The sequence below is a fragment of the Lampetra planeri genome, chromosome 8 (assembly GCF_965212315.1).
Source record: "Lampetra planeri chromosome 8, kcLamPlan1.2.h2, whole genome shotgun sequence".
NCBI lineage: Eukaryota > Metazoa > Chordata > Hyperoartia > Petromyzontiformes > Petromyzontidae > Lampetra > Lampetra planeri.
The window spans coordinates 2,120,095-2,264,273 of record NC_136114.1 but is presented as its reverse complement, the minus strand read 5'-3'; the positions used below and the strand labels follow the sequence as shown (position 1 = coordinate 2,264,273).

General features: G+C 44.7%; 1 protein-coding gene across 7 annotated transcripts; it reads left to right on the top strand.

Moving 5' to 3' along the window:
• The first annotated feature begins 34,061 nt into the window (after positions 1–34,061).
• On the top strand, positions 34,062–138,431 carry LOC144720208 (adhesion G protein-coupled receptor B3-like). 7 transcript variants are annotated; one of them, XM_078596716.1, is made up of 26 exons: positions 34,063–34,468; positions 40,001–40,162; positions 42,377–42,541; positions 45,996–46,097; positions 48,348–48,454; positions 54,556–54,753; positions 61,741–61,809; positions 63,353–63,461; positions 69,075–69,221; positions 80,750–80,819; positions 84,008–84,104; positions 86,710–86,750; positions 90,098–90,209; positions 92,351–92,454; positions 93,209–93,311; positions 94,699–94,849; positions 97,777–97,846; positions 98,520–98,586; positions 100,405–100,490; positions 108,834–109,005; positions 123,579–123,668; positions 125,737–125,776; positions 132,432–132,841; positions 134,413–134,448; positions 134,572–134,676; positions 137,182–138,431. In XM_078596716.1, the coding sequence occupies exons 1-26, from the start codon at positions 34,261–34,263 to the stop codon at positions 137,188–137,190; spliced, it is 3,030 nt and encodes a 1,009-aa protein (XP_078452842.1). In that variant the 5' UTR covers positions 34,063–34,260; the 3' UTR covers positions 137,191–138,431. The 7 variants fall into 7 exon arrangements, with proteins under 7 accessions (XP_078452845.1, XP_078452842.1, XP_078452843.1 ...); XM_078596717.1 differs by having other exon boundaries at positions 39,998–40,162; positions 80,753–80,819; XM_078596718.1 differs by having other exon boundaries at positions 39,998–40,162; positions 92,354–92,454.
• The last annotated feature ends 5,748 nt before the right edge of the window (positions 138,432–144,179 follow it).

Sequence of the window (144,179 nt, the reverse complement as noted above, 5' to 3'; positions counted from 1 at the left end):
TGTTGACATGCCACAGAGAGCTTTATAGCTCATCGGATTCCTCCAATAAAATGCATTGTTCTGATTCTGATGTTGGCAGAACAAATACAAGCACAGCCACAGATCCGTTCTCGAAGCCAATTCCTTTTCCCTAAAAAACTGAATAGAATATCACTTTCCCCCCGTCTCTCTCTCTGCTGTTGGCACTGTTCCCCAGGACGGCGTTTTGGTATATTCCTGCTTGAGCATGTTATTTACAAGTACATTGGCACATATTGGTAGAGTGACGCGTGAAATATCTGAACGCTGTGTTACTGCTTCTCCCTTTGATTTTCCTGCCCTTTCGTGTTTGGAGTTTCCAGGGATTAGATTTGAATGGTTGTTTTGACTCAGATCACCTTGTTCGATAGGAGCAATGCCGTGCAATGGTCGTTCGATAATTATTAATACACTCTGGATATTGTTATTTGTCCAGCTTTCTGATTAGTTTGCTCATCCGATCAGAACTTTCGCTGGCACGTGGCACATTTGGTGCGTGAGGTTTTTTTTCTGTTTGCTTTGCTATACATATTGCCGCACGGAATTGCGTTCACACGCATTGACTGTCGATTATTAAAAAAAAGAGACACATGAAACAAATATCGATAAACGTATCGCGAATTTCTCAAACGTCTCGTTTAGTGCACACTCCGCTGACGTGCCCGTGCCGTGTGACTCTCCAGAAGCCGTGTGGAGCGCCTGGTCCCCGTGGAGTCCCTGCTCACGTACGTGCTCGGGCGGTATCCAGTTGCGCATCCGCACTTGCCTCCCTTCTGCCCGGCCTGGAAGCGCCCCGTCGTTCTGCCCGGGAAATGCTGAACAGGGCCGGGAATGCAACAAGCACAAGTGCCACAGTAAGTGGTGGGGTACCTTGTAAGGGCAGCACATGCTAATCAACTGTGAGTAACAATCATCTTGCTCTATTTAAGACCGGAAGCAGGTGGATTGCTTCACTATTCTGGCAAATCTCCCGATGATGCTGGATGTAATTGCCAGAGTAACGTCGTACTCATATTGTAAATGTTGTGGATTTACTCTCCAACACACCGGTGGGCTAAATTAGTAACTAATTTGCGTGTTTTGTTTACGTAACAAACCAAACTGGCTGTGTCGGGTGGTAGAGGGTTACGACACATTTACACTTACGCAATCTAACCCAAAAACCCTTATTCTTTGGGTCTTTCGGTAAAGTCACGTAGATAGAAAATAATACAATTAATAAAATAATAACAATATCATGACGTTTCGATCTCAACACAAGCAATCGTCATCAGGTGAAAATATAGTGGGAGAGCTGCTGAGGCAGAAAAAATATATGGCGGGAGCGCTGCTAAGGCAGGATGTTATAAAGGTTTGAGATGGGTGTAGTGAAAGGGTCAGTGATATTTGCATGTAAATGTAAGATCGGAGAAATCTTAACAAACGAAGCTATGAGGGTGGCCATTGTATTGTGAGAGATTAGCATGTCAATGTAAGCCATTTGCTTGTAAATGTAAGATCGGAGAGAGCTCGGAAAGAGCCACCACCACATCAAAGAAAGCGAACAACGGTGGCCGTGTTAGTGAATGTGACCCAAAAACCCTTATTATGGTTTGTTGTCTTGTGTTGACAACAGCTGTTGCCCTCCTCGTTCACGGTACAAACTCAGACGAATGTCTCAGGTCGGCGCTCGGTCTATCATCCCGTCCTTTACATTCCCAGTCTCCACTGTCCCTCTTTGTGCCTCCCTCGCCCTGTGCCCAGCCTCGCTTTCGTGCCTTCTTCCTTCTCGCTCCTCTTCACTGGAGCAAACTCCCACTGCACATAAAACAATCATCTTCACTGACTAGCTTCTGTGCCTCCCTTCAAACAACCTCCATATCTTCTCCCCGAGCCTATCATCGTCCTACTAAAACTACTCCGTGCATGTGCGCCCAGCTACAACCAGGCCTACCCCAACCCTTATCACGATCCCTATCCCGACCACTACCCCTATCACTACTCCTGTCACTACATCTATCACTACCCAAACACATATCACTACCTCTATAACTGTCACTACCCACTATCTCCACCCCTGTCACTACCCCAACCCCTCCTTAACCACTCCCACCCATCCTCCTAACTGCCACGATAACTACACCACCACTGTTAATAACCCCACTCTTTATTTCAGCCACTATCATCTTATGTACAACTTTATAATTGTTGTAAAGCATTTTGGAATAAGACGCTATGTACATTTATATCAGATTTTAAAAAAACACTGTGCATTCTAATGTAATAAAGTTCAATGCAATCCCGGAACCAGACCTCTGTAAATATCAATTCCTGCCACCACCCGAACACAGATGCCAATTCCCGGACTGTCTGGATGAAAACCAGACAGGTGACAAACAACCCGACGGAGGACACTGATTGGTTATTCTGAAGCAGTATATTCTGTACTTGTCGTGGATTACACCTTGCGCGGCTGTAAATACTGCCTTACGTTACATCTGTAATGCGAGCAAGGACAGGGTGGGCGCTGCCTCCGCACCACTCACACGGGCCGGTGTATTGGAGAGGCGGAGCCTGGTCGTCGGGGTGAGTGGGGGCGGAGACAGGGGCAGTAAGAGAAGGTGGAGTTGGGTCACGTGAGAGAGGGGATATAAGGAGAGAGCCAGAAGAGGAGGGGGAGAGAGAGAGAGTGAACCACGGAGGGAGCCACGCTGGCGGTGGAAGGAGAAGTGGCGCCATTGCCACGTGGTCGGGGGTCATAGGCGTACTGGGATCCAGCGTACGCGGGGTGCGGCCAGGCCAGCGGAGCGTGCGGGATCGCACGGAGATAGAGAGGGCCAGCGGAGTGTGCAGGGTACCCGAAGGGCGGTGTGGCCAGGGCGGGTGAGGAGAGGGCACACGGAGGGGCCGACGGAGACGGTGTGGGCGAGAGCGTGCGCGGGGCGCACGAACACGAAGACGACGAGGGTCAGAGAGAGGACCGGCAGGTTGCGAGGAAGAACCCAATAAAGGACCAACGGAGAGCGACATCGTGTGTGAAGGAGTCCTTTATTACACATCTATGCCATCTTATAACAGGTGTCACTTGCTCATACTCCTGAAGACGCGTGTCCATGTGTATGTTTGTGTATGCGAATGTGTCCGCTCCTCTACCCTACGAACCCAGCAACCTGAGTTCGATTCCCGAACACAGCCAACACCAGTGACGATTATCTACATCCTTCCTGGGCATCTCCTAGGTCGACTCAGCCTCAAATAATTACCTGGTGGGATGTATAAATATCGCCACTGGGGAGACAAAGGCTGCCGGGCATGGTGCTGGCCACCTACCCCCTCGTGTGTTGTGTCGGCCTTCATAGGTGCTCGCTAACAGCACTTCCTCCTTCAGTCTGTTAAATGCTATACGGGGGATCTTTGTCTTTGCAGCGTTACACCCTCTACTTGCATTGACACTGTCGCTTAGAGGAAGCTGTCACCCCTCCTCTAAGTGCACTCCTGTCAGTCTCATTTATGTGTCACTACAGCCCAGGGTGACTTGGGGAGTGATACACATTTCAGCTTGCGCTGACGCTTCTTTCTTCGTGGCTGGCTCTAAGTCTCCAAGACTCCGTGACTCCTCTAAGTGGGCCTTCGCGGCATGTGGATTTGCGCCTGGTGTGCCCTGATCCATGCAGGCTGCATGGTTCCCTTCCCGAGGCCTGTGCCTGGTGTGGTCTCCGTGGGACGGGCGGTTTCCTCTAGAGCAGGGGTCCTCAAACTACAGCCCGCGGGCCACATGCGGCCCACCGAGGGCATTTATCCGGCCCATGGTCACTAATTGGGCTGCGCTTGTGAGCACTAATTGGGCTGCGCTGGTGAGCACTAATTGGGCTGCGCTGGTGAGCACTCATTGGGCTGCGATCTGTGAACAAAACTGCAGGTGTAATTAACTTTTTAATGGCACCCGCACCAGTGTGAGCCTGGAGTAAAAGCGGAGTTCCCCCAATCAGACTGCATTGATGGGCAGTGCAGTCTGTATGTCTCTGTGTGGGCAAAGTTATTGCTGGTACTGTATATTGTTTTTGTAGCGCTGTATATATATTGGTATTTTACTAATAGCAATTTTGACTCCCTAGGACACAATGATGTCAAGAAAGAGAAAAATTTACTCGGAGTGTAGGATATTCAAAAAACAGTGGACTTATGATTACTTTTTCATGCAGTACAAGGAAAGAGCTGTGTGTCTGATATGCCAGAATATAGTGTCTGTGTTCAAAGAATACAATTTACGTCGACACTATGAAACTCAACATAAAGATAAATATGATTGTTTGGTCGGAGAAGTGAGAAAAGATAAAATATTAAAACTGAAAAATACATTAACAACTCAGCAAAATACTTTTGTGAAGCAGAAGCAGATAAATATTTCATCACTGCGAGCAAGTTTTCAAGTTGCCAAGCTAATAGTGTGCACTGGCAGACCATTCGTTGAGGGAGAATTTGTTAAAGAATGCCTTCTTTCTGTTGCCAAAGAGATGTGTCCAGAGAAGGCCGATTTATTTAGTACAGTGAGTCTTTCAGGACCTACAATTACACAGAGGATTTAAGAAATGGGAGACAATTTCCATCAGCATTTGCAAAACTCCACAAAAAAACTTTCCAATTTTTCCTTGGCACTCGACGAAAGCAATGATGTTCGTGATTCTGCACAACTTCTAATTTTTATTCGTGGGACGAATGACTATTTCAAAGTCACAGAAGAGCTTGCTGCACTGCAAAGCATCAAAGGAAAAACTACAGGAGAGGATATCTATGCAAAGGTTTGCCAAACTGTGAATGGTTTGGAGCTGAACTGGGCTAAACTAGCCAGTGTGACAACTGATGGTGCTCCTAGCATGGTGGGGTCTAAGAAAGGAGTAATTGCTCGCATTAACCAAGAGATGGACAAACATAACCATTCTCGTCCAATAGCCATACACTGCCTCATCCACCAACAAGCGCTGTGTAGTAAATCACTGAAGTGGGACTCTTTTAACTCATTAGAGCTCATGCACTAAACCACAGACAATTTCAGGAATTTCTGTCTGAGCTAAATGTTGACTATGAAGATGTTCTGTACCACACAGACGTCCGTTGGCTGAGTCGAGGGAGAGTTTTGAAACGTTTCTAGGACTTACTTCCACAGATTACAGCTTTTCTGTTTTCAAAAAACAAAGAAGTACCAGAGCTCAATGATGCAGAATGGAAATGGCACCTTGCCTTTCTGACAAATGTAACAGAGCTACTCAACAGTTTCAATGTGCAACTTCAAGGAAAGGGGAAGCTCATCTGTGATATGCAATCACATGTCAAAACATTTGAAGTAAAATTAGGCCTCATCAAACAAGTGAAGGAGGAAAACTTCTGCCATCTCCCCACAACTCAAAATCTGTTAGCGGAAAAACCATTGGTTGCATTCCCAAACAAAACATGTGTGGATTCACTGGAAAAATTGCAAAAGAAGTTCCAATTTAGATTTAAAGAGCTTCATCTCCATGAACAGGACATACAGCTTTTCCGTAACCCATTTTCTATTGACATTGAAAATGTGGATACAATTTACCAAATAGAACTGGCTGAACTGCAGAATTGTGACTCTCTGAAAGACACATTCAAGTCAAGCAGCCTTCATAATTTCTATGCATTTCTCCCCTCTGAGACATATCCTCATCTCAGGAACCATGCACTCAAAATGGCAACCATCTTTGGCAGCGCTTATGTCTGTGAACAAACTTTTTCCAGAATGAAACATTTGAAATCTCCAACCAGATCTAGACTAACGGATGCACACTTGCATCACTTGTTACGACTAGCAGTGACAAATATGGAACCGGACATTGACCATCTCATTAGCCAAAAGCAGGCCCATAGTTCCCATTGAAATACTGGCAAGTTTGTTGATTTAACTTTACTTGTTCTTCATTTTAAATATTGTATTTGTTCCCGTTTTGTTTCTTCACTTCAAAATAAGATATATGCAGTGTGCATAGGAATTTGTTCATAGTTTTTTTTAACTATAGTCCGGCCCTCCAACGGTCTGAGGGACAGTGAACTGGCCCCCTGTTTAAAAAGTTTGAGGACCCCTGCTCTAGAGCAACCTGCAGTGTCCCTGCCACTGTGGGGCAACCACTCGCTGTCTTGGGCACTCAACCTCCGCCGCTCAGCCGCATGGCCTCTCGTTACCGATACACAAGACAACAGCAAATGCTGTTCTTCACTCAGTGGTGGTGACATAACGACAGCCCATGCGCCAAGCGAGGTGTACTGTAAGGGCATGTCAAATGCCAAAGGCTCACTGGCAGGAAGTCACAGGACAGACGCAGGTGTTATTATCACCACGAGCATTGCTCACACTGTCCACGGTTACAGCCACACACGCCTGACCGTCTGCACGCCTTCCGGCGGAAGCAGTTTAGTTCCCAACGGTGGACTGGCAGCCTTTTTCTCCCTCCTGAGCGTTTGAACTTTCCACATCGCCTTCCAAATCAACTGTCTGTGGTTTCCAGAGATTTGCTGAGGTGGGGTTTTCAGTTCCCTGCCTCCACCAAATGGGATTTGGCAAGGCGACACCTGTGCCCCCAGGACCTCTGGTACATGCTTATAACACACGAGCACTCACACGCCACATAGAAACAAATAATAACCCCTTCAGCGGGAAACCATCTGTGGTCATTAAAATGAGTGATGCCACTTTTTTTGCGAGAAGTCAGCTATTGGATTATACAGACTTACCCGGGAAATGTGTACTGGCTACTGCTAACTCAGGGCCACTGAAGGAAAAGATCGCAAGGAATTAACTTTGTCCGTGGATCACGAAGACAAAGATACCCCGTATAGGCTTAACATACTTGTGGGGCAAGTGCTGTTAGTGAGCACCTATAAAGGCCGACACGGCACACGAGATGGTGGGTGGCCAGCGCCACTCCCGGGTGCTTTTTTTCTCCAAAGTGGCGATGTTTACACACTGCACCAGGTACTCATTTAAGGCTGAGTCGACCTAGGAGATGCCCAGGACCGGTTCAGGTGATCGTAACCTGTGTTGGTGGCCGTGAGCGGGAATCGAACTTGGTTCATCGGGTTCGTGGCACAGCACAGCGGTAACCCCCTACTAGACTACCGCTCCCCTGTAGATGTGAGTGTGTTATAGATCTTAGCAGTGGCATTCAAGATCGTTGTCGCATTTCAGAAGTGAGAAAGCAGGCGAACTTTTAGAGTTGGTGGTTGACTCTTTTTTTGTGGACGTCCATTGCGACTTGGCTGCATTCCCTCTTGAAGGTTTGTAAGAATCCGCTGGTGAATTTAATGAGGCTTCTCATCGCCACCCATTAATTATGCAATGGGTGGAGATCAAATTGGTTTTCCATGAGATACATAAATTACCTGCCATTAAATGAACTAATCAAACGGTTATGAATTGAGCTCTATCTCTAAGTAATATTTTTGGCCCATACTTAGAAGCCAGACATATTGGGTGCCACGGTGACAAGATGTTAACTATCTCGCCTGGTATATCGGCGGTCATGGGTGAGATCCCAACCCTGATGCCTGTATATTTGGAGTTTGCATGTTCTACCCTTGGTCGCGTAGATTTTTCTCCGGATCCTTCAGTTTTTCCATCCACATTTAAAATCAACGCGCGTTTAGAGTATTTGGCTGATATACATTTGCACATGATAAGCCACTTCGTTGAGCTTTCATTTGTGGCCACGTCTGTGTGAAAAAGCTGTATAGCTCAGTGGGCCTTGCCTGGTAAAATAAAATAATACATTTGTAAGAATAGTAATAGTTAGAATCTTCGAAGAGGTAGGAGTATCCACACTTTACCCCACTACACGCAACCTCTCAATTGACTTCTTGTGCTGCACCCTTTTACACTGCTGGGTGTAGAGAGGCAGCTTGGATTGAAGAAACGTGGCCCATACTGGTGTAGTGACATTGCAAGATGTCACTGCAAAGTGCCGGCCCTAGAGAGGCATGGCATGCGATGAAACGACATCGCGGACACCACTATGATGTGAGTGTAGTACCGGCCCTAGATGGGCTCGGTCAGCGCTGATTGATAGTGCTAGATGGCATCTCGCTTGGCATGCAGTGCCAGCCCGACAGGATAGGGTGTGGAAGTACCGACCATAGGAAAGGGGTTACTAAAGGCCATGGCACTCCGGTTGACCCGAGAGGACACATGACCGGTTAAGTCTACAAAGGATGCCCCAAGTGGGGGCTAGGGGTGTTCACGTGGTCGTGGTCCAGATCCTGCTCGAGGGTTCTGGAAGGTGGTCGTGGCCAAGGGCGGAGCCAGCCACGCCGCAGAGAATATAAGCCAAGTCCCCCAGAGGGATCAGTGTTGTTGTTCATCTTGAAGAAACCTTTGTCTACGTCCTACATTCTACCGAGTCTCCAACACGTGGACCTGGACCCGAGCTGTGGTTCGGTCCGTAGTAGCTAGTTATGTTGTGATTAGTGTAGTTAGCCTGGTGGTCAACACCTGGCTAACTATACCAGTTACGTTGTAATTAGTGTAGTTAGCCTGGTGGTACACCACCATAGGTTGTTCTTCTGTTAAGGGGCAGTTACCCCGTGTGTTAGTGTTAAATAAATGTGTTGCCTCCAAGAGTACGTCTGCGCCTCAGTTGAACCCACTACACTGGCACTAGAAATGTATTGCTACAGAAGGATACTACATCTAGCTAGACCCAAAGAGTGACCAATGTAGAAGTAAGAGAAAGGTTGCACATAGAAGAAGACAACCTGATGATGCAGGTAGTGATGAGAAGGAAACTGTAACTATTTGGAAACATATGTAGGATGAACAACAACAGGAAAATTAGAAGTGTGTTGTTCAGAAAAATGGAAGGAGCCGGAAATAAAGGAAGATGTAACAGAGAGTGGCTTGACGACTTCAGAGATTGGTGCCAGAAATATGTGGCACTACTTGAGAATACTGGCACAAGACAGGGGAAAGTGGGAACAAATGACGAAATGTGCAGTGGGCACCTACGGGGCAATCTGCCCATGGATCGTTATGATTATAATGCTCCATTGTTTCAACTGAACTTGCAAAGTCTGGGTTGCAAGTCCAACGTGATAACCATTAACACCATGGCAGCATCTTGTGTCCATACACAGTTGTGAATACTTCTTGAGTTTAGATGTAGGTGGAGGTACGTATCTGAGCATGCGCATGTAAGTATATTCAACTTTTTTAATCCAACTCATCTAATTTAAGTCTTAATATAGTCATATTTACCAACAATCGTTGCTTGGTAGAACAAAATAAAACATTCAAAGTGATTTCCTGCTCAAATGGGACCTGAGATCGTGATGGAAATTCTACATTCCTGTGTCAGAATAGGGTCTACTCATAAGACAAGCACCACTGTTGACTTTCCCACAAAGCGGGGCTCATCTTATAGGCCCCATAGGGATGATAGGTTGAGTCAACACCCAATCAGGAATGTGACTCGCAACCTTCCTTCTCTGAGCTGTGTGCTCTACCACTGAGCCACCTAAATGGAACGACTATCGCTTAAAGTGTTGATCGGCGGTCGGACTCACATTTGACCCAATTGATCCGTTTGGATAAACAATTTTTCATGACGGAGTTGTTAATTTTTTTTCTTCAGAAAAAACGTAGTTTCTCAAAAAATAGTGACAGCTCGTTTCAGTGCAACACCTCATTGGTTAAGTTTGGCAGGAACCAACGTTTTCTTATAATAGGGTTTTCCCCTTTTTTCAACGGTTTTACTTAACTTGACTCCTATGTTTGTCGTGGTCAAATCTTGTAATCAAAATTTAGTCTACTTCCTGTTGTCCAATCAATTCCAAATTTTGCACACGTACTGAGATCCGGTGAGAATGCACGCCTATATCGCTACTTTAAAGCAATTTACATTTTGTATGGACGCCTTATTATTTATATATATTTGTGTAGGTAAAAAATTCCGCGGTCCCTAAACTCTCGGACCAATCAGTTTCAAGGACAATGCATATATTATCAGAGTATGTTTTTTGTTTGCATTCTGATTAATGCAAACATGATTCCTTGTAAAAGGTTTCAGTTTGGTGTTTTAACATCTTAACACCTGTTTTGTTACTCTTTGGTTCTTACGGTAAAGTCACGTAGGTAGAAAAATAATAGATCACGACGTTTCGATCACAACACAAGCAATCGTCATCAGCTGGGACAACTACAGCAGGAAAAACACTGCTGAAGTAGGCGAGAGATCTGCCGTGGCACGAGGTTATATAGGCCTCGGCAGTGGGGGGGGGGGGAGAGGAGGGGGGAGGAGGCAGGGCAGAAAGTGGACCCCGCAGCACCTGTTTTGTTGCAGTAAAAAAGGGGAAAACTCTATTATCATATTTTGGTACTGGCAAAGGAGGTCCCACAACGTTTTCTGCTTGGGTGCTTATCCAAAGCAGTAATCACGGGAGTGGACAAGGCTGTGACAAAGTCGGCTGTAGTTATGCACTAGTTCCTTTATCAGGGCTGATTATTCAGGTTTCAACCTGGTGGAAGTGTAATGTGAGGATATATCTGGCTCACTGACATATCACAACTCGTCATAATGATGATTGGCTCTGCCACTAATCACAACAGAAGCCTAGGGGCGTGGCCCTGACGTAATGAAAAGGTGACAGCTGTAAGGATTGGTTCTGCTGGCTTTGGCCACAGCCAATGGGGAGAGGAGTCAGGGTAGTGGTCCCGGGAGCTTACGAGGGGGCCTGGAATATTCCATGGAGGCTAACGAGGATTGGCAGAAACGTACCACGTGACCCGGGTATTAAATAGGGGTGGAGACCAACGACACGTGGTCAGAACGGGAACGAACAGAGGAAGGGGGCTACGCGGGAGCGGGGCTCCGGGTTGCCACGTGGCAGTGTCTCTCTCTCTCTATCTGTCCCTCTCACGCTGCCTGTAAGCAGCGTGAAGGAAAGCTGTAATACAAGTTGAATAAAAGACGGATTCCAGAAGTCGCCTCAACGAGCTTTATTACAGAAGGATTAATTTCGGCCCTTGGTGGCATACAGCGTATATAGAGTAGTCATAAGTCGTTATGGTTATTTGGGTGTAAAATTATAAGATTGTGACAGGTGGAAAGAGTAAAAAATCTGCAAAGGTTACACTTAGCTGCATTTTAACGCAGGTCTATTGTAAAACGTATTCACGTTTGCATGCTTTGTCGTTACATCTATTTGACTAAGAGTGTGAGGAGCTAAAAAAATATTTAAAGCAGGTTCATGAATGGGAACGAACGGAAAATGGTGAGGCGCTGAACCAGTGATGCGCACTAAATGGTGTTGCTGCATTATAGAGCATTGGCACCTTAATGGAGAGACCACGAAGAATCAACTGTTGATTTCTCGGTCTAAAATTCGGTCAGCACTTTTCAGGTGGTGTTCACTCTGCCAACTCTGCAGGGATGGGAATGGCTGTTGGCTATGCAGCTACCTCATATGGACAACAATAACACATCAGCACGATGGATTGTGGAAATTAGCTTGCCAACATGCACATTTGATAGGCTTTCTCTAACTTTCTTGCAAAATTTTTCCATGAGCCCATGATGCCGATTTTATCATAGCCATTGCAGTTAGAGTATATTAAGCTAATACATGTTCATGAATAAACTTAAGACGTAGGTTAGAACCTGCTCTTTAAGTACTGCGCTACGAACCTGGTGACCCAGGTTTGATTCCTGCTCATGGACAACACCAGTGACGATTATCTGAACTGGTCCTGCGCCTCCGCTAGATCGACTCAGCCTCAAATAAGTACCTGGTACTTTGTGTAAATATCTTGGGGTACTGGCCACCCACCCCCACTTGTGCCATGCCGGCCTTCATAGGTGCTTGCTAACAGAACTTCCTCCTACAGTATGTTAAGGCTACACGGGGGATCTTTGTCTATGTACTCTTAACTTTAATTGCTTATTTGTTCTAACTTACTTCTAACCCCGTTAGAATAGAGGAGGTCGTGGTTCGATCCAGACCATGACACCTGCTGTATATGTGGAGTTTGCATGTCTCTCTCCCCGTGGCTGTGTGGATTTTTATTTGGGTCCTTTAGTTTTTTCCCTCCACATTCAGGAAACACGCGTTTAGAGTATTTGGCTGCTATAAATTTCCACGTGATAAGCCACTTTGTTGAACTATCATTTGTAGCCAGGTCGCTTCTGAAAAAGAGCTATACGGCTCAGTGGGCCTTACCTCGTAAAAAAATAAATTGTTGAAAGAGTAAATAGTTTAATAGTTTTAAAGTCCACAAGGTTCACCCTAGCATAACAGCCCTATACGTACCTTTGTTTGGCACTTCAAGTCCCAGGGATCACTCTTACTTATTCTTAGACATTTCCACATGAGCCCAAGGATGCAATGGTTTCCGAATCTCAAACGTTTGCATTTAATGTTGAAAATCCTAACTTTGCCTTTAATTTTGCTGTCTCAGGAATTTCATGGAGCTCCAGCAATGTATGATGTTCACTCAAACATGAGAATTATCGAGATATCACATTAACAGATATATATGTACTCTTTGGTTCTTTCGGTAAAGTCACATAGAATGAACATAAATTAAATAACAGAATACGACGTTTCGATTGCAACACAAGCAATCGTCATCAAGTACACATAGAAAGACACAAGCAGAGAGACAACAGAGAGAGACACGCACATAGGCACACAGAGAAACACCGCCTTTGTGTCGAGGCCTTAAATAGAGAGAGGGACGGGGTACAGAGAGAGGGGAGGTTAGAGAAATTAGCATGTCAATGAGAGAGTTGTGTGGAAATCCACCCGTAGCGGCCGGGGGAGAGAAATAACAAATGGAGAAAACAAACTAAACAAGCCTGGAAATTTAAGAGAGAGAAATAGGAAGTTTGAGAAAACAAACTTAGATATATATGCTTAATGAATTATCATAAATGAACATAAAAGATAATGGGGCAAATCAAACAAATTTGCAGGTGTTTGTTTCACTATCAACGAGAAAAAAGTGTGTCTTCTGGGTTGGCAGCACGAACTTTAGTTGCGCAAATGAGTTTAGCAAACTGTTCCATGCAGACATATGAGCAGTTATTGCCTGGTAAGTGGATTTTTCTGTTTCCTTCTACACACAATGGATTAATTCTCATGTAAATTGGAAAATTATTCCAATGTAGAGCGCTACTGAAAGAGAGTCTCAGAGAAGCTTTCCTGGAGAGGTATTAAGATTAATGGTCATCATCAGCAGCTGCTGCCACAGTGGTTTTAGTCGCAGCAGCAGCAACGTGGTCATCATCATAGTTGGAATCTTCATCTGCATTATTGTCAGTGCAGATAATAAGATGCGTTTAGCTCCTACCCTCAACCAGTTCCACATTAATCATTTATCGGCACAAAAAGTAACGCTTAATAGGATTCATTTTATCACCCACAGTGAAGCCTTCCAAGGGAATTCTCTTATCCATGAAAAACCCTGGGGAGTGGGAAGCATTAACCTCTGGATGTTGTTGTTTAACAAGCCTGCATCTGCTGATGATACCTATAATGTGAAAACTGATCCAGCTCTTGCAGCATTAACACAATCTGCTTGATAGCATTGGTCTGGAAAACTAAAAGTCTGATGTATACTATACAATAGTTGTATTTGTTTGGTAGACAGAATAGAGTTATGCTGGCATTTGGATTAAGGGAATTTCTTTTGGGTGGATTTGGATAATAGGATTTGTGGATACAAGACATTCCGATAAGAGGGTTTCACTCCATACAGTGACATTGTCTTGAGTATGCCTCTTGTTTTGTTACCTATTTCAGTGCTCATAATATAGGTGTTTTTGTTGGAGAGCAAATCCACAACATTTACAATCTGAGTACGACGTTTCGCCAGTAATGACAACTAGTATCATCAGGCAGATAGCCAGTTTTGTGGAGAAATTTTCCTGTTTCGTTCCTTAAATATATGTGTTGATGTTACTTGTGAGCACACTTAAACCTTCTGCTTAGTTTAGATATGTGGATGACACATTGGTGGTCTGGCCACACAGCAAAGATACACTTAACAAATGTATCAATCATCTTGACTCGCAAAACCCGTCCATTCAATTGACCATGGAAGCGGAAGTTGTCAGAACTCTCTCATTTCTGGCCTAATTGGTAAAATAACACTCAGCGTTTAACAACAGGAAATGCACACTGACGCCTATCTGAATGCAGTCACACCATTACCCAGCACATAAATCCTCTCTCATCAAGACGCTCATACATCAGGCTAAGAAACTGTCAGACGGTAATAGTCTGAGAAGCGAAATTAAGCATGTTAAAGAAGCGCTGCAATTGAACGGTTACAAAGATGCACAAATCAACAAGGCACTGAATGCCAAAATTAAATCTAATAACACGAGAGTTGAAACTGACCGAGTAATTAAAACTGTTAAAATACCGTACATTGCAGGAGTAACTGATACACTCGCCAAATTTTTTAAGAAAAAAAACATTCGAATCAGATTTGGCACGGTACATAAAATACAGAAAATAATATCTGGTACTAAAGATGTATTATCGAAGCTAACAACCTTGTGGCAAATGCTATGTTGGGCAGACAGGACGAATGATCAGCACGAGACGAAAAGCAAACCAAAGGAATATTAAATACTCCCAAATACAACTGTCGGCAGTGGCAGAATATGCGTGCCGACAAGGACACTCAATTGATTTTGATAATGTTGAAGTTCTGTGCAAATCTAGTTACTACTGGCCAAGACTAATTAGAGCATCCATCGAAATTGAGAGAAAAATAAAAAAAAAATAACCCGTAAAAACAAAGTTTTTCACTATAAATCTTTTATATGCGTGACGGCTAGAGTCATCTCGTCCTCTGGCTTGAGATGGCTGCCACCTATGGGTCAGATGATTGCCAGCCACCATTAAGCAATTGGTAATTAAATATAAAAAAAAAATCCTAAAAAGTGTAACATTTTGGGGAAAAAAATCACGAAAATAAATTGTCACGCACAACGAGTCTGTGTGCAAAATGTCAGCTCGATTGGATCACGGGAAGTGGGTTAAAAAACGACCGAAAGATTTGCACGGTCGTAAGCGTGCAAGCAAGCAAGCAAGTGAACTTAATATAAAGGATTTAAAAATAATCGTTCAGATAGCTACAGGCTTAGTGCTGCTTGGAAGCGAATCATCAAATAATATATTGTTTAAATGCATGCCTATACAGGTCATCATACGTCAATGGGGATTACCTGTACACAGACAATAACAGATACTGCTATTTTAATACACGCAAATGACAGGAGGTACAAGAACAATGTGCATTCATAATGTGCGATGATTACCATATGAATCACCCGACCGGTAATGGTTACCCATTGTCATTTATATGCATTCATTAATCCCCCCGCCCCCTTCGCACGTGAAGGGCTCACAATTGACGTCATTACATCTATTCCTCTATTTAAGGAACGAAACAGGAGGATTTCTCCACAAATCTGGCTGTCCGCCTGATGATGCTAGTTGTTATTATTGGCAAAACGTCGTACTCAGATTGTCTACGTTCCGGCTTGGCTCTCCAACACACCGGTAGTGCTGTACTCGTGACAAATTGGCATGTTCTGTTTACGTGACAAACCTTACTAATTGGCTGTGTCGGGTGGTGGCCTATATTGTGGATGATTTTGGTCGCGAAAGCCTACGTGCTAAACTTTTTCAGTGCTATTAAACTCTTACAAAATATCACTGTTATATATGTGTAATTATATCACCATTGTAATAATAACTGGTACTATTTAAACTACTCTATTCACTATACTAAATACAAGGGTGTACTTTAACGAATATTCGTTATCTTAATAGGTTTTTACCCTTACCCTTTCAACTATGAGGAGGTATCATAGTATTCATTATCTTATTGTATTAAACTATTACGCTTGTGTGGTGTCATTGCCACGACTGCAATAGAGTATGAACAGTCCTCGGGTTACGAACATAATTCGTTCCTGAGACCCGCTAGTAAGCTGAGGACTTCCTGCAAGTGCTATTGGGAGAAACAGTGGTGCAGGGGGGGGGGTCTAAACGGCTGAATTGAATGGGTCTTTGAGTGCGGTCACTCCGTCGCTATTGAGCAGGCTCAGTTGACGGTCGGTCCATGGGGTGCGCGTGGAACAGTGTCTGGCACTTTATAGCCGGGTCCTTATCAAATTGCCCCTTGGGGTCCACTCCCGGATCATTCGAGATACAACCAATGCGTTATTTTCTGGGAACGTACGAACTCTTCTAGATTTGATTCCGCTTGTTCCGTGAATAGTGTTTAATGAAGAAGAAAAAAGTGAAACATGTATTCTTAATTGAAAAAAACGCGGGTGTATGGCAAATCAAACTTCACCAAACTCCACAAAGATTTTCTACGCCGGCTCCAATAGTAGCCAAACTAACCACACTCGAAGTGCAGAAGTCTGAAAAGCTATCAAATGGCCCAGCTGGAGCAATGCAACGCCACGTGGGTCCCACTATGGTAGGAAGCCATTGAGTAGAAGTAGGACCTGATAACGTCGTCTCAGTTCCTCCGGCCTCCCCATGGCCACCACTTTCAGCATTTCTGCTGCCATTGAAGAGGAATCAGCGGCACGTCTTTGTGGGGGACAGTTTCGTTTCAAATAGTTTGCACCGTCAACTGCTTAGTTGTGCATATGTATTTATTTTCTTTCTCCACTGGATAAAATTTGAAGTTCAAGTGATAGTGATAGCTTGCAGGCAGTATTAATTATGGGTTTAACAGCCGGTGTGATATGACGTGCTGCCTCGGGCCTTCAGTTTGTGCGTAAATGGCAGATGTGCAATCAGCAATAATAAATGATCATCTGCTGTACATTGTTTATTCTTGTGGCCATTTAGAGTTATTATGTGGATTCCTGGGACATTATTACGCATGTTGGAAATGGGTTGTAACGTGTGTAAATATTAATCTTAAGGACATTTTGGCAGGAAAGAAACAAATTCCTTTAATTTGGTACCACATGATAGATCATGTGGCTGTGGTACCTGTTGAAGTACTTATAAAGAGCTATACTTAATTCCAATTTACTGATAATTACGTCCATGAAGGGAAACGAAGTAAAGTACAGGGTGTTTTAAAACGATGGACCCCATTTCAAAGCAGTATACAGTGATCCCTCGTTTATCGCGGTTAATGGGGACCGGAACCCCTCGTGATAGGTGAAAATCCGCGAAGTAGGATTGGCCCCCTAGGAATTTCCGTATATGTGTGTGTGGGTACCATATGTTTAAAATATGTATATTTATACTTTATATATATATTTTACTTAAATCTATTTAATTATAAAACCTTAATATTATACATTCACTCTCTCTCTCTCTCATACGATATGTATTATAGTGTTCTACACTCACCAATGACAGTAGTATCTTGAGACCTGACTCCAGTAATGACGACGACGATGACAATGACGATGACAATGACGACGATGACAGACCTGTGTAGTTCGATTAATGATGATGGTGTTACTGCACAGGTATAATGAGGCCTTTAAATCAGTTCGAAAAATCCGCGATGCACTGAGGCCGCGAAACTTGAACCGCGAAGTGGCGAGGGATTACTGTATTTCACGATGACAACATGTTACAATTACACAAATAGTTACAAACCGTTTAATGAGTGATCAAGTTTTACTAACCATTTTATAAATGCTCTATGTGCCCTCCACCTGCTGTATGGACAACAACGAGGCGATAGTTGAATTCGTCCCAAACGCCTCTCAAAGTGTCTTCTTCCACTGAAGTAACCGCTGCCGTGATTCTGTTTTTGAGGTCATCCAGATAAGTCGCTAATGGTGGCACAAAAACACGCTCTTTGACGTATCCCCACAATAAAAAGTCGCAGGGTGTGATGTCTGGGGATCTTGGGGGCCAAGAGTGTAGCGCCAAGTCTTGGGGTCCCGTGCGACCTATCCAACATTGAGGCAGTGCGTCATTTAGAAAACGTCGAACCTGCAGGTGCCAATGTGGCGCTATCATCAAGTTGTGGAAAGAGCCATTTCTGCAGCATTTCGAGATACGCTTGCCCCGTAATTGTGTTTCCCTCGAAAAGGGCCATAAACCTTTCTTTGAGAAACGGCACAAAACATGTTCACTTTCAGGGAATTATGCTCATGTTCTACAGTTTCGTGTGGATTCTCTAATCCCCATATGCGCACATTGTGATGGTTAACTTTACCGCTTCGTTGAAATGTTGCTTCATCACTAAAAATCAAACGCGGTAAGAAGCTGTCATCCTCCATGTTCTGTAACATCGCATCACTAAATTCTACACGCTTTCCCTTGTCACCTGCACGAAGAGCCTGTACCATTTGCAACCGGTATGGCCTCACAAACGTCGCCTTAATACACGCCAGACAGTCATATGAGGGATCGCAAGTTCTTGGCTGGCACGACGAGTGGACTTGCGCGGGCTACGCAGAAAACTCTCTTGAATTCTTCTCACGTTTTCCTGTGAGGTGCGTATTCGCCCTGTGCTCTTCCCCTTACATAAACAGCCTGCTTCCTCAAATTGTCAGTACCAACAACGAATGCTCTTTGACATTGGCAGATCAATGCCAAAACGCCGTTGAAACGCACGCTGCATGCAATTACGGATTCAGTCTTGCTGAACTGCAGAACGCAAAACGCCTTGTGTTGCGGGGTCACCATCTTGCGAATGATTGAGGCTAGGGGCTGTTTGTGCGCTGGGAGAGGCATCTAGCGGTAATCATTTGAAACTCTATGCCCCGCTCTCTCTATGCCTCGCCCTCTCTATGCCCCGCCCTTTCAAGTGGTAAGAGTTTCATTCATGGGCGGTTCGTGGTTGCAGAGATATTGCGATTTCAAATCGGGTAATTTTTTTTAAACTCCCTGTACTTCCAATGTTTAACATCAATTTAAAATCAGTTTACACCATTTTCAGCTGCAACATTGAATTATCATGGTGTAGTTGCATTCCAATGGTCAGGACGAAGATTATATCATATACAGTAATATGGATGTTCCACTGTCAAGAGAAAATGTACCCTTTTTGTGAAGCCGATGTGATGTAGAGAGTAACCAGTTTCATTGGTAAAAAAAATCCACGACAGTAGAATGAGATATTTTCTTTGAACCTATCTACGTGACTTTACCCAAAGACCCAAGAATATGAATTTCTGCAGTCACGAAAGCTTTAAGTCAAGAAGAATGAGAGTTAACAAATGATGAAACGCATCCACATTAATCAGCGGAGCACGAGCATGCCTTTAATTAAACACAATGACAAGTGGATTGAAGACGGCACTCGTAGTGTGTGGGAGAAAGGCATTCAGTGGGATCAAAGGAGGACTGACAGCCTGTAATGACTGCCCGGGATGCCTAATATTGCCATTGAGGTGACAGCTTGTGGAGGTTTGATGATTATTGCAGACTCTTATAGATGGCCTAGAGGATATAAGGGATCCATTTTATCACACATGCTGTGTTTATTTTTTATATATTTTTTTGGAACACCGGCTCGATCACCATTGAGAGTCGTATTTCCGGATCGCTGCACGAAACCTGCAGCTGTTGTCTGCGGTAGTTTTGAAGAATGAACAAAACTTGGAAGCGTTGCACAAAAATTGGGTGTCTTCTGAATTACATCTGTTAGACGTATAATTATGGGAATACGATCGGAATGGTTGTCATTTTTCATTTTTGAAAACAACAAAATGGTAAAAGTGAAAATTTTGACTTAAAACTTTCGTGACTGCAGGAATTCATATTCTTGGTTCTTTCGGTAAAGTCACGTCGATAGAAAACTAAAATCAATATTAAAAGCAAAAAACCCACGACGTTTCGATCGCAATATGGTAAAAGTGCACTTTAAAACTAGGCGCTGATGCTCTACGGACATGGGATGCAAAAACATAATTTTGTGAGCCAGGGAGACTACTCTAGCCAGTCTCCCGGAAGGGGCGCTATATTATTAAAGAATAGTAGGAAATACTTTACAAATTTCTTATTGAGTTGGTGATGAGTTTTTATATTTTCAGGAGAGAGGCTGTTTGATACTATTGAATCAACGTCATCACATATGCGGGCCCTTTGGTGTGCTATTTTTTCGTGTGGTAGAAGAGTTATAGTTACTTGTGGGAAGAGTGGCTCTAACCGTGCAATTCTGAACGTTTACCACTGTGTGCATTCAATACAGAGAACACAGGAAGAGACTAAACTAAAATGTAAACTAAACTTTTGTAATTGACCACGAAGGGCCCACTGAGCTCTTTTTTAGAAGTGTCCTGGCTATCACAAATGATAGCTTAACGAAGTGTGGCTTATCTCGTGGAAATATACAGCAACAGCCAAATACTCTAAACGCGTGATGTTGATTCTAAATGTGGAGGCAAAACACCGGAGGACCCGAAGAAAAATCCACGCGACCACGGGCAGAGAGAGACACCGCAAACTCCAAATATACAACGGCCATGAGGGTCGGGATCGAACACCACAACCTCCTGCAAACGAAGCGAGAGAGTTAACATCGCCTAGCCACCGAGACGGAGTAAGAACGAAATTAACAGACTGCTGTGAAACACCCCCGGGGCAAGGGAGACAGACGGTGGCAGGAGTCTCACAGAGCAGCCCCGCGCAGACCTTACGGGGGCCCAGCCGGCGGCTCCGCGGCTCGGCCTCGCGATCCCCCCCGGAGCGACCGCATGAGACGGAGTGAGGACGGAGTAAACAGAATGCAGTGAAACTCCCGGGCCCTGATCCGCCCTCTGCAGCGTGCGTTCAGTGCGATCTCACGTGGACAGGGGTGGACACCCTGTGGATCAGGAGCCCCGTGCGGCTCTTTAAAGACGGCTGCTTCGTGATAGTTATTTATCATGGACCACTACCCTCTCGTATTCATCACAGTGCATTGAGGCTCTTTACAGAATTCGAAAAAATTAATCCTCGTGTTGTTTTGGTAGCCTACCCATCTGCACGTGAACAATGAAGTAGAAAATGTCCGCAGCTGTTGGATTTCCTACGTAACTGCTGCGATGGTAACTGCGTCAATGCTGCCTTCCGTCACGGTTAGTGCGGGTGAAAAATGAGGTATTAGCCGAGTGATTTAGGGATAACTCTTCCCCCCCCCCCCTCTTAACGGCAAGCGTGCTCATTGGGCAAAGTCGTTTCTTTTAATTAACCGGCTGGACATCGTTCCTCCGTTGTTGCTACTTGGCGAAAGCCAAATGGCACCAAACAAACACAAATACGGGCGGCAATCCGGCAGAGCGGAATATAAAGCGTGCGTTTTGGTGAGCTCACGATTGAATGGTGGCGGGGGGCGGGGAACTCCTCTGATGATAAATGGCATTGGGGCTGGCGTGTATCGCCCTGTGTGTTCGTTAGCAGCACGTCAGACGCTGCGGAAAGTGGCAGCCCGCGAAGACAATATATCAATACTGCAATACCAATTCCTGCTGAGATTCAATCTCCTGGTGCGGCAGTTGAAGCATTGGGAATGCTTCTTAAACACCTCCCCGCCTTTTGTCTACCCAGCAGTATAAACGGAGACACCACAGTATATCGGCAGCTCGCGGCGTGGTGGAGTAAAGTGTGGGTACTTCCACTTCTCGATGTTTGGCCAGTGTGAAAGAGTAGGCCAAATACCCTCTACGGAAGCTCTCCAGAGTTCTACTTTCGTGGAGGGCCCGTCTGCTAGCAGCGGTCTGGAGAAGCAATTGCATGGGGCTGCCTCCTGTTTTTATCTCTATGCTCACAGCGGGGCTTTGATGATAATGCGAGCGAGCAAGGGGTTTGGGCGAGGGCTCACTCTCCCCGAAAAGAGACGGGAGAGCGATGCCCACGGTCTCGAGGGGTTTGCTCTCCTTTCACGCCCGGGTGCCCCAGGACTCGATCCGCTCGGCATCCGCGGCTCGCGCAGACCCAACCGAGGATCGAATCGAGCTCCGGGCCGCTATAGTCGCCTCCAAGCCATATTGCCTGTGCGTGCGTGCGAGCGAGCAGTCTTCATTAATATTGAATACATTTTCACACCGATCATAAATGACCGCAGCGAATTGAGCGCTCGCCCTCATATCCCGTTGCAGTAGTGCGGCATGCAGGGGGGGGGGGGGGGCTTCACGTGAGCGACCTTCCTTGACCACGAGATGTGGGCCCAGACGATTTAATGTTTTTACTCTTCCAGGAATACAAACTGCGCCGCATCACCAAGCGCGGCGAGGTAACGAGCTGAAATAGAGATCTCACACGCGGCTGTTGGACTCTCCATCAGCGGTCCCAATCAAGGCCCTAATGAAGGCCCTGCGGAGAATAGATTTCATGATTGAAAATGATAAATGAGGTGGTTTGAGGGGCACATAGGACGGATTACGCATTGGAGCACTGACCCGGCACTGCCGAGATCCTGGGTTTGAAGCCAGGAAATGACTCTAAATAGAAAACTCATTTCTCTAAAGTGAAAACTAACTTATTTAGAACTGCTTTCTGTGTTTAGTGTGTCATGCTTCACCGCTCCTCCGATTAGCACGGTTGGCTACGTACGTGCGAAATAAGTTATACATGCATACACTTATGATTAAACTGTGCTTATTACAGCTCTCACAAAATATATAATACGAAAAAAATCTGTTTAATTGCCATGCAGAGCACATGATAGAAAGGCCTGATGAAGTAATTCTGCTGGGACCATTCTCTGACATGTGGTGGTGCATTGTTAGCGGTGACAGCTCTACATTTCATTATTTTGTGGCGTGACTACATGGACGCCAATTGCGCGATAGTTTTGTAAATTAAAAATAAATGTAAAAAACACGGACGGGCTTTCAAGGGAATGTTTGCTGTAATGGGTGGTTTTGTCTTGACATTCCCCGCACGCTTTTCGTGTATTTATGTTAATTGATTGTTTTATACTTTACCAAGAGCCTGGTAGAAGGCACAAACCGTAATACTTTTCGTGTATTTTACGTTGCAATTTTATTCCTTTCATCCCATGCCGAAACACAAATGCGTTGAACAAGACGTGCGGACGGAGCTCACACGGACGAAATGTTAACTATCTCGCTCGGTATACAGGAGTTCGTGGGTTCGATCCCGACCCTGACCCATGCTGTATATTTGGAGTCAGCGTTTCTCTCGCCCCGTGGATTTTTCTCCTCGGTTTTTTCCCGTCACACTCATAAACACGCACTCAGAATATTTGGCTGCTGCTATGAATTTCCACACGAAGAGCCCCTTCGTTGAGCTATCATTTGTGATAGCCAGGTCGCGTCTGAAAACAGCTATATTGTATAGCTCACCGCCCCTTACCTTGTAAAACAAAAAATAGTTTAGGTTTATAATGTAAGTTTAAACTGCGAGCCTGCATTCGCCGCAGCCCCCTTGACCGCAGCGAACCGCCCGATGATCGAATCAGAACAGATCGTACCCTTCCCTGCAATAAAACAGGTGCTTAGATGTCCAAACATCAAATAGAAATAAAATGTCCCATATTGCCCGATGATCGTCGTCAAGACGATGGCTGCCAGGGAATACGCGGCGCCTCACCCGCAGCAAGCGTCGTTGGTGGCAGCCGACCCTCATCTGCTCAACGCGTCTAGAAATGTCACGCGATGATCTTGGCCCCCTTCCCCCCTCTTGGCACGCTCGCTCGAGTTTAATACGGGAAAGTAACCGGAGCTCAGCTGTCTGACGTTTTTGCAACGCTCTCATTCGTTCATCAATTCTGAAGTATCTCCATCCTTCTTTGCACGTTGTTTTTTTTATTCAGCTTTCATAAGCGGATAATAGATTATTATTGACAGGTATAATGAGCCGTTATAACAGGGTATTACTTATATAGGGAAGTAATGGGGTGTTGATGCATCGATTATTATGGTTCTTAGGTTCATGATAACTGCATCTTCGCATGGAAGATTTGGTCCCCCCCAATGTTGACTCCATGGCTACGGCCTTGGTCTTTGAGGTAAAGAAACGGTGTTAGTGATGTCGGTGAAGGTGCAGCCCTGAAACGTATTCCTCCCACGACTGCTGGCAGCAGGGCCTCCACTAGAGGCAGCTCTAAAGGGTATTTGGCCTACTCTTCCACGCCGGTGGTAGGAGTACTCACACTTTACCCCACCACACATGTCCTGCCAATCAACTAACTATGGTGTGCCCATTGTATACAGTATTGCCTAGTGGACAGCTGCGGTGGGGGGGGGGGATGTAAGATATAATTTACGTAAGATATGATTTCGACTGCCGCACCAGGAGATCGAACCGGCGAACTCTCTGTTGCAAGCCACGGCAGAAGAATCCCTTTTGAGCGATACACTCGGCAAAGTTTCCGTGTCAGGGCGTGCGAACGTCCGTGCCCTCAAGCACGCACCGGAGTCCTCTATGTACGTGTGTATGTTGAACTTCTTTCGCGCCGTACGTAGCCAACCGTGCTCATCTGAGGAGCGGGGAAGCACGACAAACTAAACACAGAAGGCCGTTCTAAAGAAGTTAGTTTTTAATCTCGGTGATTTAAAAGTGCATAGCTCTAGTGGCTTCCTATAGCACGGTTGGCTACGTACGACGCGAAAGAAGTTCAACATGCATAAATACATACAATATAGATACCCAAGCTTGCACAGGATCAGGTGATTAATCTCCTATGGCGCTGCGTGTGGTGCAAGTGGTGGGGAGCGCTGGTGTAGCGAACCCGGCTACCCCGAGTTCGATTTCCGCTCATGGCCAACGCCAGCGATGATAATTATCTGAACCGGTCATGGGGCTCCCCTAGGTCGTCTCAGCCTCAAATGAGTACCTGGTGTGGTGTTTAATCATCACCACTTGGAAGATAAGGGCAGCCGGGCGTGGTGCTGGCCACCAACCACCTCGTGCGCCGTGCCGACCTTCATAGGTGCTACTCGCTAACAGCACTCGCCCCGACAGTCTGTTAAGCCTACACGGGGGGATCGTTGCCTTTGTCTCGGCGCAGGTGTTGCGGGCGCAGGTGTCGCGGGCGCAGGAGAGGAGTGGTCAGAGTGGAGCGTGTGCTCCTCGTCGTGCGGCGAGGGCTCCCAGGTGCGGGCCCGTGTCTGCCTCACGTCGTCCAAGTCGGCCGCGTGCTCCGGGCCGCTCCGCGAGATCCGCGTCTGCGACAGCTCCTCCGTGTGTCCCGGTGAGCCGCGCGCACTCAGCGGGACACGCGGACCGTGATCATCGCCGGCGTTCTCATTCATTGCTCAATGGTTTAATGTGCCCATTCTATTGAGCGACGGCTGTGTTGCTATGTTGGTGCGGTCTGGGACTGTTGTTGTTTTTTCCGCCTTTGCCCAATCTTAACAAATTGTACTTCTTTCACAAATGTGTTTATTTATATTTAGTGATTTGTTTACCATTCGTCTATTTTGCACTATCGTTTGTCTTTTATTGTTTGTTGCTGACCCGCCCCTACTGGACATCTGTGTTAAAAGAGCTTTATAGCTCATCGGATTACCCCTCCTGTAATCTAAAATAAAGATGAATGATTCGGTATGATGACATGGTGAGTGCTCATTGTAAAACTTAATTAGCATTTTCCAACAAATAATTATGTTTTACAAGTCAATTAAGCTGAATAATTACCAGTGGAAAAAACATTTCTCCCGTCGGAGGTGAATATACATATATTTTCAACATGTAATTGTGGTGCTGTTCTTGTTAACTAAGATATAGTCCCGTGAATCATTCCCAACTTAATCTTACTTTGCTACAAATATAACTGATGGCTGTGGCGGATAGTGCTATCTCTGGGGTCTGAGTGCACTACCATTCATATAGCAGTCGGATTATTTGTCTGCAGTGAAATGTGCTGATGGAGGTTGACCCTGAGTGTGGCAGTTCACGGAGTGTGTGGGTGAGTGGGTCCTGTGTGTGTGACAGTTCACGGAGTGTGTGGGTGAGTGGGTCCTGTGTGTGTGACAGTTCACGGAGTGTGTGGGTGAGTGGGCCCTGTGTGTGTGTGTCAGTTCACGGAGTGTGTGGATGAGTGGGCCCTGTGTGTGTGTGTCAGTTCACGGAGTGTGTGGGTGAGTGGGCCCTGTGTGTGTGTGTCAGTTCACGGGGTGTGTGGGTAAGTGGGCCCTGTGTGTGTGTGTCAGTTCACGGGGTGTGTGGGTAAGTGGGCCCTGTGTGTGTGTGTGTCAGTTCACGGGGTGTGTGGGTAAGTGGGCCCTGTGTGTGTGTGTGTCAGTTCACGGGGTGTGTGGGTGAGTGGTCACTGTGAGTGTGTCAGTTCACGGGGTGTGTGGGTGAGTGGGCCCTGTGTGTGTGTGTCAGTTCACGGGGTGTGTGGGTAAGTGGGCCCTGTGTGTATGTGTCAGTTCACGGGGTGTGTGGGTGAGTGGGCCCTGTGTGTGTGTGTCAGTTCACGGGGTGTGTGGGTAAGTGGGCCCTGTGTGTGTGTGTGTCAGTTCACGGGGTGTGTGGGTAAGTGGGCCCTGTGTGTGTGTGTGTCAGTTCACGGGGTGTGTGGGTGAGTGGTCACTGTGAGTGTGTCAGCTCACGGGGTGTGTGGGTGAGTGGGCCCTGTGTGTGTGTGTCAGTTCACGGGGTGTGTGGGTGAGTGGGGCCTGTGTGTGCGTGTCAGTTCACGGAGTGTGTGGCTGAGTGGGCCCTGTGTGTGTGAAGTATTGGAAATGACGGCAGGAAACTCCTTTGACGGGAACACACTTCTTTTATTAAATCTTGACTTGTAACGATACAACGCGTGGCCTCTCTTCTTCACAGTACGGTCACCATACAACGGTACAACTCGTGACCTCTTCTCTCCGCTCCACACTTCTCTCGACTCCCGTAGATTATGTGCTGCTGACTCGTGTAGACTCCGCGCCTCTGCTACACTCTTCTCTCGTCTCGTGTAGACTCTGCGCCTCTGCTACACTCTTCCCTCGTCTCGTGTAGACTTTACGCCTCCGCTACACTCTTCACTCGTCTCGTGTAGACTTTACACATCTGGCTACACCCTCTTCAGTACCCGTCTCGTGTAGACCTTACATCTCCGGCTACACACTCTTCAGTACCTATCTCGTGTAGACCTTATCCTCTCTCTGGCTACACCGTATGCATTACTCGGCTCGTGTAGACCTTACACTCTCTCTGGCTACACCGTATGCATTACTCGGCTCGTGTAGACCTTACACTCTCTCTGGCTACACACTGTACATTACTCGGCTCGTGTAGACCTTCCTCTCTCCATTACTCTCCATTACTCTCCATTACTCTCCTCTCCGGGCTCTATCTCTGCACCTTCGTCTTCATTCCTAGATGGTTCCACTTCTCCCCCCTACTCCTCTGTGCATACCCTTATATATCCCTTCCTCCCGGGAGACGGAGCGGATGCGGACCTCAACGTCGGCACCGCTCCTCAGTTACCCAATCACCACGCGCTATCTCTACGATCCGTTTCCGCCCAGCGCGTGTTTCCACTCCTCGACCAATCACACCGCGCTGCCACCCGATCACTCCCTCTCAGCGCGTCACCGGCACACAGCCAATCAGCAGCACTACCCCCACCCGCGCGCTGACGCCTGCTCCTCCCCGTCAGCGCGCGTCACCACACACACACACGTACATACGCGCTGGCACACGACGTATACCCCCAGCGCGTATCACCACTACATCACCCCCTCCCACATAGCTCGCAGCCGGCCCGGCTGCTAACAACAACCAACCGCAACGATAAGACGACAACCAAAACAACAAAAAAAACCCCGTAACCCCCCAGTGTGCCCCGTAACATAACAACAACAACAAGAACTATGTACAAATTGACAACGAACACAAGAAAAGTCAACAACAACACAATACAAGCGAATTCCAGAAAACGAACGCGCCCAGCGTCCCTGCGACTACACGCAGTGACGAGGCGCTCCAACTGCCCCGACTCCTCACGAGGCGGGTCACGCAAAGTAGCGCGACCTGGCGCGAGTCCGTCTGGCTGGTCCGTCGTATGGGGCGGGACACTGACGACCGTCCGGCGGTTCCGGCTGCTCCAGACGGCGCGGAACGGGCCTGAAAGGGCCGGCCCCGCCGCGGAGATCCGGCCGCCGGTGGTCGGCAGCTGTCAGTTCCGAGACACCTGGGAGCAGATCAGGCGAAAATACGTGTGGATCAGGCAGAGACATTTCCCCCTGTGGGTCGCCGGTCACGTCACACGCTCGGCCCTCACGACACAAGGGGAGGCCATATGGAGGCGAGAACGGTTTCAGTCGGGAGGGGTGAACGTACCAACGGCGCTTTCCCCACTTTATCTGAACGCACTGGGGCCGTGCAACGCGCACGACCTCCACGGGTCCCCTCCACGGTCTCAACAATTTAGGCGACGTAGCCAAGGGTGCCTGAGGGCAATGCAGCCAGGCCCTGTCACCTGGTTTCCATTCGTGCATGGACACCTTCCGTGCACGCAACCGTTCATTAGCAATTTGGCGAGCCCGCGAATTAAGCCGTGCGGCCTCCCTCGCCTCTGTCAGCTTGTGAATATTAAACTTAATATGTTCTGCCAATTTAGAATTATTTCGTGGAGCGGACAGGCCAAGTTGCGTTTCCATTGGCGGGTCAGCTTCCCGACCGTACATCAAATAGAATGGGGAAAACCCCGTAGCTGCATGGGGGGCCATTCTATACGCGGCAAGGACCCCCGGGACCTGCAGGTCCCAATCTACATGTGCCTCACACACCTGCTGGCACAGCATGGAAGTCAAAGTTTTATGAAGTCTCTCCACCATCCCGTCTGTCTGCGGGTGGTACGGGGAGGTACGCACCTTCTTGGTACCCAACAGATCGCACACCTCTTGCAACAATTTACTCGAAAATGTTTTACCTTGGTCGGTGAGCAGGCGTTCGGGAGCCCCCTTGTCCAGGACATAGCCCTGGACGAAGGCGTCCGTCACAGCCGCTGCCGACTGGTTAGCGAGAGGCCACGCCATAGGCCATCGGGTAAAGTATTCGACCCCCACTAACAAGTATTTATTCCCTCTCGGCGTGACTGGAAAGGGCCCCAAAATATCGAGTGCAACGAGCTCGTTAGTGCGCGAGACCTGAATAGATTGCAGCGGTGGATTAGCTGCCACGGGCGGTGGTTTACGTCTGGCGCACTCAACGCAACCCTTCAGAATATTTACCACATCACTTCCCATTCCCGGCCAGTAATAGTCACGCTGAAGCAGGGCAAGCGTCTTGTTAACTCCCAAATGCAAGAGGCGTTCGTGGGCCGCCAAAACAACCCTCCCCCTTACAGCGGAAGGCACCACGAGTGCGTTCCGCCGGGACAAACTGTCCCATCTTAATAACATGCCCTGCTTAAGTACATAGGAGCCGGTGCGCTCCTGGTCCCCCTCGGGACCCCCCACCTTGCGGCGCAATGCTAGCAGCGAGCTGTCCGCCATCTGGAGATGGCTCCATTCGCTGAGCGACAACGAGAGCAGCGAGTCCCGACCCTGAGAGGCAGTGGAATCATCCACGATCGGTGCGCCCGCTGTCGCAGCCAGTGCCCTCATCTCCCCCGCAAGCGTCGGTTTACAGCGCGCCGATCCCGACAAACACGCGCATTCATTACAAGGCAACAACCGCGACAGGCAATCGGCATTTGTGTGTCGCAACCCCTTACGGTACGTAGTCGTAAACTGATAGTCCTGGAGGACTTCCAACCACCGCGACAACTGGCCCGAGGGTTGGGCGACCCTCAATGAATACTGTAGCGCCGCGTGGTCCGTTCGGACCGTAAAGTGACGACCATAGAGATATGGTCTGAACTGTTGCACAAAAAAGACAATGGCAAGCAGCTCTCGAAGGGTGACGCAGTAGCGCTGCTCCGCCGGAGACAACACCCTACTACCGTAGGCGACAACTCTTTCGACACCCCCGACGACTTGGGATAGCACCCCCCCAATGCCCGTGTTGCTAGCATCCGTGTCCAGCAAAAAGGGACTCGAAACGCGGCTTCCTCCTCCGGTCCCCATTTGAACTTCACTCCCTTCGCCGTTAGAGCTTGCAAGGGTTTTGCAATAGTGGCGAAGTGCTCAACGAACCGCCGGTAATAAGAAGCAAACCCGATGAAACTACGCACGTCGGAAACGGACGTAGGTGTCGGCCAAGAACCGACACAATCCGTCTTCGCGGGATCGGTGGAGATCCCCGAAGAATCGACAATGTGACCCAAGTATCTAACCGACTTACGAAGGAGGTGACATTTGGCCGGTTTAAATTTTAGTTTAGCCGATCGCATGCGCAAGAACACCCCTCTCAATCGCTGGAGGTGTTCTTCAAATGTTTTACTGAAAACAATGACATCGTCCATATAAATCAAGCATGTATCCCACTGCAAGCCCGACAAAACCAACTCCATAAGTCGCTGAAACGTTGCTGGAGAGGAGTGAAGTCCCATGGGTAACCGGTTAAACTGGAACAGCCCCCCTGGAGTCCGAAATGCTGTCTTAGGTTTCGACTCTTCGTCGAGTGGCAACTGCCAAAACCCCGATAACAAATCAAGAGTCGAAAAATATCGCGCACCAGACAATGCATCGAGGGACTCATCCATCCTGGGGAGCGGATACGCGTCAGCCACAGAGATCTTATTCAGGCGACGGAAATCAACGCAGAATCGCAGGGACCCGTCCTGCTTCTTAACCAGCACAATAGGCGCTCCCCACGGGCTGGAGGAGGGCGAAATAATGTCGGCTTCTAGCATTTCGTTAACAGCCGACTGAACGTGTTCCTTCTCCGCAGGACTCAGGCGGAAGGGATTCAGCCTGACCGGCGCCGCATCGCCCGTTTCAATGTGGTGGTGCAACAAATCCGTGCACCCAATGTCATACTTATGTTTACTGAACACATCAGAAAATTCTATGAGCAACTCGCGCAGCGCACCCAACTGCACCGCCGACAAACCGTCCGAGGCGGCGCATAGCGAATGGACCCACTCAAGGTCCTCCCTTAGCTCAACGTTCTGCGTGGGGCTCGAGCCCACCTGCGCAACCAACCCATCATCCACAGGGACCCGCGCCGCGTGAGCCAGCATGGTGCCCTGTTGAATGACAGCTGGCCGCGACCCCGCGTTCAAAACCATTACAAACGGATCCCTGTCAGCCCGCACCAAAGTGTGAGCCACCGATAAATCAAGACCCCCGACAGCCTTGTTAGAAGGAGCCAAAAGCATACTTTGTTCCGAAGCCTCCCTCACCCATGGTTTCCGCAGCCGGAGGGGAATTAACATCTGTGAACCCGGGGGCACATGCACGGTCTGTGTCGCCACCGCTTGTATCGTAGCGCACGCCGTCCGAATGTCAGTAGGGCTCGTTAAAAATGCAATCCGGCGACCCGATGGCAGTTCAATGCATCGTTGATCGATAAGAATTTTAATGGGCATTTTAGCCAAAAAATCAGTGCCCAAAAGACAAGGAACCGCCAAAGAAGACGAAACGAAAACGGGTCCCGACAATTTGATATCTCCAATGCAAATGGACGCCCTAATCTGACCGATAATGCCCAACGATCCCCCATTAGCGGCGTAAAATGGCACATCCACCGGGAGCAGCGGACGACATTGGACTGGAAGAATATTATAAATGAGGTCCGATATAATAGTTGCCGACGCCCCCGTGTCCACTAACACCCTAATCTCGACCCCATCAATAGATCCCGTAACAACGGACGAACCCGCCGAAGCAGCCACAATTCTATGCCCCAATTCCGCCCATTCAATATCTCCCTGGTCCCGGCCGAACCCCCCTGGCCGAACCGAATCCCCGAACCTTAACCGGTCCTCCTCTGCCGCGACGCGGCGTCCCATGTGTGTCGAGCATACAGACCGAGCGTGTGAGGTGCCGCGACTTGCCGGGGATTGTAGAGATGACTTGGGCTCTCGGTCGTCGTCCAGCCGAGCCCCCATGGCGCGCTGACGCGGAGCGCGGCACCCGGACGCCACGTGGCCCCGGAGGCCGCAGTTATAGCACGTGACGAGGGTCGGAGTAAATCTCGGCGGCTCCGACTTTCAGCCTGATCGCAGAGGCGACCGAGCCCCCGGCCTCCAGTCCCCTGGTCGTCCCGCGGCGAACGCCTCCTCTCGTGGGCTGACGACTTGGGGTTCGGTGACCACCGAACCCGGAGCTGCGACGACGGCAGCGTTGCAACCAACTCCTTGTTTTCGTTGTAGGGCCTCGTGCGCTTGAATACTCGTGGCGACTCTCAAAGAAGAAATATCAATCTCGTCAGCTGTGTTGATGGGGACCCCCAGGTCCTGCGCCAACTTAAGCAGCTGCTCCAAAACCATCGCGTCTTGGCCCTCCTCGTCCATCCGAGGGAACGCAGCATCGGCAAGAGCCAGCAACGCCGTGCGATAGGCCAGCGCGGTCTCCGTGGCCGCTTTCCGTCTTGCGTAGAAATGATGGCGGCACGCCGAGGGAGGTCCGTAGACCCTGGCCAACAGACCCAGCGCATCCTTCAGCGTGGAGCGGTCCGACTTCCGTGCGGACCTAAAGGCCGCGAGTGCGTCGTCGTCCAGCATGGCAGGCAACGCCCGCTGCGCCGTAGCATCGGACCACGCGGACATCTCTTGATGCGCCAAAAACCTTCGCTGAAATTGGCCCCAGTCTCCGCCTTCCGCCTTGAAGGCTGACAACGTGGGCAGACGCTGCTGAAAAATGAAGTCATCCGCCTCGTGGTTCCTCTCCGCCTCTCCGTCGGTGTGTAAGATGGCGGCTCCAGCGGCAGACGTAAAATGGCGGACCCCATCGCGCGCCGATGACGTCGATGCACGCGCTTGGGACCCCACCACCACGTGGCGCTCGCCGTTCCCGCCAAAAGTAGGCCCAGGCGCAATGGCGGGAATCCCCCATTCGTTTTGGCGGGAATCTGCGGGGCGACCTTGTAAAATGTCCCCCACCGTCCCCGCTCCTCCCGACGAGCTGATCTCCGCCAAGATGGACGCGGCGGCGAGCAGCAGCTCCGCCAGTCGGGAGTGCGCCTCACGAAGCACGGCCTCGGTCCCCGGTCGCTCGCCCGGCGCCGTCGACGGATCCTGTAGCGTGGGCAAGTCGTCCTCCTCATCCCCCGCCACCAGCGGCCCCGAGTCGTCCAGGTTTTCCTCGCGGTCAGTCCCGTGGGTCCTACGGGTCTTCCTTGTCTCCATACTTGGAAGCCCGTTTCACTTCTGACGCCAGATGAAGTATTGGAAATGACGGCAGGAAACTCCTTTGACGGGAACACACTTCTTTTATTAAATCTTGACTTGTAACGATACAACGCGTGGCCTCTCTTCTTCACAGTACGGTCACCATACAACGGTACAACTCGTGACCTCTTCTCTCCGCTCCACACTTCTCTCGACTCCCGTAGATTCTGTGCTGCTGACTCTCTGTGCCTCGTGTAGACTCCGCGCCTCTGCTACACTCTTCTCTCGTCTCGTGTAGACTCTGCGCCTCTGCTACACTCTTCCCTCGTCTCGTGTAGACTTTACGCCTCCGCTACACTCTTCACTCGTCTCGTGTAGACTTTACACATCTGGCTACACCCTCTTCAGTACCCGTCTCGTGTAGACCTTACGTCTCCGGCTACACACTCTTCAGTACCTATCTCGTGTAGACCTTATCCTCTCTCTGGCTACACCGTATGCATTACTCGGCTCGTGTAGACCTTACACTCTCTCTGGCTACACACTGTACATTACTCGGCTCGTGTAGACCTTCCTCTCTCTCTGGCTACACCTTGTACATTACTCTCCATTACTCTCCATTACTCTCCTCTCCGGGCTCTATCTCTGCACCTTCGTCTTCATTCCTAGATGGTTCCACTTCTCCCCCCTACTCCTCTGTGCATCACCTTATATATCCCTTCCTCCCGGGAGACGGAGCGGATGCGGACCTCAACGTCGGCACCGCTCCTCAGTTACCCAATCACCACGCGCTATCTCTACGATCCGTTTCCGCCCAGCGCGTGTTTCCACTCCTCGACCAATCACACCGCGCTGCCACCCGATCACTCCCTCTCAGCGCGTCACCGGCACACAGCCAATCAGCAGCACTACCCCCACCCGCGCGCTGACGCCTGCTCCTCCCCGTCAGCGCGCGTCACCACACACACACACACGTACATACGCGCTGGCACACGACGTATACCCCCAGCGCGTATCACCACTACATGTGTAACGCAGTACACGACAAGTGTGTGAGTGGCCCCTGTGTGTGCGCGTGTGGCTGTACACAGAATGTGTATTAGTGGGCCCTGTGTGCGTGTAGCACAGTACACAGAATGTGTGTGAGTGGTCCTCGTGTGTGGGTTTCGTGTGTGGCAGTGCACGGAGTGTGGGGGGAGTGGTCCCCGTGGTCCCTCTGCTCCTACACGTGTGGCCGGGGCCTGCGCACTCGCATGCGCCACTGCTCCGTCCCCCAGCACGGGGGGAGCTCCTGCGAGGGGCCCTACAACCAGACCAAGGTTTGCAACATCGCCCTCTGCCCTGGTGAGCACCCCACATGTCTCAGCGTTTTGCATCGTGAGTCTGTCATGAAATTAAAATCAGATTAGTCCAGAAGCCATTTCTCCGCCACGGAAAATAGGAGACGGTTGTCATTGCCTTACGTGCTCTCCCCACAAACCTCCCGTGCTTGGAGCACTAAAAGAATAACATGCCATTATGCTTTGTATTTTTAGGTTATTTTATATAGATATAAATCATATTCTGCCGAAGGGAGTATTTAATAGGAGCACACATCGAAAGTTAGAACGATTTTAAGTGAACCTTGTTGGTTTTGTGTATCCGTTTCTCTCACCCCTTCGGTGTTACTGTCGGTTCTTTATCCTCCAAACCTCTTCCACCGTTTCAATTCAATTGAATATTCATTTGTTACACGGACAATCCCCTTTAACCAGTTACCCAGCTAAATTCAATGGCAACAGTGTGCAGCAGACACGAATTGGAAGTTAGAAGAGCACAGCCAGCCAGGAAACTTGAAGAATGGGTTATTTGACAGTTCTATTAGTAAAAATTAATTGGAAATGGTTAATATCTAATTTAAATTTGATTGGTTGATCCTAATATGTAATGACACCTATTTAAGAAGCCGGGATAGGTGACACGTTTATTCTGACATCCTAGATTTAAATTCTGAATTTCCGGACCTCGTCCTGATTGCATTTGACGTAGTTTCAAAATAAACGTTGTATCTTACGGCTAATTTTGGTTGCGAGAATAGTTCTTCAACTTTCCGGTAAGCTGAAACAATAATTGGTGCGTTAAACTCTTGTTCGCTTGACAATTCAATTTATTTGGCTATGTCGGGTGGTGGAGGTTCTTAATAATGAAACAGGCCAGAACATGATGTGGCCTAACCCAAACATTTGTTATGAATCAGTCTGCCTAAGTTATGGTCTTCTTCTTTTGAATGGCCCATAAAAAGCAACTGTCAGAGATTCAGGTCTAAGTGACTAAGCCAATCAACCACGTTGTCTGAGAGTAGTGAATTGCAGATGCACCCACCCACTGCATTCACGTGTATATTTGGGGCAGTGTGAAGTCACATGGTCCATGGGTTGGAGTTTGTAGCAGCAGACGCACACAGTGAGAGTCTGATTTTTCCACTTATGCATTTAGGTATCCACATCTTCGGTGAATTGTGTGGATCCGGTTAAGCACTGCTCGTCATTTCTGCTATACTCTGGATAGTCTGATGATGGGGTCGCTAACCTATTTTTATTTTACTTGGTAAGGCCCACTGAGCTATATAGCTTTTTTTCAGAAGCAACTTGGCCACAAATAATAGCTCAACGAAGTGGCTTATCACGTGGAAATTTATAGCAGCCATCGAACAATGACGATCACTGCATTGCATGCTTTGGGATGCGCTTCTGTGGCCATCTCGATGACCTTCCTTCCAATATTAGGAAGCCACTGGAGCTGCGCATTATTTGTTTTATTATCTAGATTGAAAACTCATTTCTTTAAAATTGTGTTTGTATTTAGGTTGTTGACGTTTCACTGCACCTCCAATTAGTACGGTTGGCTATGTACAGTGCTAACAAATTTCAACATACATACTCTAAACGCACGTCAATTCTAAATGTGGAGGGAAAGCCGGAGGATACAAATCCACGAGACCACGGGGAAAGAGAACATGCAAACTCCAAATATACAGGCGTTGACAAGGTCGGGATCAAACCCAGACCATCCCACATAACCGGGGAGGTAGTTATTGCCTATAGTTTTTTTTCCACTGGCCAGAAGTCTTGGAAGAGGTAGAAATACCCACACTTTACCCCACCAAATATACATTTCTATCACTATCTATGTAATTCAAGGGTCATGACATTATATATGTTTCTGAATAGAGTACACGTGCCGTGGTGGAGCCATCAGCACATTGGACTTCCAATCCAGAGTGTGTGTGTGTATGTATGTTGAACTTATTTCACACCATACGTAGCCAACCGTGCTAATCGGACACGTGGGTTCGATCCCATCTCCTGGGGCAGCAGTTGAAACAATGGGGTAAGTTTCTCAAATCCCCCCCACAGCCTCTGTCTACCAAGCCATACAAATGGGTATCATCACAGTCGTTTCTGGTGGAGTAAAGTGTAGGTTCTCCGACCTCTTCCAAAACCTCTGGCCAGCATAGAGTAGGCCAATTGCCATATATAGGGGCTCTCTAGAGCCCCCTCTAGTTAAGGCCTTTTTTGCCACCAGTGGTGAGGGCCAACAATTGTAGGGCAGCATCTTCACCTATTGCACTGTTTGTTTATTTAATATAGTATTTTTTTCTGTTTTATCAACTTGCAGGCATCTGTGCATCTGCATGTAGCTGCACTCACACAGCTACGTTAATGTTATCGGATAAACAAAGGAGAATACAAGCATAACAATCTAAAAGTTTTGGTATAAGTAAATATTGTTCAAAATAGATTTGCACTTCAAATATATGCTTACGCAGCACTCTGAATGTTTTCATAATTTATAGCCAATTGAACGGATAATATGCAGGCTGTTTAAAAGTTATGTTAATTTAGATAAATTTTATTCACGCGCTCATGGTTAATGGAATATTTTCTCTCGGTGCACCAAGAATAATGATCAGATAGCCCCCAACAACAAACAAATAAGAATGCTCCCTACCACGACCATAAGTACTGCCTTAAAAACAGTAAAGGTGGGAATTGAGAATACGTTTGTCCCCTTTTATCTGGAAGGTGGGAATTCTTCAAAAAATACTCCCCCCCCCGTTCCCCCTCGAGGGCCACGCAAATTATTTCCGCGTCTGCGGGAATCATTCTCCGACGACAACCATGTTGTAGGTCAGGCGGGGGTGGAATTTGCAATGACAGAGCAGCTTCTTTTTTTGGAGGGGGAGGGAGGAGGAGGCGAATGGGAGGGAGAACCTTCCAACATTTTCCACCGCTCCGCAGATCGCCGCGATCAGAGACTGCCAAACGGTGGTTGTTGTGGGTAGAGTTGAGAGCCCCCACGCTCTGCCTGAGTGAACGTGAGGAAATGAACCACACAAGCGAGGATCAAGGAGAGGCGGTGTGTGGGAGCCACGGAAGATTGCACTACCGTGCCGGATGTGTGCGCGTGTGTGTGTGTGACCCGAGTTCCATTACCACTCACGGCCAACATCAGTGGCGATAGTCTGAACCGGGACTGGGCCTCCCCTAGGTCGACTCAGCCTCAAATGAGTACCTGGTGGCGGTGTGTAAACATCGCCACTGGGGAGGCAAAGGGGGGCGGGCGTGGTGTTGGCCAACCCCCCACCCCCCCCCCCCCGCTTGTGCTGTGCCGGCCTTCATAGGTGCTCGCTAACAGCACTTGCCAGGACAGTCTGTTAAGGCTATAGGGAGATCTTTGTCTTTTTGTTTGAATGAATAGCTGAGGATGTTACCACTTCTATATATTTTGTACGAAGCGGTGTTTTTTTTATCAATAGTCAGCTGCACAACAGTTTATGGGGAATCGTTACTCAGGCTCCTGACATATGTTGATGATGCAGGTTTGCTTCTGACAATCTTTGTTGGGGCATTGTAGTCATTTGGCGGCCCACGCTGGGTCAGGGACTGAGCCTTCAGGTGAGCTTTCACAAAACGAAGTTAATGGCATTGGTTAGAAGCGCCAATCATGTAAAAAGTTACTGTGTCAGTAGAAATAGAAAATCTAGTCGTGTGCACCGTGTGCAAAACACAGGGGTTGTGAGATGAAGCTCAATATATTTATTTTATTACCAGGGCACGTTTGATTAAAGTGTATTTTAACATGATGTATCTGACAAGCAAGGTCTTTGCAATTTTCTCTTAATGGTTTTATCTCTTCCTCTCTGTTGCCAACATATGTACTTTTTACAGTCGCTTTGAGAGTGCAGTTTGGCATTTAGCGGTCCTTGTGTGTGCGTGTTGCGGTTTACTGCTGAAACGGCTATGAAACGGTTGCGTACACGCTGTAGGGCCACGCTCCACGGAGGCGAGCTCCCGGAGCGCGGCTCAGTCCCAGGTCCTCCGCTGTTCTCCTCCAGTGAACACTTCTCCAAGTGCATGGCCCATAACCCGTGTTGCACGCGCGTCAGTGTGTTAACATTTCGTCGGATACATATACGTGGCAGTTATATTTCATAGCCCATTAGGCATTTTCCCAAGCGTTGAGTGTTTTTTTTATGAGTTATTTAAAATAACTGTTAAGTGTAATTGTACCCCAAAGCGCATATGTGCTTAGGCGCATTAGCCCTGGAAATTGGCGGGGTAGGTTTTGGTAGCGGTCGGCTTTTGCGGATTGTTTGGTTGTTGTGGAACGGTGAGGCTACAAGCACGGAAACGGGCAGGAAGTTCCCGCCGACAAAGGCTCTCTGGGAACCACGACGCCGTTTTATTCAGTCACAGGACAGTGGTATTTTTGCGAATCTTCAGCGTCAACTGTATCACATTTGCCCACTCTAATTTAAAATGATTGTTCAACTGATGCTCATTTATAGGTACTCGCATATTGTTGCTCGCGGATATTCTTCAGAGAATGCAAATAAAATCAGTTTGTCCTCCCCGTGACATGCCGGGCAGGTCATTGAGCCAGCGCTTGCCGAAGCCAGCCAAATACAAATTTTAAAGGATTGTGCGGGTGGGAGCCAAAATTGTGTTTTTTTTTCCACATGTATATTTTTCTTGACTCTGTCGGACATACGCTATCTCTGTAGGCGAGATAAAAGATATTTTTCTTATCAATAACAAAGAACATCACTCTATCCCACAAGATGTGCAGGCACGCAATGGAGTGCTTATGATTATGCTGAAAATGTAATGTAACATTGCACAATTCTCCATTTTATCATTTGTTTGAATAATGTGCCTCAGAGTGTTCATGTTCATGTACCATTAACTTTAGTTGTTAGGCCTTTCCTAATTAGTTACGTCACGTTTTTCCTCCCTGGTCACCATTTTCCAACCAATATAAATTGAACAACAGCGTTCCTCACTGCTAATAAAAAGTTAAGTGAAAGCATTACAAAGTTTTCCCTTGAACAATACACGACCCCGCCGTGTTCTGTGCAAAAATGAGGGCGCATGGCTGTGTGCATGTGTCTATGATGAAAAAAAATAAGAATAGGTTTTACCCTTTCTAGAAATAAAACAGGCATTAAGTCTGCATGAACGTACATACTTGTGGCAAAAGACAATACATGCATTACCAGAGCATGTTTGTTTACATGTTTTCCACAAGTGTGTGCTTAATGCAGACTTGATGCCTTGCAAAATATATCTATTTGGTGTTTGAACATCTTAACACCTCCCGTTTTATTGCCAGCGAGAGTAAAACCTCTTTCTTCATCATTGTTGATTATGCCAAAAAGGTCCTCACAGTACGAGTGTACGTTGAACTTCTTTCACACCATACGCAGCCAACCAATCAGAGGTGCGAAAGGCATTCAACGTCGGCACGCACGCACACCCTAGACTGGAGTACCACGGCAGCGTTCCTGGCGTGTGCGCGCGACCCCGACCGCGATGCCGTGTGGTGCCACAGTAGATGGGCAGTGGGCCGACTGGTCCAAGTGGAGCGCCTGCTCCGTGACGTGCGAGAACGGCACGCAGCAGAGGAGCCGCGAGTGCGTGGGGCCCATCTACGGAGGCACGGAGTGCGTGGGTCCCGGGACCGAGAACAGGCGGTGCGACAACAACCCCTGCCCAGGTGCGCCTTCACCCACCAAGTACCACCTCATGCCCACTCCGTGAAGGACAGTGCCCTTTACTCGAGCAGCCCGCAATCAGAGGGTCGCGAGAGTTTGTAATCCTTTCTGGAGGTTGACTCGGCCCATCATCCCCTCCAGGGTCAATAATAATAAATACTGTACTCGTTTGAGGGGAAGCCAAGAGTGGCTGTTTTTACAGATAAAACTCGCCCCCGCCAGATGAATGAGGAATTTCCACCACTGGCTCAAGGCTATCAACTGGGAATGATCAGTGCCTCAATGCGCGTTTGGAGAAAAAAATCACTCTGACTTGAATGTTGGAAAATTTCTAAATCTGCAGGAAGACAGAAGATGTGGAAACGATGTTAGAATTTATATTGTTACGTGCACAATTTGCTTGCATGGAAATGAGACATTTTTGTCACACTGCTTGCATTTTCGCACGCGTTTTCACCGTTTAAAAGTGAACATTGGTGTGGTCGTATTTTTAGCATGGAAGAAAAAAAAGATATCGAGGCAAAGGGTGTGCAAATCCAAATAACCCACAATATCCCCCCCCCAGAACATAAACTAAGCAGATCTAATTATTGGAAGCTGTGTGTCTTCAGCATTGATGTACAGAAAAAGCGTAAATGTCAGCATTGCAGATATGCAACGAAGTATTGACCCAAAGGCATGGTTCATTAGTGTGAGTCTTCTGCTTTCTCAATTACTCTGCTTTGATCTTAATACAGACACCGTTACACTGATAATTTGTCGCAGTCCTTTCAGAATATGTAAACCAGATAAATATGAGCAGCAGGCAAACAGTATGTCGCAGTTAAAAGGTTGCAATGACAGTTTTTGGTTAATGTTAAAGCCCCTTGTTTTAACTAAGCCGGACCGTTATGCAATGGTAAACATTGCAGCCGGTAATTGGTAGCGGCCATTTATTTACAACCAGCTAAGAGCTGAATTTTACGATGGGCAATTTTGGAGCGAGGGGTGGTAATGCGGCGATGAGGTCTGCCACAGCGCGTTACATTAAATATCCGTGTAGCTTCGAGACAGCGGATTAAACATTGATGATTCCGTGCACCGCTTGCATCGATGGTTGTCTTTCAAATGCGGCGCTGTTTCTTGTTCCCAAGGGGACTGGGAATGCATCACACCTTTTGTGGTTTTTCACCAGAATGATTCCCAATCTCTTGGGCCTCACTGTTTTTTGCCGTCCGTAAACATCGCGACATCCAATCCCACGCCCGGTGCTCGAGACGAGGCTCAGACGCCTCGATCGCGAACACGTTTGCATTGCACGCGTCGCGCGCGCAACCCGCGCAACTTCCAACGCGTTACTCCAGTCTGCAATCTTTGATCTGTACATAGCAGATGTTTTCTATCCAAATTGCTCACGATATAAATATTGAAATATATATGAAGTAACATACGTTTGATAGATTCCCACAAAATGAAAGTGATGTTCAACACTAACGGCGCTCGGTTAACTCTTTGAGAAACGTGGCTGCTGCTCCTGTTGCTGCTGTTATTGCTACTGATGCTCCTCTTACCACTGCTGCTGCTACTGATGCTGTTGTTGCTACTGATGCTCCTGTTGCCACTGCTGCTGCTACTGATGCTGTTGTTGCTACTGATGCTCCTGTTGCCACTGCTGCTGCTACTGATGCTGTTGTTGCTACTGATGCTCCTGTTACCACTGCTGCTGCTGATGCTGTTGTTGCTACTGATGCTCCTGTTGCCACTGCTGCTGCTACTGATGCTGTTGTTGCTACTGATGCTCCTGTTGCCACTGCTGTTGCTACTGATGCTGTTGTTGCTACTGATGCTCCTGTTGCAACTGCTGTTGCTACTGATGCTGTTGTTGCTACTGATGCTCCTGTTACCACTGCTGCTGCTGATGCTGTTGTTGCTACTGATGCTCCTGTTGCCACTGCTGCTGCTACTGATGCTGTTGTTGCTACTGATGCTCCTGTTGCCACTGCTGTTGCTACTGATTATGTTGTTGCTACTGATGCTCCTGTTGCAACTGCTGCTGCTACTGATGCTGTTGTTGCTACTGATGCTCCTGTTGCCACTGCTGCTGCTACTGATGCTGTTGTTGCTGCTTTTGTTGCTGCTGTTGCTACTGTTGCCGCTGCTGCCGCTGTTGCCACTGTTGCTTCTGTTGTTACCGTCGTTGCCGCTGCCGCCACGACTGCGCCTGCTGTTGGCGACAGTGGACGGCCGCTGGGGCGTGTGGGCGGCGTGGGGGGAGTGCTCCGCCACCTGCGGCGGTGGCCTGCGGTGGCGACAGCGCAAGTGCTGGGGCCCCTTCCACGGCGGCCGCCTGTGCCAGGGCGGCGACAAGGAGCCTGCCAACTGCACCAACCCGAGATGTCCAGGTGTGCTCACGCTCTCAAAGTAACGGAACACTTTTTGTCACAATTATTATTGCTACATAGCCGTTTTTTTTTGTTTTCTCCAGAAGCGACCTTCCCACAGCAAATGATGAGCCCAGTGATTGTCACGGTTGGCCTCACTGGATGGTTGCGCGAGGAGTTTAACGTGCTTCTATGTACGTGCATGTGGAATGTATAGCGGCCAAATACTTTGAACGCCACATTGATTCTAAATGTGGAGGGAAAAACTGGACCCGGAGAAAAATCCACGCGACCACAGGGAGAGAGAGAGACGCAAACTCCAAATATACAGCAGCAGGTGCCAGGGGTCGGGATTCGAACCCACGATCTCCTGCATACTAGACGAGGTAGTTAACATCTCCTAGCCACCGTGATGATGATGAGAGAGAGATACACAGTTAGTCGGTTGTGTGTGCTGGGGAAATGTGGATACACTCCTATCTCCTACAAGATGTCTGACCAGTGGTGGAAGAGTAGGCCGAATACCCCAGAGAGAGGGGCCCTCTCTCAAGATCCCTCGAGTGGAGGCCTTTCTGGCAGCAGGTCGTGTGAGGAAGGCAAAGAAGGGCTGCACCTTTACCTTTAGCTGGGATAAATGTGTTTCAGTGTCAGCGTTTGAAAAGTGCTTATTTTTTTATTAGTCTCAACTGCACAGATACTGTTGATCAAGCTGTATGGCCTGATCAACCAATTACTGGACAGACAGAAACCAACTACTGGACAGACAGAATCCATTTATGACCGGTGTGAATTCCAAAGGCAGGGTTGTCGGAGTTGCAGCAAGTTTGCTTGAGAATTTGCTGTTCACCGCTGCAACCGTATGATTTTGGACCATGTAATCAGTGCTCTAGCTCCAAAGCAAGGTTTAAGTGAGCACCTCACCTCATCTTAATTCCCATTGGGCCTGGTTCACGTTTTTTTTGCGAGCGTTTTTTAAAATCAAAAACGCAGAATGCTCACAGCCTCGTTTACAAGAGGCACAAACATGCATCTTTTTGTGCAACATTATATCAAGGGGCATTGATAGACGGGATGCCGTTGGCTCTGTCACTTTTTTATTTACACCGTAATAGTGAAATCCGTGGGAGATATTCGGGAGGGGGGGGGACTTATTCACCTGCTTCTGCGTCGGTTTGTTGTTGTTGTTGTTCCGTGTGAGACGGGAGACGCCGCAGTGCTGCAAGGTTGGGGGTCATGGGGGATGCCAGATACCTCGAGGCAATTAAGAGCAAGCGTTGATTTAAAGGAAATATTAAAATTGCACGCAGCAACTGAATTACTTCACGGGACACTTTAATTAAAAAAACGTAAACATCGAACAAATTGCTTTCTATCAGTGCTTGTTAATTATTAATTTTAGTATTCTAATTTAAAGGGAAATGCAACTTGATATATTTTGCATTTATTTAGATGGTTAAATAGCGGACACATGAATCTTAATTTTATTGTTTGAAAAATATATATGATAATTTTATATTATTTTTGCAAGTTTAAATTGTTGTTGAAGTGTAAAAATGTACGCTCTTTTTGGTTTACCGATTTACATATTCCGTTAGTGCTGTTGTTTTATTGTAAATTTAAATTACAGATAAATAACACCGATAATTAATAAACGTTAATCCTATTCATATTATTGGTTCTTTCGGTAAAGTCACGTAGAAGAGAAATAATAAAATATTTTGCCACATAATAAGATTATGTTTTTTATTATTTTATTAATCCATGCAGTCACGAAAGCTTTAAATCGGAACGTTAATCCTGCCTATACTTAAGATAATTTATGCAAGGGAGTGGGAGTACACTTTGACATGATAAGTTATTTTGGTTCTGAATATTATGCAAACCACTTTTTTATGTAACAGTTTGGGTGATAAGATTGACCCAGCAAAGGGTCGACAATGTGACCCAATTAGGACCGCCTCACAACTTGTTTCACTAATCACCATGTGTTCTATACTCAGCCGATTTTTTTAGAAGGCGTTTCAAATTAATTATTAACTCGAAATGGGTAATTATATTTTTAACTGTTGAAAAATATACGTGCATTGCACACTAAAGCTGCAAATGTATCACGAAATCTTCAGATGATAAATCGTCCAGTGGCACGCAGGGACGGCCACATTCGTTGTCCCACATTGAGTTATGAAAGTCTGCAGGATAATTCCTGGTTGGAGAGAATTGTAATTTGTATTTGCTACTTCATTTCCCGAAACATTTAAACCCGATATATGAGGGTGCATTAACTGTGGTGCTGCTGCTGTTATTGTTCACTTACTCTGTGTGCTGGAAAACAATAGAACTGCACATAATGTTAATTAATATTGTGGCTTCAAAATAAAAATATAGAATACGCTATTTTTTTTCTGGCAATGGCATGTTTTTCATAGCACGTTAAACAGAGAAGCCAGTGGACAAAAAGAGTTGGAGACTACATTTCACTCCATGAGGCATGGTGATTTCTTATGCCCGTTTTTTTTTGGGGCATATTAGTTACTTAATAGTAGCTATTTGGTGACAAACTCATCGATACTCAAACAATATTATGACTAAATTATCTTACTTTGTGGCCTCCCACTGCATTGGAGAAACTGGTAAACGCCTCAGTGTTGGTTTCGCGAAAGCTATTCTGCCTGCTCTCTGTGCAGACAGGGTCCACACCAGTGGCTCATCACTCCCAACAGCGTAGACCGTAGCCCTAATGACGTGTCGGTGCATGGCCTTGTCTAGATCGCTGGTGGGAATGAGACTAGAAAAAGGACAGAAGGCCACCTCATATTTAAACTCAATACTATGCAGAGCTATGCAGAAGGGCCATTGCCAGAAAAGGTCGCCTATTTTATGTATATTTTTTTTATTTTAAAGCCACAGTGTTATTGCTTGTTAATGTGTTGAGTTTTATGTAATTGTGCTCGTGCACCACTGCCAATGAAGCAGCAGCAGGAGCTCCATCGCCAAATAATTTGACAGCAAAAAAAACTGTTGGTCACGTAATAGACGTAGGTTCACGTTAAATAACAACAAGGTGGAATCAATTATCTCGTATTTACGTAACACCATGTTGCGTAATAGCTTGCCGTGCAATAATTAGAATGCATTATGAATCCGATGAATGAGATTTTGATTTTATTGGTGGTCCGCATCAGATCAGCTTGGAATCACGTTGGGGCCTGATGGAGTCCTATGTGATCAGGGTCATTCATATGGAAGCCACGCACCCTCAGTAGTTACTTGGTTGGTGTCCTTACTGTCGTGATTCAGCCCTTAAATTATCACTTATTGTGGGCATCAACCATAGATAAATAAAAAAAGTTGATTGCGCATGCTGGGCCCTAAATCACGGAAGTCTAATTATAACCCCGATTTATGAATAACGGTATTTGCCGCAAATAACGAGGTTAGTAAATACATTTTGTCTTCTGTTTGGCAATGTATGCAGAGCCCTATGAGATGTGTGCCGAAGAGGTGAGCGCTTCCATCTTGTGGAAGGAGACTGAAGCCCAGAGTGTAGCAGTGAGCCGATGTCCACCAGATGCCACAGGTACACACACCACTGGCACCATGAACACCAGATGCCACAGGTACACACACCACTGGCACCATGAACACCAGATTTCACAGGTACACACACCACTGGCACCATGAACACCAGATTTCACAGGTACACACACCACTGGCACCATGAACACCAGATTTCACAGGTACACACACCACTGACACCATGAACACCAGATGTCACAGGTACACACACCACTGGCACCATGAACACCAGATGCCACAAGTACACACATCACTGGCACCATGAACACCGGATGCCACAGGTACACACACCACTGGCACCATGAACACCAGATGCAACAGGTACACACACCACTGGCACCATGAACACCAGATGCCACAGGTACACACACCACTGGCACCATGAACACCAGATGCAACAGGTACACACACCACTGGCACCATGAACACCAGATGCCACAGGTACACACACCACTGGCACCATGAACACCAGATTTCACAGGTACACACACCACTGGCACCATGAACACCAGATTTCACAGGTACACACACCACTGGCACCATGAACACCAGATGCCACAGGTACACACACCACTGACACCATGAACACCAGATGCCACAAGTACACACATCACTGGCACCATGAACACCGGATGCCACAGGTACACACACCACTGGCACCATGAACACCAGATGCCACAGGTCCACACACCACTGGCATGATGAACACCAGATGCCACAGGTACACACACCACTGACACCATGAACACCAGATGCCACAGGTACACACACCACTGGCACCATGAACACCAGATGCCACAGGTACACATACCACTGGCACCATGAACACCAGATGCCACAAGTACACACATCACTGGCACCATGAACACCAGATGCCACAGGTACACACACCACTGGCACCATGAACACCAGATGCCACAGGTACACACACCACTGGCATCATGAACACCAGATGCCACAGGTACACACACCACTGACACCATGAACACCAGATGCCACAGGTACACACACCACTGGCACCATGAACACCAGATGCCACAGGTACACATACCACTGGCACCATGAACACCAGATGTCACAGGTACACACACCACTGGCACCATAAAATCCGCGTGATCTGGAGTGTTCTACACACCGTTTTAGCAGAAGTGTCTTAAATCCCTCGCAACTCTGTCCACCCAGCAGTTGAAATGAGTACGTACACCAGAGTTAAGTCGATCAGCAGGTCAAATGTGGTGAGGGAAAGCATGGATTCTCCCACATCTTCCAAGGGTATCTGACCAGTTTGGAAGAGTAGGCCAAATGCCCTTCAAGATGGCTCCAGAGAGCTCCCTCCAGTGGAGTTCTTTCCACCAGCGGTGGCGTCAACAAGCACTTGCAGGGCTGCTCTTGTGCCTATACCATTTCTAAAATGTAAATTTGAGTTTTCTATGAACGAATTCAAAACATAAATATACAACCCTTTTTTAATTCCTTATGTGTTGGGAACGGCTGTTTGTTTGAACCTGAAATTTGCAAGGTATATCATGAAGTGCGCAAATCAAGTCTCCTTTTTTTGCTATTTACCTTCCAGGAATAAATAGGCAACCGGAACGTACAGAATTATAAGCTAGCATCATAACAGGACAACTGACACATACATAATCCCCTGGAAACATTTGTGTCCCAGAAATAAAAGATTTAATTGCCTTAGCCATTTTGGATTATTTGGTGCCCTGGGGTACCGCAATCAGGATCAGTTGATCCAGCTCGCGATTATCTGTATCTGTCTTCCAACATTATCCGGTGGTCCTGGGTTGATCCGGTAAAACTGCTCCAGAGACTGTAACCAGTCCGGCGATCGGCACCATGTGTGTGACAATTATTTTTTAGGTATGCTTGAATCAGTGTAAAATATATATTATTATATAATATTATATATTGTCACACACTGTATTTGCTTTCATCTCATTTGGTGTTTGCGACCAAGATAAACTGGTAACGTGAGCATGGGGGCACACCGGCGACTGCTTCAGAGGCAGTCTCGTGTGGAATTATCTCGAAGATGGCAACGGTGGTTGAAAGTTGTGACTGCAAGAAACGTTGTCGCTGCACGCGATGTCCCACACCTCACTGCGCGAATTTGCTTTTGTACAGGTATTTTTGATGGAAATTAAAATGAGGTTAATCATTTAAATGATACTTGACTGCAAACATTATTTGTGACTTGGTTGATAATTGTATTTTTTAGTGAGCTTCGACTATTTTGCAGGTGTGGTGAGGAGGAAATGCTCACTGTCTGAGAATGGAACTGCGTTGTGGGAATATCCAAGTTTTTCCAAGTGCATCTCCCTGGAACTGCAGACAGTCCTCCAATCGGTATGATTTATTTGTTTCCAAAGCGCTGGCATGCTTCATGACGAATGCACCTTAAAACAATTACATTGTGCAATCTAAACGCGGTGGAGAAGCTAAATCTTCAATTGGCACATAAATTAGCACGAAGTGAATGAGTGTTACTCCTGTGCCTCTTGCCTCAGTGCAAGGCTACAGTGGCAGGAAGGAGCTGTTAATAAGGGGGCCTGTCTCACCCATCGAGAAATCCTGTCGCCGCAGTCAGCCTCTTGCCACAAGAGGTCCCCTTTGCAGTGAGAGAGTAATAAAGGTGTAGAGACGTAAATAGCGTCTCTACGGCGTATAAGACGACTACAACCACAACTGGTAAATAAGTGACGTGGTGGGGAGGCAGGCCCTACAGAGCAGGGTTCCGTCCCAGAGAGAGCGAGAGGGGAGGACGTGCTGACACGGAGTAGTGAAGGGGGCCCGGAAACGGGGCACGGAGGACACGTGACGCTGGCTCCGGTTCCATCGCGAGAGACCGAGAAGGGGGCGTGGCCGGAGGTGGAGCGAGGCCACGCCCGGGAGGATAAGAGGGACGGGGGCAGAGTGGATTGGGGTGGTCTGGCGAGACGAGCTGACCGTGTGGCGTTGCTTCGGGGGTCTTGGAGCGTCGGTCGTCTGGGACTCAGTTTACATAGAGTGCCCTTTGGGGGTCTAGAATAACCCCGAGTATTGTTAACCCGTAGCCCTGTTCAGTTGTTAATAAATCGTGGTGCCTCCAGACTTCTGTGTGTGCCTCGTGAGACACACACTACAAAGGGACTGTGCGTTGAGTGGTGAGTACGAGCTGCACGAATGCTTGACTACCTTTTCGTGATGGCACACTTATGCCCCCCCCCCCACACATACAAGACAAAAGCAAAGACCCCCCAACCCCCCCCCCCCCTATATCCTTACACAGACTGTTGGGGCATTCGCTGTTAGCGACCACTACGAAGGTTGGGTCAGCCAGCACACGAGGGGCTGGTGTGGCTGGCATCACGCCTGGCCAGCTTTGTCTTCCCAATGGTGATTTGTTCACACCGTACCAGATACTAAGTTAAGGCTGAGTCGACCTAGGGGAGGCCCATGACCGGTTCAGATGTGTACTGATGTTGACTGTGTGGGATCGGGTCACTGGGTTCATAGGACAGCCGTCTACCTCAACACACTACCGCTCCCCACACAAACGCAGGCAGATTTGCATCAACATGTGAATGAATGTTGCTTCCTGTCTGTACAATCGTACACACACCTGCTTATTTGAACTGCCCATATAGGACTCACCACTGTGATCTCTACATTGGGTCAAACTTAACATCTCTGAATGTTCGACGGCTTGTGCACCAGATCTTATTTATTCATGATGTACTTGCAAAAAAATCCGCAGATTACCTGCTGGATCTCATCTCTGTTTCAAAGAACAAATTTGACCTAAGGTCTACACTCATTTACCAGCTTAACATTCCCTATTGCCGTACATATACTGGAGGAAGGGCCTTTGCTATTGATGCCCCCAGGGTCTGGAATGCTGTTGCCAATAAATTGAAACTTGAGTCACTACCTATGAGATCTTCACTAAAAACTGCTCTAGAGGAGTTGTACACCCCTAGCTGCCAGTGCTATTCAGTGGCCTAAAATAAAATGTTTCGCTCCGGATGATCGCTACAAAGTATGACCTGTGTTTTGATTTAGTGTGCTGATCTGAAAGGTGCATTGAAAAATTATAATACTCCTATTGATGCTCCTGCTGTTGTGCAGTGGCTCATGCAGCCAGCTATGGCTGCAAGGTTTTGGTAGTACATGTTTATGCCATTTATTGTGAAAACTCCGTCACAGTTCCTATGATTGCTTTTTCATTGCTTTCATGGCTTTATTTTGGTGATTTCGAAAAGTGTATTGGTTTAGCCATGTTTGTTTGTTGTAGTACAGAGTTAGACTGATGGCCTTAATCTAAGTTGTCTTATGGTTGTTGTTGTTGTTTGACTTGCATCCCACTGGGATTTTTGCACACAGCGTTGGTGTACGGTGTTATTTTCTGCAATATTTTGCTGTCTTTTCTTGGATTTTCTGTTTGCACTTAGTCACATATTCACTTTAAGATGTTTTTTGTTCATGTTTTTGTTTTTTGTTTGTTGCGGTTCCACCCGATTCAAGAGCCGAATGGCTCACAGGGCTATACCTAATAAATGAACTTGAACTTGAACTTATGCAGCATATGATCCTCATGGCGGTACCCCGGGGTACCAAATAATACAAAATGGCTGAGGCAATTAAATATTTTATTTCTGGGACACTATTTTTTCCAGGGGTATACTTAACTCCGTGACTGGGGTACCAATCATTCCGAAATCAGTGCTAGTCCGCGATGTCGAAACGCAGCGAGGACGATTGCGCTGAAACCCCAAACGCTCAGATGCTCCATATTGCATCATGTACAGCTCGTCGAGATGAGCCAATTGCCGCATCGCCGACCATAAAAAGACAAAAAATTACTGCATCACGGACATTGTGCGAGAGCCGTGGTACTATGGTGCCCCGGGGTATCGCCATAAGGTTAATTTCACAACTTGGACATGCAACGGTAGGGGTGGGGGTGGTTTTGCGTAAAGAGAATGGCATAGGAGGAGGAGGGGTTATAGTAAAATTGGACACGACGCTCAACATTGAGAGAGGTGCAGACAGGGAGAGGCCGAGTTAGATATAGAGTGAGACACCGAGTGAGACGGAGTCAGACACCGATTGAGACATGGATTGAGACACGGTCTCACTCGGAGTGAGACACAGAGTGAGACACCGAGTGAGACACCAATGCACATGGAGTCTCGGGAGTCCACGAGGCTCCATGTGCAGCGGCCTCACAGGTGGCCACGGGGAAGAGGCCGTCGCGTTCCACAGTGATGGCCATCGCTACTAAACCCAGCTGCTGCTACCCACCCTGCTCTTTGGGGTATATTAATAGCAATTTGGGTTGTTTTAAAATTTTTACCTAACTACTACTCTGATAATTTCGTACCTTGAAATGTTTTTTCGATATACTGCCTATAAGTTTGAAAAACGTGAAATAATTTTACAAATTTTAATAACTGGGGAATTGCGACTTTAATTACAGGTTTAATTACACGATGTAACACAATTTTTGTTCCTGGGTAGTAAGTATTATTTCCTCATTGGTAATGCCTAAAAAGTATAGAAAATGGCTATTATTCCCCACAAACTTTGCTTTTGTGACCAGGACACTGATATTTTGAAATTTGTCTATTTTCAATGAGAAAACCGGCGAATTTGTGTTTTTTCGTTCTCAAAGTCAGAAAACAACACCATATGAATCAAAATTAACTGTATTTATACTAAAGTAATACAAAAATGACAACAAAAGATATAGAAGTGAGTAGTTTTTAGAGATTTATGATTATACTGTAAATCACTTTCACGAATCAGCCCCCAAATGTCGTCTCCCATCATGTTCTCGTGATACTGTCCTTGGTAGCGGCGTTCAAAGTCCAATATATCCTGGTGGAAGCGCTCGCCTTGCTCCTCCGAGTACGTTCCCATGTTCTCCTTGAATTTATCAAGATGAGCATCAAGGATATGGACTTTGAGGGACATCCTACAGCCCATTGTGCCGTAGTTCTTCACCTGAGTCACAACCAGCTCCACATAGTTTTCGACCTTGGGATTGATCAGGAAGCCACGAACCACTGATTCTTCAAGCAGCTTTCTCCTTACTAGTGAGCTTCTTGGGGAATCATTGCACTCCAGGATCTTCTTTATCTGTGGTTCGATGAAGACACCGCCTTTGATCTTTGCCTCAGACAGCTGAGGGAAGAATTTTTGAAAGTACTTGAACCCTGCCGACTCCTTATCTACAACTCTGTCAAATTGTTCCATAAGGCCTAATTTGATGTGCAGTGGTGCTATTAGCACCTTCCGGGGGTCCACCAGTGGCTCCCACTTGACATTGTTCCTCCTCACAGAAAACTCGGTGTGCTGTGGTCAGTCCCGCCTGTGGTAGTGTGCCTTGGTGTCGCTGCTGTCCCAAAGGCAAATATAGCAGGAAAACTTGGTAAAACCGCCTAGGAGACCCATCAGGAATGCCACCATTTTGAAGTCTCCGATGACCTCCCAGCCGTACTCATCATACTTCAAGGCATCCAGCAAGGTCTTGATGCTGTTGTAATCCTCGTTGAGGTGCACCGAGTGAGCCAGGGGAAGAGATGGGTACTTGTTACCATTATGGAGCAGAAGCAGAGCTCATCTGATGGGTGAAGAAACTGCAAAAAGGTTGGTGATGCTTCCTCTAATCTGCGACTTGCACACTTTCAACCAACAAGTTCCACTGCTTGAACCTAGATGTCAAAAGCTCGGCATTCGACTTGGTGACACCAAGATCTCTGATCAAGTCTTTGAGGTCTTTTTTGGTGGGGTAGTATAGGTTTCTCTCCTCAGCTCCACCTCTGAAATATCATCTAGATCTACAACGTCTTCCTCGCTCTCTGACTTGCTGCTCTCTTCTAAAGACGGCTGCTCTCTCTCTGGAAGAGTGGGTACGGGGAGCTCATGGCAGTGTGTCACCAGGGCGATGGATGAAGGAAGGTCCAGATACGTGATAGCAGGTGCATTCTTGCCAGTCCGACGTTTGGAAGGGTCCACCATGCAGAAGTAGCAGTTGCTTGAGTGGTCAGGGGGTTCCCGCCAAATTCTTGGGATAGTGAACTTCATGGCTCTCATTTCCCGTCTGTACTATCCTACAAAAAGACATATATATTTTTTCAATAACATTGAAAATTGTAAAACATTTTAAAATTAACAACTTTTACAATTTTACAATTTTTTACAAATTTTGTTACGTAAAATTCCGAGCAACAATTGTCCATCTACCTTCCAGAGTTTTTTTTGCATTGCTCGCAGGTGAAATTAGGTGCCCAGGGTTTGGCTTTATCCCCGACAGGCATGCTGAAATATGCCTTGTAGGCCTCACATATCTTAGCAGATGCTTCCACAGAGTACGTTTTCGCTATTGTCTTGATAAATTGGCCGTAGACGTAGCAAAACGTGTCTGCCAGATGCTTGCAGCCTCTTGATGCCATCTCAGAAAAATGCAGATATGTATCCACTTAGGCAGCTGAAACTAAACTGAACTGGTGGGCTTAAGGCCTTGCATGTATACTACTATTTATATTACTGGAAAGTTCTAGAATGTTCTAGATGTTACTCCAAGTTTACTCAGCACTGAATCTATCTGGAATGTTCTGGAAAATAGGTAAATTTCAAAATATCACTGTCCTGGTCACAAAAGCAAAGTTTGTAGGGCATAATATCATTTTCTCTACTTTTGAGGCATAAACAATTAGGAAATAACACTTACTCCCCAGGAACAAAAAAAAGGTTGTTACACAGTGTTATTAGCAAAATAAACCGACAGGGCTATCAGTGAGGAAATAACCCTCCATGTACCTACACTGGATATGGCACCATTACACACTCTCATATGTACACATGTATGCACGTGTTATTGCTCGCACAGAAACAGATGCACAACAGATAGTTTTGTACATTCATACAAATGCGCCTTCTTGATTTTACTACCTGGACACATTCAACAATACACCCAATCTAGCCAGCTCACAAATGTAACGTGCACCACGTGAGTGTTAGATTGTAACCATACATTAAGAATACAGTGAGGTGCTCACGAGTAATGTTTCAGACCATGTGAGCGTGAGACCCAAACTATCTCAAGACGACTGCCCTCTCTTGGGGCTTACGGGTTGTAGTGCGTGTGTTTCCTGAAGAAGCCCCCAGCACAGGGAAACAAAACGTCGGACGTCGTGGCAAACAACATACGGTACACACAGGAGAGCTGCACAGCCCAGCCAGGAAAACCTACGGCAGTGTCTGGAGTCAAATTAGATTGAAAACTCATTTTTTTTAAGCTGCTTTTTGTTTTCATTTGGTTGTCCTTTCCTTACACGGTGCGAAAGAAGTTCAGCATACATACACATTTGTGTCATGAACATCGAAAGAGAAGCATTGTTAAGGAGCGCTGTGTCGTGTTTTTTGAGCGGCTACGCCTCCGCCGTTTGTCGCCCGCCTCGCAGCTGAGATACCACCGCAGCAAGCGTCTGTGGGCGCCCTCGCTCGCGGACGGCCTGTCCCAGACGAGCCGCGAGCTGGCCGAGGCGTCGCAGGGGCAAGTCCTGTACGGCGGAGACGTCCTCGCCTCGCTCGACATCCTGCGCAATGTCAGCGACACCTTCCGGCGAGCGCCCTTTCAGCCGTCCAGCGACGACATCCAGGTCGCCGCCTCCACCTCGCACATCTTGCGTTCGCACGGTGGAATCCGGTTGCGAGCACGACTGATATGAGCGCAGCGCTCGCTGTCTCTCTTGTGTCGAGCAACGCGTCCCTCAATTCACGCTGTTCGCAGGAGGCCCAATGGGTACCTTTTGACACCAGGACACTTTGAGAAGTAAAATCAAGTTTATAAGCACACCGATTGGTACGGTTGGGTACGTATGGTGCGAAAGAGGGTCAACATACCTACAAGCCTGTTTCTCTGGATACTTTGTTAGAGTTCAGTGATATATAACATCGTCTAAAGTTGACGTCTGAATTCAGTACCTCACACAGCCACGTGCTGGAAGGAGCCGGATAGTTCAGGGGCCATTGATATGCGAGAGCAGTGCGAGACAGCACCACTGAGATTCGGAGGTTGAATCTACATTACACACACGCACACAAGAAACACATTACATTTGGTTTCTCACATTTATTTGACATTCCAGTTTTGAGAATTACGTTTTTTTTTTTACACCATGTGACCAACACCTGATGCTAGGAATGTTAAAAAGTGACACCACCTACTCTGGATAAGAGGCAACTGTGTGACATTATAAGCAGTTCTGTAACTCCCTAGGGCTATTATTTGACAAATTCTCGCAGTGAGACATTGTGTAATTGTGCCATTTGCTTGCTTGTGTGCATTGCAAATGGAAAACGATTTGTCTAATAAGACGACAACGCGACCCACACTTGAAATATGAAAAGAAAGATACAAATGTTTTTCTCTTATTAACCGCCTAAGATTAATGTATCTTCTATTGCAAGAGTTATCTAGAATAAAGAGTTAGTTACGTATTATCTTTAAACCCACACCCTGCTCACGTAGTATGTCCTCTGACCCCCTTTCACACACCCCAAATATCATCAACGCTGCTTTAATGGTAAACGAAATCCCTTTTACTACCTGAAAATCGCAACAACTTACGAACAAGGTGCAGCACCCCATCCCGAAACGCTGCCGTAAGATTCATCAGCCGGGCGGGTGGTGGTGGTGGTGGCTGTGCGTTCAGCTGCCTGTAATCCAGCACTGTGGAGGCAGCAGCGAGGGTTGGTGGATCACCACATAATTGACAAAATGTGGCGAGACAAACTTTCCGTGGACATCGAGGAGGTGTGATACCCTGGCTCGCCTACAAAAGTGTGGACTTGATATGCTCTGTCCCTTCTGTACGGGATAGAGTGTTGTCCCCTTGCATGTGGGACTTTTCTCCGGGTGCTCAAGTTTTCTTCCACATGTATAGTAAACACTGTTTAACATGTAGGCTTTCGCGACCAATATCATTCATTATTTGATTTGAAGCTTTCGTGACTGCAGGAATTACTCTTTGGTTCTTTCGGTAAAGTCACGTAGAAAGAAAATAAATTAAATAATAGAATATGACCTTTTGATTGCAACACAAGCAACCGTCATCAGGTAGAACAACATTTGAGAGAGAGACAAAACACCAGACCCACCTCTCTCTCTGCCCCCCCCCTCTCTCTGTTTGGGGCCTCGACACAGAGGCATTGGGTCTCTGTGTGTCTATGGTGTGTGTCTCTCTCTGTCTATGGTGTGTGTCTCTCTCTCTCTGTGTGTCTATGTGTTGTCGCTCTCTGCTTGTGTGTCTGTCTGTGTGTCTCCGTGTCTGTGTTTTGTCTCTCTCTAAAATTTAGTTGTACCTGATGACGGTGGCTTGTGTCGCAATCGAAACATCGTATTCTATTATTTAATTTATTTTCTTTCTACCGAAAGAACCAAAGAGTATCATCCATAATACAGGTTTATTTGGGTTAGATCGTGTAAATATAAATGCGTCGTTAAACCCACCACCACCCGACACAGCCAATTAATAAGGTATGTCACATAAACAGAACCGGCCAATTCATTGCTAGTACAGCACACTGGTGTATTGGAGAGCAAATCCAGTACTCGGATTGTAAATGTTGTGGATTTGCTTTCCAACATGTGCTGTACTAGTAACGAATTGGCATGTTCCGTTTACGTGACAAACCTTATTAATTGGCTGTGTCGGGTGGTGATGGGTTTAACAACGCATTTATATTTACACGATCTAACCCAAAAAAACTGTTATGGATAATAAACACTCACTGATTGGCTGAAAACATCTTAATATGTAAAGAACTGCAGAGCAATTGTTGGCGATGCCTGGCAGCCTTCCAGCTTGTCTGTGGTTCCTCAGCAATTGTGACATGCAATTTGGGCGAACGATACTGTGTAAAAAAGAATCATTGGATTTTTTTTTAATCTTTAAAAAGTTCCCCATCAGAATGGCGTGTACAGCCTCAGCACCTTTAACTGCCAAACGTTCCAATGCTTCAGCCAACAGTCTTAACAAATGAGCCCACGTCATCCACTTATACGTTAGCGTGATATAGCTTAGTTTAGCGATACATCACTGTGGCGCTATTCATTAAATGGATTTCACAAAACACTCCCGACAATCCACTTCCACAACAATACTTGGGCACATCAACATACACAAAGCTAAGTACGGAAATTCAACGCAAATTATAATTAGAAGAAAACAGATCTGGCTGGTCAATGGGCCACAAAGGTCTATAAGCCCCTGAGAGTCACCCATGTGTGTGTGTCAACACCTCCGATTAGCCATGGGGGTCTGGAGCAGCTTGCCAACTGAAGTCTGGTCAGCCTTGACAATCGGTGCTTTTAAGACTGGATGAAAATATAGCATTCCTTCTCTATTCCGTTTAGTTTAATTTTGTTTCATTTTCTCAGTGCGATCTACACGTCTGTCTCAGATTTTTGCTGAATATGGCTCATGATTAAGGTTGTATTGATCGGTTGGTGGTCTACCCACTGCTAGATTAAATGCCTCCCCATGCCGTTGCCATCCCTCGTTCTCCCACGATGCCGTAATTTATCTCACTCCTGCACATGAGCTGATGTCATCGCTGCTTCTCCTCTGCGGACGTCCTCTCGGCATGTTCCATACATTGCCATTTCATCAACTGCCTCATCCGGCCGTGATCGTTCCTTCTATTTCATGTGTCCCTCCCAAGCCCACTTGCTTTCATAAACAGTCAATGCGATGTCTCTGATGTGCTTTTGTTGTCTGATTCACATGTTGCTTCTTCTGCCTCTCGGCATAACTCCAATCATGCATCTCTCCATGTTTCTTTGCGTACTTTTCAGCATTGGTTCAGTTTTATGTGGCAGTGTTCACCTTTCTGATCAATGTCATAAGTCATAACTTTACACACGTGTCAGGTGGTGGCAGGTTTAACGACACATTTATATTTACGTGGTATACGCCGAACAACCTCCATTGTGGATAATATTGGTCACGAAAGCCTAGGTGTTAAACTGACACGTATTGTTGTCCTTCCCCTGCACCTCCGATTATCAGTTGACTACGTATGGTGTGAAAGAAGTGCAACATACATAGATACATACGTTTCTTTTCATTATCAAGATCAGCTCTTTAAAAACGCTGTAGCTGGCTCCCTATGTTTCATTATTTTGATCTCGGTACGCTGTAAATAACTGCCCTAGGTATGATTGTATGTGTAGGCTTTCATGACCAATATTATGATTCGTTTAGTTATTTCAGGGTTAGTTCGTGTAGGTATTTTTTTTTTTAAACATAACGCAGCCCTACTTACAAGAGCCACTTAAATCTCGTTGCTACGTGGGAAAATATGGTCAATTAATTTGGTTTATTGGAAAACTGGAATGTTGAAAAGTAAGCAAATTTTGACAATATTTTGTTACGACTTTTTCGCTGGAGATTAAAACCAGCATCATCAGGTGGTAACAAGAGCTCAGCTCTCGCGTAGGCGAAGGCAGTACAGCAAGTAGACTAATCGCCATCTGTATCCATCTGTATGGGGATAGTGTTGCCCTCTCGCCCGTGTGGGTTTTCTCTGCGTGCTCTGGTATCCTCCCCACGTGAATAATAATCACACGTCATGCATTGGCTGAAAATATCTTAAAATATAAACCCAATGCAGCAGGACCCTCCTGAAAAAGAGTCCTACTACTCACTGTGATTCTCCTGGATAAATAAGTAACCATTATATTATTATACTCTCTTTGCAGTTGTGTCCCTCTGACACAACATGTTTCTAATTGCTAAGTGAACTTGATATACATGATTTCTAAGTGATGTGTAAGTGAACCCTGAGGAACGATAGCAAAGGACTGGATGATGATAATAATGGCTGTAAAATTGGGCTCAAGATAAATGAGCAAAGAAAAATCTTGCACAATTAAGTGGATACAGATATGTCTCAGTTGTAGTTAAAGGGATTTTAAAAAGACACCCACAGTGCGACAGGTGTCACGAGCAACTCCCCACTCACAACGCAACTCAGAGGTGTTACGGTCTGAGCTTTGTGAGATTACTTTTTTTTATTCCAGAACAAACGTATTTATATGTATATGTTTTAACTGGTATAAAGGTTAACAAAAAACGACAAGCTGCGGTTGCTGTGCTGGGAGACGCTTTGCAATCGGTGTCACGCCCTTTCTGAAACCACCCAACTTGTCGTTTTGTCCGGTTTAACATTTAAAATAAATTGTGTCCCCTGTTTATGTGCACGTAGTGATGTTGTTCCGCATCCCGATAGATTCCAGTGTTTATTTTCTCTATGGCAAAAAAGGTGATTTTATAACGATCATTATTACTATGAATTAAAAGTATTATTACTGTGTTGGCTCACAACTACAGTGATACTCCGAATGACTTCTCCCCCTTTTACGTCGTTTCGCAAAAAGTCGTCACTATATTATTCAAACCGCTGCCCGATTAGCGTCGCCCCAACCCCACACTCGCATCGCTCACAGCGTCGTCCGTCCTTTCTTGCTATCCGTCGCCTCTCAGCCTTCGCCTCCACCACCTGCCATGAACATTGCTTGGATTGACGTCGTTTCGATATTCGTCCTGGCACCTTTGAGTAACGCATTCCCCACATAATAAACTGGGTTGTTACTGTCGCTCTAACTCGGTTAATTATATCATCACGGTGGCCGTGTGGCTCAAAGGTCAGAGTGCTGAGTTGGCACCATTGTATGTATGTATGCATTTCTTTCGGACCGTATGTAACCAACGGTGCTAATTGTGTGGACCGTTGAGGCACTGGGTTCGAATCCAGTGCTTGTTTGGTTCTAAAGCTGTTGACTTATCTGCTGTTTGTAATTTGGTGAACGCCTTGGGCACCCACGGGGTCCACTCGTGCCCTCTCTCTCATTCGTAGCATTGACTTTACAAACAAAATATATTTCGCAATCCGTCTGAAAATGTACTCGACCTTCTTACAATCACGGAGATGTTTGTAAGTGGTTTGGCTTAAACTTGAATTTCAATTCATACATTCCACATATTTAGTTAATACTTACTCACCTATCACACGTTAATTAAATGTATTAGGTGATAATCACGTTTCATTGTAATTTTAATTCAGTTCATTCACAATTGACGAACAGTTTGCAGCATGCCAGTCACCCTCCGCCTTCAAGCACTATCACCCCGCTACCCCCCCCCCCGCTACACCCCCCCCGCTACACCCCCCATCCCTGTCTCACAATCACCCCCTCTGCAATCCCCCCTTCTGCAATCCCCCCTCCCACTATCCCCACGCTATCTCCCCCCACCCCCCCAGCTATCCCTCCTCTTTGACCCCCCCATCCCCTCCCCGCAATCCCCCCCACTACCCCCCCCATCCCCTCCCCGCAATCCCCCTCCACACCCCCCCCCCCCCGCTATCTCCTCCCCATAACAGCAAGGCCCCCCCCACCCACCCCGATGAGCCTGGCTTGGAGAGGTTTTACTCCGATCCGTCCTGCGTGACTCCTAAATGGGGACGGACAATGAAGCGCCAGGCGGGGATCGATCGTTCGGAGAAGGAGAACACTCACAAGCACGGGGAGAGAGGCGAGGGGCAAGATGGAGGCCCAGGGGAGCGGAGCGAAGCATCATCGATAGGGCATTGATCGGTGCAAAAGCGCCGTCGACAATAGCTGGGGTAGAGAAAACTCGGATTAGAATTTGGATATTGAAGATTGGGATATTTTTCAAAGGGTGGAAACTTTGAAAGGATATATCCAGTGTTGGACGGTATCACAAACCGCACACCCAATTGCCTGAATTACATACGTACATATGTGGGACGTGTAATGCATAATAGAACATTTTCAAGTTATTTGGTAGCAATTTTGGATTTAAGTGGCTTTTTCTGGTGGGGGGGGGGATCAGCAGTATTGGTGGCCGTCATTTGACAACTTTGTTGTAAACCTAATACCTCCATTACGCCGCGTGTGGCGCCTTCGTATATCTTCGATTGCAATTTGCCAGTGCATAGATCCCCACACTGGGCACAGACTTGTGGATTGTTTCATCCACCAGCCATCCCTGGTCAGTGGGCATTCTTTTGGTTCACTATTTAAATGTGCACTTGGCATGCCGAGGCGGTGGCTTCGCCGTACCCGGCAAGCTGCGAGGTGTCGCCGTCTCTCCTCTTCCATCCTCGTGTTTCACTGAATTTGATACGGGAAGGTGTACATCGATTCGCTGCGGACCCGAGCACGATAACAATTTACACCAATTTCACAATTTGTAGCTGTCAATTAAACAGCGCTCACAAAATCGCCACAACTCACGATTGCTTGCCTTTTTTAACAAAAAAAATTGGTTAAAAAAAACCTCGTCGCTATCTCGACAGAGAAACAACATCCGACCTAAAGTGGGATCAATTGAAAAACCACGGCACGCAAAGGGCAGCTTTCGGCCGGCTCTCCATTACCGCCGCCCCCTTCCATAAAACCTGCACGGGGGCCGTAACTGAAAGTCCAAGATTGATGGTTCGATCCTTCAACTGTCACTTACAAGACTGGCTGGATGAAATGCTGGGTATTTTCAATATAACTTAATGTTTTCTTTTGATGCAGCTGACAACGCGTGTGTATTTGTTGCCTTGTGCAGAATGTGCTTCAGTCGTACAGTAACTTGGTCGCGGATGTCCACAGGGAGCACTGGGAGGACACGTCAGAGGTGAGCATTATCATTTATCAGGCAATGTGCACCTCATTGTATTCAGTCTCATAACAAATACGACCGTGCGTGTGTAGGTTGTTTGGCTTTATCTTTAAATATTTGCTTCAGTTGAAATGAGAGAAAATAAGTGTGCATCCTAAAATACCCTTTGCTTGTGTTGATGGCTGTCCTAGAATGCCGTGAGGCTGATGGGATGTGTACAAACTTATTTAATTTATTTACGTGAAAAGACTAATATGAGGAAGAATATTGTTCGCTAGCTTATTTGTTATTGTCTGTTTATTTAATTTGTGACATTTTAAAGTGAGCGTGAGCATTGCTGTCCTGAGCAATAGTGGTAAAAACCTGTGTTCGAAAGAGACTCGCTTTTGCCACAATTACATTTTGCACATTGGGTCACGAGAGAAAATAAAACAACAAACGAATGAGGATTTGTGTTCGGCAAAACAACATCTTCATCTTAATGCTACCACAAACAACTCACCAGTAATTAAAGTATGATTCCCCGAAGTAGTATGAGCCACTGATGAATAGTTTCGTGGTTGTTCAGTTAGTATCACATTTTCAATGTTAATTATTATTCAGAGTTAGAAAATATCATATCTATGAGACTAACACGAGCTTGTTCAAGATCCCGCTTATCCTTGATATGGCATCGCTTCAAGATCCCGCTTATCCTTGATATGGCATCGCTGTCTGTGCTGGTTAAAATATTTGTTAATATAATTTTTCAATGCACTTGATATTATTCCATGCCTCAGTTTAGTTTTTATTTTATTTGGGTAATGAACCCAAGGTCTTGAAAGTTGATGTGACTTTTTAGTACCTTTGTAGAAACTTCTAGAGGTCCTCATGATCCACCAAGGCACCGTTTGGAGCTTTGTGATTCTCATAATTCCTGAGCCGGAATCATGATTCCAATCTTAGAATGGAACCTGATTCCTTCCAAACGGGATCAGCGTTTTTGGAATTGGGGTCGGCCAGATTACACGTAACCCAGCACAGCGTTCAGGAATGGCCTTGGGAGGTTCTGGCTAGTCTATCGGAATTGCCACCGACATGTAAGGTCTGTGCCTATGTAATACATTTCGTGCCAGAATCAGGGTGGAAATGAGCCAATTTCATGCATTACTATGCATTAGCGATGCATTGCAACGCATTCAATGGGGAATCTGGCCATCTGGAGGAGGCAGAATCAACAAACTGGCTGGTTGCTTAGCTGTGCCAAGCAAAGCTGAAGCTTATCTAAAGTTAGTTTTGCAATAGAATCGCAATAGAATCACAGTAGAATCCCATTATTTTGCTCAAATCTTCCATTGCAGAATCCAATTGATATGAATGTAGGTTTAAAATGGGAAATAATCGATAAAAGAATCACAATTTCTGCATCAATTGTCTGTCTCTTGTGGAATTGTAGGAATCACATGGCCTGCAGACAAATTCCCATTTCTATTCACTGTCTCAAAATATATTTATCGCAGTAAGCTATTATTGTCTTGATGTGTTATTAATTTGGTAATGTTTGCGTTTATTCTTCCAGATTTATTCTGCAATTTCTAACTTCATGGACATGCTGGAAGGTTTCTTGCACATAATAGGAGAGGGGATGAAATATTATTACGACTCATACTTTGTAAAGGAGAATTTGGGTAAGTGCTGTTTACAAATGACACGATTGCTAAACTCTTTAAGTGGAAATAAACCTTGAGGCACTCTTTCTGGCATCACAGTCGATACGCTTACAACATCTTGCACTCTCGTCCTGGCAGGAAATGTAAGATTACATTCAAAATAATTAGATGGCAAAATGTGATTTCGGGAAAGAGAAAAACAACGCGATTACATTATTTAATTGAAATATTTTCATATCACGTTTTAAGAAAAGATCAGTATCAGGTTCAGCAATATGGCACATTTTGAAGACAATAACCTGAAAGCCGAAAATAATGTGGAGAGAGATACACATGCTGGGAATTCACGCTGAGAGATAGAAAGAAGAACACATTGATCAGAGATCTGGTTGGTGGCTCAGGGCTGAGAGCACGGAGCTGGTGCCGGGGAGATCCGAGATTCTAATCGGGGAAGAAACCTGTGATTAAACTGCCTTCTCAAACGTCGTGAATTAATGGTCTTAAGCCCAGACACCAATCATTGTCCGCAAAAAAAGGGAAAAACCAAAATATAAGCATTTGGGGTTTAATCTTGATTTGAAGCTTTCGCGACTGCAGTCACGTGACTTTACCGAAAGAACCAAAGAGTATTTGGGGTTTAATTTTATTCGTATAAATTCCAGCTCTGAGACATGTACATTGCGGTTGTTCTATGATGTCATCTTCCTGGGCCGTTTTCTGCCAGAGGGGTGATCCACTGCTAGCTGCAGTGTTTCTGAAGAGACATTTCTTCATCGTCTGAAGCCGACAGCCTAATTCGAATAAAACTGCGAGAGGGGGGAGAAAGAAAAACAAAGATTAAAGTTAGCTTGGCCAGGACATGTAGCCAGAAGGGATGATTGCCAACGCACAAGATTGGTGACAGAATAGCAGGGGAACGTGCCTGTGAGGTTTTCCATCACAGGAGCGCAAATTATGTTTGACGTAGGAAGGACTTCATCTAGCAGTGGAGAGATAATGGTTGATGGGCATGGTGATGAACCTGTGAAAAAAAGACACGCTATTAAATGAATGATCATTAAGTTGGGCACGACTGACCGCCACAAGTGTGGAGATGTCTTCAAATCAACACGGCTTCTTTCAATAATTTTAACTGCCAGTGCAGAAGTTTCTATTCACTGTGCATTGAGGATGTGCGGCGAGCACAAACTCGGTGCCTCATAAAATTATGGTTATGCTCAGTAGATTGAAATAGGTTTTGCTTCAGGAATCTGGGTTGTATATCATAACGTAGGTATTTCATTAGAATTCTAAACAAGTTACGCTGCTTAATTTTTTTTATCTCAAATAGCACACCGCTCGCCTGCCACGTGAATGTTTATGCGACGCACGGCCGTTGGAAAACATTTGTTGCTTGTATTTTTTTAATGAAATATGTGGTTTCCAATGTTTTTGCTTATCTTGCGTACTACCTCAGAGGCACATCTCTGCACATTAGGTGTAGTTATTACCGGAGGATTAGCGCGAACAATCACACGTATTTCATTTTGCAGCTGAGAACAAGTAATTAGTTTATGTGGACACTGTACTGGTATATACCCAACCTACATCCCCCAGGCGTTTACAGATTAATGTCCCAATTGGTTTTACGCCAATGATGCTGCCAAGCAGTTGGAGTGTGCCTCCCAGGCCAGCGAGGATGTGCTGTAGCGCACGCCGGATGAGTCTCCTTTATGTCCAGCAAGCTGTACACATTCCTATTACGTTTGCAGGCGCCAAGTGCGGCAGGATAAGACGTCGGCAAGCATTCCAAGAAAAAGAAAGCTGCAAAAAATATATTGATGCAAATTTGACTGAGAAAATGTGTTTCGCATCGATAATATTTTGGGAGTAAATTTAAATTTACAGGAATGTTTTTTTCCTCCAGAATTTCAGTATTTTTTTGGGTTAGATCACGTGAATATATAAACGTGTCGTTAAACCCGCCACTACCCGACACAGGCAATTAGTAAGGTTTGTCACCTAAACATAATGTGCCAATTCGTTACGAGTACAGCACAACCGGTGTAAATCCACAACATTTACAATCTGAGTACGACGTTTCGCCAGTAATTACAACTAGCTTCATCAGGCGGCAGCCAGTTGAGTTCTCAACTTTTGCCATCCAGTTTGTCTAGGGAGTGTTTTTTTCTCCACTTCTTATGTCAATGTCTCCACTAGAAGGAGGGTATTTGTCCATATCATGCATGCTGACTTATTGCGTTAAAAGAAGTGGCAGTACTCACACTTTACCCCATCACATTCGACCTGCTGATCAATGAACTGTGGTCTATTCAACTAATACCTCTCTATGGTCAAAGACTTGCAAATCCCACGGACTGCAAGTCTAATGCGCTCACCATTACAACACGTGTCATTGTGCAATCGGTGATAAACAATGCACTCAGTCTCTTAATTCGATAACATTTAAATTGTTTGTCAGGCTATTGGCGTGCGCCTTTGCAACTGTACCTTTTGCAATATGCCATAGAGAGAGATGCTTCGGATGATTAAGTTTCAGGGCTCGTCTGAACGTGTTGAGTGTTTGTCAACCTTTGCACATGGTGCAGATAATTCAGAGCCGTCGAAACGATCATCACGTTGCCGGTTTTATTGATTATTTCCACCTATTTTTTAACCGGGATAAACAACAATTTAATTCCATAAGCAGTTTCGTTTATGCAAAATGGAACTTGTAATTTCTATATATTAACATTGAATCAAATTTGATTTATTAAAACCATCGTGTAAAATAATAAAAGTTAATTCATGCAGTAATTGTGTATTACAAGCTTTTTAAAAGCTCCATGGGTGCACGTTTGAATGCCTTTATATTTTAATAAAGAGATAATATCAATGTTGATTTGAGATCATTTCAATCAATGATCATATTGTTATGCCTGTCAGATCCCCATTTTAACTAATTACAGTTCTACAAATATAATCAGTGCAATTTCAATATTTTCACGTTTTGTTGTTCTTTGCAATACTGTAAGTGCCAGTGCATCGCCACTTTTTAAAGCCAGCTAGCCGACCCAAAACATTCTTCAGTACCCTATAGGTAACATCATCAAATGGGAACAGCATAAAAACGTGGGGATAAAAAAAAATAACATCATAATATAAAGAGAGTTAGCATTTTGGTGCGTGAGAATGTGTTCATTCTTTATATTTTTGGTCATGTCCCTCACAAAGCAGTGTAGAGAACTATCTGCTTGGATCGAGAACTATCCATGGAAGCAGATATCACAGAGCTACCACTGAGACCCCTTCAAGTGACCTCTGCTTTACACAGTAGGGGGAAGATCCTGCTCCCACCTATTTCTGCCACTGCAGCACTATTAATCAGAATGCAGTCAAAACCGACAATATTTAATTCTCAAAGCTGGAATTCAGTCAAGTTAAGTGCATGACCAATTTGAATGCGAATAGTTTTTGAAATAGCATTTATAAAAAAAGTACCCCTCTCAGATGAGTATTTTCTGATTACATGATGAGCCCCACTGCCCCACTCTTGTTTACCACATCACAATCTCCCCATCCCCAATCTCACACCCAACAGCCAACGATCCCCAATAGACCCTTGCAATAAGAGATTGGTGACTGGATGGTAGGTATGCGATGAATCACCACACGCGATTTTATGAGGTGTCATGATTCAGCATTGCGATTCTGTTCATCAGTGTTCTTTTCCGCCTCATGTTTGCAGTCTCGTTCGTATTGTGTCTCTGGTTTGTTCTCTCTCATGCTTAACACTTGTATTTTCTTTATTCACCTACTACGTTTTTTATAAATATTTTAAGAAAACTGTTGCACGCTCGAAATGAAGGGCGTGGGCAGGTGCTCCAAATCGAGGGCAAACACATTTATTGTGGTCAATCTGTAAAATGCACCAGCACGTGTGTCACACACAGCAATCCTCAACCGAGTCGCCATTAACTACGTGACTGGTGTACAAGTCTGGTTAATCAATAACCCTGCCAGCCCCCCACAGGCCCAACTCAGTTATCGCATGCTGGTGTACACACATGTATTGATGTACTGCACAGCACATAAGGACTTTCACAAAACCACACCTTACTCCCTTGCTTCACGGGGAAATAATTAAAAGAGTAGTCCATTCCTAATGTGCTGCAAAACTAAGAAAATTAACACCTTCACAACCATTGTATTTAAGAATAACTGGGCCACTGCAGGTTACCGAAGTCACATCCGACCATATTTGTCTTTTACATTGCATATTAAGAATGCGTAATGCAGCATCAGCCAAACCAAAGCAATTTACCAAAACTCCTAAGAGTGGCAGGAGACTCATCGCAAGCCATCTTGTATGGCTCCCCTGTTCCTTCTGCATGTGAAATGTAGACCCACCTAAAATAATAAACTGGTTTGAAATAGTCTGGCTTGCCTTTGCTCCATTGTAGATTTATCAACATTGGATTGTGGCAAGAGGTAGTGTACTCCGTAAAGTGGGTGAAGATTCTGATGATCCTGTCACATTCCCTGGCCCTCCACAAAACATGTTGTAGAGCCTGCCCTATTCCTTTCCTGGGCCTCCCCTGTGTCAGTTCAACTATGTATAAGTAGCTACAGCTGTAGTGTGAAGATTAACAGTGGACAGTCAAAGTTGGTGAGGCATGATGCTTGTCACAACCATTGTAGCCCTGCTGGTCCATTTAGTGGATTATTATTGAGAGTATTCTCAAAGAGCACTAGCTCTGTCCATCTGTCCATGGTAAAAAGAGAGGCATTAGTTAGTCTTTGTTGTTGTTGTATTATAAACTGTATGCTCATCATTAATAGATTATATAAGTTTCCTTTCCTTGGAATGTTACATGAACCAGTGTGTAGACGTGATTTACAGATCGCATTATGCTCTAAAATCGAAATTATAATCCATGATGGCTGATAATTGTAATATGTGTATTTGTGAATTTTATGTATGTTCAGTGAATGATATCCAAAATGTTTTTCTAAAGCAGTGGTTCTTAACCTGGGGTGCACGCACCCTCTGAGGGCATCTCGCACGCCCTGGGGGTGCGAGACATGGCTAGATTTTTTTAAAAGGTAAATCATCTAAATAAATTAAGCAGGGGCACGGAAGTACACCTACTTAGTGTCATCAAACCAATATTATTTATTAACGTAATTTTTTTAATGATTGAGAACCAAAGGCGTGCAAGGCTGCAGTAAAGCTTAAGAACCACTGGTCTAACACAACATCAAATGGCAGTAGAATAGTTCATTTCTTCCGGTGTGTGAGTAATGATACATGGATGTGGTGTAAGTCTCAACAGTTTTGACAGTGGTAGGACCAATAATCCATTTGGCTGAATTAGTAATCATTTAATATTCCCGCTAATGATGCACTTAAAAAATATATAATTTGAGTTACATTGGGGTCATCGTCTATTTTCCCAAACCTCTTGCAAACTTGCTCAAGTTAAAGAAGTGCACAACTCTTGTCTATTACAGCATCAATAATAGCGCTGCTTGTTGCCAATCGCTTGGTACTCTGTCCCTTTGGGCTTAAGGTTGCCCAGCAACTGTGCGCTTTTAAAACGACGCTTGCTGCGAGTAAGCTGGACTTGTGACGGTCGGTGCGATTTGCAGTGGTCGGAGTGAGCAAGCTGTCGGCCGCTGACGTGGCGGGAGACGTTGTGTTCCCGGTGAAGGGCCGGCGCGGCATGCCGGACTGGGTGCGTGCCTCCAACGACCGCGTGCTCATCTCGCGCAGCTCGTTCGCTCGCGCTTCTGCCGGTAAGTTTCACGAACGTCGCGCCACACTCGCATGCCGGGGCTTCGAAACACCGCAGTGGCGTGAAGTTGTCTTCCGGCGATTCCCCACACTAACAGCCCCCAGGTCCAGTTCGCACCGGCTCTTATGCCTCGCCCAATCCGGCCACGCCCCTATTCACGAATTTTCCTCACCGCACCTGGCTCTGTCAATCTCCGCCCTTATTACACTTTCCCGCCAATGGATCCCGTGCTCCCCCTCACGTGACCTTGTCAATGCTTGTCCCATCAATTATCATTAGCACGTCCATTAGTAACATGTTCCCGGGGAACCATACTGTCCCTCTATCGCTCCATACTGTCTTTACATATGTACCAAATGTCAGCTCTCTACCTTGTCAGTAAGTACCCTAGAGGTTTTTGAGACATACAGGTTATGGTGTTTATTTAAATAGTTTGGATTCTTCCAGTATAAATAAATATTCTGATTCAAATACGCAGTACGCATATGTTTTTGTTTTCTAACCCATCATTTTAAAAGCATCGTTAAACAACTCGCAATGATGTGCCAAACCAATTGTCTAAAATCAACATTTTATAATAAAAGACGGGTGACTTGAAATAGCTGCTAATCTGACCAGGAGGCCCAGTGAATGGCGTTCAGGTCTCAGAAGTGGAGGCGTTAGTTGACACAATTTCAAGAGCGTTGCCCGATGAATGACATTTAAGTCTTAGAGATGGTGGCGTTAGTTGGCACAATTACAAGAGCGTTTCCAGATGATTGACGTTTAGGTCTCAGAAGTGGTGGCGTTAGTTGGCACAATTACAAGAGCGTTGGCCGATGATTGACGTTTAGGTCTCACAAGTGGTGGCGTTAGTTGGCACAATTACAAGAGCATTGCCCGATGAATGGCAGTTTAAATCTCAGAAGTGGTGGTGAGAGTTGACACAATTACAAGAGCAATTTGTGATGGTGGAGGACCACGTGGATGTTTGCTGCCAGCCGTCCCCGATGTTGGAATGTTAGATGTTTGCGATTCCTCCTGTGACATCAACAGACAACTTATCAGGAGCCTCAGGAAATGGTGACTTTTTAGAGCGTCGGAGAGAGGCGACAAACTTGTGGGTCGTGAACAATGTGGTGACTCAACACAAACATTGTCAATTTAAACCAAGGCTGTGTATTACTGGTCCTCGACGATTCGTTCATCGCGGTCAAAATCTTATATCACACTTTTACGTTGCCACGCATTGATACAAACAAGAGTAGTGGCTGTGAAAACTGTAATTTTTCACAGTAAAATATGGGCGGACCGTGGACTTTGTTGTAATTCGTTTCCCCCTTATCTTGCACAAGGATGTTTCGGTCATGCTATTGCCGCCACAATGAGACTGAGAACTCTGGCGGTGAGCAAGTGGAGTGAGCAGAACAGGTCGAATTAGATCACACAGCTGCTGCTGCTGCTTCTTAACTTCTCTTCAATAAGCCCGTTATTCACACCTTTTTATAGGCTGTGGGAATAGTGCTCGTTGCATAAAAAATAATTTTCTTTTTAACCCTTAGAGCTGGGATTTGCCCAATGAAAGCAAAAAAAGCTAAATAAATGTAATGGAAAGCGTTCCAGTGTCAAACCAAAACTGCTTATTTCAACGTTCCTCATGATTCTCCAGTATTTCCGAGATAGAGGACTGTGTAGTATAAAATGTCATCTCTAGTTGATTTAAGTCTTTTTTCCTTATTTCTGCTCTGAAGGTCTGTGTATGAATATTTTGCTGCTATATACATTTTTTTTTTATCTTTTAAGATAATGTAAACACCAATAATTAATTCGTTTATACCACTATTAATGCACTCCCATCACTAAAAAGCATATATAAGTACATTTATTTATTATTAAATCAAGGACTAATATACACATTACCGGTACTGGTGTGAATGAACAGAATGGCATCTCATTGTCTTACATTTTAATATGATGAGCTCGCTTTGTGTATTTTCACTGGTAATCAGGCTGTCAACTCTGTGTCCTTGAGAAGACTGCGTAATCATGCATAATGTCCTGGCCCAGATTTGAATCCAAGATGTTCGTGGTGCCAAGCTCAGTGCTCTAACATAATAGTACTCGCCTATAGCCCGTCCAAGGACGGGTGTATTGCAGTTAATCTGAAATATTCAATAGAAAATAATGACTCGCTCATAATTATTAATGAGGGGGTGGGGTCCACGTGAGTGACGTCATCGGCTCATGATTATTGATGAGTGGGTGGGGCTCCATGTGGAATGACGTCATCCACTTATGATTATTAATGAGGGGAGTGCCCCATGTGGAGTGACGTCACCCGCTAATGATTATTAATGAGGGGGGTGGTTGGCCCATGTGGAGTGACATCACGCGTGGAACACGCACATCTTTTGTCGGCTCGTTATATTAGTTGCGGCGTTTATTTCTTTATTAGCTTTACTTTCCATAAAGAAAGGTCAAAATGAAAGCTAATTTGCGTGAACAAATTTTAGTTTCCGCTCCACCTTCATGCGGAGTGATGTCACCTGTTCATGATTATTAATAACAGGGGGGGGGGGGTTCCATGTGGAGGACCCCACCTGTTCATGATTATAAATGAGGGGGGCTGGTCGACATGGAGTGACGTCACGTGCTTTACACACAGACATTCATGGCTCATTATATTAGTGATTAGCCCACTCGGCCACCTCTCATTTTTCGGTTGGTAATCAAGGGCAAATTGCGTTATGTAGAAGCCGCAATACTTGTCATCCTAATCACTAAGGGAGGCCGCGGAAAAGGGACAAGGCATCGCTCGTGAACCTGCGCGCTGGAAACACGCGCCACACATTGTGCTGCAGCTATGCAACTCGGCATTGGCGCTTTTTTTTGGTACAGTTTAAAGAATGTAGCTCGTATGAATTCCCCAAAAACAGAAGTCAAATTTTGTTCGCCACGAACGGTGCTACTGGAAGAGGGGGTGGAATAAAAAAAAATCGCTGAGTACACGAAGGTGCGGGAGAAAGTGTGCCTGCGGATATGAGCCAGCCGCACGCCAATTCGCGCAGAACCTAACAAAGACGAATTGTATCACGAGGGTGTGCACGTACCCCCTTCACTTATCCTGATGGTGAATTATTTTTTTAAATAGATAAATGCCACAGCTACTTGTACTTTGATGGTTATTGTTAGTAACACACCACTAAGAATATTGTACTGGGAGATTACTTCAGTCAGTGATTTGTATACTGGCAGGGCACGAAGCCAATGCACGAAGCCAATGAATGTTAATGCCATATGCAGCTGCCCAATAATGAATCAAAGGTCATACAATATTAAGAAATGCATCTCTCTTTTTAAATATCTGTTTACTTGGACACGAAGATTAACCACTGCAGTAAATCGTCCCGAAGCCGGACTATTTTGGTGGGGGGGGGGGGGGGGCTTTTCTGATTATGGGAGATGCCCAGCATATTGCAATTAGACTCATTAATAATGGTTAAATTCCAGACTTAAATTACGCAATCAAATGTTTTTTTTCCTGTGGCACACCAGGGGAAGGGGAGTGGAGGTACGGATGTAATGAATGGAAACGGAACAGAAAAGGGGTAGGCATGGTCGTTGGCCAGAAGTCACCCAAGATAGATAAGGAGGGCACGGCTCAAATATGAGCAGCAACAAGAGAGAAGGATCAGTGGTGCAGGAAGGGGAGAAGGAGGACGAGGAGTAGAAGGCATGCCCGAGCCAAGATGCCGGGGGTGAGAGGAGATGAAACTGAGGGGGAGAGAGAAGGAAGGAGCAAGCAGCAAGAAGTCAGCTGGACGGGGCAGAGCGTGTTTTCACAGTGTTCGGGCAGAGGGAGGGGGGATTCAGAGTGGGGGTGGCCACGCAGACGTCACATGATTTAACGGGAGGCTTGCGCTGATTTTACTGTGTATAATGAGTGACTTCCGCGACACGTCGTGTAGAGGGTACTCTCTTCTTTCTAGATTTGAAGCTTTCGTGACTGCAAGGATTTTTTCGGTAAAGTTACGTAGGTAAAATAAATAAAAAATAAAATTAATAAAAGTAAAATAAAAATCACGACGTTTCGGAGGCAACACAAGCTTCCGTCTTCACATTCGGGCACACCACAGGACAGCCTTATCCTCTTCTGACTTTCGTGAATGCAGGAATTCATATTCTATGGTTCTTTCGGTAAAGTGACGTAGATATAAAAAATAAAATCACAATAAAATAATAAAATAAAAATAAAGTGAATACATTTTTATTTTAAAATATATCACGACAGCTTGCCCTCAGAGGCTAACCTCCCTGCTCCTGATGACGACCGCTTGTGCTGCGATCGAAACGTCGTGATATTTTTTTAATTTTGTATTCACTTTATACATTTTATTATTATTTTATTGTTATTATTTTTGCTAGCTACGTGACTTTACCGAAATAACCATAGAATAGCTTTCCTCTTCTTTCTCCGAGTACACACGTAGATATTAGCATCCCTACAGGCTACACGTGGTTAGGCTCCGCCTCGGGCCACGCCCTTTCGTGGAACCTTCATGCCGGTTCCCGGAGTATCTCGGCCAGCCTCACCCTTTACCTTTGGCCCAGATACCCCTTCCTTGGAGATTGGATGATATTTATAGTGGTGGCTGTACCCGTGCTTTCCTTGTCCAACCAGTAGATGTTACTATGTCATTACATCTGTATCGAGATTTACACGGAATTAACACCTAAGACTTTTCATAATAAAGAAAAAAAACGTAATAACTGAAAAAAATAAGATCTAAATATTTATTGACTAAGTAAAATATTTGCAATCGTGTAAAAGTTACTGATGTACCATATAATCTGGGTCACTTGGCATCGCCTGAAAGCAGAGGTGGAAAGCTGAGGCCCACTGGATGTGAAAATATAAGAGGCGTCCCCGGTTAACTGAATTCCATATAGCAGAAATATATAGATATGTAACTTCAGAATTCGCCTTGCATAAACACACACGGCTCATTGTATTTAGAACAATGTCTGTGGATCACATCTTACATTGCCTTACGTTGAAAAGCACATCTTTAATTTTAGACACGTGATTAGCCTTGAACTGTCATACCTTGCACAGCTTAATTAGCGCACTGTGTTCTGGTTGGAGTGCTCTTTGTTTTATTTTTATTTTAATATTTAATGATTCCTGGTAGTCTTTCTGGCTTACCCTAAATTCCAGCTTACGTAAGTCCGACTTCGAGAAGTAGCAAATGTACGTTCACATTTTCAGTGCTGCAAATCATATTTGTAATGGTTTTCATTAACGTTTACAATGAAAGACGACATCAAGTGCTGTTATTTCAGAGGTCGGAAACTTTAAAGATTGGAACGACTCTGTGAATGTGCCTGTTATTTTGAACCCCCGTGGTTTTGCAAATAAGTTAGGTAATGGATCAAATGGGTTTAAAATTAAACTTCTGTTCAGCTGCGATATGGTGGCCATGGTGATATTCATATACTTGGGTGGCAGGTTGGCAGCACGGTGGCAACACTCGTGCCTCGCAGCAAGGTGAAGTCTGGGTTCTATTCCTGACTCTGGTGTCTTTTTGTGTGGTGTTTTTTATGTTTTCCCACTGTTCTGCATGAGTTTTCCGCATCTTCTTCAGTTTCCTCCCATAGCTAAAAACGCACACACACACAATGTGAGCAGGACCCTCCTGCAAAAGAGTATTCGGCCTCGGTGTGGCTTTCCCGAGTAAGTGAATATAAATGCAAGCGTCGTGGCACGTCGTCAGCGCTGTTCCCGGTGACGTCGGCGCAATGGACGTGGCACGACACGCCGAGCGTACGTGCGGTACATTGACATTCAATAAAATATATACTGGTGGGATGAGATGTAGCCTTTGGCATTGGGATAGGTGACCTTTCCGTGTGTGTGTCGCCAGAAACATCGAGCGTACATATTTCATCGCATTAAGACCGAAGATCGCCCTAGAGATTACCGGTGCGACGTGTGCTGCTCGTGCGTGCCGTGCAACGAAAGGTGGTGTGGGGGGCGAGGGGCACGTGTTTATTGTGGGTGCCGTCTACGATAACAATTTTATCCATAACATAGGTTAGGGTTAGATCGTGTTAATATAAGTGTGTCGTTAAACCCGCCACCACCCGACACAGACAGTTGTAAGGTTTGTCACGTAAAACAAAACGTGCCAATTAGTTGCCAGTTCAGCGCACACCAGTGTGTTGGAGAGTAAACACACAAAATCTACAATTCAAGTACGCCATTTCGCAGGTCATTGCAACCAGCCTCATCAGGCGGCAGCCAGAATTGGCTGTGTCAGGTGGTGGCGGGTTTAACGACACATTTATATGCACGCGATTTAACCCAACAAAACATCTATTATGGATAATATTGGTCGCGAAATCCTACGTGTTAAACTGATAACAATTTTACTTGGGTACTGTATATCCCTCTCCCGATCGCTCTGCAACAGAGATGAACTGGACACTAAAACTCCTTATCTGTCATGAAGTAGACGGGTGGGTGGTTGCTGGTAGGTCACACTCCACATTGCATATGATACTGAAGGGAAATCACTTCATGAACACCGATGTCAAAAACACAATTGAATTGGCATCCGTGGAAAGATAAGGTAAATAGGGTCTGAGGATGTTACAGTACACTGCACCACAGTGGGGCTCAGAGGTTATTGACCTCTGGATGCCAGTCAAACGTTTGTCTTGGTAAAAGTTATTCTCCTGCATTCTGCATGTGTGCTCTAACCATCCCAACCACCTCGATCCAATTATATCTACAAAGGTTTCCTGTCACATTCTATTCCAAGCGTCCAACTTTCTGGCCACATTTATTCCGCTCAAAACTACAGACTCGAAGGCACAAGTTGCATTGGTAAAAGGCCCACACTCTTACCCATACAGCAAAACAGATATTATCCCTGCCTCAAAACCGGTCTGTTAAAACTGAAGATTTATTTGTTATGCAGTCCATCAAAATCCTCTCCTGTTATTGCAATGTCTCTTTCCCTCCGTCTCATAACCCTTCGTGCATCATATACTGTACGTTCTTCATTCCCTTGGTAGGGGCTAATTCATTAAGTGGCTGACGATTGTCGACTTATCTTGAAGTGGTACTCATTTAATTGACCCCAGAGGGAATGATGGGCCGAGTGGACCTCCAACTGGGATTTAAATTAGCAATGTTCTGACTGTGAGTCATGTGCCGGAGACGTAGCCACCACCCTGCTGGGTTATGCAATGTGTTACCCTCGGACTTGCAATGTTCCCGACCGCCTCGACATTCCTAGTCCCCGCTGACACCGGCGATAATAATGCTGGAGCGCATTATCTGACCGCCGGCGGGTGGAAAAGTCTCTCTCCCCAATCTCTCCAGGGATGCGATTTCGCAACTTGGATGTATTTGCATTTTCAGGAATCTGCACGACCAGGAGGCTGCATTATTTCATTTGTTTCAGATCAGGTTTTCGGTGACTGAGTGTTATGTTACCTGGAGTCGTGATAAGTGAAAGTGAACTCGGTCATATCCCCCCCCCCCCCCGTGTGTATTATATTTCCAAGTATCAGTCCCAGAATCGTCATAGTCTTGCCTGCACTTAAATATTTATTTTTCCTTTGAGGCTATGGATTGTAATCCTGCTTCGCACAAACCCCTGAAAATTCACGGTTAGGTTCAATGACACGAAACTATATTTCACAACCACCGTCATATTGATCGTGAGATCAAGTTAACATCTAGTTTTAAGGTCGCAAACTGCTCGTCTTGTCACATTCACACGGAGGCACACATCAAACGTATAGGGGGACAATTTAAAATCACAAAAAGTGGTGACATTTCCGTGGGATTATGGACTCTTACCTCAAATATCATGGTGTAACTATGCGGGAGAGATAAGGTGAACTTTTAAAACTCTGTTAGGCAACATCGCATGCAAGAGGAAGTCTAAAATATTCAAGTGGAGTGCCACTCGTTGTCGTACAACAACACATCAGAAGCGACATGGTGATTTCCAAAAAGGAAACAAACTCAGTGCTGCATTGACTGGCTCGAGCCCTCGATGCTCAACAGCACCACAACAGTCCACGTCACGTGTGACGCATCGTGTGTGCCACGTGCCAGAGGGTGGAAACTGCCTTGAAGCCTGCGACAGATACACGGGCAAAGATAAGGTGAGCAAGGACCCATGCCTGGGCAATGTCATCCACAGATCAGGAGACATTGCCCCAATGTGGCACTATGCCAACGTCACGACAGGAGGCACAGGTTTCTACGCTTAAAAGAATACGTAGCCTTCAGATCCTTGCAGAATAACTCAGGGGAACAAACAAAAACTAAACTTGTCCGTGAGTTTTCTTCTCGACGGCCCTCTCTACAAACATTGTGAATTGTAGCATTTTTACGTCTTGATGTGTATGCAGTATCCGCTTTGATGTGTCACACTGCTCATTTTAACATTACACATTTTGTTAATTCCCAAATGCAGTAATTTTGTATAAAAAATGGACTTGCATGCTTCCAATCATGCCTGCTTTCGCTTTTCATTCTGTCCAATTGTTTGGTGGAATGATGGCCTTGTCAGTGGACACTGTAACTCATCCCGCATATAGTCACCCAACCAGACCATCTCCTCAATTGGGGGAGGGGACATTTTACCAAACCTCAGCCCGCACGGTGGAAGGGACAGTTATGTATGTATGTTGAGCTTGTTTTGAATCATATGTAGCCAACCCTTGTGGCATTTATGCCGCAACAAAAACACGCCAGAAAAAATTTTCAGCTGCTCGATCCACTTGGCATGGAACATTTCTTCAGGCCCTGTTAGAAGCATTATTTACTGCACAGAGCTGTTACGCACAACAACACGTAAAGCCACACACGCAGAGATAAAGGCCCCCCGTCTAGCTAAAACAGGCTGTTGTGGCATTTGCTGTTAGCACCTATGAAGGCTGGCATGGTGGACAAGGACGGAGTGTGGCTCACAACTACACCCGGCTGCCTTTGTTTTTCCAGTGCCGAATGGCTGATTACCTATATTTGTGATGTGGTCATAGTGCGGACACTTGACTCCCGCAGAGATCGCGGGAGTCAAGGTGTCCTCGTGTCGGCTGTGCAAGATCTTCCAGCATTTTCAGCAACCAAGCGCAACTCTTCATAGATTGTCTGGCATAGGGGTGGACGAGATGGTAAGGTGTGGTTGTCGTCAATAATAGTGGCCAGGATGGACTCGCGACCTCGTGGTACTTACCATACGAGGACAAACAGTAGCGGCCGGTGGGGAAATATACTTGGGGGGGGGGGGCACAAGCCCGGGTGGTGGTGGGGAGGAGAGTGTGGGGGAAAGGGTGGGGGCTAGGGGAGGGTGCGTGTCCCGTATTTAACAGTAGAAACTGGTGAGCGCATGCAGCAGCAAGGGGCCGAATACTCGTGGGCCCTTTCATGGCCCAGAGCAGCGTTCTTCACGAACTTTCAGTGTGAGGGCCACCCCACATTTTAAACCATTGGGATTTGATAGCAGTACGACGATGATGATGGGTGGGTATTTTCACATTTGTGTATTGTCGGCGGGCCGCAGGTCAGGGGTCGCGCTGCTAAGCCACCAGGGGCCGCCAGTGGCCCGCGGGGCCTTGCAATGAAGAACGCTGGCCCAGCGGCAATCCAACTGCGAGCGCGTGCGTGACCCCACTGGCTGCGGTCTCGAGTTCATAAACCTCTGGCTCTCAGCAGATGGTCGGGGAGCGCAGTCCCATTGCTGCGGAACAACAATCACTGGCGCGCCCCTAAACCAAGAGGCTTGTGAGGTCACAAACTGCGAGCAGTTTAAAAACGTAAAAATGTGCAGTTCAGTTTTTTTACGTCTTTTCCTCCAGCTGAACTTGTTTTTCTCCGCGGGGGTTGATGGACACGAGACTCTGACGACCAGCTGTCGATGCGAACAGAGTTTAGTCGTTGATGATTCAACTCCCGGCAATTCCAAGCATTTAACGTGATTTGGGATCGTGGTTTTATATATTTGTTTACTCTCTCATTTGTGCTGTATCTCACAGCCTCATTTGTAGTCCCCCGTTTGCTTCAGCAGCTTAAATGTATAATTTACATGTACGGGAATTTGCATAAATTGTAAGTAATCGAGTCTCATGGATGGAATGTAATTGTCATAGACCGAGTATATTTACACGTGCACGTCTGTGTATAATGGAAGGAGCACAGCTGTGCAATGTTTAACGGACTTGTTACGTAGAAGCGCATCTATTGTTTTAATGAAATGTGCATAAATAATAAAAAGAAAATTCCTTGAAACATTTCGATAGGGTTGATTTACAAGACCGATGGAACACTTTGCATTTTAATAGTTTTTCTTCATTATTCTTTGGTTCTTTCGGTAAAGTCACGTACAAAGATAAAATAATAAATTAAATAATTGCATACTACGACGTTTCGATTGCAACACAAGCAATCATCATCAGGTATAAAAAAAATAGCAACAAAAATCTAACCAGAAAACTATAGACAGACATATAAGCAGACAGACATCATAAAGATACACAGAGAGAGAACACGTATCGGCACAAAGAGAGAGGTCGTCTCTGTGACGGGGCCTTAAATATAGAGAGGGGGCGGGGGCGGAGAGAGGGAGGTGGCAGAGAAAAAATTAGCATGTCAATGAGTGGACAACGACGTGGTACGGTACGCAAGCTTGAAAATTAGGAGAAAGACACACTAAAATTAAATAACCTAGTAAAATATCGAAATGTAATGTAATGCAACACAGAGAGTCGGTCAACACACAATTAACGCATAGCCCGGTTGATAACGTATTTCAAAGATTGCTAAGTTAGAATTTAAGTGTGAAAATTCCAAAGAGAGGACAGGCAGAGAGAGAAAACTAAAAATCAGAGAGAGAGAAAAAAGATAAGCTTAAAACTTCCCCGTAGAAGTGGTTCAATCTTAATTTTGGAGCTTTCGTGACTGCAGGAATTATTATTTGGTTCTTTCGGTAAAGTCACGTACAAAGATAAAATAATAAATTAAATTAGTGTGTCTTTCTCCTAATTTTCAAGTTTGCGTACCGTACCACGTCGTTGTCCACTCATTGACATGCTAATTTTTTCTCTGCCCCCCCCTCTCTCCGCCCCCGCCCCCTCTCTATGTAAGGCCCCGTCACAGAGACGACCTCTCTCTTTGTGCCGATACGTGTTCTCTCTCTGTGTATCTTTATGATGTCTGTCTGCTTATATGTCTGTCTATAGTTTTCTGGTTAGATTTTTGTTGCTATTTCTTTTATACCTGATGATGATTGTTTGTGTTGCAATCGAAACGTCGTAGTATGCTATTATTTAATTTATTATTTTATCTTTGTACGTGACTTCACCGAAAGAACCAAATAATAATTCCTGCAGTCATGAAAGCTCCAAAATTAAGATTTTTCTTCATTGTTTGACAATCTGATGCATTTGTCCATAAACTATGAATGGGTTTAATAACAAACTGCGCCCTGTTTTTTATTGCTAAATGCTCGGATGTTATCTTTTTTGCAGCAGAATCGCCGGTGTTTGTCGTGGGAATTGTGATCTACAAACATCTGGAAACCTTCCTACCCAAACCAAGGTAAACGCACGCAATACCATAATTTCTGCATTCACAATGATGCATTTACTCCATAAACTTACTCCATTGCGTCGTGCACACTGCATAATAACATCGGCCCTTTGTCAATCTTTGGGCCGGATGAAGGCTCCCCACGCCTCATTGGTAATGATGGTGTGTTTGACTTTCCTTCACCACGCCAGTTCATGAGGATTGATGAAGGGATTGGGGGGGGGACGCACGCTCAGAACCACCTAAGTTGTCACTCACCACGAGCGTGAGCCATGGCGAGGAATTAAACTTAAGTCGCTGTGTTGATAGCGCAGTGCGCTAACCACTGTGTCACTGCTCCCCCATTTGGTTAGAGTATCACACTCTACAAGCACATGATACTCATACTCTTTAGTTTTTTCGGTAAAGTCACGTAGGTGAAAACAATAAAAATGAAAACAACTAAATTAAATCACGACGTTTCGGAAACAACACAAGCCTCCGTTATCAGTTTTGACCGCTCCAGCAAAATTACTGTAGCGTATAAAGCGAACTATTTAGAGACACGTTGTTAGCTTGCTTTATACTGCTGGAGCAGTCACACCTGATGACGGAGGCTTGTGTTTCTTCCGAAACGTCGTGATTTAATTTAATTGTTTTCATTTTTATTTTGTTTTCACCTACGTGACTTTACCGAAAAAAACAAAGAGTATGGATCCTTGCAGTCACGAAAACTTCAAATCTTGAACCACGTGATATATTGAGCTTTTACGCATTCATATTGACTGTGGAGTGTCTAGAGTTGTCAGTGGCTCAGGGCCGTCAACAGAGGTGAGCGCCACCACGTACATGCTCGTCATTCATTCGAGCCTGATGCTTCTCGGTCCACTCAGCCCTAAATGGGTGCCCAATGATTCCCCCTGCACCTCCGATTAGCATGGTTGGCTGCGAACGGTGTGAAAGAAGTTCACACAGGAGTGGTGGTGAATCCTGTAGAGATTTATGAAACTCCCAAACCTGCTGAGCTGTGAGATGGTCAGGAGGTGTATTGTTGAATCTATCCAGGTACACGTTTTAGTTGTATGCCTTATAAGCAGGGGTATCCTCCTGACCATGGATAACTTGAATTGCAACTCTTACTCAATAGCATCAAGTATTATTTGAGCCTAGGTCGACCCAGCCTTAAATGTGTATCTCATAGGATATATAAGCATCAGAAACTGGAGGAGCAAAAGATGACCTGGCACAGTAGGTACTACACCACCTCCTCATGATGTGCTCAATAGCTGCACCTGTGCCCCCAGCTGAATGGGGACGTAAAAACGAGTGTCGTTCATATACGAACAAGTACATTGTATTACAGGCATAATATTCCTGCCGTATTGCACAGGGTAGAGCCTCTGAGATGTAGAGATTTGGGTAGCATTGTTCCCCTTATGGCTATTCACCCGAATTGCTTTTTTTCCAGAGACTCGAGAGAATTCATTGTTTGTCACATGCCTTTGAAACGTTTTTTTTGTATTCTTAACAACCACGTGGCTGTCATCATTGCTTTGCCGAGCTGTGTTGACCATCTTCAATTCTAGCATCGAACTTTTTAGTTAGTTTGTGTTGGCCAGATTTTTTGTTTTCTTCTCTAAAACCTTTACCACTTCGTCAGTTGTTACCGTTTGCTATGATTTCCGGGGAGAGATTCATCACAGCCCAGTATTGTCGATGCCGCGTCACGGACCACAGTTTTAAACCTTATTTATTATTGCCGCACGTCATTGAGAGAAGGGAGGAGGGGCTGCTGTTAACCTCTGTTGGAGATGATGATGATGAACTTCACATCTGAATGAATGTTTATGGTCCCAATTCAATTCAACGTCACGCTGATTGGATTTACTGAACCAGCCTCAAATGGACGCTGCTTTGAGTTTCCATACCATTAATTCAAGGCAGTGAGCCGTGCTTTGCATTCACGACATACGTTCCCGCTCACTGATTTGATTATTTAAATGTACAGCGCTGGATCCACCTACCCCCCAAGAAATGTTACCAGACAGCAAGTGAGCTTGCCAAATGAATTACGATTGATTATGCCATTTGGTGGCTGCACCAACCAGTGTGAGGACACGGAAAGAGACCCGGTTTATGGCAGCAAAACAAATAAAAATTGAGTCCAGCACAAACCAAATGAATAAAAATTGATGACGCGGCAAATTTGTAACGGTCACTCGAGAAAAGAAAGAATGCTATCATCTAAAGTGTTCCCCATCTGTTTGCTAACTTCCTTGCGAGGCTCACCGTACTTTGAGAACCTTTCCATCCTTTGTATCCGTGACAACTGGTGTGGTGGTAGATGTTTTTATTTCTTTCAGATCATAATTTGAATTGAAACGGCATGACCTGCCCCCGTTATGCAAACGCAAGAATGGAAGGCAATATTTTTTTTTTTAAGTGGCGGGTCAGGATTTATGCAAATCGCACCAAGCGATGGGTGACTCGCAGCGAACTCTTCCAATTGTTTCCAATCTCCATGCCATAATTGCTTAATTATATAACTCGAGATTCACAGTGCCACTCAACATCACGACAAAGAAAGTGGGGAATGCTATTATTTAATTTACTCAAAACCGCTGACATCTAGAGCCCTAACTGGTGGCTTTAATAGTGAGTGGAGCCTATATCACACGATGCAATCCCGGAGCAGAAGAGTTTGGTGATGAAAATTGCTGCGAAATACATGGAACCCTTGTCCTATGGAGATCACAAACAGCATTGGTTTGCAGTTGGATAAAAAAATAATTTAAAAAAATTGGGGGCAATTTAAGCAAATTTTGCATAAACAGTTGGAATTACAGTAATGAGTTGATCAAATCAGGACATTTATTTGTATCAATATGGATGCAATTTATCATGGAAATGGAATTTATATACCTGCAAGGTGCATAACCTCGGATACGATTCAGGCGCTTAATCCGATGTGATGCACCGCAATTTGGATGGAGCGACCACAACGGTGGATTAACCTTTCTAAAAAATATATGGAAAATTCTGCAAGTCTTACGAAATCGGAAAGTTAGGCAGACAGCTATAATTGTCACGTTTCATGGTCGATATTACATCATTTCTTCATTCCAGTTAACCACTGTGCAACACTCAAATGTTTGGATTGGACCTGACCCCTCGCTTTAGGCACCATTAATGTGTGATGTGAACATTTCCTCTTTCAGGAACAACACGATAGTGCAGTCTCGCATCATTTCGGTGAGCATGAACCCCGCTCCGGACGTTGTCAGGCTCGAACTGGACTTCAGCCATACGGCTAACGTGAGCAACCGATGCACGCCGCTGCCACTCTGTCATTCCTCGATGATTTATTTCCTTGTAAATGAAACAAAAACCACGCACACACTTCCATGACACGTTTCCGGGCTGTGCTTCACATCGTTCGCCACGGTGTCCGGCATTTCCGCTCCACGTGCCGGGACCTTCTTCAGGAACTTCCGTTAATAGGGCATTCACATTCAGTTAGCGGTTGACGTTCGAAGTGGACTGCAACCCTCAAAAGGAAAGTTGGCACAACCACGGTCTCCCCCCGTGATCCGTGGTTCAAACAAATCACTCGAGACACCGGTGTATGGCAGCAAGAGCGGTTTATGCGAATGCTGTCCCAAGAGGTCACACGTTTTGCGCAGCGCTCCTTCACGTGGTGAACGAATGCTCTCACTGTGTGCAGCGAAACGACGTAGAACGTCGCACCAAACAATGCTTGGCGCAGCCCGGACGGCTTTACTGTGCGACTGCGCAAACCAATGCAGCAGTATCTTTACGCTTTACACAACCAGAGCAGCGTCAAATTATTCTAAAGGAGTGTGTTTTTGTTGCACGACTTCACAGGCGTCCGATTGCTTTGTTTTATTACTATTATGCGTGTGCCATCTCACTCGATATTAAGTGTTTAGTCTTGCAGGACAGCTCATTCACGAATGGGAGAGTCAAACCGTTAAGTTAGTCAGCATGATGGAGCATGCCCCCAGAACTTAAAACAATGGATTAATTTGCAAATTACACATGCACATATTACATTTGAGCCCCGTTTGTGTCACATCGCACACAACTCTTTTTGGGAGAGTTTGCTAATTTTGTTTTAAAAAAATACAGCACACATGTGTATGCCATTCAAACGTATTATTTTATTAGTTACACTTAACCATGGAAGTATAAAGAAATGTGAGTTGAACACGTAGGCTTTCGCGACAGATATTATTAATTATAAAGGTTTGTGGGTTAGATTGCGTAAGTATAAATGTCGTAACCCTCCACCACCTGACACACCGAGTAAGGTTTGTCACATAAACAATGCCCCAATTAGTTACTACTTCAGCCCACTGGTGTGTTGGAGAGTAAATCAACAAAATGTACAATTTGAGTACGACGTTTCGCTCGTAATTACATCCAGCATCATTGGGCGATTTTGGCCGAATAGTGGGTTCACAGTGATGCTTGCTCTTTTTAAGACGGGAATCAGGTGAATTGCTTCACTATTCTGGTAAATCACCCGATGATGCTGGACGTAATTACCAGCAAAACGTCGTAATTCAATTTGTACATTTTGTGGATTTACTCTCCAACACACCGGTGGGCTGAAGTAGTAACTAATTGGCGCGTTGTTTACGTGACAAACCTTACTGGCTTGTGTCGGGTGGTGGAGGGTTGCGACACATTTATACTTACCGGCTCTAAACCACAAACCGTTATTATGAATAAAGAAACGTCTCAACAATGCCTGTCCAATACCTCTGCAAACCTCAAATAGCAGTGGAATACCCACAATGCAACACAAGATTTTTATTTAACTCAAATGGATTATTTACACTGCAGTAATTATTTCATGACTATGTCAAAATCATATCAATGTATTAATGATGTGAGTGTTGCCCTTCCCCCAAACCACCAACGAGCACGGTTGGCTACATATAATGCGAAATAAATTCAACATACATACATACCGAAATACTTGTAATGGTGATTTGGAGGGAGACCTCTTATTGCCAAAGCTGAACTTGGTCATAAGCACACTGCTCAAGTATAGGAACTCCTCCACTCTCTCGACATCTGCCCGGTTGCTCGTGGAGAGCTGAGGAGAGTGGTCATCTGTCACGGGCCTGAGACCATCAAGCAACTACACCTGGGAATCCGGTGTAATCTTGGGCGGTCTCATTCTGGATTCTAACTCAGAATGTCAGCGGTGCCTCCATAAAATCAAACGAATCCCCAAAATGTTACACTAATGTTGTAAATCACAGCAGGATGACTACCATTTAACGGTTCATTCACATTGGCATGGATACAGGCATTGGAGCACATCGTGACTGTAAGTGATGAAAGCTTAACGCTCGCAGTGTGTGTAATGTGTTTTACAATACATTACATTACTTAATTAGCAAATGCGCAGAGACACAACATTTTCATATATATTTACACAAACGACAGATAACTCATTGGTGAACAACATCGCAAGTAGATTTGTGAATAGCTGATGGGTGAATTGATGAGGTTGGTCTATACATTTTTACTATTTTTAAAGCATAACACTTGCAAGGTTTAGTGAATATTTATGTTAGTTTTTCATTTGCAAGGTTACAATTTTAGTTGGAATGCCTAATATTTAAGAAGCGGATATTACAAATGTAATCAATATTAAAATTTACCACAAGTGAATAATAAATGATGCAAAATCTATGGCTTAGTGTTAAATGAATTGTGCCCTGTGCCCTGAATTATTAATTGTGGGAGTATCTTTACAATTTTTGTGAACAGCAATGGCACGATCATGACATTTTTCCAATTTTGTTAGATTAATATTAGTTCATGCCTCGAAGAAAATAACAATTTTTAAGTGAATAAAACTGCGTGAACATTTTTGTTGCAGGGTACAAACTCATACTGTGCTTTCTGGGACCCGGTAAACATGTACGTATCCACATCGTTCACATAATTTCACATGTAAAGTTGGTGCCGTCTTGGTCAGAGGAGAAATAGGGTAGCATTCATCACCGCCTCATAGCTCTGAGACAATGGTGGAATTTTTAATGCCCATGGTGGCAGCCGCTCTCGATAAAATGACCACTGTTGACTTCCAAAAAAGTAGTACTCAGTTTTATCAACCCCAGAGTAATAGGCAGAGTTGGCCTCCTACTGCTGGTTTGAATTCACAACTTTCCAATTGTACTCACAGCGCCACCTCACCGGATACTGTTTATTTTACATTATGTACATTTAAATCATTATTATTATTAAAGTGGGAAGTGAAAATATTGATGATCAACGTTTTTTTATGGCTATATCGATTCAGCAATGGTTAGCAGGCTGGAGTGTGGACGCGAGCTGACGTAACTCCATCAGCCGCAGCTGCTGCTGCTCGTACAAATTGTGATGAATGTGATAGGCAGTGACCATTGATTCATGTTCTTAACGTTATCACGCAAAATTTGATAGTGAATATCTGATAGTTTTGGAAGTCATACCTGGATGAATAAGTCCCTAACTTTATGAAACTAGACCTTACGCATAATTGAGCATTGCTGTTCCTATATCCTTCACCTCCTGTTTCATCCGTTTAATTCGACCAGATCCTTCATCTCACAGAACTCACACAGGGCAGGAAATATATCTGAGGAACTACATTCTACTCAAGCATATGCAGATTGGTGTTGCATCAAGTACTATGTTAACAATCAAGGTAACAAAGATAAATTCGTTATGTTCCTGGATATTTGGAAATAAAATAAACTATTTTTTATCTTACCAGATAAAGGCCCACTGAGCTATATAGATTTTTTTCAGAAGCGACCTGGCCACAAATGATAGCTCAGCGATGTAAATTATCACGTGGAAATGTATATCAACCAATTACTGTAAACGCGTGATGTTGATTCTAAATGTGGAGGGAAAAACTGGAGGGCCCAGAGAAAAATCCACACGACCATGGGCAGAACATGCCAACTCTAAATATACAAGCGTCAAGGCTGGAATCGAACCCAAGACCTCCAGATATAAACATCTAACCATTTTAATTATTCGATATATCTATTTGTTCTGTGCAACTTGTGTTGCTGACTTTGATGAGGTCATTCCATGCATCCTCGGCTATACGAAGGCCTTGAATAACCAGTGCTGGTGTGCTTCATCATTTGGAGGAATATACTCGGGTGTGCAGGTTCAGAGTGCAGTGCGCCGCTCACCATTGTGTAACTTGACTTAGGGGGAAATTTGTGAATCGTTCCAGTCATCGTTTAGTATCCGGGCATTTACACTTACATGCTATGGCCTACCGCTGTGAATACCGGCCTACCGCTGTGTGAATAGCGGTGCTGCATCACTTGATGCTAAAGGGATGCAGCAGATCCGGTGCGGCATTAATGTGCACTGGGTAAGTCCTTTGCTCGGAGAGCAGCCGGTGCTCTGGGTTGCTGCCGTGCACAGCGCGGTGCGAGCGGACAACAGTGGCGCACAAAGAGCAACAAATCACGAGTGACGCACCTGCGTCCTGCGTGTCGGAGTGAGCTACCCCTCCCCCCCCCATTCGTCTCCGGGCTCTCTTGGCAGCTGTCAGCTATTCGCTCGCCTTGCGCGGTGCAGCCAGGTGTAGTGCCGATGATAACGGGCATCATGACCGTGTGGTGGAGGTTGATATTTGTGGTCGACCGGTGCCGTAGCAAGCGGAAGGAAGGACCAGGCAATGCACGAGTCTGACATTCCCTCGCCTATATTCAAATACGTCAGTGTGTAGTGCAAGACATTCCAATAGGAATCTGCCACCGTGTGCTCTGTGGGGGGCACCGCTAGCCTGGACGCTGTCATAGGAGGGCAAGGGGGGGGGGGGGTACCGCTCATCCGCTTGGCAGACTGTTGGGGGGGGGGGGGGATAGCAAAACACTCAGCTGTCCCAACAAAAATCCTTCTAGACACCAGGGTAGGTCATTTCGTGAATGAAAACAGTAAAATAGAGTTCCTGCGTAGACAGATGCTGGAGCAGTAGACGCTGGTAAAGTTCGGCACAGCATTCACAGCATTGCCTCAGCAGCGGTCTCCAACTTCTAATGCCCCATCCCTCTCATGCCCCTCTCATGATCCCTCTCTCTCAATTGTCAGTCTTGCAACGTGCAAGATGGTGGACGCTGCCCACAGCCGCTGGCGGCTGCGGTAAAGCGTGGCGGTAATCGCCAGCAATCCTGGCAATGGCGCGTTCGTTCTTTTAAATTTCCCCTAACCACACGCAAGCATTATTTGCTTGCCAAGAATCCCGTAAACTACACGAAATTGACATGAGTTCCCGCATGTAGTCAACGTATACTAGGCAGTGGAGGGATCTCGTGTGGCCCTCCCCAAAGCGCATCATCGCCTTTGTCTCGACAACGGCAAGCGCCGTGCGGTTTTTAGCCTCCGCTGCTGAGCGCTGACCTCATTTCCATGGAGGGAGGTGTGAAACTGCACACCAAATACCGTGCACGGTTTGTTACTGACAAACGCTTTTTTTTGGTTTGGAGAAAACTCTTGAAAGTGATTACAAGCACGGATGCAGTCAAGTCTCACGGCGCAAGCATGCTTGGTGTACAAATATTGCGCTTTAAATCTTGAGTCATCGGCGAACTCATCCTCCTTGTGGATGGAGATGTTGAAATCAGTCCCACCTCGAGTCAGCGGTGGTGTCCAGACTCATGAACTGGCCTCTGCCATCAGAATGTAGAGTTTACACCTCTGGCCAAGGGGCCACCAATGGAGATGGGCAGTGCCGTGGGGGTGGCTTGGCAGACGAAGTGGGGTGCCACCATGTTGAGATGTGAACTACCTCGCCTGGTATACAGGAGGTCGTGGGTTCGATCCCGACCATGATGCCTGCTGTATATTTGGAATTTGCGTGTCTGTCTCCCTGTGGTCGCATGGATTTTTCTCTGAGTCCTTTGGTTTTTCCCTCCACATTTATAAATATGCGTTGAGAGTATTTGGCTGCTATAAATTTCCACATGATAAGCCACTTCCTTGTGCTATCATTTGTGGCCAGGTCACTTCTGAAAAAAGCAGCTACATAGCTCAGTGGGCCTTACCTGGTAAAATAAACATAGTTTAATAGTTTTATTTTAGTCTCGTCACTTTTACGTCATCTAACGTTCGGTAGCTGTCACTCTAACTTACACGCAGTGAGATAATTGCCATGTAATGTGAGTTTGTGAGGTTTTTTTTTACTCTTGGTTCTACACTTTGACACACATGACAGATATTATGTTTGTCTTTGTTTTCCTGTCCCTGTTGCTCTAAAGTGGATGGAGTGGTGCTGGGTGTAAGACCATGTTCAGCGATGCTTTCAGAACCAAGTGCCGTTGCGAGCATTTCTCAAGCTTCACTATTTTGGCGCAGCCGGGCTTTAAAACGGTAAGCTCACCGTTGCATCGTATTCACGCTTTAACGTTACTGGGTAAAAATTTTCACGGAATTTTTTTCAGCATGATGAGGCATTGCAGCGGTTTGATGTTGCTTTATTGATCAAATCAACATAACGTTTGTGACTTTTTGTATTGGTAAAATATGTTAAACAATTATTATTTTGCCACGTAAGGCCCATTGAGCTATATAGCTCTTTTTCAGAAGCGACCTCACCACAAATGATAGCTCAACGAAGTGCCTTATCATATAGAAATTTATAGCAGCCAAATACTCTAAACTATTATTCTAAATGAAGAGGGAAAAACCAGAGGACCCGGAGAAAACTCCACGCGACCACGAGGAAAACATTATAACTTCAAATATACAGGCGTCAGGGTCAGGATCGAACCCACGACCTCCTGTACACCGAGCAAGGTAGTTAACATCTCCTAGCCACCCTGGTTATGAATATATGGCAAGTTAGCGCAGTGGTGAGGGCCAAGTTTTGATTTCCAATTCTGGCACCTTTCTGCGTGGAGTTTGTATGTTCTCCCCCTGTCCTGCAATGAGTTTACTCTGGGTTGTCTGCTTTGCTGCCATAGCTACATCAAATATATATAATATAAGTAGTATTGGCAAAACATCTCAATGCTGAAATATCCTGCAAATTACTCAATTGGAATTACAGCAGCGACATCGCACCTTACTGGGAAAACTTGGCGGGAACCTAAAGCACATGGGACTTTATAATCAGAATCTCTAGCAGAATCTGTATTTAAATCCAGAGATGAACGGTATCGTCTCCTAGCACGGCAGTGGAGACATCTCTGCACATTTCTGAAATCCCTCCTCCGTATACACAACAGTGTAATTGAGTGCTCCACAGTTGGACAATCGTCAGGTCATATACGGTGGGTAAAGCGTGAGTACTCCCACTAGTGGAGGCACTTCCTTCAGCAGTGTCATGAACAAGCAGTTACAGGGCTGCGCCTTTACCACCCTGTTTACGAGGTCAATCGTTATTGCACCAGCTCTGCCTCTTCCTCCCATATTCCCAACAAAGTCACATCACGATTTCACGCATTTGTAGAGGAGTATTTTGAGTAACCGTGAGGGGGTGAACAGAAGGAGGTGCGAAGCGGGTTGCCAGTCAAAGATGACGTCATGTCACGAGTGGTGTAAGCGGTACCTTTGGGAACAAAGGCGGGTCCGAGCTCGGGGGAGGAGCCGCCGAAGGGGTACTTAAGGGGGACCGTTACGAAGGCGGCGTCGTTGTGGGGAGCCAGGGCAAGGATTGGCTGCAAGGTGTCTTTCCCTCCTCGTTGCCGGGCAGTGTTGGCTGAACCCCCGTCCGGGCAGACGAGTGGGAGAGCCAAGAGGATAGCCGAGAGTCGGGTTCCGAGTATTCGGTAAGGATCGGCTGAGAGAGGGTTTCTCTCTCCTCGTTGAGCCTAGACTGTTGAGTGGAACAGTGTTTAACGGAAACAGCCCTTATATAGTATTCCTCGTCTCCGCGTGGTTCTAATGCACAACACATTTATTGCACCGTTAAAATGTCAGTTAATAATAATTAACATTTGTCAGGCAGATTTCATCCGTGGATCCCAATGCGCCGGTTGGCACCAGTGTTACTGTGATAATTTACATAACAAAGTCCCAGTAAAAACATGCACAAATGAAACATGTTCATTCAATGCTTGTTTGCACATTGGCATTTGGGGCACGTGAAATCTCATCGTCAACTTTCACGACGCATTTATCACGAGCAATCTTTCATGGCTAAACGAAGACCTTTCCTTGATGTCAGAGTTGCCTTTGGTCCAGTGCAATTTCATTTAATCTCACTCCCAGCAGCTCATTGATTTATGGAAAAATGTAAGTTGGCTCATACGTTTCCTGAATATTGGCTGCCATTATTTATCGCTGGCCTTTCTTTTAAGATGAATAATATGCATTTCACAAAACATGTCCGATTGTTTCACCTAATGCACTCTCGAGTAATTATGAGTGCCTGTTTATTGCTTTGTTTGTTTTTCATTAATGCTTTTACTGGAGAAAATCAGGGATTGAAAGCAAGGACCAACCATTTAATGAATTCACCCCACCTCACGTTTTGTCCCCCTCCTTGTTTTATTTTATTTCCTTCCCAGAAGATTAATCGCAGCAGGTCGCTGTCACTGACCCTCATCGTCGGATGCAGCTTTTCCTCCCTGGCACTCATTCTGCTCATGATCGTTCACTTTACCTTCTGGAGGTACCTTCTTTTAAATCCACTACTTTTCTCGCGTTAACTGACATTCTACGCTTGATCTTTGCTATTAACTGTAGCACAAAATTGTACATTTTGTTGTTTATCGTAGATTCAATTATTCCACCTCCCATAGACGAAAGACAGTTTGCTATATGTCAGTTATTCAGAGGTGGGAAGATTGTGCTGTGCCCTAAGAACATTAAGAATTCACGCCCCCCCCCCCCCACAATGCTAGCACACGGTGCGGTTGGTAATTCATATAAACCTATTCAGTGCTGCACAAATGTATAGCGCTGCGGTGCCTTGCAGGAGGTCGTGAGTTCGACCCCGACCCTGATGCCTGCTGTATATTTGGAGTTTACATGTTCTCCCCATGGTCGTATATTTTTCTCAGGGTCCTCTGATTTTTCCCTCCAAATTTAGAAACATGCTGTTACAGTATTTGGCTGCTGTAAATTTCCACATGATAAGCCACTTCATTGAGCTATCATTTGTGGCCAGGTCGCTTTTGAAAAAGAGCAATATAGCTCAGTGGGCATTACTTGGTAAAATTAAAAATATCTTAGTTTATATAGAAATATACATATATATTATGGACTATTGTCTCTTATAGGATGCTCAACGCAGCACTCTTTCACTCACTAATGAATCACATGTTTGCGTATCTTTTGGGTTGGTTTTAATGGTTGTGGCCAAAGTGGATGGGGTGACTGAATAATAATATTACAATGATATTAATTTATTTGTGTGAGTCCAGGTCTGTCAAATCCGACCGCAGCCTGCTGCTCTTCAACTTCTGCATTTCAATAATATCCTCCAATATATTGATTCTGATTGGAGAGACGCAAACCTACAACAAGGTGCGTAATATTAAATGATTTTGAATAATGAAAATAACATGTTTCAATCAACCATCTTGTTGTAAATTTTTAAATATAGAAATTGTATTTCCTATTATGAAAAAATAACGGAAGATATTACCATGATGACGAAATGCAATTCATGGCCTGGAACACATCGGGAGAATTAAATATTGATTCGAGAATTAACTTTAATGGCAATAAGCTGCTAGGTTAATACATTTTGACTGATACTTGAATTAAGTTGTCATTTTTAATTTGGGGATTAAGAGGCGCCAAATGTTAAAACATTACACGGATTTATGTATTCCGCTGTTTAGCGATATGTTGATATACATAAATCAACGACTAAATAATAATCATTACACTGTAAACTATTGATAATCTGGGGTAATGGAGGAAGGATGGCGTGCATAAAACAAAAGCATGGATAATGCAAAACATACGTAAACTAAAGTATAAAATATGTTTGTGTTTATCCCTGTAGAATGGTCATGATGATGTATAATGTTTTGTCTGTTTTTATAGTTTCTTAAAGTTATTGGCTTATTTGTGGACACGTGTTCAGTCCTTTATCATTGACCCTCGACCAGTGAGCAGCAGGTGAATGAGCACAGTTCTTGATGGTGCCACGGTGGCGAGATGTTAACTACCTCGCCTGGTATACAGGAGGTGGTGGGTTCGATCCTGACCTTGACGCCTGCTGTTCTCTCCGTGGTCGCGTGGGTTTTTTCCGGGTCCGGTTTTTTCCCTCTACAATTTGAATCAACGTGCGTTTGTAGTATTTGGCTGCTATCATTTCCACGCGATAAGCCACTTTGTTGAGCTATAATTTGTGGCCATATCGCTTATGAAAAAAGCTATGTAGCTCAGTGGGGCATATATGGTAAGATAAAAAAAAAGTGTAAGAGTTTAGTTCTGCAATCTGGATAATCTGCCTGCGAATAATAAAGAGTCACCTGTGTGGAGAGTAATAGCACAGATTTAATGTATTTCTCAATCGTACAACTTAGCGTTATATATTGTTACAAGTTTTAACTTCACATGCCATCTCTTTCCACACAATTTACTGCACAAGATGGACATGTATAATTATTTATTAATTTATTTCGGTGGCCGTCTGGCAAACCCCGAATTGAGGCTTCCCTTTGTGAGAGGCGTTACGGTATTCAGTGAGTCCTGTCAAAAGAAGCCTTTACATTTACTTTGAAAAGGAACGATTAGAAGCAGCATTGGCCATGGTGTCATCATGGCCAATGCTTTTGATGCCTAATGTAATGGCTGTATGTTAAAAGATGCTTTAACCATTGCAATTCCATCAGATTATAAGATACTTTTTTTACAAATAAAGGTCGTTTTACGTCCACGAAATGTCTGCACCTGGCAGGTGACGTGCACCGTCGTGGCAGTGTTCCTGCATTTCTTCTTCCTCGCCTCCTTCTGCTGGGTGCTCACGGAGGCCTGGCAGTCCTTCATGGCAGTGCGCGGGGTGTCCATGAAGAGGATCGTGCGCAAGAGATTCCTATGCCTGGGCTGGGGTACGGCACGCAGCACCTCCACTCTGAGCCAGCGTTTATTCACACCTGCCTTCCATAGCCGCATGCCTTCTTTGGCTGAACTTATTCTTTTTTATTTGAAGGAGCATCAAACGGTTCAATGATCGGGTTTGGGCATTAATTGAATTGACGATGTATCACTCACCGCCATGTCGTACGGTTTCTAGTCTTGCGCGCGATGGCAATACGTTCAGGAGCTAAACGCCAATGTCCAGGCCTGCTGGCCATGCGAGGGCTTCAGGAGAGAGTTGCCATCATGTTGCTACTCCTCCTTTAAAGGAGCGCAGACTACAGTGGTGTCACCGGTGGTACAGGGGCTCAGCGGTAGGGGAAGCGACTCGCAGTTCACATCCTGCTTGGAGGCTGATTCAGCCCATCATCCCTCCAGGGTCAACAAAATGGGTACCATATCATGGACATCCAACAGCGGTTTCCCTGTGTGTACACGAGGAATGTTCAATTTCCACCGCTGGCTCAGCTTTGCAAACGGGGCGATGAGCCGCACCTCCACATCCAAGATGTCACTTTCACTGTTTACGTTGTTTTCTTGTACACATTCATTGCATAGCCCTCCCCCTTTCTGCATGTTTACTTTCCCTATTCAGAATATACTTTCTCTTTTACTCTCAATTCACAGCCCCCCATGGCTCACAGTAAACAGGGTGGGTACACGTGCTATGGCCCCAATTAAAAAAACGCTGCCCTGTAGTACGTACATGGTTATTTATTTTGTGATATTTTACAATGATTTCTCCTCATAGTTACTCATTTTGCGATTACTCCGCGTGCCTCTTACCAACTCCCCGAGTCTCTGTGCTCTCTCATTCTGCCCTGTGTCTCTCAAACTCATCCATCAACTTCTACTGCCCCTCCCTAATGACCTTCATCCTCTCATTAACTCCTCACCATTCACAGCCCATCTCATCTCTCTTTTGCGAATATATCCTGCCAAAATCAATATCACTACATCTTCCTATTGCCTATTCCATTGTTTTTTAAAACCTATGAAATATACCTACCATTAGGGAGGGTAATATGTGCCTTCTCTATTGCTCACACATACCAGCCCTGATATATCTTCAGGTGAACATTTCACACAGTACACTTGGTAACCTACAGTCGCATCATATCCCTCCATGTGATGATTTAAAAACAGATTCTCCATTTTACCTCTAGAGAGGTAAAGTTGCAATGTTCCATTTGCTCACATTGCCTTTCAACCTTATGCTTGATGCTCTGAGCTGATCTTCTTCATTGATGATCTATACGTGTATTTCACCCTTCTCTGATTATTAATTTGTGCTGGCCTTACCAAGTGAGTTTCAACTCCTAACTATCCAAAGTCAATGAAACCTTTAAGCAACAATTTTAGTTTTTTTCTTTCATTATTTGAATATAAGTTGGGAAATTTATCAATGTGTATGATTTTTTTTGTTACGCAAACGATTGTTGGACAGCCACAGCTGGAAAACGGAAGATTACAAACACAGAGGAAATTATTGAAGGTTGATCGTGACCAAAAGGATACAATTAAGAGATGAATGGGAAGAGAATTGAGAACTTTGATTAAATTAAATTGATTATGAATGTTCCTGAATTTGTTTTCATTCGGTTATTATTTCCAACTGTGACGTGTTATAACACATTGACACTGACAAATTCAACGTAACTTGGGATGAAACATGCACAAGTGAAAAATGTGAGGTGCGTGATCAGAATTCCACTGAGAAACAAAAGGAGAAACACGCAGAAGAAGGAACAAACACAAATTATAATCAGACGTTTATTATCCGAGGAAATTACCCATTGAGCTACTGTATACAGGTTGTTTTCAAGGGTGGCTTTGCCAGCAGACAGACACAGCAGCAAGAGTTACAAATCAATAAGTAAACACGATGTAAAATATATTAAAATTAAATACTTAGAATCAATCGATCTTACAAAACAATTATGTACGTTTGCATTTGTATTGTTTGGAACCTCAATTGTGTCTATATAAAAGAGTACAGACATGGCAGTGTGGTAATCTCCAGCGAAGAGACACATTGGTTCCAAAACGTTGGAGCAGCTACATATTGACTGTTCAGGAAAGTAAGTGTGCCTGGACAGAAGGAATGATGGCCGATGGACATGACCAGTGGTGGAATGACAGCCAGAGATGAGAACGCGCTTGAGAGGGTGACCATTGGGACGAGAACATGACGAGATGTGCAGGAGTGAAAGGGATTGTAGCGTCGCGAGACCGTGAAGGATGGCGACAGCGTTAGGGAGGCATTCGTCACGAAATGATGCCCAATGATGACGGAATGAATTGGGAAGAGGTGAAAGAGCCGAAGAACAGCTTTTGCATGAAACAGTCGATAATTCTGAAAAACTACAATGTAGGTAATGAATAGTTTTACGTATCAATATGAATCTATATCAGCGATTAAAAGAAAACATTCAACACGTTCCTCAATGACACCGTTGCCTTAAACGGAAAATATGTAATAGGTGACGTTTTCGGCGATGGACATTCTTCATAGGAAATAAATTGTGAGGCCAGAGAGGTAGAGTGGGTAATAAGAGTTGGACACTGCACTTTACACCGTGGGCCAGATGAGAATCACATTTTTAAAATGTTTCCTGAAGAACAGCTTTTATACTTCGCATGTGAATATGAAGAAAAGTCATTACCTGCAGCATGAAATATTTCTATGTCTTTTTAAGGCCACTGTTATTGACAAACGTTTTAAGAATTGTTGTTCGTTGTGCTTTGCACCACTACCAACGCAACATCACCAAATAATTGTATCACCAATAAACATTTTGCATATTGATTTTCTCATCTTGTTATGATTGTTAATCTTTTCTGAAAATCTACAGACGTATTGTTCTAAGGCATCATTATTATTGTTTCCCTGTTTCAGGGCTGCCTGCTCTGGTGGTGGCCTCATCTGTGGGTTTTACAAAGTCCAACGGATATGGAACGATTCACTAGTAAGTTTCACTCTCGTGGTTTCTGTTCGTAACTCTTTACGCATGTGTGCAGCGTCTCTCCTCATTTTCATTACTGCATTAAGAACAGATAATTAGACAATTGTCTAGGACCACAGGACTCATGAATGTTTCAGAGTTTTGTGTTTTATTCAGCTCCATGCTTTGCGTGCAATGGATATGTGGTTATCTGAATGTCATAAGTCGTCAGCCTCATCCTGACGACTACATTGTTTTCTTCTATGTATTTAACAAATATACAGAGTGTTAAGACGTGCATGTCCCTAACAATAAACACATCTCAGTATATGCAGTTATCAAAGAAAATAGAATATTGCATATTTTTATACTTACATTTGTATGTATTGGTTGATATTTTTCTTCTGTACTGAACATGTTTAGGGCATCGTGTAACAATTCAGATGCAGTCAGTATTCATGTAACGCTCTAGTCCATGGGCGTGCATGTGTGTGCGTGTGTGTGCATGCGTGCGTGCATGTGTGTGCGTGTGTGCGTACGTGTGCGTGTGTGTGTGTGCGCGTGCCTGCGTGTGTGCGTGTGTGTATGTGTGGAGCGGTAGTGTAGCGGTTAGCACTTTCCCCAACAGTTTGTTAAGGCTATACGGGGGATATTTGTCCTTGATTGTGTGTGCGTGCGGTCGTGTGCGTTACACCAGTTGCTGGTTGTCGCTGGAGGGTGGGCTCCTCTATTCCTTCGTTGGGCCTGCAGCAGTGGTGGTGCTGGTGAGTAGCAGTGGCCTGGGGCAGCACGCGCTTGCCAACTAGCCCAGCCAGCCTTGCCAGCGAGCTTCACCATTAAGCCTTCGTTCTAAATGAACGCAGAGCTACACAATGCTGGTCGACATGCAGGGTAGCAACGTACTGGCTATGGACGTATTGGCGGTACACGGGTGCAGAATAACACACCGGTCCCCGTAAAATAGTCTGACGTTGTCACTTGCCTTTCAGTGAGCTGCATCAGAAGTTGCACTTAGATTGAGCAGCTGCTTTCCCATTCGAACGTGTGGTGGTGGTGACAACACGAGTCATAATCTTTCGATGCCACCGTCCGCCAAGAAATTATTCCGGAAATGAATCGAGTAACCGTCCGACCAAGTCTCAGGCACGAGGAGTCAAATCTGCCTTTGGAACACGGAGCAGCCAAATCGTCATCAGGCTGGGTGCTATCATACGGCAACAGACTGTGAAGCTTCGTGTTCAGCTGCTCATAAACATTCGTCTTTCGACTGTTGAACATCATGAGAACTGATTTTGATGCAACACCACCTCGCAAGCTTTTCTGACCGGGTTGCGAATCGTGGGAAAATAAATTATTATATATCGCGCTCCACCAGTGTACCGCTAATACATTAATTTGCTGCATGCTATATGAATCCAAGTGTCACTCTCATTACCTTTCCTGGAATGTCCTGTGTTCGAGTTTTTCTGGGAATGGGATGGATTTTGATCCAGATTTGAATTCGACCCATGGGTTCTGAGATCCACCAAGCCAATCAATGTCTCTGCTGTGTGTAGATACTGAGCTGTTGTACACAGAGCGAGGGGAGGGCCTCGGGAACACGTAATACATGGGTGTCCACGTCCACAATGTATGCACTGGCATGTGTGTGTATAGATGTAGAGTTGTCTGGACTTCACCTACGTGGCAGTGCAGCGGTTAGTGCACTGCACAACGGACACGGCAACCCAAGTTCAATTCCCACTCATGGACACCATTGGTGACGAATATATCTGATCCAGTTTTCGGCCTCCCCTAGGTCGACTCAGCCATGAATGAGTACCTGGTGCAGTGTGTAAAAATCACCACTGGGGAGAAAAAGGTAGCCAGGCGTGGTTCTGGCAACTCAATTCCTTAGTGTACCACTTTGGCCTTTATAGGTGCTACTCGCAAACAGTACTTGCCCCAACAGTCGGTTCAGGCTGTACATGGGGGGTCTTTGTCTTGTCGTGTTGCCACCTGTCCTGGTTGTCCCAGGATTGTCCTCGTTTTGAGGCAGCTGCTGCCATGGGAAATCTCTAAGTCTGCCCCGGTTTTTGTCATTTAAATTACAAAACACCACGAGAGATAAAATACATTTACATGTAATTCTCTTCTATCCCATTATTGTATATGTTGAACTTATTTTGCACCATGTGTAGGATGTGCGGGGAAAGGACAACAAACTCAACACAAAAAGCAGTTCTAAAGAAATTAGTTTTCAATCTAGATAATTTAAAATTTCATAGCTCCAGTGGCTTCCCAATATCGGAAGGAAGAGCGTTCCAGGCAGCCGCAAGCGCATCTGAAAATGCGCGATGCAGTGAGCGTGCGATTGTGAGATATTTTTCCCATTATATCTACCGTTGTATACACCTCAGAGGTGGCAACCCTTGCATATTGGGTGGGGAATTCCTATATGCTTATGTCTGTAAAGGCTTATACTGTACGTCCCTACGTAGCTGTATTGTGTCTGTATATGTATGAATGTGGCCGAGGGCATATGATGCACACGTGTGTATATATGTTTAAAACAATCTCTTGCTGTTCCTGTCATTTTCCAGGTGAACATGATCTTGGGAATTGTGGTTTTCAACAAGCTGGTGGCCAAAGACGGCATTGCAGACAAAGCACTCAAGCACAGAGCAGGGTGGGTAGAGCGTCGCTACGGCAACCACCGCACATCTCTTTACCTACAGCGCTCGTGGTCTGCTTGTCACGCACGATTTCGCCATCGGTATTTCCAGTTAATCCGTTCGTTTAATGGGTTTCGCTTTATTGCGTGCGTTATGATTCCATTTGTCGCTCGCCTATAGCCGTATTAGCGTATCCGAGATTGTACATCGTTTTTTGGCTACGCGTACCATCTCTGTTTGTTTTTCATTTCTCTTGCATTGTTCTCGGGTTTCTAAAACGTGATGCTTAATTGCTTTTACAAAATCATCTTATCAAGTGTGTGTGTGTACGTTTCACCAAATGTCACAGTGCTACTACATCATTTGTACTTCATATTACCCGTGCCCCTAAGGTGCAACATTCTGGTATTCATGCCACGATTTACCCACATGTTTGAAAATTCAAGAGTGACCCGGAAGTGACGGCAAGGTCACCCTATTATCTGAGACAACATGCAGATAAGAGGAGTGGTCGTTAAGTGGCAGCATCCTATTATCTGTGTGTCGATAAATGAGGTGATTCAGGCAGATGCACACGTGAAATATGACCCCCCATACTGCACCCCCCCCACCCCCCCAACCTCTTGAGTCTCAAATCAGATAAGAGGAGTTTTATAGTAATGCTTTCTGATATCCTTCATCTGTAACATACCGTTAATCCTTGGGAATACGCTGATAACAGGAATGGCAGATCTTCTAGCCCCCCAGAGGATTATAGAACATGATGGATAGAAAGTGTTTCCTCTATATATGAAGGTGTAGCAAGGACATAATGCTCCCACACACAAGACCAATTCTGAGACATTTAAAGTTGAATTAAACATGTCGATGAATCAAAAAAAGAAAGCCTGATATGTATACGTCGCCAAATAATTTCAGATTTTTGAAAAAAAAACTGGACAGAAAATTCACGTAAAATTGCTATATTTGTTTTGTTTTGCTCAAAACATATCGTAGCCTGTCTCAGAGTATCGCGGGTGAGCGCGTTACGTTTGACTCGAACAAAATTGCGGCTCCGTAGGGCACAAAGATACAAAAAAATCATTAATTTGGCATGATCGTAGTGCCAATCCATTTTGTTTCCCGTGAACAATTCGTCTGGCGCCCTTTAACAGCTTCTGTAACTCTTATCATTCGAGAATGTTGCTAGGCTTGCACAGTTTAGGCAGGGGCCCGGCCCTAGGGGTGAGCGGTGTTGTGCGCCCGTACACAGCGGCGCTATCATGGGGGGGGTGGGGGGGTGGGCACAATCCACGTCTTGTTTTATCCCCTTAACTCAGTACCTGGGGGGAGGTGGCGTTGAATGTGAGGTTGACACGGGGAGCCATTTCTTCTTAAGCTGGCCCTGAAATTTTTGTGAAAATGGCAGTTAAAACCAACATTTATTGCCATCAGCTGTTGCACGAAGACAATGCTAAACTTCATGCCAAACAATACGTGTATGTATGGGATGTTGAACTTCTTTCACACTGTACGTAGCCAGCTGTGTTAATCGAAGGTGCGGAAAATATGATTTACGTAATGTATTCAATTCCCCTGTTATTCATCAATGGATAAAGTCGTACTTGTGTGGGTCAAATGAACAGCCACTGCCACTGTCTGCATTAGGGTTGCCACTCTTCCAGTGTAGAAGAAACCCAGGCATATTTTTGAGGTAGCCGAGGGCTGTTGTCAAACTGTACCCTGTACTGGAATAGAGTTCAACACAATACCGGTATCAGATCTCAGCACGAATCAATTCCTGCCACCCGGACACGGATGCCAATTCATGTGTACGAATTTGAGAAGTGCATGCCAGCACTCGTGATTTTTGGCAAACTGACCGAAAATAATGACAATCACGAAACACATTGAAATGACATTCAGGTGCATTTGTGCACGAGTGAGGCTCCGGTGAACCCCTGCACTTGGGTGCCGTGTTCTCTCAGTTTTTATTGCATTATTTTTTCTAAGTTATTCTTGCCTGTCAGAAATTCCAGTGAACTTCAACCTTCCTACACACGCTTTATGGCGACGGTACATTTCTCAGATTAAACTGTACAGTAGTGAAATTTGTTAAGTATTATCACACGACCAAATGTTTAGTTTTATTATGGATGGGTTGTTAAGCGTTAATTGTGCGTATTAGTTGTCATTTGAGTATACATGGAATTAAAATTTAAATATTGTCCGAATTATTCAATTGTTTGCAGCATGCCAGATATACCTCGAAACCAAAAGGGTTAACGGCTTTGAGAGGTTTCACTTTAATTTAAACCGTTGGTCTTTTAGTAATTCCTTGCTGATTTCGTCAAGGGTCATAAACCATCAGGCAAACTTCGGTCATCCTCGAGTGGATTTTGGCTAACCATCGAACAAAGATGGGCACTGCATCGCGCGATTTCAGATGTGCTGCGGCCGTCTGGAACGCTCATCCTTCCAATGTTAGGAAGCCACTGGAGTTATGCACTTTAGTCTCGATTGAAAACTAATTTATTTTTTAACTGCTTTTTGTGTTTAGTTTGTTATCACTTCCGATTAGCACGGTTGGCTACCTATGGTGCAAAAGATGTTCAACATACATACATGCTGTATTCCATTGAGGAAGTAATTAACCCTTTTTGACAGCAGGGGGCGAGAGTACATAATCATTGCACGCTATTTAGGAGGGTGGGAACATGGCAACTCCAACAAATCTTGCGGCAAACGATACATGCATTGAATCACTTGCTCAACATTATATCATGTTAATTATACAAATTACAGACACGTGTTATGCTGATTCAACGTTATGATGATGCGCGGACTGAAACGGCTCAGGGAGATTGGGCAGTGCGATGCAGACGGATCGAGATGGATGCACAGACGTTGGCGAATACATCCTTGTAGAGCGGGAGACTGCTAGCGAGAGGAATACACTGGGACGGTCAGACTCGGTGAGGGCAATGGAAAGAACTGTTATAGAGGCAGATATGATAGTAGTTATGGAGAAAAGGATGTATATACTCTCCTGGAACCAAACATAGGCGTATTATGATTTAAGAGTAGTTCAGATAGACTTGCCGAGCGAGCTATAATAAGGCTACACTTGAAAACCTAGTTTAATCACAAGGTGGCTGCCTGGATTAGAACCCACGTCCTCAGAAGTGTTCAGTTCCTCAATATCAACTCTGAGCCCCGGGCCACCTTTGTTTAGTTGTGTTTTTATAATTCTCGTTCTTCATGATCATTTAAAGGCAAGAGAGGGCGGCCACTAAATATGATGCAAATTGACTTCGATGGAAATGCAAAACTTTTTGCATCTGTTAGTATGTATTTTATGATACACACAAATTGTTAAATAAATGTGAATTATAAGCACATATACTCTGTTATAAGCGCACAACTGTATCGATCTATGCTGAACGCTGCACTTTCCGTCGTTTTCATGCAGGGGGCGCTGCAAACCTACGTGCCCCCTGCATGAATGACGGAGGCGCATGGACAGAAGTTTGTTTACGTTGGAATCGATCTGCAGACGGCGGTCTTCTCGCACGGCCAGCAGCTCTATGTCGCCTTATCTCGATCCCGCAATCCCAGACAGGTGAAAGTCCGCATCGAACCGAGCCCCAGAAAGGCCATCTACTTAACGACGACAGAAAATTCACACGAAATGTCGTTTTCAATTAAGTCTTCCAGATGTAAAATGATATAAGCTTGCGTGAATGCGTCGTTCGTGTGCAATTTTTTTTGTAACTTTCCTGGCCGAAGGCCGTAAATAGTTGTGAGGGGCGCCATAGGCACCCCCGAACAACCCCTACTTAAACGTATATTGCTCCTACCCCGGACCTCTCATTAGCACGGAAGGCTGTGAACGGTGCAATTTTTATATATATATATATACGTACTACAACACGATACACTTCTTCCAGGAATATTTCATGAGTATCAACATTTCATACTTGGTAGGATTTCACTTGCTAGAAGTGTGTGAGGGGTTGGGTTGCAACAGTGCCACTGGGTTGTGGCTGAGCTGGTCCCATAAATTATATATTTTATGCAACACATAATTAGCCATGAGATCTTCCCAGCAGGTAACCATCGCTTCCACATGTCCTTCCGGATTATACACAAGACATTTAGAGAGAAAAAACATTGAGGCATTTAAATACAAACTCCTATAGACAGGTTGGTTACACACGGTGCGAAAGAAGTTCAACGTACGTGGATAATGTTAGGAATTTCATGTCAGGACAGGGTTAGCGACATGGAAGTTTAGAATAGGACACGGTGAGAAAGCATAGTAGACATTATTGGGCAGATGAGGTTACGGTGGATGGCTGACATGTGCAGGATGGGAGAAGGGCAGGTTGCTGAGACGAGCGTGTGAGTGGCACCCAGAAGCCACAAGGTCACTGAACCTCGTCGTTTTCCTCTTCTCTCAGCAGAGCAGTTAGAGCCGTTGTTATTGTGGCTTGCAAGTTTGTGCCCCACGCAGCAGCACGAGTTGACTGCAGGCGCTATGCTGCGAAGTGTCTGTTTATGTATATGTAGATATGTGTGGGGAGCGGTAGTGTAGCGTTTGGTGCACTGCGCTACGAACCTGGCGACCCGAGTTCGGTTCCTGCTCACGGCCAACACCAGTAGAGATTATCTGAACCGGTTCTGGGGCTCCCCTAGGTCGACTCAGCCTCAAATAGGTACCTTGTGCAGTGTGTGAACGTCGCCACTAGGGAGACAATGATGGCCAGGCGTGGTGCTGGCCACGCACCCCCTCGTGTACCGTGCCGGCCTTCACAGGTGCTCGCTAACAGCACTTGCCGCAATAGTCTGTGAAGGCTATATGGGGATCTTTGTCTTTGTAGATTATGTGTACGTATGTGTACATATGTGCGACGCTTTCAACAAAGAGCAGAGCGCCAGGTGGCTCAATCACAGCAAGTTGGCACAGTTGGGAGCACAGGTAGTGCATCTGCCAGTCATCTCAGTCAGTCAACCCATGGCACCTGGGTCTGTCCCGTGATCTTCTACCAGCAGCGAGTCTTGCACATGTCGCTGATAGCCTCAAAGTGCATCCAGCCTGGCACAAGTGCTGTGGTGAAGTCACCTGTTGTTGTGGCTGTTGTTGCCGTTGTTGTTGGTGGCTTTTGTATGTGTTTTTGCGATTAAGCCATTGTCCCCACATACCGTTCGTATCAATGTGGTTAAGAGGAGCGGCGACCCACTACTCTGTCGAGTGACATTGGTATAAACGCTTGTTACAATATGAACAGCGCATTGAAAGCCCATACTGTTTTATGTACTGTTTACAAAGTGTGTTCACAAATCCACACTGAGAAACACGATGATTGACAGAGGGGTGTAAATTATATTTTAGATAGTGATTTGAGTAGAGGTACTGCAGGTAAGTAGTTTTCAGTTTTAAGGGCATAGTTTAACAAGACAACACTTTTTGTTTCTTTCGGTAAAGTCACGTAGAAAGAAAATAAATTAAATAATATAATACGACGTTTCGATTGCAACACAAGCAATCATCATCAGGTACAAATGAACGAGAAAAGCAAACCGAGTAAACTTAGAAATATAATGCAATACAACACAGTGAGTCGGCTAACACAACAGTTAACACCCTACCGAGTTGATTACGTTCTTCCAAAGATTGCTCAATTTTAGAGAGAGACTAAACACAGACACAGAGACACATAGACAGACACATAAGCAGAGAGAGACAACACAGAGACACACAGAGAGAGACATACATAGGCACACAGAGAAACAACATCTCTGTATCGAGGCCTTAAATAGAGAGAGAGGGGGGCAGAGAGAGAGGGGGGTAGAGAAATTAGCATGTCAATGAGAGATCTGGAGCTTTCGTGACTGGAGGCAATATTAGAGATACAAAACAGAGACACAGAGAGAGAAAATCTACTTTTTGTTTACATTACAATATGTTTATGCGAGAGCCAGGGTATTATGAAACCCCGGGGTCCCGCCCTAAGGTTCATATGAAGACTGCATCATGGCCTTTGTGGAACGTTAGAACTATCTGCAATTCTGCTTTGTTTATAATTTTCTAATGAGTAGGAATCCCTAAAAAGGCTTACCATTATCAGCAAATATACAGACAATGGAAAATTAAAATGTAACTTTTGCACCAATTCTCTCACACAGATAACATAATTTGTGGTTGATATGGTCACAGGTAATCCTCGTTAAATAAAAAAAATGCTGAAACACAGAAAACTGCTTATTTAGTTGACATGAGGCATCGTGGCTTCATAACACCACAAGTTACGTTCATGCTGTCACGACTTACGAAGGCTTAAAAAAAATCCCGCTACTTTTACCGACCCCAATCATTCTAAAACATTGGGAAATGCTTGCTTTTGCTGACACAGTGGAATCGTGGATGTGGCCAAAGTATTTCGACTTCATGACCACAAGCTACACTTCACGGCATCGCGGGGTGAGGAAAGGTTAATGGAATGGCAGGCGGCCAATGGCGAAAGAGGAGTACAGAGTTTTTATCTCATGTACTCAGTGGCGGCCGGTGGGTAAATGGATTGGTGTGGCACGGAACCCCATGGGTGGGAGGGGGTGGTGAGGGGGAAGCAGGGGCAGAGGAAGGTGGGCGAGAGAAGAGGGTTGCATGCATCCTGCTGATGTACTTAAGTGTGGTAACCAACAAGGACTAGCGCAGCGAGGGTGAGCACCACGTTTTGTGTGCGCCTTCGTTGCTCAGATGAATACCAATGAAACACCTGCACCCACTATAGCTGCTGTATTGTCACTTATAACGATCACAGTGAAATTGATTGACAGGGGCTGGCCCCATAACAGCGTGGTTGTGTAATCACCTCGCTCATGTTTCACCGACACTCGCTTGCAAACGAATTTATTTAAATTTCGGTTCATTTGTTGTCCTGCCCCGCACCTCCGATTCGCACGGTTGGCTACGAACGGTGCGAAATGAGTTCAACTTCCGTACATACGGCCTACCGGCAGTTGCAAGCAGTTGTGAAACTACGCTTTGTCTTGTGTTACATGTAAAATCATATGCTGTTTATGAACTTTCAAATGTGCAAGCTTTGTTGAAATTTTTGCATTTTCCTTCTATAGTGGGGCCAGCCCAGGGTTTGCCACCTAGCCGGGTTTGACCGGATACAGCCCGACAAGCAGAGTCTGTGTTCAGGCGACAGGAATTGATTTGTACCAAGATTTGGCACCGCAATTGTGTTGAACTTTGTCACGATTTACTGCGCAGTGTTGAAAATAGACCCTGAGTGCAGACCTCGGGATAGGTCTGGGTTTAGCCTATGGTGGAAAAGGTGGCAACCCTCACCAGAATGGACCAGCTGCTTCTTCAGCCTATACAGCACTGCATGTGAATATCATGAAAGGGACAACCTTTTGTGCAGAGAGAAAAAAGCAATTCAAGTGAAAAGTACGGTCATCTTTGTTCGTTTTTTTGTGTGCACGCGTGCGTTGCGGTTCGCGCGTTGCGGTTCGCGCGCTGCGCTACGAATCCGGTGGCCTGAGTCCGATTCCCGCTCACGGCCAACACTTGTGATAAAGGCCGTAATTATAGTATATATTGGGGGACACACATTCCCCCCAATATTTAACTATGCTCAAAATGTCCCCCCCCCAATATATTGCTATAAAAAAATAATTGCTATGCTATGTAAATAAAAATAATTTGCTAAACCATGGCCACAATATCTGGACTTGTCTTCATATAAATCAATGCGTAGATTTCTGTTCATATGATTGTGGTTATGGTTGTATTTTATTAATCCCTAATCTCTGCCATTACATACAATGAAACAAGAAATGGTAAAAAAGTAAAAACAGAGCAATGTAATACAATACACTATTAGACATTGTAAAACATAAATAAAAAGTCCATCCCATGTGTTTGTGAATTTTTTTTTATTTTAGGCAGGAAATTTGTTTTCAAATGTAGATATTTTTCTGAATTGGGACCCCCAGATACCCTGGGAGATTTGGTCTCCCCCCCAATGTTGACTCCATGGCTACGGCCTTGCTTGTGATGATTATCTGAACCGGTCCTGGCTTTCCTCTAGATCGACTCAGCCTCAAATGAGTACCTGGTACGTTGTCTAAACATCGCCACTAGAGAGACAAAGGCGGCCAGGCGTGGTGCTGGCCACCCACCCCCTCGTCTGCCGTTCTGGCCTGCATAGGTGCTGCTCGCTCACAGCACTTGCCCCTACAGTTTATTAAGGCTACACGGGGTGGATCTTTGCGTTGTGTTCCGAACGTCCTTGCGTCGCAATTTTTTGCTCAATTGTCTCTCCCCCCCACCACCCCTTCGTTACCTCGGCGCCCGTGCGCAGGGCGTCGCTATGGAGCTCCTGCGTGGTGCTGCCGCTGCTCGCCCTCACGTGGATGTGCGCTGTGCTCGCCATCACCGACCCGCGCTCCTTCCTCTTCCCCGTCCTCTTCTGCGTCTTCAACTCGCTGCAGGGTTTGGTCATCTTTGTCGTCAACTGCATCCTCAAAAAGGAGGCAAGTGGCGGTCGCTCCCACGGGTCAACCTCCCCACCCCCCCCCCAAAACAAATGGGGAGGCCAATCGGCTGTGGCCGCCCGCCGTGCGGAACGTCGGGACTAACGTCGGGCCAACGTCGTTGCGTGTTTGCTGGGAAATTGTCCCAACGAATTTCTTTCTTCTTCAGTAATAGAAAGAGAAAAAAAAATAGTGATTTGCATGAGGGTTGTCTATAAATGGAAAATGCAGTATGGTTTCGGAGAGTGTCCAAGAGCGTCGTGTGTAGCTTTGTGCATTTGTCAGGGTTAGATGTGTTGAGGATGAGGGAGCGAATAAGCAGATGTTCACTCCGTGGATCAACATCCAAAATACAAGACAGTCAACGAAAATGAATTGCATGGCATATATAAGCAATATATGTATGTATTTATACCAACCGTAATGTGACAACAGTGAGACACCTTTCGATTTAAAGCTTTCGTGACTGCAGGGATTCATCTTCTTGGTTCTTTCGGTAAAGTCATGTAGAAGGGAAATAATAAAATAATAAAAATAAAACATAATAAAATAATTCTCACGACGTTTCGGCCACAACGCAAGCAGCTGTCCTCAGGTGAAGACCAGGTCTGTCCGGGAGACAGCGTCTGAATCAGACCTGCTCTTCACCTGAGGACGGCTGCTTGCGTTGTGGCCGAAACGTCGTGAGAATTATTTTATTATGTTTTATTTTTATTATTTTATTACTTCCCTTCTACGTGACTTTACCGAAAGAACCAAGACGAGTGAGACACCTGTTTGAGGCACAAGGAACAGTTTGGGAAGAAAGCAGCTACCCTCCATCGTAATGAGATGTGTAGGAAATGTTATTAGGCTGTGGAGCAGATGCATTAAGAGAGAGGTCATTGGGTGGATGATGTTGCATTGGTAAGTTGGATTAAATCCCCTGAAGGACTTTAATGATGAGACCGTTTTTTTGTGACTGAGTTTCAAGTGAATGGAAAACTATTTAAGTGATTAATATTACAGTAGATGAAACGTGTCTCCTTGAATAGCTTGAACAGTGAGTCTGCCGTCAGGATCCCGTATGAAATTTAGCGATTCAGAACTTGGGGAATATTATAGATGATATAGCTACAGTAACATGCAAAAAAAGAAATACATGAATACATTATTGAATGACAGTATTCAGCAGTAGGTCTGTGATGAATGCAAACATCAATTTATTTTCCAAATTGCTATTACAGTATTCCCTGGTTATTCACAAGGGATACGTTTCAAATAATTATATTGGCCCATTATTAATATTTTAGATTAATCACATTAAATATTATTCTTAATATGCGATGACATACATGAACATTATCATAACACAAAAGAATAAAGATTGGTTATAATAAACATAAACTAAATACAATTCAATATTAAAGTATTAAATAGTGGTTTATAAATGAACTTACCTTAAATTATGATTATGCTGTGTAATTAGCATCATCATCACTTTATCTCATCACCTATCCTTCTCTGGATGCAGTAGTCGTGTAGAGTTCCAGATGCAATTCAAGGATAGCCTAAATCGTGGATAGCAAGTTCGTGAAGAACGAGGGAAAACTGTAGAAGTAAAAGAGAACAAATAAATAAATTTAGTTTTATATTTATCAAATTACTTATTCAATGTCGTTACTTTATTTTAAGTATATTCGGTTGTATAGCATTTGGGTTCACCCAGTATTGCCGAGAAGGGATTTAGAGGGTATTGCCGTGACTGGGTGATGAGGTGTTCCAGTACAATTCTACAAGGGGGGCCATCCAGACCTGGTGGCTTGCCCTAGAAGAGAGGATTTTCGTTGGCGCTTGGATCTACAGCATAGACAGTGGCGACCGCCAGTAATTCCTTACCTCGTTTACTCTCAGGATTATGGGAACCTCATTTGCCAGTAAAAATATGATAATTGGTTCTTTACCCTTCTATCTGGCAACAAAACTGACACCTTTTTACAAGGAGTCATGTTTGCATAGACCGCAATACCTGCAGTCATAATACAAACAAAAGAACATAACTCTGATAATGTGCACTGTCCTTGAAGTTGATTGGTCCACACCCGAGACAGCTTTCCTTAGAGCCTAGTCTCATATGGGTTAGACCAGATGACGGTGCGCCTTTTGGCGTCATCTGGTCCAACCCATATGAGACTAGGCTCTAAGGAAAGCTGTCTCGGGTGTGGACCAATCAACTTCAAGGACAGTGCACATTATCAGAGTTATGTTCTTTTGTTTGTATTATGACTGCAGGTATTGCGGTCTATGCAAACATGACTCCTTGTAAAAAGGTGTCAGTTTTGTTGCCAGATAGAAGGGTAAAGAACCAATTATCATACTCTCAGGATGTCAATAGATGCTGGGATTTATCGGTGAGATACTCGTCACGTTGTTGTGAGGTGGATGAATTCTGAAGGAATTATTGTTACTGGAGGTCCATCTTGGCAGGTTTCGTGAAGATTTCTTAAAATATATATGGCCTCTGAATGCATTAAATGTGCGATCTCAGTTTACGGCTCAGTCCAGAGAATTAGGTCGTTTCCAGGCTGAGGTTAAGCCTCAAAGTGCCTTGCAGAATTTCCATCCTACTAAAAAATAGCGGCATTCAAGCTGCACCTACTCTTGAAGGCCACCTGTCTCGCTTGGCTTTCGAGCGACGACACTGAGCTTGGCATCCACGCCTGAGTGTCATGGTCATTCATGTCTGAAATAGTGTCGAGTTTTAAAATGCATTATTAGTTTCGCGCATTAATCCAAATCGTTAGACAGCTACCGGTGCATTCCTGCTCAGTAGCTGGTTTCGGCAGTATTTATTTTTCTTAATTTTAATCTCCAAACTCTTAAGGGAGCGTGTCTTCTATTGATTATGGAGACACTGAAGCTCACTTTCGAGGCTGTTGGTGGTTATTGGCTCAAATATGGTTTTCCTTCTTTAAAAAATAGCGTGAAGTGCTGAATATTATCAAAGATCTGAGAAAGAGCCACCACATCTCTGAGGATGCTACAGACTCGCCATCAGGTATTAAAGGCCCAGCAACTCTGCATTGGAAAGGAGCCAGAAAGCGATGGGCACATGTACTGTAATGGTGGAAATCACACTTGCATGCTTTGAGAGATTTCTTCATAAGCTTTTCACATATCGGAAAATTGTCCGATAAGCAGTTTTACGAGTCCTAGACACGTGTAAAGTCCCTGAGGTCAAGTAGGGAGGTGATATTGGGCAGCAAAGGGCAGCCCAATATTCATTTGGCCCGGGGATATTTGTTCAGCTACAGAGCCACGACAACATTTAAATTATCCCATGTAATAAGGTTTCTCCAGAGGATGGCCTAGGAGGGTTTGGGCATTCTCTCTGAAACAGAGAGGTGCCAACAGGATGGGACATGTAAATGTTCACGAGGCTTCATTTTGAAAATGGTGATAGGGTTCAAGTGAGGATCAAGTAAACCCCATCACTCTTGGGGTCTGCTATTAATATGACTGCTGGAATATCAACACTCCCAGTGTATCAGTTGGAGTGCCCCTCCCCCCCCCCCCATTCTAATTTTGAATGAAGAGCTTGGCCAGCCAGCAATCACCGAAGCTTTTGTGTCGCCGAGAAGGGTATTAGGTGTGCTTCTTGCAAGGAAGGCTCTTGTCTGCTTTCATTGTGTTAAGATGTACCAGATTGCAACTGTTTACCACTGAAAGAAACAACGCTATTGCATTCCGGCTTAGGGAGCAGCAACGGGGAGGAGGGTTCACTTTACTTATAACTGTATTCACCAATCGGGGATGCCAGTTTTATCTTGCTAATTGGTACAAAAGGGCATGTCAGAACCGGCCCTAGACCTTTGGGGGCCCTAAGCAAAATTTGGTTGGAGGCCCCTTTGATGTATAATTTTTTTCACCCACTAGCTAGCAGTGACTCTAGGGGGCCCTCTGCTGGCCACGGGGCCCTTTGCAATTGCAAGGGTCGCTTAGTGGCTGGGCCGGCTCTGGGGCATGTTTTAATGGGTAAATAATTGGCAAACACGTCAAGGGTCACAGGTCATTTGTAACGGTAAGTCAAGAACACGAGGGTTATTTCCACGCAAATTCACCATTAACGTGTAGATGTCAAATGGTACATCCCTGGAGAAAATAAATACGTGCTCTCTCCCCAACACTGCATTGAGCACGTACCCAACACACATTTAATACACTGGTTAAAGGGTAGCGAACCGGGTGGCATTGACTGAGAGTTGTCAATATCAAGCCGTAGGTGCCGAGCACATGACCCACACACGGCCACACGCATCTTCAGCGGTGGAGTAATAGTAGGGGTCAAGTGTTGGGCATGAGAGTGGCTGTGAAAGCTCGGGTCAGGGGAGGGCAGCATGAGTAGAGCGGAGAGAATATTACAACTCCCGCTGTGCACCAGATGGAACACAAAACACCAAAAGGAAATGTATCATTATAGCTCCGAGGAAAATCAACAAATGCCAGGCAGAAGCCACAGCGCTCTTGAACGTAACTCCCTCTCTTGGGCTATGGTCCACTGAGATATTTAGCCGTTCGGATAACTCTGGCCAAAGATACAGCACCGTTGACTACGGAACTGTACGTTGAGGTTTGTTTCCTCACTGGTAGGACATTGCGCAATGCTTTGTTTGTTTAAATGTACGATTTTTCTTTCCACCTGAGCATTATCTCGCATTGTAACTGTACTCTTCTGATAAATTACAACTATTTCTTCCTAAAGAAGAGAGAGATATTTAATGTTGTTTTGAATAGTTTTAATCTACCCAAAATATGATTACTCAGGATGCCGTGGTATTTCTAATGACGTTGGGGTGAGCAGATGCATCACACGACTCTATTCCTCTTTAAAGCAGACTGGTATCAGCATGAATGATGATCAAACGCCGTGTTACAGGGCATTTTCCTGTGAACTTTCCACAATCAGCAGCTTCATACCAGACATAAGAGGCTGTATTTATGGAATGGTTCAAAAGCATATTTTTTAAATTCACACTCAGCTCACTGCTGTCCAGTGATGAAGAATATATTTAGAATGCAATTGACTGTCTGGGTAGTTAACACTTATTCACGTTGCGACTCTCATGAATGACATGAACATCATCTTAGTGCATCATTAATCACGCTTTGATAGGCTGTGTATCTTCTAAAACAGTGGTTCTCAACCGGGGGTACGCGGACCCCTGGGGGTATGTGGCAAAATCCCAGGGGGTACGCGAGAGGTGATTTATAAATGTGTGAATTTATATCATATATTAGAGTCATTGGTGATGAATCATGTATGAATCTTCCAAAATAAAATCACTACATTACAATCTAGATTTTAACTTTTCGTGACTGCAGGGATCCATACTCTTTGCTACAGTACAATTTAAATCCATACGTAACTTAAAACGATTTAAAACACCTTTCTAAACTCATTGATCGTTAACAATGTGATTTCCAAGAGTAACCAGTGAGCGGGAACAAATTACGTCATGCATGCAGAGCTTCCATTGAAATTGTATTTGCTTGCAATTACAAGCTCGTTAGGATACCTCACAAAGTGGACAATTGATTAAAATATTGATGTTCATTAGTAATACATTTACTTCTTAGAACCATGTTGGGTTAGGCAAGGGGGTTACTCGGTTGAAACAAAATTCAGCAAGAGGTACAGTTGCCAAACAAGGTTGAGAGCCACTGCTCAAAACAATCCAGCTCTTATTTGATACAGAAGTTCTCAACTAATATTATTTTTCATCTTGTTTTATTGTAAGTGGCCTGCTTTTAACTGCTCATTTGGAATTCACTCCTCTCACTTTATACTGCTTTTTATATACCTTACTAATAGCATGAATCCACAGCTGGATGAAGACCTCCCCATACCATCGCCACAGCAGTTTGTACAAATTGTGCCGTGTAGCACTACGAGGTGGTCCAAAATTAAAGGTGCGGTATGTGAACAAACTTCATATTAATATTGTACTGAAGGCCAACTAATCAATTATTCTTATTCTGTGTGAAAGGATATTGACCCCTACGCAACATTTGGCCGAGATAAAACTAGCTTTGCCTCTGGATGGTAGCCTTCAAGCCTGCAAAGAGTGTAACACAATCCATCGGCTACATCGTCACTGCAAATGGCTTGTATCGAATGGAGAATTCCATGACTACATATGGAGGACGATAGCCTGACTGCTGAGCAGATCTACAAAACAGATGGTCGTGAAAGGACATGCTCTCCAAATCTCCGTCTGCCCAGTCCAAGGTCACGGTTTTTAGTTACGGAGATGACAGGCGCAGATGAGTGCCACAGGGACTTACTTAGGCAGGTTAAACTATCTGTGGGACAGCAGGGGCACTGCTGAGTGCAGCTGCAAAAAAGCCTCATTGTACCACGCAACAGCAGTCTGATATTCACCTCTCTCTGGAGCTCGTGTGTGGTGTTTTATATATATACAGCAAATCCTTGTTAATTCGACACATATGGGGCTCTGGCCTTGCCGAATTATCCAATATTCCGAATGATGTACAATAGTACTCCCCAGTGCCTCCTGCAACAATAGAAAAACATTGTTTTCCAAACTCTTCACACACCATACGCATTGACACACACCATGCATCAGTTCTATCCAAAACTTTGGATTTGTCTCGCAGACTAAGGGATTTATACTTCAGTCCCTTTCTATTACTTCTTGATGTAGGTTTAGATGACATTTCTGAGAGGGTTGGCTTGTGCACAGAGTGCATAAACGAGGTAAAGTCCAAAGCAACAGCTCTGCACTAACGCTTACCATGTACGCCACCACCAGCCTGAGTCATTGTTTTGGTCGTGGTGCGTGGCGTCGCTCCACGTGTTTGCCGAAATTGAACCATTCGGTACGGCAATTCGGCTCATGGCAAATTACTAATACTGTATGTATGCCGAAAGCACAGCCATGCCAAATGATCCCCAATTACGAATGATCAAATACGGAAATAACGAGGTTTTACTGTATAACAGTTTTATTGGATCAATGCACCGTGTGTAATCAAGTGTCACTACAAACGTATCCAATGTCTCTGAGGTGCGGGACATCGTGACAACACGAACCAGGGGGAGGGGGGGGAAATAACTCCATGTGTCTGCAAAATAGCATGGGAGTAGAGGGAAAGGAAAGGTCCTAGACCAGTTTAGGAACTCTGTTTATGTCAGGGAGCTGGTGATGGATTGAGTTGAAGAGGGGGAACGTGATATGTATATGTGCGTTTTTTGTGTGGATAATCATCATCATTTACAGCCCTTTTCCAATTCACTGCCAGATAAAAGCCCTCATCATGCCTTGTCGGCCATGGAGATTGTTCGACCATATTTCACCACGTTGGTCAGTGCTGGGTCCGTGAAGGGTGGTGGGGAGGACCGGTTCATATATCACTCGCCACTGATGTTAGCCGTGACCAGGAATACAACCCAGGCTGCCAGCTTCAAAGCACAGTGCACTGAACACTACGCCTCCACCCCTTCTCGGTGTGGGTGCTCTATTTTTTTTGTATTCCTACATGATAACAAATGCCGATAAAAACCAAATATCCATTGCCACTTGGTTAGACTTTCCTCAATAAGCAAATATAACAATATTTGAGGTAAAATAGTGAGCCGTACATCTGCAAGTTGTGATACGGGGCTTCAGTTACACCAAAAGAAATCTATGCAGAGAGAAAGCTCTACATGGACATTACCCAAAGCGACTTACAGCATGCTAATGCTCTCGAGAGATGTGTTGTATACCAAGTGAAATCATGTAACCGAATTTTCTTCCAAATTTACCAATCTCATTCTTTCATCACTGCTCCATAATGTTCCCATTATGTTAATGGAGTGCATTTTTCACTCAATTTTGCCGAAAATGGGGGAAATGTGAGAGGAAAGCATCACTAATAGGGATTTTCCCCTTTTTTCTGGCAACAAAACTGACACCTTTTGCAAGTAATCATGTTTACATTAACCACAATACTTGCAGTCAAATGCAAACAAAAAACAATACTCTGATAATGTATGCATTGTCCTTGAAACTGATTGGTCCACACCAGAGACAGCTTTTCTTAGAGCCTTAGAGCCTAGTCTCATATGGTGCTCGACCAGATGACGCCAAAAGGCGCACAGTTCAAAAGGTATCACCTTTTGCAAGGTGTCAGACACCTTGAGAAAGGTGTCAGTTTTGTTGCCAGAAAAAAGGGGAAAAACCCTATTAGTATATTTTGGTACTGGAAAACGAGGCCTCATGATGTAGATGCTTGCCCCGAGCTCTCATTACTCTCATAGTGCGTTGTCTTTGAACTGTGCGCCTTTTGGAGTCATCTGGTCGAGCACCATGAGACTAAGCTCTAAGAAAAGCTGTCTTTGGTGTGGACCAATCAGTTTCAAGGACAATGCATAAATTATCAGAGTATTGTTTTTTGTTTGCATTTGACTGCAAGTATTGTGGTTAATGTAAGCATGATTCCTTGCAAAATGTGTCAGTGTTGTTGCCAGAAAAAAAGGGGAAAACCCCTATTAGTATATTTTGGTACTGACAAAGGAGGCCTCATGGTGAGGAAAGCATCAGCTAGAGTTCACAGCGAAGCAGAACTCAAGAAAACAGTTTAACACGTAATAGGCTTTCACAAGCAATATTGTACATAAGAGGTTTTTGGGTTAGATCGTGTAAATATACATGTTTTTTGTTAAACCCGCCACTACATTTATATGTATGTGATCTAACCCAAAAGCTTCTGTTATGGATCACAAAACACCTTCTTCCTTAAATTAGTATAGAAAGTGGGCATGAGGGGTCAAATGTACTAGATAAGGGAGCTAATTATAAGCAAGACATTAAAAATCTAAACATTAACAGTCCAGTTCAGGGATTGGGAGAACCTAAAGTGCTTCTCAAAGAACAAAGTTTTAAATTTCTAGATAATAGAAGGATCATAATGGACTCTGCACAAAATAAGTTGGGGTAAGGTAAAATGGAAACGACCAAATAACTCAAAAGCATAAGGAACAAGTGAAATGTATGAAAAACCATGTAAATGCCACACGCAAGTTATAATACAACAATACTCTGTATATCCGCTTCGATAAGAATTGGAACAGAAATTGGTGAACACAATCACCAGTGTGATTGAAGAAGCCGGCATCAACGAAGGGGGTGCTCAATAGCACATAGACTAGGCTTAAAGCTTTCGTGACTGCAGGAATTCATATTCTTGGGTCTTTCGGTAAAGTCACGTAGATAGGTTCAAAGAAAAATAACAAAAAACTACAACGATTCGATCGCAACACAAGCTTCCAAGGCAAACTGTTATAAGGGGTTTGAAATAGGCGTAGCCCAAGTGTCAACAGCCAATGATAATAAAAGTGGTGGGCGGCCCAATCCGACGGTAGTTGGTTTTCCACCAATCAAAGGGCTGCCAGGTGAAAATTAGCATGTTAATGAGAGATTAGCATGTTAATGAGAGATTAGCATGTTAATGAGAGATTAGCATGTTAATGGAAGATCGCAGAGCCGCGGGCCAACCCGTGCGTTGCGGCTCTGCGATCTACTAATTTAACTAGTGCAGGATCATACTTGGATATCTACAGCTGAATCACCGATCATTCGTCTGATGATGAAGATGATGTTGTAGATTGCCTACCTAAATAGGTAAATGTTTGCAGTATTAATAATGGAACAACCTCAAACGACATGGTGTAAATTGAGATCATGAAGACAATTGGAACCAGATTTTGCAAACCAAATAAATAATTGACCAATTTTCCTTCATGTTTATGCATAAATAAAATACTTTTATCCTGGAATGTTTTGTCAGTTCTTAAATTCACACGTGGAGGCAAAATTGATTCGTGAGTTAAAACCCATTAGCCTTCTTTCACATGTACATTGAAACTCTTTGAACCAAGGCCCTTCTATCCATAATGCCAAATATCAGCAGAGTCGAGTTGATACTCTTAGTTCTTTCGGTAAAGTCACGTAGGTAAAAAATGAAATTAAAATTAATAAAAATAAAACACTAAAATCACGACGTTTCTGAGGCAACACAAGTCTCCGTCATCAGGTGGGACCGTCACAGCCAGATTTGCTGCATCAAGTGAGGCAAGGATTGAAGATGCAAGCCCTTAAATACAAGTTGAGGGGGGAGGAGAGGGGGGGGGGGGAGCTTATCAGAATGTGGTAGCCAATGAATGGAACGTATCGGGAGGGGGGGGGGGCTAAAAGAAGGCACGAAGTGCTACGTAGAACGTATCGGGAGAGGGGGGCTAAAAGAAGGCACGAAGTGCTACGTAAGCGTCGGCGACGTGGACGTGTTTGTGCGCAAGTAGCTATTGTTGGATATGCTAACGTATTGGACGAGGGGGGGGGGGGCTAAAAGAGAGTACGGGGTGCAAGTGTACCTGGACATGTATATGTACAAGCACCTGTTGATACACATGATAGAAAAGAACGAAAATGCCCATGTTTATACCAGTGTTGGCTGACAATAAAGAGAGTACTGTTAAACACTGGGGATGTTAACACTCGGTAAAGTAAAGTAAAATGGTGCCTGTCAGATAAGATGGTTCAAAAATGTGTAATTAAATATTTTTTTTCATGGTTGATAACATCTTTCCAATTATTACTAAGTTTGTACCCATCATCACGGTTGAAATTATGTCTGTGTTTGTATATCTGAATGGCTTCGTGTACAAACCTTTGATGGTAGCCAGAGGGTTTGCAGAGCACCTTAGTCTCGGAGAAAACAATCTCATGAGAGCCCACCGCGTTGTAGCAATGGTCGGCAACGGCGGAAGACTCAATTTTGCCGTGTTTCAGATCTGACTTGTGCTCGCGGACACGATCAGAGACATGACGTTTCGTTTCCCCAATGTAACAGTCACCATAGCTGCAACTCAGTTTATAGAGTCGAGTTGACCCGTGATCCTTCCCGTTCCCCCCCCCCCCCGAGAATTTGCAAATTAAAGGCAGAGTGTGGAAGGGGGCCTTGGACGGATTCCAAACCCACGCAATTGTCTATAGCATTTAGATATCAATATGGACACAGACCATGAGGTGCTGCATTCATCCTATTATCAATAATCATTCATGGAGACTCATGATGATGATATACTAGTGTAGAGTCTTTTAAAATTACTCACACCGACACGTTGTAACAAGTCACCTACTTACACTTTATTCACCTATTCTTGCACCAGTTGTAGGCACTCCTATAACTATCTATACGGTCATGTATGTTTAACTTCTCTCCACTCTTATCTACCTTCCACCTCACTTATCCTGCACTCGGCAGCTCTACTCTCAGCGACTCCGCACACAGCGTCTTCGCACACAGCGTCTCCGCACACAGCGTCTTCACACTCGGCATCTCCGCACATGGCATCTCCGCACACAGCGACTCCGCACACAGCGACTCCGCACACAGCGACTCCGCACACAGAAACTCTACATCTCCACCGCTGCTCTCACCTACGCTCCCTCAGACCCGCTCACCCGTCTGTCCCGGGTGGGGGGATCAGCCAACACCCGCCCGGCGACGGCATGAGGGTTGAGGTTCCGTTGACGGCTGGAGCGGCAGCGGCGAGATGTCTTCACTCTTTGCAACAACTCCCTCTGCGCTCACACACACACCCTTATATCCCTCTGCTAATTATCCGATACCTCTCGTTCGTCTTTTTAAGTTCTCGCCAGGCAGGTGCCTGTCGAATCATCAATCAACCCTTATCTCCCGTCTCCCTGGCAATACCTCCGGTCTCAACGTGCACAACCGGTCGACCCCGTTTGCGCCTGCTTCGCCCCTTAACAACTGGCAGTCTGTCCGTGCAAACCTCACGTTGCACACGCGCACCTGTTTGCCCTCAGTTGCCCTCGGTTAACTGTGCGCACCGTGTATTTCACTCCTCTACACTAGCATAGAAGACGATGAATGTGGTGAGTGATTACGAAGCTAATGATTGAAGATAATGAAATGTTTGACAACAATGAATTTCATTTTTACCGCTGTAGCCGTGATGGGTGATACACTCTGCACAGTCGCCCCACGACAAAGTAATCATCGCACTGCTGCACACTGGAATCCCCTCCCATCGTCTCGTTTCCAAAGTTCTCATAATAATAACTTGGCTCGATTTAAGGCACTGATCAACGCGTACCTATTACACCTTCAGAAGGGATGTTTGTTGCTGGCCTTTTGGGATTTTGGGCCTCTGTTCAGCAACCCTTATTAGAAAAAAAATCCTGTTATAGTTACGAATAATACCGTAATATAGGTTTTTTGGGGGTTATATCTTGTAAGTATAAATGTGTCGTTAAACCCACCATCACCCGACACAGCCAATTAGTAAGGTTTGTCACGTAAACAAAACAGCCTCATCAGGCGACAGCCAGAATAATACCATACTGTGCGCATGGCAGATTGGTCATGGTATCCTTCATTATCATGAATACTATTCGCACGTTGATTTTGTTCTCACAGATATTGGGATTGAAACTCAGTAGGGGGCAGCACTTTCTCACCCACCCTCCCATATAGAGAAATTTCTTTTTCAGAGCTGGAATTTTGGCCAAATTAAGTACAGAACCAATTTAATGTGATGGTTTGTGTGTGTGTTTGTGTGTAGTTATTAGTGACTGGGCTGAGGACATCAACTCACCACACTTGAGAATCAAGGTTAAGCACAGAGCCCAGGCTCTCTCTCAGCAGTGCAAGCTCAGGGCTCTGACCTCTGAGCCACATGGCCACTTCATAAGCTTAACTACCTCGCATTAGGAGGTTGTCAGTTCGATCCCAACCCTAACTCCTGAATATTTTTGGAGTTTGCATGTTCTCCCTGTGTTCGTGTGTATTTTTCTCCGGGTCCGCCGTTTTTTAGGATCAACATGCGTTTAGAATATTTGGCTGCTATACATTTCCACAAGATAAGCCACTTCGTTGGGCTATAATTTGTGGCCAGTTCTTATAGCTCAGTGGGCCTTACCTGGTAAAATATAAATAGTATAGTTTCAAGCACTTTACTTTACCGCTGCATCACAGAGTATCTTCACCACCTAATCTTAGATTAAAAAAAACGGTGACGTACATTTAGGAAATATGTTTCTACAAATATTGTTCCAGAGTTGTAATCTGCCACCAAACAACCAGGCATTTTCCCAGTGAGCCACCACACACTCGGCACAGCTTAAATCATGTGCTGGCTGATTGAAAATTATATTTCAGGTTGACCAAATGCCCAACCTCATGACCAGCAGATGTGTGGCTTCCTGGTGGCCCAGTCTCATGCTAACAGCTATCCTGAACTGGTCCTTATCCCATGTTCTAATAGTGTCCGTTATTTCCGAATCTATTAAATGTGATGAACAACTTAATATTACTTCTCTTTATGTAAGCATCTTCGATCTCTTATTATGAACAGGACTATTTTAATCTTTATTCCTGACCACTCTTCCTTCAACTTAATTTGAATAATCCCTTTCTGTCAGTCACTTGGTACTGCAGCTGCTGCTCTCTCCACTGCAGCAGCTGTTTGTAAGTCTTGCCATGTGGCTCAAGTGCAACTATATTTTTTTTATATGCGAATTTACTCTACATCCCAAGTTTATTTAATGGAATATATTTGTAACTCTTTAAATTAAATGAGTGTTGTAAAATACGGGTTATAAGAGCATGATGCCATTTGGGCTATGTACGGTGCGAAAGAAGTTCAACATGCATAGAATTACAAATTTAAAAGTGAATATAGTTCACATCTATATACATAATTTGACATTTCCCAGAATACAGCCAAATCTGCATAAGTAAACCAGTTAAAGTGGCAGCGATATTGCCCGAAAACACGTAGTCCCGTTACAACAATTAGTTAAACACGCATACTTTGCTTTTGGGGTTACTGTCACTGTTTCAGGGTTCTACACTATGGGAACCTCATTTGCCAGTTAAAATATGATAATTGGTTCTTTACCCTTCTATCTGGCTCTAAGGAAAGCTGTCTCGGGTGTGGACCAATCAACTTCAATGACAGTGCACATTATCAGAGTTATGTTCTTTTGTTTGTATTATGACTGCAGGTATTGCGGTCTATGCAAACATGACTCCTTGTAAAAAAGGTGTCAGTTTTGTTGCCAGATAGAAGGGTAAAGAACCAATTATCATGTTTCAGGGTTGTTACGCTGGACTTGCAATCCAGAGGTCTCCAGTTTGATCTCCACGCGTGGCGATTGAAACAATGGTGCATGTTTATTAAATCCACACCCCCGCCTCTGTCCACCCAACATCAGTGTACATGGGGTGCACCAATCAGTCAATCAGCAGGCGGTGAGATAAAGGGTCGTTACTCCCACCTCTTTAAAGACATCTGGCCAGCATGGAAGTACCGGTCAAAAGCTCTCCAGAGGAGCTCTCGAGAGCGTCCTCTCGTGGAAGCCATTCTGCCAGCAGTGACGTGAGCAGGCAATTTCAGGGCTGAACCTCTATAGCGTTTGCCCACCTAATTTGCTTGTTTACTGTTACCCGTATGAATTTTCTTTACTCAAAACACACTCGTGTATGTTGTTGTCCTTCAGGTTCAAAATGCATTTAAGTTTCGTATCACGGGTCGCCTTGATCCAAGTGAAGCTTGCGGCTACTTCCCCAATGGGCAAGCTCAAATTATGGTAAGGGACAAGGTATTAACATATATTGTAAGGTAATAAATTTGAATTCGATATGCAGCTCCAATGACAGGTCTCAAAGCAATATAGGTGTTAGGGGGTGTAGGATTAACCAAATGATAATGGTTGTCACAAATCATATGCATGAATCACGTAATACGGTGCGGTGAAAAACAAACCATGTGAGCATTCTACATTGTAGTTCTATGTAGAGGTCAATATATACGGCAGAACTTAGCACTGGCGATGGGTCATATGTGGCATGGAATGCGTCACATCGGGAAAACAAGGGAATCTATGGCCATGAAGTGTTGTAACATCACAGGCACATTAAGGGTTCAGATCCTCTCCTCTGCTACGGTATCCAAGAGCAATGGGACGACAAAGTCTGTATTGGCCCATCGAGATATAATTGCCTACCAGTGGTAAAAGTCTCCCTTATATGGGCAATGCTTAGTCACAATCACAATTGTGACGTCTGCCGCACATCGTGAATGTTACAGTTTAGCCAAAGTTTTTTTGTGAAATTATAAACTGAAAATTAGTAGTATTCGCAAGCAGCTGCCCACATTAAGCCAGGTTCTCAGATGTAGTCAAGCTGATTACCTCTCCGACCCAGTCATAAACTACTGCACAAAATAAATGTTAAATTGGGCTTTACACTCATTTTGGCTAAACTCCAGCTCTGAGAAGTAAACTATTGGTTTGACGTGGAAATGTGATGAACGCTTCTCTCTGTAGCAGGGTGGGTGAAAAGGTGCTACCATCTCCAGTGTGAATAAAAGCTTATTTGAGTTCTCAGAAGCAGCTCTGCGATTTCCCTTTCTGGAGACCACTCTCTGAAAGAAACGAAAACATTTTCTGAATGAGTTCTCACCTAGTTTAAACTAAAGGACTCTATCTGGAAACCATCACTTGTACAGCAGCGCTGATTGTAATCACAGTGTTATTATCGTAGAATATTAATCTCACTTAAGATATAGCCAACTGGGATTTTCGACATATATGGCTTCGTAGTACAGAAAACATTACATCTAAGGTGCATGCTGTAGCTACATGGGTTTGCATCACGTTGTTTTTTACATGGCCTCACTGGAGCACCCAATATGGCTCGCTTCGCAACTCTGCGAGGATTTCCCTGGCAGCTCTTTCTCCCTCTCTCTCCGTCCCTCACTCTCAGCTGCCCGGTGATGGAGTGCCAGCGGGAATCGCCCTTGGTCCAATGTCTCTTTGAATATCGCAGCTTTCCCTACTCCTAACCTGTCTCCTGGGGAAGCTGCCTGTGTCTCAGAGAGTATCACTACACCTGTGGCTTTCCAGCTTTTTAAAGTAAAAAAATATTTATTATGTTAGAGCCATATTTTAGATTACAGAGGGAAGGGATCTTACACCCCACAGCATTACGAGATGTGAAGGAAAATGGGTTAAAGGTAAATGCCACCGAAGGTAGTGAAATCGTTTGAAGGTAACATAATGTTTGTGACGGCTGAGGTTGGAAGAGCCTTATAGAACGTAATCAGATTTTCGAACAGGAATGCGCGCCTTGTCGAGACCTATGGAAACAAGCTGGTAGAGTGGGTTAGACTTCAATCAGGGGAAAAGATGACATGTTGTTGAACGATGTCTAAATTAACAGCGACCGAATGTTTAGATTTCTAACACGTCGTTCATAATGAAGGTGGCTAAGGTTTTTATTTCATACATGTGATATTATATATATGTTGCTTATGAAGTTGTGCTATTTAAAATGGTAGACCTTTTAAAAAATGTAATTGCATTCATCGTAATCGGTATTCACCTTAATTATTTGTAGTTAGGCTTTAATGTAATTTACATACTCTGGGTCTTTTGGTAATTTACATGTCATCACTTGAATGCTTATAATTAGGAATGACTATAAATATTCGTTTGAGTGTTTTTGAATAATATTGTTAAAGGAGGTAACATTATCTTTTAATATTTTAACCTATTCTTACATGAGGTTTTATTGCCAGAAAGGGTACAACTTAATCTCATATTTTGATACGGGCAAGGAAGGTTCCATGATTTTAACTTCATGTTTGTGTTACAGACGGAGTTTGAAAAAGACATCGACCTCACGTGTCAATCAGGTAACAAAGACAAAGACCCCTCTGTATAAGTTAACAGACTGTTGGGGCAAGTGCTGTTAGCGAGCACCTATGAAGGCCGGCACGGTACACGAGGGGGTGGGTGGCCAGCACCACGCCTAGCCGCCTTTGTTTTTCCCCACTGGTGATGTTTACACTCCGCACGAGGTACTCATTTGAGGCTGACTCGACCTTAGGTAACACGACCACAATCACAAACGAATATGGAATGATCGGTCCATGTCTGCAGCTCAGAGTAAAGTAGCACTGAGCCATATTCAGTCAAAACTAATGGTGATTTTTTTATTAATTCTTCTCTAAATGTTTTTTTTTAAGCAATTGGTAACAGGACATTAATAAAATGTCATGTTTATTTATGTTAGTGCACCGTCTTTTTTTTATTTCTTCTGCAATGTGGTTGTTTTTGCACTGTTTTCCATTCGGTTATTTTTCTCTTTAATTTCGACTCGGGGAGGTGCCCGTCATTGAGCGAAGGCACCCCCCCATCCCCCCACCCCACTGCGTGCCCCCTTCCCTAGCCACCCCCACCCGTAGCCATCAAGATATGAAATTATCACCTCGATAAACTGATAACGTGTAGTTTAAAATTCGTGGGGGCTTTGAGGTAAATAAGAGCAAAACAAAAAGTTACATTCAGTGTTTTGCTGGAAGGTCACAACCTGGCGAACACGCCTGTGGATGTCGATATCTATCTTATGGACTTATTGAAGGTAGACTTGAAACAAAATTGTAAAAAATAGGCAAGTAAGAGTGTGGTGAAGTGTTTTGGAAAGTTGAATTTTAAAAGGAAAAGCTATCCACTGGTTTATTTCGAGAGGGAATGTTTCCTTAAGTGCATATTGCTGATTGCTTTGTAGTGGATCAGCTGACATAAACAGAGCAAAACCTCATAAACAGACAAATGAATTGCATGAAGAGATGAAAGATTATATTCCCACTGAGAAGCAGGAGAAAGAGAACCCTGTGGAGTAGAAGCCAAATGCACGTTTCAGACATCGTATGAACCGGTCAGAAAAGTAAGTTGGCTCAGATGAAACACATTGTTGGAAGGGGGCAGGCGGGGGGGGATGATTGAGAGGTACAGATCATGAGCAAAGGTGACCGTGTGGAGTTGGACTTCCTTCCACAGTGGATTTACCCTTGGCTGTTGGTGATGATGATGATCACGATGATGATATTAATACCGAGAATGTAATTCCTTAAAAATAACTTTACTATGTTTTATTTCCTACATTTGACATATATCCTCATCTGTTTACATATTATTGCAATATTCACCCTATATCTGTTTAATATTTATCTAAGTGAATAATAATACACATAAATTCTAACACACATTTCGCAAATAAAAATTGTAATTGTGCTATGATCAGTATATAAATAATACTGGTCTACAATTTGTTAGACGTCGTCCGCTTCAGAGATTAAATGTGCTGCTTATTACGGATTTTGATGTGCTGAATTCAAATATGACAATTAAAACAACTGATTGACTACTGTTCCAAAGATATTTAACCTACCTACAGTAGGTATTTTCATGTGTTCATAGTTGCTTTAAATTATAACATGTCACCTGTCCTATTCATGTAACACTTTAAAAGTCAGCAAAAGGGTTATATAAATAAAATGTATGATGAAACAAAAGACAAAAAACTATTATGTATATATAAGTAAATAGTTTAGGCCTCATTCAGTGTCTACTCGGCACTTCTTGGCTTGTCTCTTGTATTCATTAAATGGAGCATCTCTTGTCATTGTCCAGCAATAGTCTGCAAGCATTCATGGGCTCCATTTGCCCTGATAGCGTTTCTCCATTGTTGCAATGTCCTGGTGAAGTCACTCGCCATGCTCGTCACTCACTCCTTCGCAGTGGGAAAAAATCTAGATGAGAGTGCTAAAAATGTATCTTTAGTGGCATGTTGCAACCAAGGCTTTTGTATGCCTTGAGGTTTTCCACCTACTCCGTCGTTATCTTGCCTTGTTGTTTCCAAGGAAATTTGTTGACACTAACTTGAAGGCTTTCCATGCCGTCTTTTCTTTGCCAAGCAGTGCACTGTCAAATGCATCATTTCGAAGAAGTTCACAAATCTGAGGGCCAACAAAGACACCTTCCTTTATCTTAGCTTCACTTAACCTTGGAAATTTTCCATGGTGGTACTTGAAAGCTGCTTGTGTTTTGTTCATAGCTTTGACAAAGATCTTCATCAGACCCAGCTTGATGTGTAAGGGTGGTAACAAAATCTTCCTTGATTCAACAAGTGGTGGATGCTGAACACTTTTTCTCCCAAGCTCCAATGACTGTGGGAGTCATGGAGTGGGAAGCATTTTGGCTGCAGACCAGTGTAATCTTGCCGAGCTGACTTGTGCTTAAGGAAATTTATTGTTATTGATTTGAATACAATTCTATAAGTGTGTTATTGAGAATCAAGTCACTTTCAACTAAAAGGAAACCAAATTAATGCTTATATCACTGAAGGTTATAAAAATCACATTTCCTCCGGTCATATTTAACGATATAGATCTATGTTTCATTAATTCTTCAGCCTGCTTGGCACGGCCATTTAGTCAGACTTGCCAGGTATGTATATATGTTGAACTTCTTTCGCACCTTACATAGCCAACTGTGCTCATCGGAGGTGCAGGGGGGAGGACAACGTGCAATGACTACTTAACAAACCTTGATGAAGGAGCATCGATAAACCTTGGTTTTATCTTTTTCTTTTATGCCAAAGCTTTCTTCACCTCTGAGTCATGGCTGCTGTATGAAGCACAAGTCTGTCAGAGTTTGGTACACTAGGCTATCCGCTGTGACCTCATGCACACCCCCGGCTCCGTAGGGTTAATCGCCGTACTCACATCGCAGACAGTTCGCGAGCGCCTCAACATTGCTCACAGGCGATAGTCCCCGATTTGCCGTCTCGAGTCGCGGTAATCGGGGGAAAAAGTCACTTGTCCAAAAACTTGACAGCCCTTGCTGGAATGGAGCTTCCTGCTCCTGCCTGACTGCTTGACAGAAAGTGAAATGGTTCAGCCTATCGATTCTCCCACACCCAACTGCTTCACTGCAGTCACTCTCTCACCAGAGTTCAGGGCTCTTCCGTATCCCTCTTTTATTACCGCACCACAGGCAATGTCAGTGTCCTTGTGGACGCTGTCATTCCTCTGCCATTCCCAAGGACTCATTCTACAAGATTGACTTCCCTCTCATCCACATTGTGTTCAATAATCGTTCTGTGGGATGCGGCATTTATCTTCTTTTGTCCTAACATTAGATGACTTTGGTTACTCCATCTCATTGTCTATTTTTTTGAAGGTGCGATTACATTTCCCAGTAATAACGACAAAAACCCATCGTAATTATTATCTGCTGTACAATTAACAGTGCTCTTATTGGGATGCCGGTTTGCATTACGGTATTGTCATTTTAAGTGTGATTTACAAAGATTAATGTGCCCATTTAATGTAGATTGATTTAATGTAGATTGATATGAGTATTCAAATTAATGTCGCACTCTCAATCGAAAAAGAGGTGTATGGTAACTTTGTGACAGTGCTGGTTTGTGGATGCTGGAGAGATTAGTCTTCACATGGTATTTAATGATATTCAAAACAATTATGCAAACTCCCTACAAAATGAAGTTATTTTGTTAAGTCTACCTGTGACATTATGGCGGCAATTTGGTTGGCTTATACAGCAGAAATACAATAATCTCCGGCGATAAGGGGGGGACCATATGCTATGTAAAATTAATTGCGCCAACGCGGCATTGAAAGGGATTAATCTGAAAAAATGTTACTGATTACAGGGGAAGTGTAACTCTTGACGAAGCGATTCTATTTTACAATAAATCAACATACAGTGAGGGAAAAAAGTATTTGATCCCCTGCTGATTTTGTACGTTTGCCCACTGACAAAGAAATGATCAGTCTATAATTTTAATGGTAGGTTTATTTGAACAGTGAGAGACAGAATAACAACAACAAAATCCAGAATAACGCATGTCAAAAATGTTATAAAATGATTTGCATTTTAATGAGGGAAATAAGTATTTGACCCCTCTGCAAAACATGACTTAGTACTTGGTGGCAAAACCCTTGTTGGCAATCACAGAGGCCAGACGTTTCTTGTAGTTGGCCACCAGGTTTGCACACATCTCAGGAGGGATTTTGTCCCACTCCTCTTTGCAGATCTTTTCCAAGTCATTAAGGTTTCGAGGCTGACATTTGGCAACTCGAACCTTCAGCTCCCTCCACAGATTTTCTATGGGATTAAGGTCTGGTGACTGGCTAGGCCACTCCAGGACCTTAATGTGCTTCTTCTTGAGCCACTCCTTTGTTGCCTTGGCCGTGTGTTTTGGGTCATTGTCATGCTGGAATACCTATCCACGACCCATTTTCAATGCCCTGGCTGAGGGAAGGAGGTTCTCACCCAAGATTTGACGGTACATGGCTCCGTCCATCGTCCCTTTTATGCGGTGAAGTTGTCCTGTCCCCTTAGCAGAAAAACACCCTCAAAGCATAATGTTTCCACCTCCATGTTTGACGGTGGGGATGGTGTTCTTGGGGTCATAGGCAGCATTCCTCCTCCAAACACGGCGAGTTGAGTTGATGCCAAAGAGCTCCATTTTGGTCTCATCTGACCACAACACTTTCACCCAGTTGTCCTCTGAATCATTCAGATGTTCATTGGCAAACTTCAGACGGGCATGTATATGTGCTTTCTTGAGCAGGGGGACCTTGTGGGCGCTGCAGGATTTCAGTCCTTCACGGCGTAGTGTGTTACCAACTGTGTTCTTGGTGACTATGGTCCCAACTGCCTTGAGATCATTGACAATATCCTCCCGTGTAGTTCTGGGCTGATTCCTCACCGTTCTCATGATCATTGCAACTCCACGAGGTGAAATCTTGCATGGAGCCCCAGGCCGAGGGAGATTGACAGTTCTTTTGTGTTTCTTCCATTTCTGAATAATCGCACCAACTGTTGTCACCTTCTCACCAAGCTGCTTGGCGATGTTCTTGTAGCCCATTCCAGCCTTGTGTAGGTCTACAATCTTGTCCCTGACATCCTTGGAGAGCTCTTTGGTCTTGGCCATGGTGGAGAGTTTGGAATCTGATTGATTGATTGCTTCTGTGAACAGGTGTCTTTTATACAGGTAACACACTGAGATTAGGAGCACTCCCTTTAAGAGTGTGCTCCTAATCTCAGCTCGTTACCTATATAAAAGACACCTGGGAGCCAGAAATCTTTCTGATTTGAGAGAGGGTCAAATACTTATTTCCCTCATTATAATACAAATCAATTTATAACATTTTTGACATGCGTTTTTCTGGATTTTTGTTTTTGTTATTCTGTCTCTCACTGTTCAAATAAATATAGCATTACAATTATAGACTGATCACTTCTTTGTCAGTGGGCAAACGTACAAAATCAGCAGAGGATCAAATATTTTTTTCCCTCACTGTATTACTCAAATCTGGCAGATGGGTCGATGTCAAAGGAATTTTTTTTTATCCAAGTAAAATTAAAATGCTGAATTATCTTCGACTGAACAAATCAAGCACAGCTAGTCTGTGTAAATACAAAAATATATAATTTAAAAATATATTACCACCGTGTTTCCCTGCAGCTCCGCCCCTGCGGCTCCACGTGAGCCCCCGCCCACTGCTTCGGGTCGCTGTTTGCAGTCCGAGAAGCGCCAACGAATCTGATTATTGGGTCGTTAAATTATTGGATTTCTGCTGTATTATTGCTGTCATACCTTTATTTAATTTGTATTCGTCGATATATTTAAACACGATATCAGTGTGTGGTTGTATGCTTGTGTTTTGTGTGCATTCGTCAAAATGGAAGGGGATATAAAGCAATCGGTAAATAAAGTTCCCGTGGCTTTAATGTCAAGCAACTAGGAAATAACTCAAAGACGGACGTTCTTGAGAAGAGTTTCAAGCTATATTAATAGTAAATGTGCAGCTTTATGTGGCAGGGTGGCACAGTGGTAACACTTGTGCCTCACAGCAAGGGAACATGTGTGTGTGGAGTCTGTTCGTTCTTCCCCTGTTGTGCATGGATTTCATCCAGGTTCTCTGGTTTCCTCCCATCGATAAAATCTACAATGTCATTAGTGTCAGCCAAATATCATAATACAGGATCCCCCTGAAAATGAGTCTTCAGACTCGGTGGGGATATATTGGGTGAATAAGTTATTACTCTTCCTTGCTAGCCATATATCTTGTAAGATGTTTGGGAGTTACCACACTTTGCCCCACAGCGTGCGCCCTGCGAACTCATTGAGGTGTGCACCCATTTATATTGCTGAGTGGATAGAGGTGGAGGGGGGAATAAAAACAACTCGCCAATTTAATTGGCAATAAAGCAGACATTTGAATCACTATCATGTCGGAACAACTGAAACATTGTTTCAGCTGCTGATCCAGGAGATCGAACCAGCGTCTTCTGGATTGGAAGTCCGTTGTGATAAAAATTACACCATAGCAGCATTATTCACCTGTGACGGTAAATCGTTTTGATGAATGTAAACATTTCACAGGCAGACGAAATGTTCGGCCCATCTCTTCATGGCGAATGTCACATCGCGGCATTTTTTTTTGTGCGTGTGTGTGTGCGCGCGTTTACTAGTTTCTGGAACTCTGTCCCGGGCTGAAAAAAGCCGAGAAAAGTCGCACCATTCAAAACAGGCGAGCCTGCCTGAGAGCGCGCTCACAGTGATATCGGGCAAGGAGACCGCCGTGTACCCAGCTGCCTCCAAGAAGAGCAGGCAGAGGCGGCACCGGGAAGGCACCGGCTCCGCTCGCAGCATCTGGCGTCACATCCACAGATATCCGACGGACAAGGACGTGTCGTCGGGGGGAGAGGTGCAGCTTTCCCAGATGCCCACGGCAGATCCGCAGTGCAGCAGCAGCAGCGCGACTTTCATGCAGCAGCATTTGCAGGCTGGCCAACAACACACGTCCACCTCGCCCATGGATCGATCCACCCACCAGCAAATGCTGACCGTCGAGGCGGAATCCATCGCTCGCTCACCAGATGTAAGTGATCGCTTACATTCTCAAGTTCTTTTCCTCCAAATTTTCCGTGAACCTCACTTCGAATCGTACGCCCATGTTGAGGACTCGCTCTACCTGACCGACTGTCGTCTCATGCTGTACACTGTGTTCAACCGCCGCCACACTGCAGGTCACGTCTCTTTTTTAAATCCTTTATATTAAATTCACTTGCTTGCTTGCGTGCTTGCGTGCTTGCTTGCTTACGACTGTGCAAATCTTTCGGTCGTTTTTTAACCCACTTCCCGTGATCCAATCGAGCTGACATTTTGCACACATACTCGTTGTGCGTGACAATTAATTTTCGTGAATTTTTCCAAAATTTTACACTGTTTAGGGAATTTTTTTAAAATATTTAATTACCAATTGCTTAATGGTGGCAGACAATAATCTGACCCATAGGTGGCAGCCATCTCAAGCCAGAGGACGAGAGGACTCTAGCCGCCCATTTCATGATGACGCAAATGTTGACTAACCACATGGCATGAAATCCCTGCCCCCACGCTGTACAATGGAGACTATTTATAGAGCAGTTAAATTGAAGCCGCCAGGTTCTTGAAAGTGGTAAAACGGGTCAACGTTAGTGCCCTCGGGAATATACGGGGCATGTCAAGAGGTGATCTTACATATAAAGGATTTATAGTGAAAAACTTTGTTTTTACGGGTTAATTTTTGTTCTGCTCCTTCTTACGTCGCACTGCTTGTTTTTCGAATTCCCTCCCGTCGTCTCTTTTCCCAAGCTCTTATAACGTTGCCAAGTTCAAGAAACGTGTGTTAACGCTTACCTGTTGCGGCTTTTGACAGTGCTGTTTGCTGCTTAATGGTTTGGGCCTTTGGGCCTGTGCTCAGCAACTATGTGAATTTAGTTTGAGATTTTATTCAGTGTGTTTTTTTAATATTTAATAATACACACCCACTGCACCAATGCCATTGCAGACCAGATTTAACCTGCATCAACATTGTAAATAATGCAGTCCAAACTGGAAATAATAGTCACTTAAAAATGCATTGCATCCACATATCTAATGCACATTAATTTCTCTCATGAAGCATTAGCTTGCGGCAGACTTTACCTCAAAGGCCCTTCTGCTGCTCACTAATTGCACAGATTAAAAAAGAAAACATTGCTATCATAACACCAAAAAAAACTGCGTATTGTGCAGGAATTCCTAATAATTTAATTCCCTTCTGTTGCTGATATGTTTTTTTGTTCTAATATAGCATTGCACATTTTTGTTCCTGGGGAAGGAGGCGGTTTAGCAAATTTATTTTGAAATGTAATTTTTACTAAATATTTTAATTGGCACCTTTCATACCTGCACTGAGCTGTTTAACACGTATACAGTATCCCTAAACATTTCTTGGTTGATTACAGGGCTGTAAAACCTTTAAAATGCATAGTACTTGAAATAGCTTGAAGCTAATTATAATTTAAACGGCACTTCAATGTGCAGTTGTGAAACTACGGAAGATATAATATGACATTGGCTAATCACAGTCTTAACTCATTTATGCCAATTTATTTTGTCTTTTATATTATGTGTTTTCTTCTCTAGAGACAAAAAAGTAAATATTCTGAAATCGACATTCAGGTAAGCCAAACATTAACCATTTTGACGGTGGTTTTCCCGAATTGTGTGAGATAAACGATTTCTACGTTGTGTATATATTTGTAATCCTCCATTGTTCTTGTTGTTTCTGCTGCTGCTGCACAGAGGATCATGCACACACGCCAGCGACACAGCGAGATGTTCCAGGAGATGAATCAAAAATTCCAGTCCCTGGAGAGGAAACGCAAGAATCCTGATGAAAGCATTGACGTAAGAACAAGACACGCGTGCGAAGTTTGTTGGATTAATATTTTCTCACCTCCCTCCCCCCGCTCTACTTCAATTGGGCTATTGACACCACCCCACCACACGGAAATCTCACAGAGCAATTGTGCCCCTTGCGTCGTTGAATGGCTGCGGAATAATTTTTTTTTCCACGCAACTACAACCAAAACATATTTCCAGCGGCTTTGTTATTGCTTGACACAGGATAGGTCACACTTTGCCACACACTCTGCTATACGATTGTAGCATAACGGTCAAACTGATGTTTTCAATTCTTAGAGCAGGGATATATCCACAATTAAGTGTGAAACTAAATTTCGTACAATGGCTATTTTTGTGCAGCCATTGGTGATGAAGATGTTGAGACCATCAAATGGCTAGACCTGAGAACTCGGCTTACTCACAAGTTGCTGCCAGATCGACAAAATTGTTCTCCTTCATTTGCTAAGTGCTTTTATTTCTAATTCAAAGCTTGTCTACAAACTGGCTGTTGTAGTGATTGTAGCGGGAGCACACATTTCTCTTTTTGCTCCATGTTTTATTGCGGAATTTATGCTTAAATTTATCAGGCTCAATCATGGTTTTTCACAGTTTATATCTGGTGCTGTTGTGAGTTAAATATTACTGTTGCACATTTTGTTTAGGACACGGTTCCATATTTGGCCTAATTATTTCGAGTGGACCAACTCACAGTGACTTTATGGGCCACAAATTTGAAAACCCGATAACTGCTCATTGTGCAATGTGGATTGAATTGTTAATAGTAGCGGTACATGAATGGCAGTCAAATGCTAATAATATAGCTTGACCACTTCATTTATTCAGCTTCATCATTTTTTTTAACTCACCGATTCAATATATTCTGGGGTGCGTATATGCTGTTCTTGTGACCATGTAGCGATGTATTGTAATAATTTGAAACATTGAAGTTAAATGTAATAATTATCCTCTTATCTGTAATGAGGGTGGATGTGATGAGGTGACAGATAAGTTACTTTTAAAATATAACTAGCGTGCCCTTGGATCATGTAAAATGATCTCAGGATTGCGTTAAGCTAGCTACAGTCTCTCTAGGTTACTCTGTGTTGCATCGTGCGCATGTTGTAGTAAAAGGCATCGTAATTTGGGTTTAACAGAATGTATTCTTTCCTTGGCCTGCTGTAGGCTGCATAACGTGAGGAGGTGCCTCACATTTCCACAAGTTCCCGAACTCTACTTATCTTCCCTCGCTATGCAACGTTTTAAAATGTGATCGTAATGAAATGATGCTTAATATATCCCGATGTATTGTTTTGACTCCCCTAATAGTGTGTCAGTGATGAGAGAGTACCGCCACCAGTCCAGGCTTGTGTGTCCCAAGATCTCGTTAGAAATACAAATTTGTGCTAAATGCACCTCTGATACGCTGCGGCTTTTCGTCCCGCCGTGGACATTAAATGCGTCTTCACCTCATGCTGGCAGTGGTCTTTGCTCTGGAGATTGTCCGGCAGAGCGTTCCACACAACGTGCGACTGGGCCCGCAATCTGGAAAGTGCGTTGGGCGTACGGTGCTATTGTTGCTGTAAGGTTCCCCGTCAGGCCACATTTAAATTTCGATCAGTCGTGACGTTTAAATTTTGCCCCGTGAGTGACCCTTCAGTGCCGGATACTATTGCTCAGGTGACAGTGTTTGTTTAATGTGTGCCAGCCGAGAGAAACAGATTAAAGGTCAGTGGGTAATTGCTTTGCTCTGCAAAGCCAGGAAGTTGAGTAATTAATTGTCTCCTCTAGCTTGTCTCTGGAGAGAGGAGGCGAGAAAACTGTAGTCGACAATTAAAATGAAAGTGGCCAATGTCAAGTTCAGTCCCATTTGTTATTTACGTGGCCGGGTGGCTCAGTGGTAGCGTGAGCAGTTCGCAATTGGAAGATGCTCGTTCAAATCCTGGTTGGTGGTTCACTCAGCCATCTCTCTGGGGTCGATAAAATAGTTGCCACTTTGTGAGAAAGTCAACAGTGGTCGTCCTATGCGTAGACTTGTCTCAGGCCATAGGCAGTTCTTTCAGGAACTGCTGATGATGTCCGTGCATGCACAAAGATATTGTGCTTTTTAGAAATGTTTGTTGTCTTGTTAGAAGGTGACATCACAGAAGTATGTGTGAGCTCCATCCTATTAACAACCTGTTATCCACACGAAGTAAAGTGCACTTCCCTCACACGCTGATGTAGATGCAAACTGAATCAACATTTTACTTTGTAAATATCAGAACTGGAAAACTTTTATTTTTTGTTCCAAATTAAGCGAAAATATGAATTGAATCATGGCTGGCAGAATATCTTTGAACACATAATCTCAGTGCTGTTGTCTCAATGCTTTGGTGCTCTGGTCAGAATTATAGTTCACGTAATCGTGCTTCTCTTGACAATATAACTTCCTCCTCTGATGAAATAACTCAATCATAATTGAAGTGGAGTGTCGATTGATGCATTGTCATGCTCTCTGTTCCATTGCAGGTCGTATAGCGCGAACCAAGTTGAACAAGTCATCGTTTGTGAAATGGCAAATGGATTCACTGTTTAAGAGGCACAAGGATATAAACGTTGAGTCACCATTGAACTGCAGAAATTTCCGCATCCTTTTATGTCCATCAAAAAAAAAATAAACACTTCTTCTTCTGTACCGACTTTTTGATTGGGGGTATTGTGTGATCGCAAGAGAATGAGCATGGCAGCAGAGAGAAGAACAAATGTAGCGATGTTAACGAGGTTATTCTACAATTCTCCCTTTTACAACAATGTAAAAAGTAATGTATTATATGTTGATGACCATTGCTTGAATAACAAGGCTTCATGTTGTACATGACACACTATAATGTAACCTCTGAACTACAAACTGGATTTCTTGGCGTTCAGAGACGATATTCAAGAGGTGAGAAGACAGTAAACCACATTGCGCATTAAACATCTGCCCCTGCCCCATATATATACGATATGAATATGGAAAACACCAGCTGAAATTAACCAAGTTGGTCCCCGGTTCGGTATATATGTGAATGCTTTAGCTACGTTATATTTTGTTTTAAAAAATATAACTTAAGCATTGTGTCATTATTTTGGCTGAAAATAAAGGCAAAAGGGCTCCGTGTAGGTCATTGTCGGAGGTAGTTGACACGGTTGTGTTTTACCTCGTATTTATTCGTGCGTTTTGGTTCCCTTATTCATTTTAAAATATTAATGTTACGTATACAGTACTGTATATACCTGATTACTATTGCTTTGCAGCTTTACTTTAAAAAACAAAAATTCTTACGAGAAATTCCATTTTCTTTGGGGGAGAAAAATACAAATTTATTACAGCTGTGATTTGCACGGGGCTCTTCCTTGTCTGTAAATAGAGAGGAGTTTTAGTTTTTTTCTCGTTGCATGCTCAAGGACCTGTGTTTTTGTGTTGTTGGACAATGATAACTCTATGGTATGCTGTTTGGAGACTGTACACATCTCTACTTTGCTGTGTAATCTGTGGTCGTAGACATTTGCTTCATTTTAAGCGGAATGGTTTTTACTTTGTGCTGTAATTGCATTTTTGGGTTGTGTGTAGTTGGGCAATTAGTGAATTTCAATCGACTTCAAAAGAAAGCTATGCAATTTTAAGAGTTACTTTCAAATTATATTAAATTTACTGTATACTGCATTGTAATTACATAAATTTCCACTTAAAATGAAGTGAGAGATACAAATAAAATAAACTCAAATTTTTCATTTAATTTTGTTGTCATGTTATTATATCACAAATTAATTTCACAGATGGCTAAATTGGGGGCCTTTTCAAATGGTATAATGGCTTTGCTATATTATTCGGTAAGGCTCTGCAAATGCACGACATGGAACCTAAGTTCCAAAAAGATGCCTCTTTTTTACATTTAAGTTCAGTAACTTTTGCAGGCATAGGGCCAGATTAACCTCCTTAAAACATGGGTGAAACATTGTTTTGGCAATTTGGCTCATTCTTGACAATGGTGAAAGCAACACATTACTAAATAAATGATGACAATTTGCTCGATTTTTCAAGACCGCAATTTGGCCCCTAAAACTCACGCAGAGACCAGCAATTTCTGCACAGCTGCCTTTTTATAAGTTCACGTGAAATTATCAAATATTTAGGCTATACTACTATTCCAGAAAATGTATTTTAAGTGGGTCCAGAGTAAGCAGGCTGTCTTTCAGCATGGCTGCAATTTTCATCTGTAAATTACACACGCGCATTTGCTTGGGGGTTTTCGGACACACACATTTTCTAAATTGAAAACACATTTCTTGAGAGCTGCTTTTTGTGTTTTGTGTTGTCTTTCCCCCGTACCTTAAACGAGCACTGGTTGGTTACGTACGGTGCGAAAGAAGTCCAACGTAAATAATGAGCCGTTTCCCACTTAGTCGGTGAATGTGTGAAAGTGGGTTAGGGTAGGCACGTTAATGCCTAGACGAGTACTCGCTCGTTGAAGATCACAGGACCGACCCAGCAGTTATGATAAAACAAACGAGGGAGATTTCCAGGTCTCCTACTGTGCCTCTGTGCCACCCTGACCAAGCTTGCCCATTATTATCAGATTGACTCCCACCTCTTGTTGTTTGAAGGAAGCTGCTGCCAGCTGCCAAGTACAGTTGTGTCATTCCTGAGCCTTCTCCACAGAGGCTTATCATGACACTACTGGAAGCAGTCCGTTCTAGGTCCTCAGCTCTCGGTCCTCCTGTATGACATCAGATGTTTTCCTCCCTAGCCTGTTTTACCCACATTGGCCTTGTCTGCGAGAGGAGCCTCCTCATAGAATATCATCCAGATGTCTGCTAACGGTAAACACCTCGTAACTCAACATGGATGAACCCAAAATAAATCGCAGGCATGCCAGTATTAATTGTCTAGCTCGTGCAGGTTAACCACATTTTGCTAGGACATAGGCGAGACAACATGACCATGGCCAAAAAAAAATATGGAGCAGGGTGTGACTGAAAGTTGTCAAATGTGTAATTACAGAGTTGCACCGCTAATGATGATACAGTCAGTCTGCTTTAGATTGAGACTTCCACATGGTAACACCGCTCTGCCGAGGGAAGTCTTCCACGCTTCCGCCAACCGCCCCATCACTCGTTTGAGGGCAAAGAGTGTTTAGCGACGGAGTACATGGATGTTTTTGTTTTAATAAGTGCTGATGTTAAGCCCTCTTTATGGAAGGTTGAGTGATTGGGGTCGGTTATTGCGTTAGCGTAATAGGTACAAATCTCCAGGTCAACTTATCCCAAAATAACCGTTATTATATACTGTATTGCTCTGATATTATCCATATCTGCATTGTATGGAAATTCCTTTGGTGGAGTCAAGGTGTGTGCTACATCCCAACTCAGAGGAGGAATCCGCAAGCTACTTACAGAGAAGGGATGTAACCTCCACCCTTCCAGTTTCCTAAACCATCCCAAGGTGGCATGTGGATAAGGGCAGTTCCTGCTTCTCGTTGACCTTTATCTTTAAACCTGACCCTGGGGGTCAGATTGGATCATCATTCTTCCTCTTCATGATGATCAGATAGGTTGATGGTAGTGGTTATTTTTTGTTGTATGTTGAACTTCGTTCGCACCATACATAGCCAACCGTGATAATCAGAGGTGCGGGAGGAAGGATAACAAAAGAAAGGACAACTTTATGCAAGGTTCCCCTCGCTTTATGCAGTAGATGCATTCCAAAAAAAAGGACACAAAGCGAAACCGGACGAGACGGCTGCCTGCTGAGTAGTGCTGTCATATGATGTAATTAATCTCACGACAGGATGAATAATAAATGATGTACAATGTGCAGGCCCATTTACAGTGACAACCACTGCTCTCCACATATGTAGTGACTTAATCGGAAACACTAAGAGTTGGAGGCACTCTGTTTGTTAACACGCACCAACGGGTTAACACTTGCAAATAATCCGTCTGTAGTTGACTACGGTTCCCAGTCAGGACAGCGGGTTGACTGCCTGACTGGCGACGCCGAGACGGTGAAGACGAGAAGAACGGTGAAGACTCCGGCAGCACGACGGGGATCACACTCCAAACGACAGCCGCGAGGTCCCCCCTCGGGGCCCCTCTTATACTGCCAGCGTGGCCTGGCTCTGCCCCCGGCCACGCCCCCTTTCTAGAACCTGCCCGAGAGTTCCTGGTGTGTCCCTTCCGTGACCTTTCCCGTAGATCCCCCTCTGGTGTATCACGTGGCCTGTTGCTGTCAGGGCTGCTGTAAGCTGCAGATCCCCTTCCCCGCCAGCAGCCAGTGCTATGCTGCTACATAACTAATTCTATGTCACTACATCATAGACCGATACACTACACACTACACGCACCAAACAAAGATCCCCCATATAGCCTTAACATACTTTTGGGGCAAGTCCAATTGGAATCGAACTTGGGTATTCAGGTTCATGGCAAAGTGTACTAACCACTGTGTCGCCACTCCACCCTTTCAGGACGCACAGTGACCAGTGTGGTAAAGTATGGTTAAGCAACCACCAATAACCTCATGAAGAAGGGCCATTTCCCAAAACGTCAATTATATATTTGCTTTTATTTTAAGGAATTATTGTTGAAGAGTGTGCTTGTGTTTTTCTTGTTGCATTTACTTGTACACCACTGCTAACGCAGTTCTGTTCAGTTTATTTCGAAGTACCCCGTGAGGTAAGAGGCTTTTGAATTAGGTTTCATCAACAAAGCATGAGTTCCCTGGCAAACATACCATTCACAACAGGTAAGCAAGAAAAATAGAAATACAAATAATGAAAGAAAATAGCAACATATCACATGATGTAGAGTATATTACAAAATTATATTTTAAATATTTAACTAAAGTGAGTATTATTGACGCAGCATCACCAATCAGTTTGTTCCAGTGGCTTGACAACAATGGCTCTATTGTACAAAAATAAATTTTAATTTCTTATTATATACATGTGTGTTTCAACACGCGAGCACTCAATGGTAGGCATTCCAGGCGTTCTGAATGTGCTTTAGCTGCGTGGGAGCTCAGAGTTAACATTTCACATCCTTTAACCACGCGAACTCCCATTTTGAGTCATCTTCACGCACATTGATATTCACTGCAGCGTACCTTTACGCACTTATTTAACCACGTCAAAGGCAATTGAGCATCATTTGAGTAATTAATTACTTTTTCTGTGTGAGAATTCATTGACAATTATGCATAATGTGGTACTTTAGCGTTGTGAAAGCCCAACGAGTAATTATTTCTTAATGCCTTTTATTTAACCATGAACACCCATTCCAATGTATCGTGCTTCTAATAAGTGTAACCTCATTGGGTAAGCATGTTCAATGAATTACTTTTTTTGGTGTGCGTCTTTTTTTACGTTATAGTTGGCAACCCCAGCTCTGGCAATACTCCTACAGCCACTAACCGTAGTCTTAACACTAACTCCAGCCTTAGCCTGACCTCTAACACCACGACCACCACCACATTCCTCGTCCTTACACCAAACACCAACCCTGCTCTGCTCGAGTTCAGTGCCTGCCGTGGCGAATGCGGCGACTCCCTGGCCTGGGCCCACTCGGGCCGGTCCCCTGCACTGCGTGGGGGCTCCGTGGTTTCCCCCCAACAGCGGCCCAAGGTCTGCGAGGTCTCGCCTCGCCCCCCCCCGCCCGCCCGCCCCCCCGAATCTACATTCGCGGTCGCCCTAAAAACCGCCACTGCCAATTGACGCCTGCCTTCACATCGCACGCCAGAGAGCTGGAGACAGAAAAGATCCTGGACGAAAAAAAACACGATGCAGGACCTTCCTGGAAAATATAGAGAGTCCCGCGACTTGAGTGTGACTCTCCTGCATACAATTATTGTAGTGTATTGAAAACAAAACCCCATAGAACGTCAACATATACAGTACTTCAGTATTTTTGTAGCGATGTTTTAGTGCACAGGTTGGTCCAGTTGTCTTGTGACCCCCCCCAATTATTTGACCCCGAACTTTCCCCCCCCCCCCCCTTTTGTGTATTCGTTTTTGTTTTCACATGCATCGGTATCCAAAAGAATATTAAGTTTTAGAGCATTGAATGGGGGTGACGATACATCTGGACCACCGTGTACATTGTTGTTTCCGATTCAAAATATCGCGAGTTCGATACATCGATGTGTTCGTTTTTTTACTTTCGATGTCCCATCCCGAGATGCGGTCAACACGAGTGACGCTGTGGCTCTGGCTGCTGGCACCCAAGGTCACCAACGGTGATGGGCGTCTCGTCTGCCCACTTCACGAGCGTGCGTTCTTCAAAAGCTGGGGTAGCCACAGCTGACGAAGGAAAAGTCTGCAAGATATAGCAGCAACACGGTGGTCACAAAAGACACACTGCCACGTACTGTAGAATTACTTAAATTAGCCTAGCTTACATTTATGGGACATGTATACAAATAATTGGACTCGCATGCAGTAAAACGGATACAGCAATTTAAAAAAAACTACAATTAAATGATCTGCGAATCCTGGTCGTTTGGAGATCATTGGTGGTTCGTGACTGCTCCCGTAATCCACAGCGGATTGGAAACTTTTCTCGAACTACAAACCAAGATCCGTCGAAGTGGTGGTGGTTAGTGAGCGTGGAGCTGCAGGAGCGGAGCTGCAGGGAAAATACGGAAGATTTTTCTCAATGGTTTTGTTTTTAAGTCAGTACAGACGAGCCGTTAGTAGAAAGGTTTTTTATGTTCACAATTGGAAATCAAGTCTTACAACAACAACAATCCATCATCAGATCCACATGGTATATTTGCACCATTTAAGTCTTAAAAAAAAAAGTATTGTCCCCCCGTGACCCATGAATTTATTGTGTATTAATTTCGCCGCTATTCACGCGTCCCGCTTCTCCCGTAATCCACAAAATCTTCACGGATTAATGGAAAGTCGCGACTCTTCCCTCCCATAATCCGCTGCACAGCACACCACATCCGTCGTGAACGCTGGAGGGGCAGGTCTAACCTGCGCTGCGTGTCGCAGATTACAGCATCCGCGACGTTACATGGTCCCAGCATATCAACGAGAACTTTTGTTGGACGTTCACTTCGACTTACACCGCACGATGTAGCACCATAACACCGCAGTGCTCGGTAAGAGATTCCGATTGCCGTCATATCAGTCGCTATTCGGTGTCATCTTCCAAAGCGGTTCCAGATATTTATGCTTAGCCGACCGAGAACTCGATACGAATGTGTATTTTCATTGACACTACTACCACAGCGTAATTTTAATATGATTTGTGATCAATAAATAAACTCTGCTTAGTTGGGTAGATTGCGGCGTTGCTGCAGCTGAGCTGTGGTTTTCGGCTTGGCACACTTGGGTGGATGAGAGCATCCGGAGGCCGAAGCACTCCCCCCTCTTGCCTTACTTCACCACTCCCAAGATATAAAGTTCTTATATGTTTGCCGACACCTTTTTCCAACGTTTAAGAACGGTTTAGTCCATATATATACCTGCTGTACACAC

Bases quoted from the DNA above. Each gene is read 5' to 3' on its own strand.
- LOC144720208 (XM_078596715.1), top strand. From the start codon at position 34,261: ATGTGTGTGAGTGGTCCTCGTGTGTGGGTTTCGTGTGTGGCAGTGCAC. The intron at 40,163-42,376 runs GTGCGCCTTCAC...TGTTGGCGACAG, and splicing joins CGACAACAACCCCTGCCCAG to TGGACGGCCGCTGGGGCGTG. The intron at 42,542-45,995 runs GTGTGCTCACGC...CAATGTATGCAG, and splicing joins CACCAACCCGAGATGTCCAG to AGCCCTATGAGATGTGTGCC.